Genomic DNA, 113,842 nt, shown 5'->3' on the forward strand with positions numbered 1-113,842 from the left:
AGTATAATGAAATTTCAAGTATACGAAATCTCAAGTATAATGAAATTTCGAGTTGCGTCGATGTTTCAAGTATAATGAAATTTCGAGTTGCGTCGACGTTTCAAGTATACTAAAATTTCGAGTATACGAAATCTCAAGTATAATGAAATTTCGAGTTGCGTCGATGTTTCAAGTATAATGAAATTTCGAGTTGCGTCGACGTTTCAAGTATACTAAAATTTCAAGTATACGAAATCTCAAGTATAACGAAATTTCGAGTTGCGTCGACGTTTCAACGTATACGTTATTAGCTCTTTGGAGTTGCGTCGACGTTTCGACGTATACGTTGTTAGCTCTTTGGAGTTGCGTCGACGTTTCGACATATACATTGTGAACTTTCGAATTTTGTCCTGTTTGGCGTGCCATACCACGGCCCCCTGCACGCGCTCACGCTGCTCGCGACGATAGCGGCCCCGGCAAAGAATTTCCTCCCCATGTATTTTCGCGACAGCGATTTTCCGTCGCTTGGAACGCTGGTGTAACAACCGGAATCTATCAAAGAGGCGGGAAGTTTAACATACGTTTCAATGGCAATGAATTTGCATTAGTGAAGTTTTTTTCCAACTGTTTTATTGAATTTGGAGAAGTTTGTAACAAACAATTAGTAATAACACTTTTAAGTATGTAAGTTTTCATTTCAATTTTTTTTTAATAAATATCTCAATATTTTGAGTGGTAACATTTTATTGCTAAGCCTAACCATAAATGGTTTAAGTTTTGTATTGGCAATGAGTTTTCAAGTTATTAAAAACTGTATTTTGTAGTTATTTAAGACTATAATTATGATAACTGCTCATAATGTTTGTCATATTCACCAATCTTTGTTCTTTATAATTTGCATAAGATAAAACATTAATACTTTGCTCAAATGCTATTACCCTGGCTGCGTTACATCCTGTTTTTTTAATAAGTGAAAATTACCGGGAGGGGCAGGTCACTTCCATTTTGGGTGCGTCTTAATCATAGTAAAATTATTAAATCAAGGTAATCGTGATTAAATCAGGGTAATTAAAATTAAAAAAATTGTTGAAGTTTTCAACAGCAACACGGAGCAGAGCGCAGATACCGAAATAAATCCAGTGACATCAGCTACAAGTAATGAACGGTTTATTTTCGACTTGGTTAAAATATATATATACATTACAATTAATGAAACGATGGTAGTACAACAGAAAACTGACTAGTAAGAACAGACTAGGACTGTTGAATGACTTTAACAAAAATTAATCAAGATTAGAAAATCTAATCACGCTTTAAACGAGAATTAATCATTCTAATCAGGATCTAATCTTTTTAATCAGGATTTAATCATTTTAATCAGATTTAAACATTTTAATTAGATTTAAACATTTTAATCACAATTTAAACTTAATCATGATTTAAACATTTTAATCACGATTTAATCAATATAATCGGTCGAATCGAGATTTTATCGAGCGCGGTAAATACGAAATAATAATTCTAATCATTTAGTAAATTATTCTAATAAGCTCGATAAAATCACGCACAATTATAATCATTCCAATCAGCAATATAATCATTCTGATTCTCGTTCTAATTTCTAATCGCGATTTAATCATACTAATCACGATTTAATCATTTCAATCATTTATATCAGATTTAATCATTTAGTCATGATTAAATCAGATTTAAAGATTATATTAATTAATTAAACATGATTTAATCAACATAATCGTGATTAAATTGAATTTAATCAAAATAATCACGATTTAATCTTTTGAGAGATGCGTCGTTAATCAAGGAAGTGACCTGCCCCTCCAATTTACCCAATTAAAAAATACCAGCATTGTTCTGTTCCATCGTGTTCATCTACTTTTAAGAAGGCCAAAGTGTCATTTCATCAGTTACCCGCTGATGAAAATTTATACAAACTGTGGATTAAGAGCATCTCTAGGAATGATTTTGTAGTCAATGAAGCATACACTTCACATGGAAGATTGGTTTGTGGTTTGCATTTTAAGGTACTTCAGTTAATGATAGTCTGTTGTGAGGCTAATGCGTAATCGTAGAATTTGGAACCAGATGTACGTCACTACCTATTACTTAATTGGTGGCATTACATATGAGCCAATATACGATAAGGTCTCAAATTCGAATATAACTACCATCAGAAACGAAAAGAATGTTTATCCACATCATCCAGCATATTCTCTACATCATCCAGCATGTTCCTACATCATCCAGCATGTTCCTACATCATCCAGCATGTTCCTACATCATCCAGCATGTTCCTACATCATCCAGCATGTTCCTACATCATCCAGTAATGTTAATTGAATCTTAATGAATTTTACTTAAAAAAAGCTGATTACTTTAATGTGAGCGTGGGACTACTAAGTTATCGAGATTCTTAGTCAGGAATAGATTAAAGGCAATTAACCAAAACCAATTTTAACTTAAATTTTGGTAAAAAAAAATGGGAATCTCTACATTTAGGCCTAACCCATATTGTGATTTGTGAACTGTGAGTGAGACTAGCAGAGATCAAAAATCACAGACTCACTGCCAGGATCTCTGAGACTAGTGAGTCTGTGATTTAGAATGCTTACATGTCTCATACATATATTTTCAGCAATCTTCAACATTGTCTGACTTTGTTAACTGTAAAAATAATATTCTAGTTTTATAATCTGCATTACATTTACTACTTATTTACTTAAATTGAAGTTAACTTTGTAAATATTAAAACAACTTACTATCAAAGAACTCGAAGAATAAAATCGAAAAACAACAGCTGATAAGCGGACACATGACTAGTTCTTTTGTTTACATTATTAACGTCGACAGCGTCTTCTTTGTCTGGTTTTCTCGGCGCGTATTTTGATTTAAAAATACCCAAACGTATTTTACTTATTTATTAATAAGTAATTTAAAGATTACGGAAAGAAATTATAACCCAATAAATTACACAATTAGTAATAATTAATGAAACTCTAAAAATTGGAACGTTTTCGCCATATACTCCAGCCATTTCTTAGTTGTTACGTCAGCGCCAAAGGTCGATGTAGGAAAAAAGTTAACTAATTTCACTTTCGCAATTTTCAGTCGATCGCCGGGGCCGCTATCGTCGCGAGCAGCGTGAGCGCGTGCAAGGGGCCGTGGCCATACCAATCATATAGCGCTACAAAATATTATGAGGTACGAAATGTAAGAAATAAAATGGCCGTTATTGTAGTCGGCTTATTAGGCCTAACTCTATCAGAAAATTTTAAATAAATACTAAATATTATTAGGGTCATTTTCAAAGTTTGAACCGGAAAAAAAATATTTTTATTGCGTAATTAACAATGTAAAAGTTATTCCAGAAGTTCGAAAAAGTTAATTCTTACATTTTAATCATCAATTCATTTTTATTTTGATCACAGCGGACAAAACCAGGCATTCATCCAGGTACAACAAGTATATTTAAATTATAATAGTAAAAATCTGGAAGAAATTGTAATAAAATATTCGTAAACTAAATGAGAAACCTTTTTACATTAAAAACGAAACAAGCTGAAGGTTTTTTAACGTCTACAGTATTTGGTGCATAACATTGATAAACATCAATGAGATTGATCATCTCAATATACTACACTAGTGATCCACAAATTTCGAGTTGTTGGTGAATTTCTAATATAATACCATTTGCCCGATATAAAGATTTAATATTGTTGGGGAAAATACATACAATTTCTTTAATTTCTTCCATTGTTAAAGTTTCCGTGGCGAAAACGAAATTAGTGCGGCTGTACGCCCTAAGCCTAAAAATGACTGTTTTCAAAACCGTCGGAATCACGCTCCCGGAAGTTGGGTTAGATTAGTTCATGCCGCCGCTACCGAGTGACGCTATTTCGAAAAAAAATTGACGTCACTGCGAGGAAAGGATGTAGTAGAATATTTTCCTAATGTCATACTTAGGGGTATTATGTTACTTATGATATTACTTGACAGTAAAAACAATACTATCGGGTCTTTCGGTACCATTTAGTATATTTAAATAACACGTTTTATTTTCATGATAAAGGTACTTATTTGTTGCCCAACATAAAATAAACATTATGTTCAACATTTTTAAGTAAAACTTGTAAATTAAGAATTAAATTTAATTTAATATTCAATTGATTGTTTCACCGGAAATAAAACATACTGTGGTTAATTATACTGTACTATTTTAACAATAATATATGAATGGAGTAAAAATAATATGAACTTTGTTCCATTAAATTATTTTCAGTAGGAGACGTAGAATAGTAATAGGCTTGGTGATAAAAATATTAAAAAAATGGTTAATTTGATTAAACAAACGCTTCATTTTGAAAACTGAATTTCATTAGAAAGATGGAAGCCAAAGAGAAGACCCTATCGTTCGATAAAAAATCAGCTGCATGCGAACACGACGCCAAGATTTTTGGGCGCGTTCTCTCTCTGCACTGAGAGCGAAAAAAGGGAACGAAATAATCTTCGTTCGCGACTGACTCCACATTTAGAGAGAGCTCGCTCACTGCAGAGAGAGCAAACGAGTAGAGAGCGGGATTCGTTTAGCTTAGATTGAGATTGCTCACATAGAGGGTCGTTGATTCAAATCACCGCCTTTAAAAACTTTATTTAAAAGTAAGAAAACTTTCGACACTTGAATTATCACTGTTTATTGAACACTCACAATTTTGCCTCCGTATGGATCGCGGCATCTCTACGTTTAGAGAGAGCTCGCTCGCTGAAAAAAGAGCAAATGAGGAGAGAGCGGGATTCGTTTGGCTTAGATTGAAATTGCTCACAGAGCGATCCGTCGATTCAAATCACCGTCTTTAATAACTTTATTTAAAAGTAAGCAAATTTTCGACACTTGAATTCTCACTGTTTATTTAGTACTCACAATTTTGCCCACGTATGGTTAAACTACGATCCTTAATTTTCTTAAGAAATATTGGTTTAGTATCGAAATAAACTTGAAACTTACTGATATATCTTCTTTTTCTATGTTTATTATCATAAGTTAATGATAACTCTAAGTAGACAAATAAGTCCTTTCAAGGTGGAATCTTTGTCCAGAAAATGTGATGTCAGATCTTGTCTCTCCGATTCCTTCGAAAATGAAAGATTTTAAAAATATCTCGGACCCAGCGCCGCTGTGCGGTCGAGAATGAAACTATATTGGGCTGAGAGAAATAAACCAATAGCAAAAAACGTTCTTTTGCCTCTGTGGGGGGAACGAATTTTCTAAGGGAATACCGAAATTTATCTCTTTTGGGGAAGTACAAGCTAGCCTTGCACCAAACGGGATTAAAGAAACGTCAGCTTCGGCAGTTCCAAGTGAATGTTAAGGCTACTTTGATACGCAGTACGGAGAGACATAGGTCGATTTGGACAAGCATATCCGCTATAGGCAGCATAGCCATTTGTCTACTTAGAGTTATCATTAACTTATGTTATTATCAATTTAAAGCCATGTATAAAATTCCCAAATGCAAAAAATTCTAAATCTGGATCGTTTATGAGTTTTTTTTATCGCCAGGGGACTTTTGATACCTTTGCACATAGTTATGTATTTTTTAGTCGGGAAAGTGGTTTTAGTTGGGGCGAAAGTTTCCTGTATTAATTATTCCAAGGTCTAACCGAGATTTTTAGCGCCAACAATACAATCATTTGCATTTTTTTTAAATTAAAGAAACAATAGTTCTTTTTATAAAGTAGGGTGGCCTTCTTGTTTTAAGGTTGCTATTACGTTACAGTCTCTTAGTTTCACAAGCCTACGAACGCGCGCTATACAGTAGCCACAAGAAATATAGGTTTTTCTAGCGCGCGTGCAAATCGCTTGTCTGAAAAATATACTAATTAAGCTAATGATAATGGCGTATAATTGTGATATAACAATAGTGGGTTCCCGTGAATTGGCTAAAAGTCTCACTGGAAATTAAAATTTCTTAATGCAACCATAAAAGTATCGCATAATTGACGAGAGTCAGCTTAAAAATAATTGTCAACCAAATTGAACTTAATTTAAGAAATGTACGCGGATTTCAAGATGAAAATTGCCCAAAAATCTACAAAAAGCACTTACATTAAGGCCATTTTATCCAATAAGCACAATGGACCCTGTGCCAAGGGCCTACAAATGTTTGAAGGGGCCTACCAAGGCTCGAAGGGACCTACGTGGGTTTATGAGTTTGAAAAAATTCAATTAAAAAAATGTATTCTTATAATTAGGGCCTACAAAGGTCTAAGTTCCCATGCAGACCTACGAAGGTCTTAAATGGGCAAATGACCAACTTCTTAGGCTCCAGAGCTCCGATGTACTTCTGATTGTATTTCTTAAAGAACGCGTCATATTTCCTCTGCAACCCTAATATGTAGTTTCATAAATGTCGATTATTTTGGAATGTTTGAAAATTGATTTGTATAGGTCAGTCATTGTTCTCGATCTTCGCAAATTAATAAGCGAGTTCTAACTGTCGTTCTCCTCGTCCGAATTGAGAGCTGGAAAATTGGCGGGGAAAGTTGAAACCAGTGTGAAATTGAGTGACAGAACTACTATGCCGGACACTCAAACGTGTCCGGCAGGTACACGGACCCGTTGAGTCACCGGAACTTGTGACCCCAATTTGTATTTTAATTATTGGTATCACTCCTAAACACTGCAAATTTTCCCAAGTCTGCCATTTGTAGATATCTATATAATAAGGAAAAGCCGGTCACTTCGTTATTCATAGTCGTCATTGGGCGATTTTGTTCCGTCATTTTGGGTTCGTCGCGTAGAGCGTTGGGGACTCGCTAGAGTACTTTTAATTTTTTTTTATCTAAAGCTAAGATACACGTTCTCCAACATGACGGTCTCAGATTTTAAATGACCATTTTAGTTATTATTTAAAAAAATCTTAAACGTGGCCGTTCAAATTCACTTTTGGCGAGAAAATATCCTCCTTTCCAAAAACTAGGGGGGGGGGAATCCTCCTTTCCGAAAACTAGGGGGAGGGCTACACTCGAAACAGATATCTATATAATAGCAGAAGGAGATAAAGGGGAAGGATGACACAAGGGTTCTCTACTGTAACGGCAGTCCGACCAACCTCAAAAAGGCGCGAAAATATGGCGGGAGTACACACTTTTTCAAACCAATTTACTCCCAAAAAAACGTAGTCCCGAGAGATCTCCGCGGTACAATTCCGACTTGTTGTCTGCTTAAGTCGACTCGAGTAACTGGACGACAGTGCCGTAACTAGCTTTTCATGGGCCCTGTGCCAGGTCTTTATTTTGAGCCCCCATTATATAGAAATCACAGGAAGTCAATTTATGGGCCCCCATATGGGTCGTGGGCCCTGTGCGGCCGCACCTGTCGCACCTGCCTTGTTACGGCACTGCTGGACGATGTAGACTTTGTTTGTTTGGAAACCTGGAGGTATGTATTTTATCTCAGATTTTAATTAAAACTATTAATAGTTTTGACTATTACCTTTTAAAGTAGTATTTGTTTATAATTAAATTATTAAAACCGGAAACTATAGTTTGGGTCAGCATCAAAGTTAGAAAATTAGTTAATAAACAAGGCTTACCGAATCGTTTAGTTTCCTCTTTTTACTATCGCTTTCCTGAACTTTAAAGCCGTCTGTTTGCACGTATTTACTTAAACATTTAACTTGACTTGGCTGTATATTAACTTGGGTAGATTTAAACCTTTTAACTCCGCGAAATTAAATCAAGTTGAACAGATTTACTAAGATTCGCCGCCATAGCAATCTATTTTCGCGTCTTTCGCGACGTCAGTGAGTCACGTGAGCTGACGATTCTGACGACATCGTATGTCATCATTACGGCATACGCTTGTCAGCCAATTAGAAAAAATCACGAAATTCGAGGTTGGTCGAACTGTTGTTACACTCGTAAAGCATTATAGCATATGGGCAGTGCCATCCTTCCCCTTTATCTCCTTCTGATAATAGACCTTTTCGCTAATTTATGCACGCATGCGCATAGGAGGCATCGGTGCGCTATTTCATCGTGTCAGCTCGGTTAAGACATTGTAAAAAGTTATAGCTTCGCGATTAAAATCGGATTTAAAACCGTCTTTAACTATCAAAGAATTGAGACAGATTTGCAAAGATAAAGGAATACCGTTTAAAACAAACTTTAAGAAGTTACAGTATTTAGATGTAATTAAAACGCACGAAATTGAAAATCCTCCTAGCTCTGACCAAGGCCCGCAACTATTTCTTAAGCAAATTAGGGGAAATGGAAGTCCTAGGAAATCTTTAGGAACTTCGGATAGTAACATTTATTCAACATGTAAGACTAGTGATGAGGTTTATCTCGCTAGAAAACTAACATTAAGTTCCTCAACATGTTTACATTATGAATTTGATATTAAGAAGAAAAATAAGGATACTTTCATTACTTTGCCTTTCTACAGAGTGTCAAATGTATTACCTGACCCAGACGAAATCCCACCATCTGCTTGGTTAACTAATATCTCCTTAATTCCTGAAGTCAACTTTTCCCATATCTTCAAATATTTAATAATAAAACTAACATTGATGGGGAAAACTGAAAATATTATCGCGGTATGGACTATGGAACGTTCCATTGCACACAAGAATGCGGGTGACATTCACTCGAAACTATTAGTCGCTGCTGTAAGTACAACTATTATATAACCAGTATTAGGAAAATTTTCAGACTACCTATGTTTTGTGTTATTTAAATAGATCACAGATACGTTGTATTACATTAAATCGAAATGTTTTGCATCTCAGCAGCGACTGGATTACAATGTTATTGTTTGTGTAAAAGAGGATGGAAAACATCTGGCGATGATGCCTGCACTTCCAAACCATGCGTTTGGAACAGGCCTAGGACTCAAGATATTTGGCCTAGTGTCTTACTACCAAAAATTTTCAAGAGACCAAAACTTGAAGGTAATGAAATTTAGCAAATGTGTAATAATCAGCACTATATATTAATATAAATAAAATTTAATATTATTTTAGAAGACATAGTTATTGAAGAAGCTGAAAGTATGAGGTTTGATTATTATCCTCGAAGAACTCGCGATAGAGTTGCCTGCCCTATTCAACAAGCGAAAACTGTGGCTGATTTGGCTCAAATATTTCCCGAGACAGGTTTAAGAAGATTTTGGAATATATCTGATTTTGAAGACGTTCCTTTAGCCACGGTAGAAGTTGAGATAACATCAGTGGATTTGGCTCAACATACAACAGCCACGCATCCTTTGGATTTTCAGACGAATATGCATGCATATACCATTTCATCTGTTAAAGAAGAGTTAGACCAAGAAGCCAAAAAGCAAATAAGAGTAATTTTCACAGAGCCAAAATATTTACGAGAAGAGGATACGTGTAAACATGTAGAAAACCAGAAAATATCTTTGGATCTAGCCAAATTCATAGAAGAAAAAACTAGAAGTCAATCCAATTGTGAACTGTGGTTTAAAATAAAGCAAGGCAGAATCTCAAGCTCGAACTTTGGATTAATTGCAAAAGCAAAATGCAAAAACGTTCCTAAATCACTTATTGATAAAGTCCTTCACCCAGAAAAGTTTAACAAATTCTCGAATCTCCCAAAGGCTATGCAACGAGGGAGAGATTTTGAACAAACTCGCTATCGAAAGATTCATCGATATCACTGGGTTTTCAGTCAAGAAAGCAGGATTCTCCTTACATAATGAATACAGTTTTCTCGGATCTTCTTCTGATGGAATAATCACAGATCCAACGGAATTTTCAAAAGGTGTATTGGAAGTAAAGGTTCTATCTTCGTTAAATGGAAATGATATTAGTAATATGAGTGTTAGTGAAATAGTTAGCAAATTTAAAGGTTTTTATGTAGAGAAGAAAAATGATATTTTCAGATTGAAAAGAGATTCAATGTATTATTATCAAGTATTAGGAGAAATGGCAATCAAAAATCTACCTTGGGCAGATTTTGTAATTTTTACGGGTACGAAAGAGCGTCGTTTAATATACATTGAAAGAATTAGATTTGACCTAGAGAAATGGGGAATACTCCAAGATAAGCTTATCCCCTTCTACAAGAAATACATTGTTCCTTATATTTTTTACTAAAATCAAAAGCAAATTGCAATTTTTCCAAGTACAAATTTTAATGATTTCACAAATATTTGTTACATGGTGTTGTGATACAAAAAATACCAAATGAGAAGTACTAAAAATTAAATGAACTTTATTTTGTTATAGGTTTATTTTTATTTGTCAGAAAATATGTCCAATAAGTTTAATTTGGGTTGTAGCGAAAACTCCGTCTAAAATGTGGAAATTTTTTACTCGACCTATGGACCGTTCAACGTGAATTCGAAGCTCTGCAATTCTTCTATTTTCTAAGACTTCTTCTTCTGTAAATTGTTCTCGGTTTGCCTTTTTAACTGGAGGAATGTTTAATGTACACCCTGTTTTTTCGGCCATCTTTTCTATCAGAAAACCTTTGTCTGCCAATATATTATCCTGTTTATCTAACAAGTCCAAAATTCCACTTTTTTCAACAATAAATTTTATCTGAAGCACGTCCACCCCATGGTTCAGAAATAAATTATATCACACCACCGGGGGTTATGCCTATAAGAATCTTTGCAGTGTTGTGATGTTTGTAAGAAGATAATGTTACGTTTTGGGTTAACATATTAGCTGACCGCTCTATGAAGATTTCCAAACAATCCAATATAATTCTGGTATTAGGGTATTTTTTTAATTTTTCAGGCATATACATATCCACAAGTTCCTTGTTAGGGGAAGGACACAAACTAGTAAGTTCTTTATCCAATAAACAAATCCAAGTTGGAAATATCTCGGAAAATGTAGAAATGCTGATATCAAAACGATCTGCAACATCTTGGACTAGTAGACCCAGTTTTAATCGCATCAACACTGCAAACAACTCGTTTAGTAATGAAAGCTTTCGGAATCTCACGTTCTTTCTTTCATTTTCACTATGCGAAGCTCGATAGTATGTCATGTGGCTTGCTTTATCCTTGAGAAAACTAATAATATTTTCATTTAGAAAAGCTGGATCTTAAAAATATTAAAATAATTTTCCATTCTTACTTGTATAACCACATGAATACAGCAAATGTTGGTAATCCTGTGTAAAATCTAGTTACATTATCATCGTGTTGAATTTTTTCTACGGACCAAGTCTTTTTCTCAATAATTTCCTCAGCTTCCTTTAATTTTTCCTTTAACAACTGATTTTCATATAATAATGGATCAGTATTTGTTTGAGTGCTAACACCTTTAAATGTAAACAATATTAATAAAGTAAATTGTAATAGCAAGCAAAAAATTGCAAAAGCTTACTTTTGTAGGTTTTCATTCGTGTAAACATATCAGTGGGCTTGCTTATATTTCCAACATCATAATCGTTAAACTTTTAAAGAGTCTTTAAAATATTCGGAAAGCAAATTTTTCTCTCGCAACTCCATTTCAATTTTTCTCTAAATTAAACTACGTTTATTATAGTTATAATTCAACTCGTAAAACTGAAAAAATATATATACCATACCTTCTTGGAATTTCTTTCATTACATCCTTCCTCTCGAGAAACAGATAACATGGGTGTCTCAACTTCTATTTGATTAACAGTTCGTTCGTTACGTAGAAAGGTCTTTGGAAAATCCGAGGGGCAGTTCACTTCTTCGTAGAGTGCAGAAGTAATCAAGGTTAAAAATTTAATTGGATTAAATTTAATACAGCCAAAGCTACATACATTAAATTTAATCGGATTAAATTTAATACAGACAAAGCTACAGATATCAAATTTAATCAGATTGAATCAACCAAGAGTGCAGATTTAATCATGGGAGTGAACTGCCCCTCGCGAAAATCAGTATACATTCACTGAGTTTCATATGTAATGTTGGAACCCAATCAATGTCATTTTTTCCCAGCCCGGGTATCCACTCACAAAATGTTTACTGCATACTCTATCATTTGTTGAAGCCTTCCAATCTTTTCTATTTATAATTCTTTGCCACAACTTTACCCTTGCTTCAGGAATTCTGTGGTATTTTAAATCATCACAGTCCTTACCAACTTTTGATGATCAATTTGTATTCTTACACCCAGCAACGCAACATGTAGGAATTTTATCTGTCAGTAGTAATTGATAACCATTAATGAATAAATTGATGGTTGATTAAAAAGAGTTATAACTTACCTTAAAACTTACTAAAATTTCCCAATAAATATAATTATAGTCAAAGAAGCTTTGTAACATAAAATCCTTCGTAAAAAGTCGGTTAACCTATGACACTCTGTATCTAAAGAACGCAAAAATGACATGTATGCGCATGCGCGCCTTTTTCCCCTCCCGCTTTTACCCCTTTGTGCGAAAAGGCTTATAAGGAGCGCTTGGTACGTTGGACAGAGAGCGTATCCAGAGAGCTCTAGTTGGGCGTTCGTTCGTTCTAGCTTTTGGATAGTCAGTAAGGAAGTAGAAGGCGGGGCGGCCAAAAGAAAGCGGTCTGCGGAACAGAGGGAAACCGAGACTGCCTTTCGCTTCGTTACTGAGGTAGTTCGACTATAAACAGCGTGGTCCGCGGGACAAAGAGAAATCGGGGCTCAAGGACGAGCGTAATTTTATTTGTTCGTCATGAGAGTAAATCAGCCATTGCATACAGGGGGGTTTGGGACGAGTTTTTGAGTTATTTTTGCGGGGAAAAGGGTACCACGGAAATTCTCACATGGGAAAGGGGAGGGGGTACCACGGAAATTCTCGCATGGAGAAAAGGGGGAGAGGGTACCACGGTAATTATCACATGGGAAAGGGGGGGAGGGAGTACCACGGTAATTATCACATGGGGAAAAAGGGGAGGAAGGGCCTTACTGTGGTGGTTCTACTATACAATAAGTGGACCCCAAAATGTAAAATTCTTATTATCCTTTGGTTTTTAGAAGGGTTACCATGGAAACAAAATCACGTGATGGCGAGTTACGAGCTAAGCTCCAGATTGTCAAAGCCGGAAACTGTTTGTACGAGAGCCGAACTGTAAAATACACTTTTATTTATAATAATAATATATATATATAGATAGTTGGTAGTTGCCATGCTTTGTAATCTTTGGTAAATATATATATATATATATATATATATATAACAACTATCTCTAGAAGAGAGAATAGAAAAGATTCGACTGGTTAGGTCGCACTCCGTAACCAAAGAGCTAGTGTCCAATGTCCCAACGTCCCTTATATAGAGAGCCCCTCGGATGACGCTACCGGTCTCCACCCTATTTGGCTGCAGAAGAAAGACCGCCGAGAAACTTAGAATTAAAAACTTAGCTGCGTTTTCTCCATGAGCAAAGGGAAAGGCTGTTAGGGACAAAGCCTATATTTGCGAAAGCCTATGTGGGCTTTACAATATTCATTCCTCCATTTTACTCCCGACGGGTTGGTGACATAGACATTAGGGGGAGGGGCAGAGATCCTGCAAAATAGTGTAAGAGGATTCGTTCAAAGAGCATTCTGGTTAAACTTCGGTTCGTCAGTTACGAGATTCGCCTTATTAGGCAAGGAAGCCAATTACATTCCATTCTCAAGTCAAACCAATTCACCTATGTTCGTCATTCGCTTTATAAACGAAATTGTTACCATAATAGTTCTTCTACCTCTCCGAGGGGACTATGTCCTCTAGGAGGGGTTATACAATCACCGAGTCTGTCTGTGTGTCTGTCTGTCCTGCGAAAGCGTTCGCATTTTCCGTGCAAAGCTTAATCATTGCGTATGCAGTTGCTAGGACTCTTTGCGTTCGCAGTTGCTAGGAATTAGAGAACGAAGTCGAAGGGTTGGCAAAACCACCGTGTGACAGTGAGCGTTAACGGATTAATTTGCGGTTGGGTTTGGTTTGGATGGTTTTTTTTTCGTTAACGCTCAGTTTGATTGGATATTTCGTTATTGTAATGTTTATGTGTAGGGTATGAATGCTTAGTTTGTGTTATGACGGTTGTGGGTGCTGACTCTGTTGAGACTCTTGTGTTTGGGTTTGTTGAGTCTGTTGTGTTTGTGTTCGTGTTTGCTGTGGTTGTACGGGCGTTTTCTCTTCAACTTCTTCTTATTGACTTTTGGGACGGACCGAGTGCTGAGTGTTATGGCAACCTCTCAACGTCCAATGGCAGGGTTTCCACCAATTGTTCACGGTATTCGTCTTAGTATCAATTTGTGATTTATTGGCGCCGGCCGGGAATCTAACCCGGGTCTGCTGCGTGCAAGAGATTTACTCTAACCACTGAGCCATAGACGCTTGTTAAGCTATGGTGTTTTTTAAGCTATGGTGTTTTTCTAAAACAGCTTTGGCGAAAGTGTTTTAAGCAGTTTTAAAGTTATTAACGATACTCCCTAGGTGGCATAGTTCCGGCATAGGTCAATTTCCTACCGTAAACATTGCTACTATAGTAAGTAAACCAAGGAGCGGAATCACTATTTATAGGGCATTGTTGTTTGTATCAGACATAGCTCTTTTTGCAGATCGGCATTTCTCTGACATAACTTTTCGTATTATATAACTTTATATATGTATTCTCTGGCATAGCTCCCTAAAATCTTCAGAGCACATCACTTGTCGATAAATAAGTCCAGTTTATGACGTTTATGGGGATATAATTACAGATCTTGCCCGTTATTTGATTTCACTACTTTTATGGCCTAGAGTAATATAGGACGTGATGTTTTTGTTTAAAGGAGCTAGCCATTTTTAACCGAATGGTTTTTGGGTGGATTTTTCGCCTTTTTGTTTTTAACAATAGAAGTGAAGTTATTATAATACCTTTAAACGTAAAAAAGCGGAAGTAATATTTATAAACAAAATTGGAAAGTGAACTTTTACCTATTTGGAATATTGAGAACTGCCTAGCTCTTTCGCCAACATTGTGTACGTTTAGATATTGTTTACTTTATTTTTTTGAAAACGTGACGTCATTATGCTCTTTAATCCATTTTTAAATGTTAATAAATAAGCTGACAACCCCCACCCTGAAACTCAGCGCCCCTTTTTACCTACAATCCACCAATAAATATGTTGCATACATAGTTTCCAAGTATATCCGACATAGCGGGCATTTTAACCTTTAAGACTAATTTTTCAAACACAGCGCCACGTTTTCACCTAGAATCAACCCTCAAACCTTTAGCATTAATTTTTTTAAATCGCTAGTCGCTACGGTTTAGTACTTCTTATGTGTTTAGAACTCCATGGTTTCGTTACCGACTCGCTGAACTGTAGCTCAAGAACTATACCAGATATGAACTTCTCCTTTGGAAGGAGTCGAAGGACACAATGGGAGCTTAATTTGATACTGTATACTAAATTGCATTTAAATCGGTTCAGTAGTTTTTGCTGTAGAGCGGTCTGCGAGGAGAAGATGGAAGAAGAAAAAGAAGAAAAATTAAGCCTAACTTTGCCCCATTACTACGAAACGTCGCCTCAACCCTGTTCGATGGAATTCATATGTGTTTGTCGCGTGCCTGTAACGTTTCAAACGATGAATCACTTGTTTTGATACGAGCTATAGTTTTTGAGATACGAGGGGGTAAAATCGGCTTCATTCTGACTCGAGATAATATAGCAAGTGCTCGGGTAGGTGCTCTACTCTATACCCGGACCTTGCATAGGGACTACCGTCCCTTTTGATATACCGAAACTAACTAGTTTGCCCTATACAGGGTGTTTCAAAAGGTTATGCAAATATTTTAATGAGTTGTAGGGGTGAGTTGAGAAATATGCCTGTTTTATTTTCCCACTTTCTAACAATGAGTTAAAAGAGCGCCAGAGAGCTTCAAAGTGTGGCCTACTAGCCCTTGGAAGTAGGCTGCAACAATCACAAAACCAAGCAGCAGGGAAATGCGAACATTAAGGTTTGGGTTAGTGCGATAGGTAAAAAACGACTTTGTAAGCAAATCGATGTAACCAGCGTAAAAAAGTAAACTGAAACAGTATATGAAGTCCCCGCTGCTTGGTTTTTTGATTGTTGCAGGGTCTAGTAGGCCACACTTTGAAGCTCTCTGGCGCTATTTTAACTCATCGAATATAAAATGGGGAAAAAACAGGCATACTTCTCAACTCACCCCTTACAACTCCTTAAAGGTTTTCCATAACCTTTTGAAACACCCTGTATTTAAAACCGTCTCTGTGATATCATATCACTGACAAAAGGAGAGTAACCGAGGTATTTATTATCGATTTTTGTTCAAAGTAAGGCGTAATGTACACCTATATGAGTTATGAAATTTCCCAAAATGAGACGTTGCACTACCCTTTCAATTTGCCATGGCAACCGAAAATGTTTGACCACTTAAAACAAAAAAATCTCCATTTGAAACTCACGAAATGGGTAATTTGGACCACATTTAGGTAAATTTCATCAAGTTTGGGTAAATTGGAACATTTTTGGGATAAAAATAAGGAAAAAATGTTATTTTTGTTTTAAGTGGTCAAAAAAAGGCAAATCGAATGGGTAGTGCAACGTCTCCTTTTTGGAAATTAAAAAAAAGGCCCGCAACACTACTTATTATAGGACCGATACAACATGGGCCAATATCCGCGTATTTCGAAAGCATCCTCCGGCCATGGATTACATAATTGGCCCCGGGCCCAGAAAGGCCTCTGCCCTGAACAGAATTCAATAGGCGTTACCTCCAAACTGTCCTGATACTCATCGGAACTGCGGAATCTAGTTGAATCACTCCACTTGGTAAATCAAATCCGTGTATTTATTAAATTCATTTAATATTGTTCAAATAAACAATCCCGTTGAAGAGCGGGGCCGCTAATGGAAAATCTACCGAGTAATTAGTTATTTATGATTATATTTAGCTTCCATTAACACAGAATAAATCGAGCTTTAAATCGAACCTTTACGTATATAATTATAGGCATTTGGCAGAAAGATAAAAATAAATGTTTTTAATTACGACGGATAGTAGATGGCGCTGTTTAGTTGGGAACATGAAGGGCTTAGGTATGAGGAGGAGCTGAAGTAGTACATCACTCGCCCAGTTCTGGAAGGTAGACCAGTTGATTCTTGATAAAGTCTCGTTATTTTCTTAGGCTGTAGAAAAATAATTCGAAACTTTGGCAAGATAAATTTCATAAGGTTTTCGTAGAAAATGGTTTATTAGCTCGGGCGAGTGTTCGGACATTCAGCTCACCGAAAAAAGCACAGAAAAAATCCTGTAATGATTTGTTTTTTTTTTATATTTCCAAAAAAAATTTCCGCAAATATTAAAATATATATTACTTTTTTCGACAAAATGAGCCGAAAATGCCGCGAAATTTAAATTGGCGCACAATATTAGGCTAAGGAAATTTTCCAGGAAAATGTTTCGAGAGGAAAATTTTTCACGGATAATATCCCGACTTACAAATCTAAATTTTTTATCAAATCTACAAATTCCGAAAAAGTTCCAAGAATAACTGAAAAATCCACAAATCACTCGGAAAACATTTGCAATGATTTTGTAAAAAAAAATTGCATAAAATCCAAAACCAAATGCATAAATGCACGATTTCATCTGGCAGCCTACAGAGAATGTACTACCAATAATTATTTATTAATATTTATTAAGAAGGACTACGTTGTTCCTCGCGCTCTAAACAGTATGGTCCTTCTCCCTAAAAAAATCAAATTCTGATTCCCACGGAGAGTTTCAACATAGTCATGGTCCCCAAGGCTACTTTCAAAAACTAAAATCGTAAAATAATCCGATTGCTTATAGTTGAACGCCAAAACTTGAAATCCGTTTAAAATTAATCAATGAAAAAGGCGGCAATCAGAAATATTCTACGTGCGCTTGAAATTTAAGATACATATCAAATTGACCTGCTCGTAGAACAGGTTAATTTGATAGCTTTCCGTTACCTTTCGTGAAGTCACAACCGTAATCAGAAAAAAAGTTCAACAACTTTTACGGTTTCTCCGAGGGGGTAGTTGTTATTATTATTATTATTATTATTATTATAATTTCATTTCATTATTATTATTTGTACACCCGATTACTTAAGTGACTAGCCCCTCGGGGTTTTCTGAAACATAATCGGGAATGAATCAGAAGGTTGTTGAACGCCGCCTAAGTATTAATGAATACAATATTGGTTTACAACAGAAAACTATACAAAATCTACAAAATATCACAAATACAATGTAGAAAGGAACGCAAAGAACCACAGGAGCTAATTGGCGAGGGGTTAACCACTTCCTCAAATTCTGTGCACCGAATACAGCCTTTGGTAGTGCTAAATCTGTAATAATAATAATAATAATAATAATAATAATAATAATAATAATAATAAACTAGGCTAATACCCAAGGCACCACCTTAGGCCTAAGTCATCAAGCGACTTTTAAAGCCGATAATTCAGGTGGCCGGGTTACAATGCGTAGGAGGGTGGTGGCAAGCCCTTCATGCCACGCGAGCCACCAGCTCCCTACACTCACTATTACCGTTAGCCTCTACAAGTTTTCATGGAAGGGGAAACTGAAGAGCTCGATTTACGTAATAACTTAAGTACAGTCAAAGCTACGGGCTTGTACACCGATTACGAATAGTGGTCAGCCCCTTACTAATTGGTTAGTTACCTATAAACTAATAATGCGATTTAAATACCTGTTTAAATTCACAATATAATTTATTTAAAAACCAAACCTCTCATGTTGATTCTCACTTTATCTGGGCAAAGATAATATAGAGCTCCATACTCAAATATTCGAATTCTGAGAGCTTTCAGATTGACGGTTTCGTAACGATTACCCACTTCCGGCGCGTGACCTACGAAAAATTGGTTTCCATCGGTCACTTCTATATTCCTATAACGGCCAACTTTGTTGCTCGAACATTGCATTCTCAAAGTTGGTTGTGGTTTTGTCTAGAGTTGGTTAGCATGGTAGCTATGGAGCTAATTTTTTCGAAGCTCAGGCATTAAGTAGGTAAATGCTATTGACTACGCTCGAGGCATTTATTTCGAATCTAGGGTACCAGGTTGATATTATCTTTGATCTGTGCCAATACAGGGTGCAAGGTTATGAAAAAATTTTAAGGAGTTATAGGGGGTGAGTTGAGAAGTATGCCTGTTTTTCCCCATTTTCCTATTAGTTAAAAGAGCGCCAGAGAGCTTCAAAGTGTAGCCTACTAGAATTTGGCTGCAACAAGCACAAAACCAAGCAGCAGGGACTTACTGTTTAAGAAAACCTTTTTACGCTGGATACCTCGATTTGTTTACAAAGTCCTTATATACCTATCACACGAACCCAAACCTTAATGTTTGCATTTCCCTGCTCGTTGGTTTATTTGTGCTTGTTGCATAATAGGGTTAATTCAAAATCAGTTTTCGGGAATATTTAAACTTACCCTGAATAATGAAGAGACTTCTTGTTTTCCAAATTAATATTAAAAGTCCACAACAGTGGTTGAATTTTAACAGCTTTAAGCCACATAACATAACGCTGATATAGCTATCCGCCGAGCTGGAAAATGCCGAAATATTTTATTCATCAAGATTTACAAACTTCGCGTCGCGAGTCGAAATGATTCGGCCATTATCGATTCGATGTATTCTTTCGCGGTTTCGCGGCTTTTCAACTTAAGCTAGTGGTCCACCTGAGGTTACGTAACCGTATGTAGAACGTAAAATAACCGAAAGATGGCGACCATTACTTTTGTTGTAAATCAGCGTCTACGTATTAGCATCAGAGATAATGGACGTGCGCTAAAAACTGTGCTTTTTGAAACGTAAATAAAACGCATATAAAACACCATCCGACTTGGAAGTGACGTTGCTTTATGTTGTTTAAAGCAAGTGTCGGCTAGACGTCAAGTAGCTCTTTTTCAACAGATGTCACTATCGTCGTAATCAAAACAAGATAGTTAAGCTACATTTTGACACAAAAGGCTGGTACTTATCGGTGCTCTTCGCGTTGATTGGCTCATCTGTAAATTTGACGATAACTTAAATTATAGTAATTTTTAAGTATAAATTTTATATGGGATATATAATTACGGTTAAAGTCTACTAAGTAGAGTTTAAGTTGTCTAATTATAATACTCTACAATGATTCTCTGACGACATTATTGTTTCGCTATTTTGGATTTTAGCTTCCTTTGCCGTTAATAGATGGCACCACGCTCTCCACTAAAATCGCTTTTTTCGAAGAATCGGATAGATTCATGGCCATCTCTAATAACAGGGGCCTTTTCATAATACAGGTGGCAATGATAGAGCCGAAAGTTTCTTTAAAGGGCAACGCAAGTGGCCTTGCATGGATAAATTATCTTATAGATAAAAAGAACGACTGCGCATACGTCATTTGCCAAATTGCCATAGCCTTTCCCTCTGTAGAAAAAGGATAACAATATTTGCCGCGTTTATTTGGTATAAATGCGCCTCTCGCGGTTCTAGTGACCATAGCCAAATACCGAAATCCAAATCAAATCAAATCAAATCAAAATTTTATTTCGTGTTGCCAGAACAAAAATAAGGAAAAAGAGACATATGGCCAAGTCTTAAAAGACTTTTAGGCCTTGAACCCGACAGAGAACGGTTTTTGGGTTACATTTATTCTATCCATGCATTATTTACTCTTTAGTCGCGAAAGAGGCCGAGGAAAGTGAAGTTTTCGAGTTTACGGACAAATCGGATCCTTTATTTAAAAAAAACTAGGGCCATTATTCAAAAGAAATATAATAAAACCAAGATAAATATACTGTTGAGGTATAATGATTGGGAAATTCTTAAGAGAGACTGGATATAGGGCCAAGTGTGTGAGGCTAGCGGTAGAGAAATGCCGCGTCAAAGGGCTAATGTTTCAACCTCCATAATTGAAAATATTCAATTGGAAAACAAAACATTGTTAAATTGAAAATAACAACGTCAGACTCAAAATCATCCTTGGAAAAACAACTTACGACTTGTAGAAGAAAACATAGTTCCAAATCAAGCGCCTCCCCTACATGGCCACTTGCGTTGCCCTTTAAATTTTAAGGGACCCCACGTAAAGGTAGATTTTAGTCCGGCGCGTCATTGATGGTACTGGAGCTATACTCTGATAAAAGTACAAATTGCATAAATTTGGTTTCGGTAAACAAACTTTTCAAAGGCAGAGTGACTGTTGGATATCTGCAAACTGGCTCTTAGTTATAGACGGATGGTATGCGGAGGACTTTTAGGCTTATCTATTTCTGGTCTTTAAAAGTTGCGTCCGTAATAAATAAAATTTTCATAGCCTACAAAAACAGCTCTGTCATGATTATATCTTAATAGAATATTTGATAGAAAAACATTATTTAAAGCTTTCACAATGTTAAACCATTATCCAACAAAATAACACTGCAACTAATCGCTACCTGCGAGGAATGTACTTTTGAAAAACATTTGAAGAATACTTAAGTGTTAAGTTATTGACTTCATGTAATGTACAATATTTATATTATTTTAATTAATGTTTTGAAATATATATCAACTTTTAGATTATGATTGTATTTATTCTGAATACAAAACAGAAATAGGTCTGGTTGTATCTAAATAAAACTTTGTCCCAGGTTTCGCAATATTGTTAATTTATTTTCCTTCGGTTGATTCAGATGGTAATTTATAATAACATTTATTTCCTAAACAATAAATTTATCGCATTTCATAATGGAAATCAGATAAAATTAGTAGTAATTTAGCCGTCGAAAGGTAAAAAATTACATACTTTATCCTCAAGACTGCAGGCTCAAGTTTCTTTTCTGAAAAAGATCCCTGTCATCGTTTCATATTTAGTATTGAACTGAATTAGTTAAACGACCTTTAACGTAAAAATTTCATTGTATTACCTTGTCATATTAATTTATAAGGAAAAACAATAAATCAATTGATAATTGTGGCCTCCAGCTCGGGCCATAGAGATATAAATAAGTGGAGAAACTATTGAGAGTCGGGGCTTACTTAACGCTATAGACCGGTTAAATGATCTAAAACCTGGAAATTACCATTCTGTGTGTGAAAAACAAACTTAAAGGAAAAAAACGGGAAATATCTAACAAAGAAAATACTCAAAGAAGACGCAATTCCTTCGGTTTTTGTGGAAAACGATAAATTAGATTTTCACCTAAGATTTAATGAAACTGGGACAAAAGAACAAAGATATACTATTATATTACCTGAATTTCAATGGAATTGGAGATGATGCTACGTAGAGAGCATTGTAATAAAAAAAATTACCGTTGCAGGCTTTCCCGTTCCCGATCCATTTCCGAAGTTTTCGTTGAGAGATTTCCATTCCCGTTCAAAATATTCGTCTTCCATCCGTTACCGTTCCGTAGTTTCTCGCTACCGACGGTTTCCGTTTACATTTAAGAAAAGTAGTCCCATTCCCTATCCATTACTGAAATTTTGTAAGAGAAAAACTAAAGTAAAAGAGTTGTTTTTTAGTAGTATTACGACTTGTACATCAATTAAAACAAAACACTAAATGACACCGAACTAGATTGTTTTAATTTCAATAAATATTTTATTGTTTTTTACACAAATATTAAATTATAAACTTACAAAAACGAAATTAAAAGTAAAACCTCGATTTTCCATTTGAAGGACGTCAACACGTACCCTCGCTGACTAGAAAGTAGAAACGCCCCCCTCCCTTGACGTGCATTCTCCTTCCTTTCTTCAACCATGGACACTGTATCTCTAACCGGATGGGAAAAGCAGCCTAAAAGACGTAGCCCCTCACTGTCCGGTTGCGTCCTACTTCGTATTAGCTGATATAGTCGGCCGTACTCGATTCGCAGGGCCGTCAAGGTCATTCGAAAGAATGTAAACCCCCACTTCAAACGGAACGTTTTGTCGAGCACGTGACGAATTATATGGCCTTGACAGCCCGAAACTTTCAAAATTCTTGAACCTCCCCCCCTTTACAGACGGTGACCCCCTAGCATATGAATTATGAAACTGGTCCCTATGACCAGTGACCCCCTAGCCTATGAATTATTAAACTGGTCTTATATAAAATGTTCTAATGTCATTTATAAGCCTAAAAAAACCTATACTACATGTTTAGAAGTTAAATTATGTTGGTAACATTAACTTTACACGTATTCACAATAGTTAACTTTATTTTATGAGTACCACAAGAATAGTACAATATAGTACCAAATCACCTAAGACTACTACCTAGAAGACCCTCGTAATTTACCGTATTATCTATCTTTCTCTAGGCCCCGTAACTCCAGAGTCCCCGGTTCGTTACTGCGTAGCCAGGTAGCCTACCCTAGGAGGATTCAAGTGTACCTGGAGAAGAAATTTGTATTCCCCCCGACCAAAGCCTCGCGGCTCGGCTACAGCTGTCGCCTGGTGTGTCAAATACTTGGACATAACGTTTTTAGCGCCACCTACAAAGCTTGAGAGTAACCTAGGAGTTACCAAAACATTCGTCTGCTAGACAGTATTTCGAACTTTAACGGTTTTTAGCTTAGGCCACGTCGAAGAAATTTGCCCGAAAACTATATAATTTCAAAGAAAGTTGCAATGAATGTTAAGTTTTAAATTTAATTATGGGGAAAAATTGTTGCTTTGACAACTGTCGTAGCGATTCTAGGTGCCATAAAAATATAATTTTTTTTTATTGTGACGGGTGGGACAATACAGTCCGCTCGTCCATTTGATTAATCAGGTGCGAGATATGTGTTACGGCCACGCCAACGGGGGGATACTTGGGGATAGGGTTGGGACACCCGTGGCGGAAGTATGACAACCACCCGTTGGGGTATTAGTGGTCGTCCTCACACGGCCTTCCACAAACTCTGCCTCCCGGACGCCTGGGATTACAGGAGTGAGCCAAAATATAATTTTTTATCCAGTTCCTAAACCAAACACGTAGTCATAGTTCACATTTCCCCCACTAGATGGCTCCGTTGTAGTTTTATGTCCAAGGGTTTGAGGCTTTGAGCAGCCTCTCACTTGGCCCCCCGGAGTGACTTGAATCCTCCTAGGCCTACCGTACTCGGGTTAAAGCGAGACTAGAGGATTGAGGGTTTGACGCCAGAGGGGGGTTAGACAGTTCGACTCGTTCGAGGGATGCGAGCGAAGGGACTCTACATAAAACCTCGACGTGCGGCCGCGGCGGTATAATAAGCGGAGTCGCTGTACATAGAAATCCAGTGAATAGGGAAATCAAAATTGATATAAACTTTAAATTCATCTCCTATTATTTGGAATTATTAAACTGGTCACCTTCTGTTTTTTGTTATTATTTCGAATTAATAAACTGGACACGGTGACCAGTGACCCCCCAAATTTTGAATAAATAAACTGGTCTGAGCAATTAATTAACTGGTCTTTGACCACCTGACCACCGTTATTTCCAAGGCTGGTCACAGGAGTCTTACCCTTGCCTATACTAGGCTCATGTAAGACTAACAACGTACGAAGTTACGAAGGGGAGGGCGGTAGGTGAATGCGACTAGCAAGCGCTTCGCAGACTGAGACTTTCACTTTTAAGTGAAAAATCCATTCCCGACCATTCCCGAACTGAAATTTTCCATTCCAGTCCATTACCGACCAAATATTTTTCATTTCCATCCATTCCATTCCCGAATATAATTTTCACTCCCATTACCGACCATTCCCGCTGAATAGGGTAAATACCGTTTCCATGCAGCTCTCTAATGCTACGGGTGAAAATCTTAATGATCCAATGTATGAAGCTAAAGGTAGTGTTGTCTGCAATAAATTACTGGAAATAATAAAAACGTATCACGATCATGTAGGGGGTTGAACTGTAAATTTCTTATTAGCTGGTTCATTTAGTAATCTTTTTTTTTAATTTTATGGACTTATTTCCGGCACTTGAGTAATGTTGATCAACTCCAGAAAGAAGCTATTAGAAAAAACTCACCAAGTTAATCCTTTTTCAGGGGCAATAAAGTTATTTCTTCTTTGGTAATACCAAGTCTACAGACTACTTTTGAAAATTATTATATATAAATATGTATATACATACATTAAAAGATAATTATTTACGTTTTACTCGTAATTTTATTTAATTTGATTATTATAGGTAATTTCACCTTTTTTATCTCCTACATTTAGTTAACTAATACATTTTTATTTCGAGCAATATACAAACTTTCGTTGTCCACCTCCCAACCACAACACGTTTTCCGCCGCGTCACTGGTCTTCCCAGAATCTTCGTCCTCTTCGGACCGCGTTAGCGTTATTCGTCATATTCCAAAGGGTGCGCTAAGCATGGCGGCATTAGCTATGCCAACCGTTATAAACAATGCCGTTCGCGATAACTCCCTGGTCTCTTGGAGGAGTTTATTCTGTTTCTCTTCGGTTTGCTTTCAAGTTCCTTTTGTGTCCAAGGGAAAACAAGTTTCTCTGACTACGTTGGTTAAAAATAATACCAAGAGGGTTCATTCAACCAGTCTAGTTCGCGCAAATCGTTCGCGTCATCTGCTCGGAAGACTCTTTCGTGCCTAACGATTCTGCTACGTACTACGTACTTAAAAGTAAACACACTTCTGGTAAAGACCACCTTGATTATGCTTTCGAAGCTGCTGACTTGTCGGCCCTGCCGATACTTAAAGGGAATAGAACCTCCAACGTGTTCTTTATGGAAGACCCCATCAATTTCCTTTATTCCCTTCACAATCAACGATTATCAGCGCCGCAAGTGTGAAAAGTCATGGGAGGCAGCGGAAAATATTGGAACCCTCGGAAGGCGACAGAAATACCAGAGGTTATATTCCCTTTAACGTGGCTGATTCCAATGTAAATGCCGCTGTTCTGTCCTTCCCGTCTGGTTCGGCGGGGGGTCTGGATTGTTTGCAACCTCAACATTTGGAGGATATGATTGGTTCTGGCGCGGGTGTGGCCGGTGAAAGCCTGCTGAAATCCCTAAGCAATCTACGCAACCTCATTCTAAATGCGAGCTCTTAATTCTGAACCCAGGTGGCTTTAACGACCAGCACTTTCAATCTATGTTTGCCGCAGCAGCTCCTAGAATGAAAATCGTCGCTCGACCTAATTACGCTCTTCTTGGTGCGCCCCTGTCTACTGAAGCTTTTTTCTCTTGCATAGCAAGTAAGTCTGAGGAATTAAAGGTGATGGTCATCACAGTTTCTTCCTCCTCAAAAACTCCTTGGCCATTCCGAAGTTGTCGTATCTTCCGCTCAGCGCTCCTGCGTGGCTCGCAAGTCAATTCAAGACGTTACCAATACGCTTATGGATGAAGCTCCTTGGGAACAGTCGTCTCTCCTCGTAGCCAAAGGTGGCCCAGCAATACGTCATGCTTCAAAACTAGCTCTCCCAGCGTTTTTGTCGTCCACCTCCAGCGTCGCTGATTTGGTGAAAAGTATTCTCCCAACCTATGTTTCTTCTTCTCCAGACCCGGATTTTCGCGATGCACTTCGCCAGTGGGGAATTTTGACGGAGGCGATTTTACCTTCTCCAGACCATTGGGGTCATCAAAGAGTGTGGGATAGTTCTCTTATTGAAAAAACCGCGAAGCATCTTTCTGATGGCGCCTCAAGTAATCGCGATCACGCCCATCTCTGGGCCGCTACGCAGGGTGAGTCGAAAAAAAAGGGCAAATGTTCCGGGCTTGAAAACAGATAGCTATTTAAAGCGGTGGTGGTAAATGTCGCGGATCTTTTGGCCGCGATAGTTTGGCCTTGGTCCATTCCATTGGTTGTCGTATTCGAGAAGAAACCGGGGAGCCACGTTCCACCAGGGAACACTTAACAGAGGGAAAGGCAATGACCCGGCGGAGAGCGTCCGAAAATACCTTCTCGCTCGCTTCTAAACGCGCAGGCTTATTTTACCTTTGCGCATGCGCGCGCTTCGAATAAGTTACGTACTTTTATTGATAGCGGAGGTCACCTCGTAATTCATACTTCGCGGTACTCAAGGGCATTGTAACTGCTGACAATTTTGACAGCGCTAACAATGCCGGACTTAATCCTTCCACATGGAGAGGTCGGGAGAGCAGGGAACACATAACAGGTGGCGCAGTACGTCACTCGCGCCTGCGCTTTACGGTATAGAGCCTGGTATTTGGCGAAGCGGGAGAGGTAAAATTCAGCCAGGTTTTTAACGTTGTGCTGCCTTTCCCTCTGTTAAGTGTTCCCTGGTTCCACGTAATATTAGACACAATGTCAACGTATCGTGATCGCGATACAACCGGGCAATGCCGCATCGGTGCTGAACACTTTCCCGCTCGGCACCTCCCTTGGGGAATATCTCTATTGCCTCTAAGGTATTTTGTTTTAGTATATTACTGTTTGTAATTTGTTCATGAAATAAAAGGAATAATACATTCCTGTTCATAACATCTTTTAACTAAGTATTAAAATTCGCCAAAAAACCTTGTCGTATCTAGTAATTATTAAATGTATATCTGTTTGATTAAATAAAATACAGTGACTACAAGGTTTTTCCGAGTGTAGGTGGCGCCATTTATTTTTGTTTATCTGATACATAAGACACTCGACTTCACACTCGCAGATTTCACAGGGTCTCTACTTATTTCTATCTCTATGGCTCGGGCTAAAGACGCCAATAATTTTAAAAGCCCAAAGCCGCCCAGTGATTACCTCCGGTATTACTTTTTTTTCTCAATATACGTCATAATACTAAGAACCAATGGAAAGCACCCGCGGTTTTTGAACTGTCGCAGAATGATCTATCATCAAAATAACATGGGTACAATGAGAAATGGTACACTACCCCTGAAGGGTTTTATTATGAACTTCTGCTACTAACTAAATATAATTTACATTAAAGTCCGTCTTATTTTAAAAAATAGTACTAAGTTGTTCAAGCTATTTCCACCAATGGGAAAGCGGGTGAAAGGTTATCGCCCTTTGCCCCTCTTTTCTATTGGCAATGAAGAAGCGTGACCTTAAGCTAGTGGCGTCATCTAATCGGTGGCGGCTCTTAAAAAATTCCCTCATTAAATTAAATTTATATTTAATAAAATTTAAAATACGTCTAGCTCTCGTTGGGGTAAGACTTAATTTTTCGCTCCATTTTTTAGCGTAGTTTTTGCCGGATAGGCTTCGCGGAGTCGTGTTCTCGTTTCCCCAACGACAATGTCCTCGAGGCCGAGTGATCCCGCGAAAGACAAACCACCGTACAACCGCCCAGAACCTCCAACTACTACTCGAGATCACGCCGTTGTATTCAGCTGCGTCCCAGAGATTTCCGCAATTGAATACGCCATTGCAATTAACAAAATCATCGGTAAAGCTAACACCACTCACTGCGGCCGAATTTCAAAGAAAAGAGTCTTAGCCTACCTACGCACCCCCCAAATGGCTGAAGACCTGGCGATGTCAGGCTTCGAGATCAATAACACCCGAGTAAATGTCGAAAAACTCACACGATCATCAGGAAAAAAATAATAATATCTAAATTAATGCCCGAAATTCCCAAAGACCACCTTAAACAAATAATATCAAGCTTTGTCAAACTAGAACCAGATATAACAGAAATCTATAGAAGTCCTACAGCGGAAGGAGTATTGCTATTAGGATACCCTCTCTTCAATTCAAAAGGTAGGTGTACTTGTAACTCGTGAAACCATAAGTGTATAATATTATTACATAAGTGTGACACTTCCTATTTTTCACATGAAAAAGCTTTACTGAGAGCTTTTCACAAGACAGACTGCATTACGGGCTTCATCACCGTTTTGCGTTCACTTGCCCCCGCGTCACACGTAGCCTTTGGCAGCGCCTCGCTAGGGGGATATTTTCTTCTTGCGCTGACGTCACTCCATTACTAGCTCTCAGTAAAATATTCTCCAAAGTGGCAAACTTATAGAATAATAGACTTATTTACAATTTTAGTGTTGAAGTTCTGGGATTCAAAAAATATGAACAACTTTCTAATTATTTATTTATGAAGACATTTTTTTTCTGGAATACTCTGCTGGTAAGACTAAAAGAACCAAAAAAGTTCATTTAAATCTCGAACCTACCAATACTATACATCCGGTTTTTTGAAAATAAACTTCTACACATCTTAAAAGATCCTGAAAAAAAAAAAATAAACTTAACGCCTACATGGCAACTTTGTTTCAACCAAAAATACAATAACATATTATGTAAAATAGTACGTTACAATTGCTACTCCTGTATTAGCTGCAAACCTATATGGCTTAAAAGTACCGCGAAACATATTTATTTCGAATGTTCTTTAACCCAAAAGTTTATTTCTTAGCTGGAACCTTTAATCCAGATTTTAACTTAAAAAATAATTGTTATTGGTTTTATTCTGTAAAGAAAAGCAATATATTTTAAGAAGTGTACAATTTATATCAATATTTGTAAACTTTCCATACCCATCATTTAAAAATTAATTTACATGAAAAACCGTTGAATAAGATTATAAGAGAAATTATAACCCAGCATTTTACTGAATGACTTTTTTAAGTGAAATGACACCACTGTATTTGAAAGTTTTATAAAGTCTCGAATCTGTGTTTAAAGTGAGTGAAAAGAAATAATTGTAAATATGGAACTAATTTTATTTTAAACAGTTAAAATCTAGATTCTAGAGAATGGGGTAAATTGTTAAAATTTTCCATTTTATTTTTGTAAAACAAAAATTTAAATATTATTGAAATATAAAAAAAAATATTTAATAAAGAGTGTATATTTCATAATATAGCAATATTATCATTGGAATATTCACGCATCAATAAAATACCTTTATTCCACTATATACTACAGTTCATTTAAAAATTTAACGAAATAATCTTTTTCGAGTACTCTTATTTCAAATTGTCTATTAGAAAGATGGTGACCCATTTCGAAATACGTGTGACTAAACGTTGCAATGTTTCCCAATTTTCATGGGTCAAAAATCCACTCACAACCCTAAGTTTTTCAAGTAAAAGATAAAAGAAAGTGTAAGTTAATTTAGTTTAACCAGAATTATATATCTATTACATACGAATTATCCACATAAGAAATCGTTATGAAGAGGTTTTAGGGTGGTGCTTTTCCCCGGCTAATCGCAGCTGTAATTGCCCTATACTAGACCTAAGACATTTATTATATACTTAATGATCTAACCTAACCTTACTTTAACTACAGACCACCTACCTCAAGAGGGACATGTATCGCTGGTAGTAATTTAAATTTTTTAGAGATGCACCGATATATCGGCCTTTTTTTAATATCGGTATCGGCCAATATCGGCTTCGCCGATACAGGTATTAAAAATTCTTTAAAATTAAGAAAATTCTGTTAACTAACTAATGATAATATTTTATTTGATTGGCCGCGTCACGGACGCCAGACTTCAGAAAAAAGATCATACCTTTTTTTTAAACTGGGGGTTACGAGTGTAAACAATTAAAAAACATTGATTTTCGATTTGTGATTGGAAATATGTAAAATGAAAAGAAAAATATTTGGATATGCTCATGAAAACGTTTTTTATGGCTAATTTGAATAAAACTGAACCGTCTTTTACAATTTTTTTTATCATATACTGTTATGATAGATAACTTTATTAATGTCGGCCGATATATCGGCTGTACCCATATCGGTGCATCCCTAAATTTTTAATGTCTCGAATGTGATGCGGCTTTTTTAAGAGCACGCCATCTCACGGCAAGTAGAGGAAGTTTTAAAGGTAAAAGCTGGCTCACGCACGACTTTTTATTTATATTTCCTAAAATTAGGATTTTCTGTTTTCTGTAAAAAAAGCCGCATCACTTTTGAGACGCCTTTCATTCTAGGTTGATCCAAGTCCTTTTTGGAGTAGGTGGTCTCTGCTTTAATCTAGCCTAACCTTCATCTGACTTAAATAGGTTGATTCGGAAAGTCAGTGTTTAAATATTCTGTTCCTCTTATCTTGTGGAGATTCAGCTCCCCTAAGTCATAACGTCGTCTGTTTGGTCGCCTTCTGTGACAGTATCCAAAGGGCCACAGGAACTTTGAAAATTCTACCTGACTTTCAAGTGGTTTCTCGGAATCCGAGCAATCAAATTCTGAAAACAATTTAAATGACACTTTGTTCCCTTTAAAGTAGTGGTTCTCATCCTTTGTCACTCGTGGGGAAAAAATTATTTAAATTTTGTCTGCCGAAACTAATTCTATCATAACACAGCTCAAAAGCTCGTGGAGCCACTAGAACAATTACTACGTTTAGTATATTCTTTGGAAATAGCGCGGACTAATTATTACAGGGGCATTTCGGCTCCCCTGAAACACTAGCCACATTTCTTCCGATCCCTTTACCGACTTAAAAAATCGCACTAACTCTAGGCATGTGCAAAGATATCACAAGTAGCGGCCATGTTTCAAAAACAGGATTAGCGTCTACTGTTTTTTAAATACGACACTTAATTATCCCGACCGAGGGATAGTAATAACGATTCCAAAAGAAATTCGGTGGCTTTAATTAGTCCAAGATTTATATTTCCAATCAATATTATTTAGTTGGAAGTGCTAAGCTGGTTCTTGGAGCAGCAACGATGAGCTGTCTGCGAGCGCCCCGCTGCCACTAATAAATACCCTTTGATCTTTATTATATGAAGCGTTTTCCTGACATATTTCCAATTATAATTAACCATCATTTGCGTGACTAAAAGTGTAATAGCGAGCTCAGACGAGGTCATCGATTACGCCGGAAGTTCCTGGCTGTTAAAAACCAATTAGCCGTCTAGTTACAGTATCAACGTATACAAAGTCAATCAATTGCCCATTTGTCTCAGAGTCGAAAGGCGTAATTATGGATTACGAACTTGACTTTCATGCGAGGTACTTAAAGATGCGTGGATAGATCTGTCGAAGACTCAAAGTTGAAGTACATGTAATTGTAGATCGATAGACGTATCTCTGCTCTTAAAATTAACCGTTCTTTGCGTACTATATAGCAGAAGTTATTGATAAATAAAAATAAAATTATCTAACAGCACAATTTCTTGGTAACATACTTTTACCTGGATAAGAATTAAGGACGTGGAAATTTTAACAGACATAAAAATGAACCCAAAGAAATAAGTTAATATTGTTGCAGATCTCTAAAAAAATATTATTCCCGTAGTGGGCAGTCCGTTTTAATGAAGTGATTTCTTTGGTCATTGTCATATAAAATGCGCTACACGATTTTAACATAGTCTGTTAACAAAAACGTATTTTTGCTCCCGAATTACCTTGAACGGTGGGATTTTTTCATGCTGTTATTATATTATAGAACACGAGTTAATTAATATAAAGATTTTTAAAAGTAGTCTGTAGACTTGAAAATGTCTAAATGTGCAATACAACGTTGTGGTAATAGAAATGGACGCTATAAGCAGAGATACTGACAATATAGAGATATGAAACTCCGCCTGAAAAGCGACCCCCGGAATTTTAAAAAAATCCTGAGCGGAGCGACGCCTAACGGCCGGGAGAAAGCGTATTTTTCGAAATCCCAAACAGCGGATTTCAGACGCAAAAATTTATATACGCGTTTTGTCTTAGAAATTATCATCTTGAGGGTTTGTATCAATAAAGAAATATGCCTGGAAGTAATTGTTCTGTAAAATTTTGTAACAGTTCCAAAGAAAAGCAAAGGATATCCTTGTTTAAGTTTCCAAAAGATAAAGAACGGTGGGAAAAATAAATTAATAGCTTTTGTTAGGCCTATCTTTAATATGTGGTTTTTCAATAAACTTTGCTCTGAGAAATGGCTGATAATGTCAGAAGAAGCTATTTTATTTGAAAGATGCGAAACATTTGCATCATAATAAAATATGCGCCCTACATTTTGAGGATTCTTGTTTTATGAATAGTAAAACCAAAAACCGACTGACATCAAACGCTATTCCAACAATATTCAAATGAATTTAAGCCAACAAGTAAAAATTGAGTTTTAAGTATTGTTTATTTATAAGTTAATTTAAATGAAACATATTTCCCAATATATATATATTTCCATATATCAAGGACTATCATAAAAAAACTGGTACAATGAAATTTATACATTGGTAACGGGGTCATAAGTTAAAACTCAATTTTCAAATAGAATCTAGTAAACGGTCTGTAGAAATGGTGGAAGAGCGTAGGAGCTAGGGGGGCAATGCCCCTCTCTAGAATTTTACTGGGAGAGGCAACTAATGTTATTGCCCCCTCCAACATTTTTGTCAGTTGAAATCTTCGCAAGGCTCAAATTATCGTTTTAAAAGCATATAAAGCTTATAGAACCTCAACTGTGTTTAAATTTCAATCTTTTCCCGCCAATGTATATAGTTGAAAAATGTACAAATGCATTTGGAAAAGCTACACTCCATTAAAAATTCAAAACCATTCTCCAGACCCCTTTTGGTTTCACTTTGCCCCCTCCAACTTCTAGAAGACCCATATAATAATTCCAGATGATTATGATGAAAGTCTTCCATCAGCAAATAATTATTATCCCAGCGCATGTTCGGAGGAAGACTTTCAAATTTGTAAAAGTTCCCTTGAAAGCCAAGGGCCTGGAAAACAAAACACACTATCTTACATTTCAGGATATGTCTTATCTCGTTGTAATAAAAACCACAATTGTGAATCATGCAAAACCAAACTTGTAGATGAAAAACAAACACTCAACCAGTCAAATATATTAGCATCATTTAAGTCTCGTGATACATCAACATTCAGTGGCTTGACAATACCAACTGAAAGATTCCAGAGCTACGTATCTGAGATCAAGGACAAGTTTGATAAACTTTTCCCAATGGTAATACAAATGAATAAAGTCAAAGAGAGGATTACCAGAATTATTTCAAGAACAATCGATCAATCTTGGTTTATTTCAAAAGATGAGATGCATGTGTTGATTACTCGAAAGAAATAATCAATTTTTTTGTACAACTTTCCATTCGTAGTACATTGGAAAAACATAATTTTAACCACAAGTATGACAAAACCCCGAAACATCTAGATCGCAAATTACTTAAGGTTCAACATTAACAAATGCTTACCAAACATTTTAGTCGTTAACCATTTTGATGACATATACTTGGATTAATAATATTCCAATTATTTATCCCAGAAATACCCTTGATTAATGATCATTAATTTAACCTCTGGCCCTGATTCAAGTAACAAAGGTCTAAAATAACATAAAAAATAGTTAATATATGAACTTTCTTAAAATAATTAAATATAATTAATTAAAAACTTACTTTTTATCTTATCTTAATAAATTATATTGAAAATCCTCTAAGCAATCGTATTTCTTTATTAAAGCTGCACATATGATTCATTGAATTTCATTCAAAACAAAACGTAAACCTACTACAAATAAACACGAGAAGAAAAAGCCTTCTCCCGGCTGATAGATGGCGCCGACGTTAACGAAAAAAAAGGGGTCGCAGCGATGTATAGGGAGTTTCATATCTCTATATTGTCAGTATCTCTGCTATAAGCCATTAGATATGAGTTTTTTCAAAGTTCCAGCCGTTATAAAAAATCAGTGCCCTGAAACCTTAAAACTATCGGAACAGCGAAGGCATTTATGGCTGAAGATTATTGGTAAACTTTAAAGGGAATATAACCTGCAAAGCAATCTTTATGGAAGACCCCTTCAATTTTTCAAATTTGCCGGTACAGTGGCGCCGAATATTTTTAAAGCCAAAGGCAAAAGTGGCCAGAGCTGCAAACGTTGGTGTTCCACACCAAATACCTGAGGTTATATTCCCTTTAACAATGCCAACAAATTTCTATATTTCCGCAAATACATATTTTTCGCATATACCTAATTTTACCACTCCCAGAAATGCATCCAGCACAAAATTTATTCTTATCGTTATTTAAATTAAATTTAAAAATTAATAGCACCACGATTAGCGACTAGGAGATATCACAGACAATATTTAAAACCGTTCCGATCCGAGATGGCGGTTTGATCTTTACGCGGGAAATTCGAAATTGGGACTAAGCCCCGCCTCGTGAATACACACTATTACCAAAGAAGAAATAACTTTAGAAATTGGAGATGTTTCATTGTCCTTGGAAAAGCACTAACTTGAAAAGTGTTTTTCGAAAAGCTTCTTTCTGCAGTTGATCTGCTTATTTTCCGTAGTCCTATGTTCACATTAATATGGGTGATCCTTTTTATCAGAGCATTAAGATGGTGTTGCGAGCCAAGTTCGTAATCAAACCTGCGCTCGTTTAATGTTGGAAAAATGTCTTCTGAGAGTAACTGGCGTATTAACAAACAGTACTTTTAAATTGATGTTTTTAGTGACTGTTTTTATTGGTCCAAAGTAACTCACTGTTTTCTCAGTTAAACTAAAAATATTAAAAACAAAAGTCGATGGAAAACGTAGTCAACACTTGCGTTTTAAAAGGAGTAAAAGTTTAGGATCTTTTGCATGGTTAGTTTTTGACAACATATTATGTATATTTTATCTTTGAAAATAACATGGGAATCTGAGCACTTCTAAGGATCCCCCCTGTGAAAAATTTAAAAAAAAAATTCAAATTTCAAAACTAAAAAAAATAGATCAAAATTAACAAATGAAATGAATTTAATGACATTTTGATGAATTTTGGTCAATTTGATCAAAATATGTAAAAATTGATCAATTGTTATTTTCAATGGGACAATATACATAATGTGTTGTCAAAAACATTTTCGGTTTCCATGGCAAATCTAATGCCGATTGCAATTTTTCCCTTGGTGAAATTTCATGTTACCATAAGGTCTACATACCCACCTAGTTTCCACAAAATCGGTGATTATCACCTCGGGTAGTCTCCTCGTGAGTTCAGTTTTCCGTGTCACGTGTTAAAAGTCTACCACGAGATCCCCCTTTATTTTAACGGCCCCCACAGGGAACACGAATTACACTGCCTAGCCAGTTCAGACCAATAATTTCCCCTCCTTACTATTCCTTCATGTTGGTATCCAAAGCGATGACGTTGCCACTTTTTAGCGTTTCAATTTTCGTGACTAAAGTGTTTTTATATGCTTTTTTTTCTACAATAGTCACCTATTATTTTATTTTTTTCATGACTATATTTTTATTACGTATTACTAAGACAAATATTCTTTACAAAAGTTTAAATGCAAAAGAAAAAAAAACACTTAAAGATTGTATAAATTGTCCTCGAGGGAGGAGCCAGGCGGGAAAGTGTTCATTACCGCGGCCGCGTTACCCCGTTGCACGGCAATGCCGATACGTTGTGTCAAAAGCACAAAACTGAAAACGATGCTCGAGAGTTGAATACTTTGCCTTTTTCTTCAATTCAGCCTGGGTAGCAGCCCAGAGAGGGGCTGTAGAAGAAGAAGCCAAGTATGAAGGCGCCAAAGGGTCGTTGCTTATATTTTAAACATGAATTTCTAAACCTTGAAAACCAAACTGAAGCTCAACGAAATCTTCATTATCCAAAGCTTTTTTGAAAGATCGATGTGTCCTGACAGTTTCAATTACGCGGCAGTATTAATTTAAAACATTGGTCTCCAGCCGAAAGAAAACTGTAATACGTTAAATATGTAAAAAAAATTATTTTAAGAAAAAACTCATAAATTCAGTTTCTTCTTAAAACTATATTTACCCAAAATAAATAATATATTCTATAACATATATTATTTATTTTGTATAGAATATGTTATTTATTTTGTATAGAATATATTATTTGTTTTGTATAGAATATGTTATTTATTTTGTATAGAATTATTATTTATTTTGTATAGAATATATTATTTATTTTGTATAGAATATATTATTTATTTTACATAGAATATATTATTTATTTTGTATAGAATATATTATTTATTTTGCATAGAATATATTATTTATTTTGCATAGAATATATTTATTTTGTATAGAATGTTTGTATTTTGCATAGAATATATTATTAATTTTGAATAGAATATATTATTTATATTGTATATAATATATTATTTTTTTGTATGGAATATATTATTTATTTTGAATAGAATATATTATTTATTTTTGAATTCACTATCCCCTACCTGGCCGCTGTGAATGTTGAGACGATTTTTAAGTATAAATAAATAATTCTTAGTAGAGCGGAATTTAAATTATCTAAAGTTTTAAATTTTAAGCTATCTTAAGCTGTAAATAGACAATCTTTACTAATGATAACTCTTTTAATATTGATTTACCATTTTTTACAATACGATTAAATATTGAAGGAAATTCAAATTGGGAATCATTATTTCCACTCTATTGTTTCTTCCATAGAGATAGAGATAGAAAAGAAATAGTGGGAAGATTACCGCGTTAAGGCACCCCTGACGTAGACAGGAACGCCGAAGCAAAGTGGGAAAAAAAGGTCGCGAATCACAGGTCTCTCCAGATTTACAAGAACAAAGCCAAGCCGAGCAGTGAAGATTTCTACGACGGGAGTTTGTCGAGTGGTCTTCTCTTTCAAGCGCGGACAGGAGCCCTTTTAACCGGCGATAGGTGCGAACAGCTCTTTGGCAGCTCCAGTCGTTGCGTACAGTGCGGAGCTGAAAGAGAAATGCTAGAACACGTCCTTCTGGAATGCCCGGCGCTGGCGATTTTTCCGGAGATCGAAGACTGGAGAGAGGGGTCCTTTTATCTGCCCTTGGAAAACATCATGGGGTTTACGGATAGCGAGTGGAACCCGCCATTTTTAAAACATCTCCTCACTAAATGGTTCTGGCAAAAGAAGTCGGCAAGAGATCTCGCTGAGAGTAGCGGATGAAGACTCTAAATATTTTTTATTCTTTTTATCAATTGTTACGTATTGTATTTTTTAAATTTTGCTCCTCAAAATAATTGCTGGTTGTGCTCCCCAAAGCGGAGCCGCCCTGTTTTAAAAGGGCGCGTTGTATACCGCGAACCGAATAAATCCATTCCATTCATTCATTCAAAGCGGAGATGGGCAGAATTTGCAACGCCATCTATCCTTCCTTGGTTTACATCAAATGACAGTTGATTTTCCAAAAGGCATAATGTATTTCATTTCACCGCGCGTCGATGGCGCCACGTTATCTGCCCATCTCATGGCTTCCTACATTGGCGAAAAGGGGGTTGGCACTCGCGGTCAACTTCGCCAGATACAATAGTGCCTCTATTTCTTTTCTATCTCTATGGTTTCTTCAATTTCGACATTAATTGATTAAAAAAATTAAAACGTATTTCAAGTAAAAAATGGGTAATTTATGAGATTCCCGCCGACCTAATAAATGAAACTCAAAATTGTTTGACTGGAAACACTGTTCGTCTTATTCGTCTACTACGATCTCTAGATGGTCTTTCATAATAATTTTGGTTTAAGAAAAGGAAGCGTGTAAGCATACGATCAGGCAAAGCATTGTTTTGATTCGCAGTATATAAATTACAATGAGTCGATTTGTTTTAAGGCATTTTAAAAATTTTAATCAAATTAAGTCAAGTGGGCGATATATTAATGACGGTACAATTGTCAGACACAGACATAGTAGTTTGACTTATTGTTGTATTATCACAAATAAAGTTAAGAAGAAATGTTTTGATAGTAGCCATCGGTTATTTAGTAGTAACGTAAACGGATCAGAAAATAGAAATGAAATAATGCAAAAATATTATGCAGCCAAAGAGGCTTGTGAAGGTAATTTTCTTTATGTAATAAATATCTTTTCATTTCTTTAGATTGGAGAGACCTCTTAGGACATACACTATAATGTTATTATTTTGCAACCTCAAACAATTCCCTTTTTGTGCATGACATCACTTATAAATGTTATAATTTAGTTGTCTAGTTTATCAGCACTTTAGACCTTAACATGTAGTGGTATTTTCTGATTAAAAATTAAATTTGAAATCAGTCAATAGTAAACTTTCTCAACATTTTTTGTCCGATCACTATCATTTTATTTTTGACAGACTGACAGCTAGGAGCAACAAACACAGCACCCCACACAAGGATAATGCAACCGGTCAAAAGTTGTCTATTTTCTTGTGTACAGTTAGTTAGTTGTATTGGTTAGATGTCGGAAGGGGAAAATTCCTAAATTGTCTTCCCCCTTTCCGTAAAACTCTCTGCATAAAGGCTCATCCAATGAAATTTGTACACAACACTACTTTAGGGTGTTTAAAGACTGGCTGTGTGCTCCTTGTGTTTGTTGCTCCTAGCTGACAGCATCATTAGACATTGATATTATTCTGGTGAAATTGTCAGTTTGTGATTGGATATTTCTTAAAGATAGTAGTATATTGGGGCTTCTACCAAGTCCCTAGAATACCAAGAAGTCCATATTTTTTGAGAAATCTGATTAAAGTATGGTCAAAGCATTTTTCTCTGCCTGGTGGTCATTCTGAGTAACGAGGCTATAGCGAGAGAGCTATGTACAGTACAGGGGGGTTAGTTTGGTCCAGAATGAGGCTATAGCGAGAGTGCTGGGACTAGGGGCTAGCTCGGTCAAGAACGAGGCTATAGCGAGAGTGCTGGGACCAGGGGCTAGCTCGGTCAAGAATGAGGCTATAGCGAGAGTGCTTGGACCATGGGCTAGCTCGGTCAAGAACGAGGCTATAGCGAGAGTGCTGGGACGAGGGGCTATCTTGGTCAAGAATGAGGCTGTAGCGAGAGTGCTGGGACCAGGGGCTAGCTCGGTCAAGAACGAGACTATAGTGAGAGTGCTGGGACCAGGGGTTAGTTCGGTCAATAATGAGACTATAGTGAGAGTGCTGGGACCAGGGGTTAGCTCGGTCAAGAACGAGCTAAAGTGAGAGTGCTGGGACCAGGGGTTAGTTCGATCAAGAATGAGACTATAGTGAGAGTGCTGGGACCAGGGGTTAGCTCGGTTAAGAACGAGGCTATAGCGAGAGTGTTGGGACCAGGGGCTAGCTCGGTCAAGAATGAGGCTATAGCGATAGTGCTGGGACCAGGGGTTAGCTGGGTCAAGAATGAGGCTATAGCGAGAGTGCTGGGACCAGGGGTTAGTTCGGTCAAGAATGAGGCTAAAGTGAGAGTGCTGGGACCAGGGGTTAGTTCGGTCGAGATTGAGACTATAGTGAGAGTGCTGGGACCAGGGGCTAGCTCGGTCAAGAATGAGACTATAGTGAGAGTGCTGGGACCAGGGTTTAGTTCGGTCAAGAACGAGACTATAGTGAGAGTGCTGGGACCAGGGGCTACCTTGGTCAAGAATGAGGCTATAGCGAGAGTGCTGGGAAGAGGGGTTAGTTCGGCCAAGAACAAGGCTAAAGTGAGAGTGCTGGGACCAGGGGTTAGTTTGGTCAAGAACGAGACTTTTGTTCATCCAAGATTAATTTAAGATGGTAAGAATGGCCGGCTTGACTATTTACATATATTTGAAATTATTTCCTTTGGTGAATCTTCCGCCTACACCCTTGGAATTTTAGTGAACCATGAACTGAATTTGTTATAAATCCAAGTTTATGTTTTTGATTATGGGATAAATGGAATTAAATTAAAGATATCAAATAGTAGGTTAACTTACTCTGCCAAGGGGAGTTTAAACCATACAATTGAAAATAAGTATTGCTACACAATTTTTAGATAGTTGTGAATTAATATAATGAATTCACCTTAAACCGCGAATGCTGCTGTTAAAGAAACTATTGTGTGATCTAGTTTCATCCCCCATGGATTTATTTGATTGGTGAAGCCTACCTTGCTGTTTTCCCTCTAGTTAACTATATTCTCTTCGATTAGATGAGTTTGGTTCCAATATTTTGAACTGAAATTTTTTCTTTAGTGGACCTGCCACCGCCTGATGTAGATCCATATGGGATATTTGCAAACAATGAACTCAATCTGTCAAAAATCCAAGTTTATGGATTTGATTATGATTACACATTAGCTGTCTATAAAGAATCTCTACATTATTTGATTTATGATCTGGGAAAAGATTGGCTGATCAGCAAATTCAAGGTATATATGCAAGTTCATTAACTGTTATTGATTTAGCAACGGGCCAAATATTGCCACTTGCACTGCATTAAATCACATTAATTCAGTGATAACTATTGATAACTTTTGTAATCGCTGAACTCTATCTGTAATAACTACCAATTCTTATAATTGGTGTACAGATAAATGGGAAGTGGTTATCTTCTTAGTAGAAGCTGATCCAATGAGGAAACGCAGTAGTTCCCAGTATAGTAGGGATTTGGCTTGCCATTGTGTTGGGTCAGGTTTCAAGTAACTCGAACCCGACATGATCTGATGTCTCAACCACTCAGGTTGGGTTTAACACAACCTGCCAGTAAGCTTGAAGTAACTAGATCGTAACTGTCCGGATGGCGCAAGCCAAGTAGGAATGCATATTGGATATAGTTAGGATATTCACAGCTTTACTTTAATATAGCATTTATAGTAATGAGAAGTATAGAGCCAGGCTTGGCATTTTCATAGAAATTCAACTCATTTCATTTTTTTTAATTCCGGCTTTTAATTTTTATTTTCTATCAAATAACATCTTTTTCTCCATATCTAATTTATTGAAAATTAATTCATTCACTTTTAACACCAACAATTTTTGTCATTTTTATATTTCATTTATTATTATGTTTTAAATCGATGAATGAAGTGGTGTAATTTTATATATTTTATTAATGAAACTTGGATTAATTAAACACAGGGATATAACACTCCAGCTTAAAACTCCATTATGTAGGAGAAAAGATTGTTATAAACCCTCTATCAACGTAAATCCTCATTGAGCATGCATCAAATCATTCAAATGTGTGTCAAACTAGTAGCGCATCTTCACATTTTGAGCGAAGGCTTAGTGACACCCCTTTCTTTTCACATAAATAATTTGGTAAAATCTTAATTAATATATTCTCAGACTACACATTTCGGGTGAAGTGTAGTACAGCGGCCTCATCGAATTTGATATTAATTTTGGTTGCGCCTGATAGACCTTGTCACGTAGATGTCGAGGGTATTTTTTATTTTGGCCGCAAATGAGTATTTAATTGTTTAATTTAATTTTTTTAATTTAAAGAATTTCTCATTTTCATTGAATTTTATATTAATTTTGGTTGCGCCTGATAGACATTGTCACGTAGATGTCGAGGGTAATTTTTATTTTGGCCGCAAATGATTATTTAATTGTTTAACTTAATTTTTTTAATTTTAAAAATTTCTCATTTTCATTGAATTTTATATTAATTTTGGTTGCGCCTGATAGACCTTGTCACGTAGATGCCGAGGGTAATTTTTATTTTGGCCGCAAATGATTATTTAATATTTTAATGTAATTTTAAATTTCTAATTTTTGGGCATTTGCACGTGTTTTGTTGTACTTATTTCCGTCGTGTGTTCGCCGGCAACACAGTTTCGGTGTCCTAATGAATTCCACGTGATATTCCCTTTTTGTATAAAATCAGTTACAGTTTTTGTTCATTTTCTCGGTGTTTTGTATTTTTGGGCCACAAAGTAATATTCCCGTACTTTATCAAATCTTTTACAGTTTTTGTTCATTTTCTCGGTGTTTTCTATTATTGGGCCACTATATACTTGATGCGTAAGGCTTGGTACTGTCCTCTAGGTCGCGTTATAGATGGCCCATCGCTTTTTTTAGTATGGGGTTGGGGAGGCGCTGCGCGCCCCCAGCGCTTGAGCGAAGCGAGTGTGCGGCGCCGTCAGGCGCCAATACGGGGAGTTTAGTAACGTCTTTTACGTGTTTTGGAAGTAATTATCTTCGTCGGGTTGTCGCCTACACCACGGCTTGTTACTGTTTGTTTAGGTTTCCACTCTACTAACTTTTTAACATTAAGTTAGTTAATTTAATTATCATTTTCGACCCAAAAACAAAAGTTTCGTAATCAACGCGTCAAGTGCTACACTCTCCGCCACCCAAAAATACAAAAACACGGTAATTTCCTACAATTAGTACATTTTTAACATTAAGTTAATTAATTTAATTATCATTTGCGGCCCAAAAAAATTGTTTCGTAATCTACGCGTCAAGTGCTACATTCTCCGCCACCCAAAAATACAAAACCACGGTAATTCCCTAAAATTAGTACATTTTTAACATTAAGTTAATTAATTTAATTATCATTTGCGGCCCAAAAAAAATTAGTTTCGTAATCTACGCGTCAACTGCTACATTCTCCGCCACCCAAAAATACAAAAACACGGTAATTCCCTAAAATTATTACATTTTTAACATTAAGTTAATTAATTTAATTATCATTTGCGGCCCCAAAAAAAATTAGTTTCGTAATCTACGCGTCAAGTGCTACATTCTCCACCAAAAAAAAACACGAAATTACATGAGGCCGCTGTAGTGCAATTTTGCCCAAATTTCAGCAATCAAGTTCTTACCATTGACTCGTATTTCTTATATTGCTTGTTTCTAGCAACTCAAATGTATGATCGCTATAATCGCCATGCCTACATTTACCTCTCTCTCTCTCTCTCCCCTTGATACACTTATTGCACATGCGCTTTAGTCATTTCTGTTTGGGCGCTGATTTCACCAATAGAGGTTTCATAGCAATCGTTTACGCGTTTTTGCTTCTGTGGGATACCCCTGGGTTGAATTAATCCAAGAATGAAATTACCTTTTTACAAATAACATGCTTATGATATTAGGTCAAAACATACAATTATAGTTTCAATATTGTCTGGCTCATACAAGGTTAAACCGGTGAACAATGTTTGATTAAGGAAAATACCTTTGACACGTATCAGTAATTTTTTTACATATACTAAGAGTAACACTAATAAATAATTTAAGAAGAGTTTTTACAATTTATTTATTTATGACTGAATTTTTTTTATAAAACAGGAGAATTATAAGTTAATTCAATATATTAAAGCCTGCTAAATTAATATTAACTGCATGCTTCGCTTTTAGTTACCATACCATAAGACAGTAAAAACATGCTCTTACATTTAACTTAATTAGCCATCGATGAGCAACTTTATGTGATCAGTGAGTTTGTTGAGTGTTATATTGCTTTTCTTTAAACAACCGTTTTTAAGATATGGTCTTGGAGCTATTTACTGATTAAATATATTTATTTTCTTAGTATCCTTCGGAGATCCAAACCTTGGAATATCACCCTGGTTTTGCTATTAGAGGATTGCATTATGATATTCAGAAAGTAAGTTAATTTTGGTTTAAGTCTTAAAAAGTAATATTGTGTGGTGAGTTTATGCTCATTCGTTCTTAGTCTTTAGTATCTTGATTTTAATTTTAACTATCTTTCTTCAACAAATATACAAAATTTTGTACTTTTGTGTTGTTTGCAAAGTTAGAATTTTTTTTCGGTTCTTCTCAAATAGTTTTGTGCCTATCAAACTTATATCAAAGAAAATCCTTCTTTAAACATAAAATAAATATGTATAAATAATAAAAATGTTTGTGGCATGGTTACAAAAAGGTAAATAATTGTTTATTCAGGGGTTACAATAGTTCCAATTTTGAACAAAAAACTTCATTTTAGTATCGTAATAATAACGGAAACTTGTTTATATATAAAATATTGTCAGTGTGAAATGATTTTAAAGAAAAAATGTATTTATGAAAAATTTCACATTTACTTCTAACATAATACTATCAACATTGAAACAAAGGATATTTAAAATTTTTGTCTAATGACTGGCCAAACTGGAAACATGAATCCACCTGATGGTGAAAAACTGAAACTTATACAAATCTCCCAATACATGCTACAGGAAACTGCTTCATAGATGGCAAGGATTAATATGTATTCTAAGTTGGTTATCTCCATTGATTTTTCTGATCGTCTGCTCGCAGTGTTCAAGCGAATTTCAACGCATCCTATTTTTACTAGTAACTTAGTAAGTACCACATCTATATAAAGTAAATTTATAATAATAATAATAAACATGCATATATTATCTTTAAAATGTTGGCTAAATTACAGGTTTACTATTCTACATGGAGGCTCAGTTTGAAGATTTTGAATTAGACTTTGATATCCCTTCCGAAGAAGAATTATTTAACAATGCAATGTCTTTAAAAAAACCTGACTTTTCAAATGCAAATATAATTTCACTGGATTCTGAAATTATGAAGAGGAAAGTCCAAGCATGCTTTATAGAATTGATGTAGGTACAATGAGGCAGATAGTAAATGTATCTAAGATTGCGCAAGACAACTACAATTTTCCAATAGAATGGGAAATTAAAGAAAGAAATATGTATAATTTGGGATAAGTTTAAGCTATTGTGGTGATGAAAAAAGTATCTTTACCCAATTGAGTTAGAGCTAGATAATGGCAATATGTCTTTCTGTTGAGTTTTATGTCAACGCACACGGAGCAGAGCCACTGAAGAGTGAATAAACTGACGACGTAATAAAATTCCAACTAGTAATTTATTAACGAAGTTAAAAACATTATGTACCAAACTATTTACAATATATCTAAGTTAATATGTGAGCGACATTACTATTGAAAAATGCAGAAGCTGAATGACTCTCTGACTATTACTGCGGTGACGTTTTATAGTAATGCCTTATCTTGTTAAAAAACAAACTAAACATATTAGATAAGATAACGCATGTTATAAAAACAATATATCTTCATTGTTTACTTCAACACTTTCCCTAAATTGTGCTTAGATAATATGCCAGGTTTCTGAAAATCTTGGTCTAGAATGATGTGCAAAGAAAACATCTTACAGCAAATGAACAAAATTTTGTGTTTATTTTGTGAAGATGAAATTGTTAAAGAATTTTTCAAAATATAGGTTTGTAAATTGGTTAATGCCAGGATTCAAGAGTTTATTACGAACCATAATGATTTAATTTCTAAAGAAATGAAGATTTTGGTAAAGGGATTTCAAACTCAAAAAACCAATTAAAAAACAAAGATAATGGTAGAAAAAGTGATAGTCTTAGTCAAACTATTGATTGTGATAGCCCACTGAAAGCAGTTCAAATTCCTAAAGAGGATGAAAGTTAAAAACCAACTGATTTTAATAAGGAGGGTACCAAAAAGTTCCCATCACTCTAAAGAAGCTCAAACTTCAAAAGACTAATTTAGTTCTTGGTCCCTCTACCGAATGCGTAAGAACAGATTCTAGTCCCACTCAGGTCAGTCAAAATAAAATGTAAGAAACTTTTATCAAAAGGGTATTAACCAGTTCACCATGAAGACAATTCTAGTCCTACTCTTCCAGGTCCTTCTACCACGTTCTTTACCATAGATTCTATACCTAGAAAGGCATTCAATATAAAATGTTACAATATGGCTTCCAAAGGAGGTCACGCATATGATCCTGAAGTCTATTCTATTCTTACTATTCTACCTCATGTGTAGTCCAAAAAGGCTATCTAAAATCAAATATAAGAAACTGATCTCAAAAATAGCTAGTACTACTAAAATTTTAAAGTCCCCAACAAAATCACCACAGCTTATAAGGACAAGTGATAGAACAAGAGCAGTGGCAGATGGTATATAATCCCAGCTTGTCCCATGGCAAGTGGGCCCTGTGGGCCTCTGATGCAGTGGTCCCCCTTAAATTACTTATATTAAAAATTTTATTTTTTTCCCCCACTTATGTTATGTTAGTTTGAAAATTTATTGCTTATAAAAATTAAATGATACATATACTATTCTGAGTGGGCCTCCCATTGGGTCATAGCAAGTACTTATTTTAACCATAGTCTACCGCTGAACAAGAGTTCCTAAAAGAAGAGGAGACGATTAACAGTATTAAGTGAATAATTTTATTAATTAAATTTTACAATGTATAAAAATAATTTATTGAGTTTTTATAATGATCTCATGTTTTTGTGGCTACATTAAAAGAAATTTTTAAAAGACAGGCTTGTGTTTGTAGACAATAAAAATAAATGGTTAATATTTAGTAATAATTATGTTAAATTAATTAAATTTTTGCTTCGAGTTTTCTGTATTCAAACCACAATAGTTACTCTTAACTTTTGTTTTTACAACTTAAAAATTAAATTCCACCTCTTATATAAAGACGTCTTGACAATTTTGGATTCTGGGATTTTTTCCATGACTGTTGTCTCTTGCAATAATCGTCTTTTGCGCAGTTGCAAAATTTATGCTGGAAAGTTTGCTTCCAGTTTGCAAATTTAATTTGCGAGAAAACACACTAAGCAGCGCACTATCATTCATTTTTTGTGGGGAAAGGCAATAACCTGGTAACCTTTAAAAAAAAAGCTTTAGCTTAATTATTAATTCCATAGACTTATTCTAAGCAGTTCCAGAGTCTTCCAGCTTAAACTCTTTTGCTGAGGTGAAATAAAGTTGATTTCTAAATCTTCTTCCAGAACCACACGCAACCCATTTTCAAAGTATTCCAATCCGGGTAAAGTTAATTACAGTGGCCTCATGGTAATCTCCGCGTCAAGTTCTACATTATCCGCCAAAAAAACAAAAAAAAACCATAAGGCCGCTGTAGTTTAATTTTGCCTTAAATCCTCCATTAATGTTTTCTAACACTTCAGATTTAATAGTGTTAATCTTCTTGTGGGCCAGAAGTCCATTTTTAATTCGAGTGTCTAAGCCATAAAGGTCTCTTAGTATGTCTTTTTGCTGGGAAGAACATTTAGCAAAAGTCCAAGAATCCCGTACTATATAGCTCGTAAGTAGTATAGAATCATGCCTTAATAGCTTATTTTTACACCTTGTATTTCTGCCCATCCAAATACTCCACCATTACTTGAGAAGCTTTTTATTGCTATGGCTCTTGAGCTTAACAAGGCCTGATGAATCATGCTTTTTAACTCGTGAGAAGGGAAAATCACCCAATGAATTTTCCCACCATCACAAAATGGGTTTTCAAAACTTGGGTTTACGGAAATGTCTATTTCCCCCATTTCATTTTCCTGGTAGTTAAAAGGTCCTAGAGTAGATATTATTATCTCTGGCGCCATTGTGGAAAATGAATATGAATGCAATTTGATGGTAATAAATAGAGCTTCTCCTATATACTGTTGATTAAAAGACACTGGGCTAATGAAATAGGGGCCAATTAAATCAAATTCAGAGGTTAGATCCCACCAAAGAGATTGAAGAACATACTGGGTTGGAATTGGTACATGTTTTGTTTCCCCTTCTCTTAAAACGTCATTTAGATCTTATTATTTAAGAATTATGGTCGGCTATGCTGGATACACAAGAGGATACAGAAATTATTTATCAAGAGAAAGATAAGTACAAGAAACGAAACATGTTAGTTTTATGAGGGGAAACTCTGGATTGAAGAGTTAAAGGAGGCGAAAGACAATTGGTTCGAGGATGTAAGCTACTAACAATATCCTGAATCTAATCGATCAAACATCAAAGGAGAGATATCCGAGGAAACTGCAGTTGATAGGTCAGTCCAAGAAGAACATGATGAGAAAGTGGTGTCATCTTCACATATAAATGAAGATGATGATGACACACGGGTTGATGAGACTGAGAGACTTCAAGAAATTGAATGGTGATGAAGAGGAAACAAGATGGTCTGGACAGTTAAAAGCAAAGTTAATGTGTAATATTTTAATGAAGACACAAATGAGATAATTCGCTCAGACAATGGAAGAATATCTTCAAGCTAAAGGATTACCATATGATTCTAGTAATATAACTTAAAAGCTACAGAGAATATAGCGTACAACTCTTCATACGAAGAAGCGATTAATTGCACTCAAGCAGATCAATATGAAAAGGGCATGGATAAAGAAATAAACACAGAGTATATGCTGTTACTAATAGACTAAAAAATAAAACCATGACTATTGGTATACTTTGAAGAGAAATGCTAATGGAACCATTGTCCCGATATAAGGCCAACGCTATAAACAAACACTTAGTGAAGATTATCATCAAACATATGCACCTGTGGTCCATTTTACTTAATTAGAGCATGCATTGTCTTATATTTGTGCTACATAGGCACTTAGATATCAAATGTGCATATCTCTATGGACACTTAGAAGATAAAATATATGTTCACCAACCAAATGGATATAATTACATAACTGGGAAGGAGAATCGTGAATCATGTATGGAATTTAAAGAAATCGCTTGTACTCCACTTTTATAATTTGTTTTAAAATTTTATATTTTTAGACCAACAAGCTCGCTACTTTAAATTATAAATGGCATCAATGAGAAATGATTGTAAACCAAAAAAGTATTTAATTCTTTCAAAACAAATTTGGAAGGGAAGTAGAAATCACAAAATTTTTAAAATTCCTTTTTCGTATTGTAACTATGCCAACGAAATTTGGCCATCATGCTTAAAATGTAAATTTTCTTTAGTTTAAGTTTATTAGATACCGAAATATTTGAAAAAAAATTATTTTAAATATTTAAAATCTAAAATAGTACAAAAATAAAAAAAAAAATATAACTTTGCAAATAATTATTTACAAGTCTAAAACTTTTGGGAACTTCCTTTTTCAAGCTACTCTATTCATAGAAAAAATATCATTAAAATAAAAAGTGGGCAAATTTTCTGCTAGTCGAATTGACATGGAATGACCCTATATCATCTATGTAGGCAGAGTTCTTAGCCGCACCAGAAGCAGCAAAGAAAATAGCTTGGTTATCAACAGTGTTAGACGAATTGTATAAATTAATTAATAAGATTACCAGTCCTAAACCAATTATACCGATAATGAATCCTCAATTTAGTTTACGGAAAAAACTGAGTCATTCTAAACGTATAGAATTGAAATTTAACTATGTTTGCGATGATCAGAGAATAATCTTGTGGAGATGTTTACAAAATTATTTTTTTTACTATTTTATACAATTTTGTTTATTGGTAAGACTTAAATACTAATTATAATAATACACATAAGTATGTCACAGTATGGAGTGATTTGGAAATAGGAAGTTTCAGAACAAATTATAGAATAGTTCTAATCACAAAAGTTATGGAAAATAAATAGAACAAATGTTCCAAGTGCCCATAAACCTTTAAGCTGAAAAATGTTTTTGGTTACTTTAAATTATCTTGTTAGATGATAAAAATGGTGTTATTTTTTTAGGGTCTTCTTATGAAAATTGACTCTTTCCATCAAATTCAATACGGAAGTGTATACAGGTTTGGTTTCAACATGTTTTATATTTGGGTTTTTCTTCTTAACAGTCCAATGAAATTATTTTTTTTAACTATTTACATTTTTCAAATAGAATAACCAATTAGTTTGTTGTCAGGTAGAAAAATATGGGTTGAGGACTCTTGGTTCATAAAATATAGAAAAATATAATGAAAGGAATTTAATATTTTATCTCTTACTTCAAAAGCGTGTTTATTACCATAATTAGTATAAGAATTGTAAGTATGACACTTATAGTTTTGCCCTTACACTTTTTCTTACTACCACATAATCCACATTGCTGCTTATGTTTTTTTACTTGAAAAAAGTAAATTTACAGTATCCTTATCCATATGTTAGGTGGGGTAATAATGGTGGAAAAGTTCCATAGGGCTGTATATGAGGAGGCTTAGTCGGGCAGATGGTAATCACTCATTTGAGAGCTGTCTGGTTAACTAGATTAAGGGAGTGGTTAGCTCCAAGTTAGTCTTGGTTAATGCCTAGCATTTAATTCTACAGACAACACTATCTCTCTTAGTTGAAATTATTAAGATAAATTGGTCTTAAATGATCATTGTGTAGTGGGATTGCCTTCTGCTACAAACTACACTTCCATCAATTATCACAGGTTATGTCAGCTTTTTACCTGCTGTTTTGAGATCTAGAACACAACAGTAATATAGCTAATAGTGCAGGCTTCCACTGAAAAATATGTAAATATGGAAACTGTGATTAGAACAGCATGCCCTGAATCATTAAAGCAAAGCAATTTTTTTTGTCACTTAAAGAACTTGCATGGCATTCTCCTCTAATGGCCTTGGTGCCTAGCAATAGAGGGAAAGAAAATTATTAAACCCTCTGCCCCGGCCTGTGCCCGAGGGAGATTTTATACCCTTGTTTCATCTTTTTAGGGCGTAAGATCAAACCGCGCCTTGGCCTTGGCCTCCGGTTTGGCTCAGCCATTTAGAAGACACTCAGCCTCGGTGCTGAGGCGAACGTTTTTAAACCCTTGGCCTCGGCCCAAGAGAGTTTTTAAACCCTTTTTCGGTCCTTGGGGTCACCCAATATTTTGCAAAAATGTACTCTATTACATGAAATATCACTTGAAAGTTTTAAATTTTTTATTTTAAATTTAAATTTACTAGAGTGTTTAAATAGTAAATAAGCCAATTATTAAGGTGTCGCATGGGGATTGGAAAAATCTTGGGTAAAAGTTGAGTTTGCACTCCCTTTTAGTGCCTTAATTGTGATAGATAATCAAGCCAAATTTCCCCAATTTTATAGAATTTTGTTCCTTTTTATCATTGTGGTTTTTATAAACAATTTTATATTTTTATTTTCAGAGGCCTGACTCCATTATCCATGCAAGAAGTAAGAGGTATTTATGGGGGTTCGTATATTCCTCAAAATCTGATAAGAGGATCACCTGGAGAAGTACGTTGAAAGTAGTTTAAATATTGATTTTTATTGGCTGTGGGTCAATCCACAAATTACCTAGTGCAGTAAGGGGGAGGGAAGTTTTTAAATGCTTCACTAAATGTTACTAAGGGGAGAGGTCGCTTAAATGTTACATAACAAAAAGTTTTATACCAGAACCTAAATTATAAGTGATTTTAAGTTGGTCTTTAGTTCTTGTTTACTCATTTATAATAGTTTGATTAGTTTTCTAAAGGTTTGAAATAAACTTATTTAAATCTCGCTCTTATTATTGGGGAGGAGTTTGTATCTTTAAAGGAATTTATGGGGTGGGGCCTTTACAGTTACCCCCTTCACGAGGGGAAGTTAGTGTGAAGAATTTTATTTTGTAATTTGCAAACAGCCTCTTTGGTCAAATTCTTAATTTTAACTTCTCAAAACAAAATTGTTCTCATCTGATATTTATGAACCTATAATGTAGTACGGTAATTATTTATATATGTAATAAATACACTTCTAATGTTTTTCCTAGGTACGTATTACTTTATACGTTTGTTTTTAATTACATCTATTTTCAGGGTGCTAGTATGCAACAGCTAAATGATCTGTTCTCAGTACCTGAAATATGTTTGCTATCGAATGTCACTGAATATTTTCATAGGCATAACATTGCATACCATCCTGAAATACTCTTCTATGATGTACAGGTAATCTTATGATTATATTTTTCAATGTGTGCAAAACACTATAAAATATTATTCAAACAGGGCAGGGAGTTTTATTATAGATCCTGGAAGAAAATTTAGTAAAGAGCACTATCTCAAAGTGACCCTAAATTTTTGTCCCAAAATGTACGAGGAACATTGTGCTTGTCCATTGTAACCAATCTCACTTATTTCTTTAATTTAGACGGCAGTAAGAAGTATTCATCCTGTCATGCACCGTCTTTTATCAGAGAAAGATTGTATTGGTAAGATACAAAATTTTGTTTCACGTGAAACAAAAAATAAGTAGGATTTTAGTTGGTATTTAGTTGGTATACACATTTTAGTTGACATTAAGTTGGTTTTAAGTAGGCTCAAGTGGTCAGCATATTTCAATAAACTAGTTAAAGGGGTAATAAGTTGTTATTAAGTTGGTGGGAAAATACTTTTTTCTTCAAGTTGGTAATTAGTTGGTTTTTAGTGGTCAGAAAATTACATATTATTTTAAAGTTGGTTTCAAGTTGGCTTTAAGTTTGGACTAGTTGGTATTAAGTGGTTTTTAAGTAGGTTTTTAGTTAATATTTAGTGGAACAAATACCAACTTAAAACCAAGTTTTAAGTAGTTCTTAGACAACTTATTTTTTAGTAAGGGACAATAAAGGGGTCTTTTTCAATGTCACTTTATTACTGTAAATATGAAATTTATAAAAATTTTGCTAGTAAAAAACTTAACAGGAGCCTAAAATACATAGAGACAATGTGCAGGCGATTTTAATTGTTTAACCCTCTAACAATGCCCTTACCAAAAATTAAGTGGTCTAGGAACTTGGTTTTAAGTTTGTATTTGGGACAAATACCAACTAAATACTAACTAAAACCATACATAAAAACAACTTATTACCAACTAAAACCATACTGCCAACTTAATATCCACTTATTACCCCTTTAACTAGTTTATTGAAAAATGCTGACAACTTAAAACCAACTTAATACCAACTAAAATGTGTATACCAACTAAATACAAACTAAAAGCCAACTTATTTTTTGGTAAGGGATAAGGCCTATTGAAAATTTAAATGCTTTCAGAAGTTAATAATAACGCCCTTACCAAAAAATAACTTGGCTAAAAACCATCACCTAAAACAACTACTATTTCAACTTGGTTTTAAAGTTTTATTTTATTTGGGACAAATGCATGCTTAAAAATAACTTAAATCATCTTTAACAACCAACTTATTTCCAACCCCTTACATTTAACTACTTAAAACCAACTTAAAAATAGAATAAAATTTTCTGACTACTAAAAACCAATTAATTTCAAACTTAAAAAAAAGTATTTTCCTACCAACTGAAAAACAACTTCATACCTCTTTAACTACCCTTACCAAAAAAAAAGTTGTCTAAGAACTACTTAAACTTGGTTTTAAGTTGGTATTTGTTCCACTAAATATTAACTAAAAACCTACTTAAAAACCACTTAATACCAACTAGTCCAAACTTAAAGCCAACTTGAAACCAACTTTAAAATAATATGTAATTTTCTGACCACTAAAAACCAACTAATTACCAACTTAAAGATAAAAGTATTTTCCCACCAACTTAATAACAACTTATTACCCCTTTAACTAGTTTATTGAAATATGCTGGCAACTTGAGCCTACTTAAAACCAACTTAATGTCAACTAAAATGTGTATACCAACTAAATACCAACTAAAATCCAACTTATTTTTTGGTAAGGGATAGTAACTTGAAATATGCTGACAACTTGATCCTAATTAACTTAACACCAAGTTAATGTGTATGCTAAAATCCAACTTATTTTTTGTTATGGGTGCAAGCTTTCATTGGTAAAATAAATATGAATTATTGAATCAAAACATAAAATTGACTATTTAAGACGCGTCTCATTTCATTTCTGAAGTTTTTTTTATGTCATACTTTTGTCGTAATGTAACCCTTAATTACCCAAAAATAAGTGGTCTAGGAAATACTTTAAGTTGGTTTTTGTTCCAAATACCAACTTAAAACCAACTAAATACCAACTTAAAAACTACTTAAAACCAACTTACAAATAATATGTAATTTTCTGACCACTAAAAACCAACTAATTACCAACTTAAAGAAAAAAGTATTTTCCCATCAACTTAATAACAATTTATTACCCCTTTAACTAGTTTATTGAAATATTCTGACCACTTGAGCCTACTTAAAACCAACTTAACGTCAACTAAAATGTGTATACCAACTAAATACCAACTAAAATCCAACATATTTTTTGGTAAGGGAATTTATGATAAAAATTATTTTAAATCCTATTCCTTTTAGAGGAAGTGTTCAAGGATATCCCATACCAAAAAAGTTGGATTTTAGTTTGTTTACACATTATTAGTTAATATCAACTTGGTGTTAAGTAGTCACCATATTTCAAGTTACTAGTTAAAGAGGTAATAAGTTGTTATTTAGTTGGTAGGGAAATACTTCTTTTGTTAAGTTTGAAATTAGTTGGTTTTTAGTAGTCAGGAATTACATTTTATTTTTAAGTTGGTTTTAAGTAGTTAAATGTAAGGGGTTTATTCTGGTCTAGTTGGAAATAAGGTGGTTATTAAAGATGATTTAAGTTAGCATTGGTCCCAAATACAAACTTTAAAACCATGTTTAAATAATAGATGTTTTAAGTGATTTTTAGCCAACTTATTTATTGGTAAGGGATTAATATAGAAATTACCATAACCCATAAATAAACAAAAATGCTACACACATAGCCTATATTTTTTTATTTTCAGATCAATATCTAGAAAAGCAGCCTGATTTGATAATTTTCTTAGAAAGACTTCAATCAGCCGGAAAGAAAATGTTCCTGATTACTAACAGTCCTTTTAAATTTGTGTAAGCATTTTTAATTTTGTCCAGGTTTAATGTATGTCTGCACAACTCAAAAATGTATGTATTCAATTTAATAATAGTTCCATCAGTATCAAAATTTTAGCATGAATGTAATAATTTGCCATGAATATCGAATTATATTCCATTCTACCATCTGGGGCTAGGATGGGCAGTGCCTTTCTGCATTTTACATAACACTTTAGCCCATAAGGAGGCAGGCGTTTGTCTTTGATTCAGTCCACAAAACTTTTCCAGAAGTGACCATTTTAACTGGCCATGAAAATTACTTTAAAAATATTCTACTACAAAACTAGTTGATATTAATAAATTAAGGATTGGTTATATGCCCTAGCTAGTCAATAACCAGGAGCTATAAAATACATAGATATATGCTTGGAATGTCAAAGGAAGTTGCTGCAATGATTATCTTAGAAAATGTGGAGTTTAAATAAAGATATTCACTCATACCGTGGTATGCTAAACTCCAGTTAAAAATGTGATTTTATGTGTAACTAGAACATGATAAATTGATTCTTTTAAATACATCTTCTCGTATGTTTATTTTTCAAGTGTGTGTCCCAATTCTTATTTGTTCCTCGGCAGTGGCTTCATAGCACTGGCACTCAACCAGCGGATTTAAAAAGACTTAGTTTTCTGCGTTGCATTGGCAGCAATGGAACCATGAACATTCCAAGTATACATAATTTTGTCAAAGAGTGATATTCACTATTCCGATTTTTAGAGAATATATTTTTAATAGTCTCCCTTTTAACAGTTTGGCTATTTTATATGATATATCTGAAATTAATCAATTAATGTCAAGGTTACTGTAAGTTAAGAGTGAGAACCTTTCTATAGTCCCACATTGTGCAAAACGTTTAGTGAGAAACTCTTCCAATAGGGTATGCATGGTTGGCAACTTCATTAATAAACAAGCTATTTTAGTTACTATAGTTGATTTTATATCTAATGGATATTATGGCTATTTCAACACCTTTTTCTTCCTAGAGACAAGGGTATGAGCTACATGATAGGTCCAGACTGGGCAAAATTTTTTGATCTTGTTGTTGCTCAAGCTAGAAAACCAAAATTTTTTACTGATCAAACAAGGTAAGTTTTAAAACATTTCAACACTATCCAAATATTTAAGAGGATGGGGTGCACAGTTTTGAACCTCATGCACCAAAATGAAATCCTGGATACATACACCCTTGAACCATAGACGAAGAACGGGTAAACCCTGGACAAGCGACGTACGCTTTCCACAATAGAGAGAGAGATTTTGAAAATTGTTAGGAATTTGCTGGTGCGTGACGCTGGCGCCTCTAGTGGCCGTCTTCAAAATAACGGCTACTGCGCAAGCGCAAACTTTTGTTTCTCTCTAATTTCTGGTCTCGGGGTCATAGTCGAAGTGAGTCGCGCCGTTTTGTTAGCCTTATCCTGTCAGTCTGAATCAGTCTTGCATTTAGTGTGTTATTTGTAAATAGATTATTAGAAATAATTGACCATTTACCATGTGTTTTCCCTAAAGAAATAAAACATCGTGGATTTATAATTTTAAGTATGTTTTTATATTTATCCTGTGTTGATTGTAGAAAGTGCTTATTTTTATAATCGCACGATTTTCTATTAATAGGCCTTTGTCACCTAACATCTTCACAATGCCTAAAGCCATCACAGTCTAAATTACAAAAAAATATATAATATTGAGTGAAATACAGAAATGTTAATAGTACTTATTGAATATATTAATACATTTAATAGTTTTGCCATAGAACCTAGAAATCTGAACTGAACTGATTTAGCATGACGTCACTAATCACTATCATTTGGCAACACTGTGTTCTTGTTTTTGATTTGCTCTTGAGTCATGCTGTTGACAGGCTGTTACTTATTCTAATAAACTTAACTTAGTTCTTTTAAAATTGGATGTTTTTATTGCCTTATTAAGAAAGTTGATAATACAACATGGTAGCAGAGCGTGGTTCTTTTCATGGACATTATTAATAGATGATAACAATATTGAAGTATAATATGGCTGAACCAAGGCCTAAGATGTAATAGTGAGTCAACACATTTACAGTTTTTGTTTGAAACCTTTGATTGACGAGATTAGGCCTAGTAACAGTGGCGGAAGATGGATCAGTACTCATGATGGGTCAACTTCCAAAGTTGACATCAGATAATTACAAAACATGGAAGTTTGATATGGAAATTACTTTAAGGTCAAAAGGGCTTTGGGAAATTGTAAAAGGATTGGAGATAGCGCCAATTGTTCCTGTGCTAAATGCTAATAATGCAAGTGCTGTTTCTTTGGCAGAAGAAGCACTGAGGCGATTTAAATTAAGAGAGTCTAAGGCATATTCATTAATTGCTCTGGGAGTAAGTGAAAATTTACGAAGCATAATTACTGAGGCTACTACAGCAGTAGATTTATGGACCACATTGCAAGACGCTTTTGAACCCAGATCCCGTGCTAGAATATCAACATTACTGAATGAATTCTATGGATTGAAGTACACGGATGGCGAGAGCATGCCAGTATTTATTGGTCGAGTCTACGATATTAAGAGACAACTTGAAAATGCCGGGAAGATATTAGAAGAGCAAGATATTGCGTATAAGTTAATTGGAACTTTGCCTTCGTCATATGAGTCGTTGGTCTCACAGATTTACCAGTTAGAAGATAGTAAATTTAAGCCCGAGCCAATCAAACAGATGTTGGTTGCCGAATATGGTAGACAGTCGCAGAAGGATCTTAGTATTGGTTTGACATCGGATGCTTTTATGGTACGCTCTGTACATTCAAGTCAAAGAGGAAGAGACAATTCACGTCAGAGGGGAAGGAATCGTACAAGTCTCAGAGGAAGAGATACCTCAAGCCAGAGCGGTAGAGGGCATTATTATGACAATCAACAGAATGTTTAGTGGTACATGTTTCACTGTCATCGTATGGGACATAGAGCTGAAGACTGTCGACAGTGAACCAGGAATCGAGGTAGAGGGCGTTTTACAACCGAAACAAGAGAACCACAAACGGGAGCCTTCTTCGCCGCTTCCCATTGTTCTTCAACAATGTCTAACGATTGGATTGTAGATTCAGCCGCAACTCGACATTTTTGTAATGCAAGGAATTGGTTTCATACCTTCATACCTTTCAAATCAAAAGTAACAGTAGGTGAAGGCTGTTCAAAGGTTGAAGGTCGTGGCGATATTTGGATCAAGATAAATGATACAGTACAAAACATTTGCCTGCTAAGCTGTGGGCCGAATTAGTATTGACTGCAGCGTATGTTAAAAATCATGCCAAGCATGAAAAGCTGAAAGACAAGGTTCCTCTAGAGATTTGGATGGGTAGAAAACCAAGTGCCATGCATTTCAAACGGATTGGAAGTTTGGCTTTTGTGCATATTCCTTCCCAGCGACGGCAGAATAAGTTAACACCTAGAGCTAAACTTGGCGTAGTAATTGGCTATGCAATTAATACCAAAGGACATCGTATTTGGTATCCCACCGAGAATATAGTTGTTGAAACAATGCATGTCCGATTTGATGAGGAGAGAAGAGGTATTGATTACATTACTAATAATAAAACATATGAGGATACTACTCGGTTACCCTGGCTTTTTGATGATGATGTAACCCTAGTACCGCAGGCACAAGACTTACCAACGGTCAAGGAGGAGACAACCGAAGTGGTTATACCAATGGAAAATGTACATCAACCTCTGGTACTGGCTGAGAACAATCCAAGTAATCTCAGCACAGCTGCAAGTAGTACTGTTACAACCGCAAGAAATTCCACCATAACACCAGTATTACGTGCTGGTATTAGACGGGAAGTAGTTATCAGGCAAGGTGGGGCATCCCAAGGCCGAGCAGATGTTTACTACTATGATTCCAATGGGTATTGACTGCGTTCTAAACCCGAAGTTGAGAGTTACATAAAATCTAATAGTTTGTCATGGGATATCAATGCGTTTGATTTTTCCAATAAAACATTACCAACATCTTTGGTATCGACTTTAAATGATTACGATAATGAAGAGTTTTCAGCTTTTTGCACAAGTATACTTGTACCGCAGACCTATCAGGAGGCGATTACCTCTAAGCAAAGTATCCATTGGCTGGAAGCCATGCGTGACGAGGTTAACACACTGAATGAGAGAGAAGTAACTGAAGTAGTAGACAAGCCGCAACACAAGAAAATCATCGGCTGTCGTTGGGTTTATGCTCTAAAGAGAGATGCAAAAGAACATATAATACGATACAAAGCCAGACTCGTTGCTCAGGGATTTTCCCAGATTGAGGGTGTAGATTACGATGATACTTTCTCACCAGTGGTTAGTTTCAGCTTAATTCGTCTATTTATTGCTATTTTCGTCATTACTCTTGGCTGGGTACACAAACATATTGATTATTATTATGCTTATTTGTACGGTATTATCGACAAAGATATATACATGAAGTTCATACCAGGTTTTGGAAACGCTGATTCTACAAAATGCCTCAAACTGAAGAAATCATTGTACGGACTTCCACAGAGTGGAAGGCTATGGTATTTAGAGTTATATGAAGTTTTTAAAAATTGGGTTTCAGAAAATTGGCTGGAACTAATTGCATCTACTATGTACCATATAACGCACTGGTTCTTGTGTATGTTGACGACTTGAGCGTATTAGCTAAAAATAACAGTTTATCCGAAGAAATCTATCATATTTTGTCTGAAAAATATGAACTTAAGACACTGGGACCAATACAAAAGTTATTAGGAGTTGAATTTGATTTCCGGTCGAGTAATACGGTTCAAATTCATCAAGGAAATTATATAAATCAAATCATAAACAAGTTTGGGTTGGAGTCAGATATTCCAGTTTATTTACCCATTAATCCATCTGCTATATTGACCCGTAAGGATGGTCCTACTACAGAAATTGAACAGCAGCAGATGGAAGAGTATCCGTTTAAATCTTTGATTCGAAGTATCTTGTTTGTTGCCCAGAGAACAAGACCTGATGTCCTTTATGCTGTAGTGGCATTATCGCAATATAGTTGTAACCCTGGTTACATACATTGGGTTCAACTATGTCAACTAGCAAGATACCTTTCTACTACTTCCAGCTACGGTTTATTCTACCAACGAGATCCAGCACCTAAACTCACTATCTATAGTGATAGCGATTGGGGGTCTGACAGAGATTTCCGTACATCACAGAGTGGATACACAGCATTTTACGGGTCTTGTTTAATATCGTGGCGTTCAGTGAAACAAAAATCTATTTCGCTTTCCTCAATGGAGGCTGAATATTACGCTGTCTCTGAAGCTACTAAAGAACTTTTATGGTTCACACCCATAATTGAAGAACTGAAAGTTTTTGACATTCCGGTTGGAAACCAATTATTTTTTGTGATAACCAGTCTGCGATTCATTATTCTCAGAACAGTGTAGAAAATCAACGATCTAAACATATAGATATAAAGTTTTCATTTTGTTAAAGATAATTTAGAAAAACAATTGTTTGAATTGTTATATATTCCATCAAAACGGTATGTTGCAGATATTTTAACTAAATCCTTAACTAAAGATAAATTTCGTGATAATTTTAGTTTGCTTAATTTGGGTTATTAATATGTTTGTTTAATAATCATTGTTTTATTGTGTAGAAAAGTTTTTAATTTTGGGTTATTATTGTTATGTCAAAATGGGGGAGTATTGAATATAATAATATATTTAATAGTTTTGCCATAGAACCTAGAAATCTGAACTGAACTGATTTAGCATGACGTCACTAATCACTATTATTTGGCAACACTGTATTCTTGTTTTTGAGTTGCTCTTGAGTCATGCTGTTGACAGGCTGTTACTTATTCTAATAAACTTAACTTAGTTCTTTTAAAATTGGATGTTTTTATTGATTTATTAAGAAAGTTGATTGTACAACAGTATTCACCATTAAACATTTCATCAATAAATTCATCGTTATCGTTTGAATTCATCGTTTATTCAAGTCCAATTGTTAAGCCTTAGCTTAAACGTGTGGGATCTCCACGACCCACGTGATTCGAAACCGGGAATTGACAAAAGATGAGGAGGAGGGTAGAGCGCGAGCGCACCAGCAAACAAACAAGCAGCGCCTCTGATGGCACTAACATTTTTTCGCGGAGAGAGGAGTAAGTCGCGTGTCCAGGGTTTACCCGTTCTTCGTCTATGCTTGAACCAACCTATAAATAATCTTAAAAATTCTTCTCCCTTTCACCTGAAATTATCACTATAAATACATGAATCCCTTCTAAAATAATAACTTGTTACAGGCCTTTTAGGATGTATGATCCAAATTCTGATAGTCAGTTGTGGCAGAGAGTTACTTCATTTGAAAAAGGAAAAGTTTATATTGAGGTAAGTTCAACTTCAGTTAGACCATACCACTAAAAATGTGAGCTACTGTATTTACAGTTCTTTGCAAACTGTCGGTTCAAATTTTTGGGTGGTTTTGTCAGTGTTGGGGGTTTACTAGTTTTTACTCATTCTGTCTTTTAGAAGATTTTGGCTTGGTATATACTTTTGGTCTTTAGACAGTCGGTTTTATTTGGACTTCGTATGGCAGAAGCTGCATAGAAAGTTTGGCAAATTTTATGTGGTCCATATATTTTTGATCAATTTCCAAACTTTGGTTCGGGTTTTAATAGTTCATGGTTATTAGTTTTTTCTTCCCAAATTTTTTAATTTATTCATGAAAATTGAAGCAAAGTTTTGTAAATTTGTGTATCTAACGAGACACCTATCATAAAGTCTGTTAAGTAAAGGTCTTGACCTATTTTTCCAGCAAGGGCATGCATCCATTATTTAGGCATTATTTTACTGACTCATTTTAAATTATCAAAAGAGACACAGTTGAAAATTTAACTTTAAACTGCTGATTTGCAAAGATTTAATGAGGTTAACTACTTTAGGGTACGCTCAAACAACTTCAAGAAATGACTGGATGGCATGGAAACTCTGTTCTTTACTTTGGAGATCAGATTTATAGTGACCTTGCGGATCTTACTCTTCATCATGGATGGAGGACTGGTGCCATTATAGATGAACTTGCTGTAAGAAAATTATTCGTAACTAATTGTAATAATCCACCATTTTCTAGTTTTTCTATATATCTTCACTAATTTATTTTGAGCAAAACTTTATTTGCCTATTTTTACCGCAAAAGCCAAATTGTAAATTTCCTGAAAGACCAATTCAGTCAAACATTTAATAGTTAATTTTATAAAATAAAAAGTGGCCTTGCCCAACTTGTTAAAATGTTGGTCTTATGTCATAAGAAACAGCTTTATTAGTATAATCATAAGACTATCAAGGCCTCCTAAGTTTGAATTTGGCATAAGTGCCCATGTATTCAGCAGTAGACCAGTGCTGGATAAATCAAAATTAGGATCTATGCTACCTGGAGGAGAAAAAGAACAAATCCTCCCAATCTCCCTCACCCCTACCACCTATACTACCTCTTGCTATCAACGAAGCGGTTTAAGGTAGCATGCATTGGGGGATTTGTGCATAAGTTTGTTTTTCACCACTAGGTAGATTCATGTAGCCAGTTTGGCCAGTTGGTAGCCTAACTTTAAACTCAGGGGGCCTTGATAGTCCTATGGTACAATCTTCATACGAGTGATTTGCATGCATGCTACAAAAACCCATATTACTTGCGGCTTGTAAAAGTAAGATTAAAACAAGAAGGGGCCACGTTACTTTATAAAAAGAACTATTGCTAAAAAGAGTTATTTTAAAAATTTCGGTCAATTTTTGATGGCTGGGCTAAACCAAAAAATTATTTCTCCTGAACCAAAAAAATTAACCCTTATGATATGAGCTGTGGTGGGAGCTATTAAAATTAAAGCTTTAAATTCAATTGGAATAAATTTTTGTGTTATTCTGGGTTAACTATAAACAATGACAAATTGGAATTGTAAAATTGTTTTAAGGTAGATTTAAAATGAAAAAGTGGTGCTGAATTTTCAAAAAAAATAAGAGAACATTAAATATTAAAATGGTTGATACAAGGAAAATATGTTAAATAAGAAAGAAAACTTAAAGAAAGCTTGATTCCTACTGAAGTAATAATTCGGAGAGAGATTGGAAATCAAAATTTTGTCTGATAACCAGATGCTTTATTTAGCCTCCAAGCCCTCACCTTTTATAAAAACTTCTCTCAATATTTGAAATGCTTAAATAGACTTTAGGGTAACATCAAATCTAAAGTAAAATTTTCAATGCATCATCAGAGTTTGAAGTATATATTTTGAATTATCTCCTAGAAGACCTACTCAAAGTTTTGTTGGCACCTTATATTGGACTAAGACTGGTAGATAGGAAATTTATATTTCTAATCATTAATGCTCATTCTTTGATATCTGATATCTATTGGATGTACATTAATATGGATATCATGCATGCAGGTGATATTGGAACATAAAAATCAATGGTATTTGTATATTTTGTATATGCCTTATGTAAATTTTGCATAGTTGGACATCTGGGAGTTATTCACTGCTTGCTCGTTGCCATGACATTATTTAATATGTCACAGATCAAGAGGCAAAACATCCAACGATGCAGCGCTGCAAATAATCACATGACCAACATAATTCCACGGCTGACTCAAACTTGTTCCCTTGGCAATAAAAATGGGCCACACCCACGAGCAAGCTCTGAATAGTTTATATTCAGACATATCACAGAGATATAGTTGTTTGTTTTGTAAAGAAAATTTTAAAGCTTCAATTTGAATATTTTTTTCAGAATGAAATAAAAATTTTAAATTCAGAAGAGTTTAGACATGCTGTGAGTTGGCTTCAAACTCTTCAGCACCTTATTGAAGAAATGCAGGTTAGTTTTACATTTGGGTATTCTTAGTGAATAATCTTTAATTAACTTAAAAAATAAATATTTATTACATTGACATTATGACTGGCTTACTCATAATAACTTGTGTGTCCCCAATTATGCAACATAAAAAGAGATTACACAGTACAGCTCATGGTAGCAAAGAATACATACTCAGTGTCACTTATGAGTGTGAGGATCCATTGTTACTATCTTGTTATTGAAACTTATCAAAATTAATTTAGTAATAAAATGAAAATAATCCTTTTCCACCCATTTAAAAATAAATTTTTATGTAAATTCGAGACTACCCTGAAAAGGGGAACTCACTTTAAGAATTAAGAAAACAGAAAATGGTATATTCTATACACCACCATACTTTGTACAACAACAGAGCTATGAAAGATAGGATAGTAGACTCTTGTGCGACAAAACATTTTTGCAAGCACATGGATATCATGCAAAACACATTTGAACCCTCCTAAGCGCAAGCTACGGTCAGAGAAAGTCAATCTTGCATGGAAGGACAAGTAGATATATGAATACAAATAAACTATAAAAAGCAAAATAATCCATTTAATTCCATCACTACACCCCTGGTATAGGAAATATAATTTCTGAGAGATAAGTGGATCAGGCTAGTTCTGTGAGCCACAGAAAGAAACTTAAATATTATGCGTATTTCTCACATAGCCATTGTCATATTACAACCTTTATAAGATCAATGCAAGAGTACTACTAGATGGGCTTTGAAACCTCCAACGATGGCTTTACCTCTTGGGCATTCTTAACGAAAAAGATATGAAATATGTGTCATCAAATGAAATGCTACGGGGTCCAGAGTAGATGTAAATCATGGAGGCCCCAGAGTAGATGTAAATCATGGAGGCCCCACAGTAGAAACAATCCGCTGAATACAGATCTTATAATGCTAGACCAGTGGAGGCTTAGTAGTATTTGTTTAATAATTAAGATGGTGTAGGTCGGTCCCTTTGTTATTGTTTCTAGGTCTATTTTTCGAAGATTTTGGTTTTCAGAACTTGAAAAAGATAATCAAAATTTTGGAGAGTGCTTTTAATTAACAGCTGATTAAATTTTTTTGAAGGACCATGAAGATGCAGAAGAGGTTATTGATCAGTTGCTATTAGAGAGAGATCTGCTTAGGTAAGTTTTCACCCCATTGCTCCGTAGAATATAATTTTCTTTTAAATTAGTCTTCTTTGTCCACTGTCACTTTATAAACCAGTCATTCCTTAATTCGTTCCTCAAGTTTCTGATAATGTAACAAAAATATTTTTCAGGTCAACGACAAAATCTTTGTTCAACCCTCAGTTTGGCAGTATATTTCGAACACATCACAATCCTACATACTTCAGTCGTCGTCTCTTTCGATATTCGGATATTTACATGTCTCACGTAACAAATCTACTGAATTACTCAATGGGACATATTTTTTACCCTCGTCGTGGAGCACTACCTCATGAATGTAAAATACCTCACATGTAACATGTTCTTGTATATGAAAGGATCGAACAGCGCATTTCTTGTAGCAGTAATTGATTTTGTTAATTTAATAATTATAGTGAAATAATTTTGACACTTGATTCCAATTTATTTACTCATACCTAAAATTTATTTTTCAACTAGCTCTGTTTTATAGACAAAGGATTCTCCAGGACAGGAATTCTGTAAGTTTCTCCATACTAAAGTTATTGTCTCCTCAATGGTAACCCTGAACTGGAATTGGGTACAATATCCAGATTGTTTTTCCATTTGGTATTAGTCAATCTAAAAACCCTGTAAATTTTTGTGACTTAATTCTGCATTTTCACTATCTTTTAAAAGGTTGAGAGTTACATTGGGAAAACGCTTTTTTATAGAAGATAGCTGTTTTGGAAAATGTTTTGTCTATGGCATGGTATAGTGTGTGAACATATGAGCTGATTGTTATCTTCTATTTAACTACCTACCCCTGAGTAAAATGGCTCTTTTCTGGTCAATTTCAATATCTTAACTTAATTAAACTGATTCACCTGAACATAAACATTGTTGAAGTGTACAGGTACACCAATGAAAAAAGTGACAATTCTCAAAAGTATGTCTCTTGGCAAATTTTCAATCTTGGTAGCTAAATCTATGATAACAGGCAAAAACTAATGTTCTTCATTCCAACCACTTAAAATAAACAGTGCCAATCACAATAGTCGAATCCTAGAACAACCACAAACCCCAAGCAGACGTCATAAAAAATCAATTTGCAAAAAGCGAAATATTGGTAAAATAAAATATTGTGTAACTATTTTGGTAAAACATTTAGAGAAGGTATACAGTCCCAATCAAAAGTTTCAGGCCATTTTCTCTTGGCAGCCATTTTATTTCAATTTTAGGTAGAGAGCCGAATGAAGGCTTTTATGAAAGAATACCCTCACGAAAATAATATGCTTTCGACGCCACTATTTGGGGTGAAGCAAAAAATATCATGGTCTCGAGCAATATTATTTTAAATACTACTTTCACCCTTGCTTTGCTTCACTTAAAAATTAAATTAGGGTTCATTTTCATGTTTTCCGTCATCACTATTTCTTCAAGAACTTTACAACCACAAATCCGATTCATGACGTCATTTTGGAGGGATTTGGCTATTTCCGGCTTTGCTCGCGCCCTAATGGTGGTGGGGAATTAAACTTCACTGCATATTATTTTCGTGAGGGTATCTATATCTATCTATCTATCTATCTATATTATAAGGAGCGCTTGGTACGTTGGTCATACGTCCGAGCTTTCTGGAATGTTTACTTAGTCTTTCATCAGTGTCATGAAGCCAAAGGAGGGGCGGCGAAGAGAAGGCCAGCGCGGGACGGAGAGAGAAGCTGCTGCATTTCGCTTCGTTAGTGGTTCAACTATAGTCTATAGCCTTTTTTGTGTTTTTGCTTAGTCAGTAAGGGTACCAAAGGCGGGGGGCGAACCGGGCGAAGATAAAGGTGGCACGGGACAGAGAGAAACCGGGATTACCTTTCGCTTTGTCACTGGTGGTGGTTCGACTAGCCTATAGGCAGAGATAGCGAGGCGCCAACGACGTCCCACCGCCTCCCACGCTGAAGTAATTATAGTCGACCTTGAACTACCGACGTTCGGGCTTTAGATTAGTCACTAACGAAATCGGGACTGCCTTACCCTATTAAGCCGGCCGAGTGGTAAAATCTGCGCGTATGGGTAGTGGCTCCTCTTTTTCCACGCTATTCTGTGGTCGAGAAAACCTATTAGCTCGGTTTCTCGGAGTCTTTATACTCCTGTTAAACCGGCCGAGTGGTAAAATCTGCGCGTATGGGTATTGGCTCCTCTTTTTCCACGCTATTCTGTGGTCGAGAAAACCTATTAGCTCGGTTTCTCGGAGTCTTTATACTCCTGTTAAACCGGCCGAGTGGTAAAATCTGCGCGTATGGGTATTGGCTCCTCTTTTTCCACGCTATTCTGTGGTCAAGAAAACCTATTAGCTCGGTTTCTCGGAGTCTTTATACTCAGTCAGGGTAGCAGTAGGTAACATTGTCAAAGCTGGGAGGAGGAATGCGGCAAGCTTTTCAACACTCCCGGCCTTTCCGCCGTTCTGCGAGGCGAGGCGGTCTCTCGGTCTCTTCAAATTTTAAGGGACGAGCGTATTTGTTTCTGTTCGTCATGAGGGGGAGCACATCTGCTAGTGGGTACAGGGGGTTTGCGACGAGAGAGAAAGACGAGTTTTATGTTATTTTTGCTGGGGGAAAAGGGTGCCCCGATAATTTTGGCATGGGGAAAAGGGGCAGAGGGGCCTTGAAGGGGTGGAGTGCCTCGAAACACACAACTAGCTGAGGGCCCGCTTCTCTACGTAAAATAGAAATAAAAGAGAAAACGGCCAGAAACTTTTGATCGAGGCTGTACTGTTGTGATTTATTAATGCTACATAGTCACAGGGGGGAGGGGGGCAAAATCCACTGTGCTACATACAGGTGGCTCCACTAAACTCGTTCTGCACATAGAAATAGAAAGTAGACTAGAAGCTAGGAGGATGGAAATACTGGAGGGGAGCTATGGGATTCATAGGCCTGGCAATGTGGGAAATTCGGACATAAGATACTAGAGACACCTAGCGGACACCGTAGTCAAAATTTCGTCCGCGTGTTCGTTGGGACTTGGTTAGAAATGCGTGCCGGTTTTAAAATCGTGTTAAAGATTTATTTATTTTGTCTTCAAATTAAATAAACGTCTCTGAAATTAGTTTCGTAGAATCCAGGTTGAATGTTCGTGTTTCAACTTGTACAAAAAATCCTTGTGAATAGAATGAAAAGTAGGCAAAATTTATACGATGGCGCTATGCTCCTATGTCCGAAATTGTATAGCTCTCGCGTTACCGAAGCTAAAACAGCGAGTCCGTGATGGGGGAATACAAATTTCTGTTCCAGGTACGCAGTATTATATTCCTAGCTAGAAGCACTGCCCTTTCCGCCAATCCCAAGGGAAACAGGCGAGCTAGAAGGCTGACATTAGGGTGGAATCGCGATGTACGCGCCATTTGACAAACGCATTAAACATTGTCGCCATGGCTACGACGCGAATTTCGAAGAGGGAAAAAAGGCGATCCGCTGCGCATCACGTCGTGCGCAGCGGCGGTCTTTTCGTGTTTAAATTTTTGCGTCTATACACCACAAGAATACTTAAAATTAACTATCGATAAATAGCTAAATTAGTATCTATAATGGTCAAGAGTGCGAGGGAAATTCTAATAGCAAAAGTAAATAAAACACAAAAAAATAAAAATGTAAGTATGCGAGGGAAGATTAACCTGAAGGGTTACACGATGAGTAAAACAAACAATAGCGTCTGCTTTAACCAGAGAAATAGAAATGAGACTAGAACCACTGCACTTTCCGCTAATCCCAAAGGAAACGGGCAAGCTAGAAAGCTACCATTAAGGTGGAATAGGGTGCTGGAGTTTACTGTCAGACTAAGAAGTTTGGTTTTTTGAGAGCCTCGGCGTTTTCGATACGGTTTTTTCAGGCAGAGATCTCTGCAATTTGTTTTTTGTAGACTTTTGCCTAAAGAAGAAGTATCGGGGCAAGACTGTTCAGATTTTCTCGGACAGCCAGGCTGCCCTTAAGGCTTTTAATCAGTGTAGTATTACTTCTAAACTTTTTCTTAGTAGTTTGGATCAACTTTCACAACTGGGCACCCATAATAGGGTTCAACTATATTGGGTGCCTGGTCATAGGAGGCATCATGGTAATGAAAAGGCCGACACTCTGGCCAAGGAGGGTGCGGAGGCTAGGTTCTTAGGTGCTGAACCTGCTATTCCAATACCCAATGGCCTGGTTCGCAGCCATGTGCATGGCGCTATGGCTGAGAGACAGGTCAAGCTTTTGCAAAGGAGGAAACTCAATTTCGTGTCCTTTGTGTCTGTGATTTTTATGCGGCTCAAAGGTTGGAGCATCTTGGTATGCACAGGCTGGGAACGAGCGATCTTTCCATTATCTCGGCGGAGACTGGGCTATTCCAGGTCCAAAAGGCTGGGGCTGCACAATAGACCTCTAGTCGAAGTGCTAGGTTGGGCTTAATCCAACCACCCAACCCACGAATAATAATAATATTACAGGTGAAAAGTTACAATTAGTTCAACCAGCACTATATAAACAGAGACTGACTCTCGGAAACATTACTTCAGGGCGATTTCCTTCAAGATGTTTTATTGAAGCGAATATTGGCTGCCGAGCTCGAATCGTTCAGTGAAGCTCAACGCTCTCAACGTTGACAACTTTTTTTCACTAAACGATTTTTGTAAAATCCGGTTTTGAACGTCACGTTGACAACGTTAACTCAACAAACTAAACGATTGAAAGAGCAGGTTTCTTCGTTGATAAACGAAATCGTGACGTCACAGCACGCGGGAAGGTTATCTGCGGACGACACAGCAGACGATATTTTATTAAACTTACAACAATCGTAAAAAAGCGTTCTACAGGACATTGACTAATGGATTTATATACCCCCGTACCGTAAAACGTTCAACAGTACATGGATTAATGGATTTATATACCCCCGTACCGTAAAAACGTTCAACAGTACAGGATAGAAAGTCTCAACGGAATCAACGCAGACGTAAAACGGTATAAGACCGTTAAGCTTCACTGAACGTAGCCTAGTTTTCGTCGCCAAGCAAAAGAAGGCGAGGAGATAGTTTTCGGTCGTGAATAGGTAAAAAAAATTCTAAAATTAAGTATTATATTAATTGGATTTTAAATGATTTTATTTGCTGCTACTAATTGTAAACCAAACGTTAATTTAGATCTCCAAAATTTATTACCCAACTCGTACTTTCAAAAAAAAGCTTCACCAGTTCGCTCCCCGTTTACCGAAGACCCGCTCAATTTAAGTAATCATCCTTCTTCATCCTGTTGACGTTTCCCAAATGATGATCCAGTAGCTCTTCGCCACCGAGTAAATAACCTTTGTCTGTTACGTGATGTTGTATACAATAACAATACAAGAGTTTATAGACTTAACCTTCAGGTAAACCCTGCGTTCCAACCGTCCATCCCAACGTCAAAGTCACTTCAAGTACTCCTTATAACTACAACAAACCGCTAAGCCTTTCGAAGTAAGGAAACTTATTCTTATCAAAGTAAATAACTTTTCGTTATATTATCTTCGTGTATTGTCTTTAAAATAAATTTTACTTTTTATTTTATTACACAGAAATCCTGCTCGGCTTGGTAAGCAGGACTTAGAATTTTTTATACTTCGGTAGAATGAAGTTCTTACGATCCGCGGGCACCAATGTTTAGCTTTTCACCGTCGCGAAAGGGGGAAGGGGTGGGAGATTTAAGGATCCAATGAGATACCTGCCCGATTTGATTGAATGTTAAGGGGTGTACCATGATGGGAACCGCTGAATATCGTTTCAACACTCATTATCATTAGAATGATTAGGTATAAATAAATGCATTCTTGGTGATATTTAGGAAAATGTTTTTAGACAACAGGCGCTTCAATAAATGCCGATCTCTTTCTCTTTCCTCCCTTACGCGCATGCGCGAGAGTCACTGAATATAAATTTCACGTGTTTATGTTACTAATGTTTATTTGTAAGGCTGAAGTTGAGAGTGCGCGTGAATTTGTTTCATTCCGGATGCCCATGCGAAATAGACGCTTGAATAAAACCGGTTCAGCGATTTGCCAGGACATACTTGTAAAAGCGTTATATTTTAAAGCGCGCGCTGCTTAATATTTCAATATAGAAGGACTCGTTCAATTTAGCACGCACCCCTTGAAATAAAAAATGCGCGTGTAGCCTTACAAATCTAAGTAACATAAACACGTGACTATTTTATTCAGTGACTCGCGCGCATGCGCGTAGGGGGAAAGAAAAAGAGCGGGATTTATTGAACTAGCCCTTCTATATTAAAATATAACGCTTTTACAAGTATGTCCTGGCTCTCGGTATTACTACTTCTAGGCAAACCACTGAACAGGTTTTATAAAAGCGTCTATTAAATGCTAATACATTTCATCGTATAATCATTCCCAGTGTACAGAGTAATATCATAAATGATTATAGAACTATATAATTATAATTTCTACCATCAGTTCTGGGGCTGAGATGGGCGGTGCCTTTCTGTGTTTTACGTAATCACTTAAGCCAATCAGGGAACAGCCGTTTGTCGTTAACCTTTTCAGAATAGCTCATTTTAACCAGCCAAGTAATTTTCTTGTAATTCTTATGTAAATACCTATACTTCTACAACATCAGTTTATAAGCGTAAATAAAGGTATTTTTCTGATAATATTTATACCTATTTTCGTTGAATCTAAAATATGCATAATTTAATTATGAAAATTAGATTTCGCGTAGCCACGTTGCCCATCACAAGAATTTTAGAGCGACGGCGATTGACCAACATCATAACATTTATCCTAGCGACTGAGCGCAGATTACATTCAGGCTGACAGCCATCCGCGGGCTTGGCTCTCGCAGTCTCGCTCCTCCAAAGCTTTTGACCTTGAACCATGTCTTTTAAGATCATTTTAAATTTATCTAGAGAACCATTCGAGAAACAAACATTTTAGGTCTTAATAGCTTTGATACCACAAGTCTAGGGAATGTAGACAAAAACAGGAAGGTCATAAAAAAATAATGTACCAGAGAGTCAGAGACCAAGTTGAAGGGCCGTTATCTCGAAACGTACTCATGCTAGAGTAACGAAATTTGCTAGGCATACTAATCTGGTAGGGCGTCTTTAGAATTTTCAAACTCGGATGACCTTTAACTAATTAGAGAAAGGATTCATCATGGTGTTTTGCATCGGGTTAAAGACATTGACTTAAAATTTCAATTTACACACTTTTTAAATTGGAACCATTTCTCTTAACCCTTTAGTTCTCGAGATAAACTTTGAATGACCTTAAACCATGAGTTGTATGTCATTAGCAAATTTCGATACTCTAGCGTGAGTACTTTTCGAGATAACAGCCCTTCAACCTGGTCTCTAGTACATTATTTTCATTACGACCTTCCGGGTTTTGTCTAAATTCCCTAGACTTGTTATTAATCAAATTAGGTGGTACCAAAGTTATAAAGTTCTCTAGTGCTTCTCGAGATAAATATTGAATGACTTTGAAGATATGGTTCAAGGTCATGGAAATTTCCGTTGTCAAGTTACCCCCTGCACGTTCTGTGTCCTGAAACTTTCAAATTCCTAGCTAAAATAAACTTTGAGTTATGGGCCCTGTATCGTTTTTTAGTTAACACCCTGTGTAATGCTCTTTTTGCGGTAATTCGTTATTTGCGTATTATCAGAAGAAAATAGGGGAAGTACGTATCTGTAGCTTTGAGCCATAGAAGTCGTCGTGTGACCCACGAAAATGCCTTTTTACGCATAATAAACCAAACTGAAAAAGTAGTTCCACTTTTGTTTTGATTCAACTCGGCTATAAACGACGAAAGCAAATACGCCTTAGCTCAATTAGCAGAGAATGAGAAGGACATTATGTTACAATTGTTCTATTTAAGAAAAATTGATTTTTTAAACGATGTATTCATCCGCGATTTCCCGCCAAACCGTTTTGGCGCGAAAATTCGTGAAAAGTGACGCCTTTCCAAAGCTGACTAGAAGCGTACTTCCCCCTATTTTCTTCTGGTATTATATACTTGGTTATGTGGTAGCCGAATGGCCGATATAATTTTTTTCCACGGTTATTTCTTTAAGAAATGCGGCAAGGAACCAAAGACCAAAATTATCTAATAAAATTACTTTTATTTAGTAACGACTATTTCGAAATCTAAGACAAATTAACTTAGTCGTACGTAGAATCACTTTCAAATAAAAACGAAACGGTGTCAACTTCTTCAACCTCATATTGTAAGACCTCGTTTGTTTTTGAAGGCCAATAAACGAATGATTGCAGAGAAGATGCGGAAATGTTCGTTTGTAGAAAGTGGCCATCCAACATTTCGATACGTAATTTCACAGGTTTACTTTCACTATAAACAAATTAAAATAAACATTTAGTACTAGCCTGGAGATAAGTCATGAAGAATAATCGCTGGGCTGTGATGGCTGTACCTGTTGAGAACGTGAACGACGATTCCGCCGTCTGGTCTGTGGAATGCAACGTTTTGAATTGACAGACTGCTATTGCCCACAGTTGTCTCAATTTTCACGGAGTTCCTCGGAGTGAGTTTGCTGTAAAACCATCATCCGATTCGTTAGATATGTTATCATTGTTGAAACTTTCGCGAAATGTCATTAATTTTGTAATTACTTGTAAATGCCAATTAATCTCTAATGTAATTAATTTGGCATTTGATTTATGAATAACTTTTTGAAATTGTGTTCAATTAAATTAAAATTAAATAATTGAATTTAACAAGCGAGCTTAATAATTGTAGGATAACTAAGCCTTTTCACAATTTCTCACTGCGAGCAGAATACAAACACGGCCAACTAAATCTAACTTATAAGTATAATAAAATGTTTAGAGTTGGCAGTGTAATTTGGCAAATTATTTTTTGTAAACACCTTAGAACTGTATGTTCAAAATTGTAATTTGATAACTGGTAGTTGGTAAATAATTTTCGTTTGGGATTGTTTCCGGTAATATTGTGACGCGTCGAGGGAAGAGGTGTAGGAGCTTGTTTCCGGTCAATACTTTTGTAGTTTTAAAAATACTTGAGACTCAAATGTATTTAGTTTTATTTTAAATCATCGCGGGGTCTCTCGAAAGACCAAATTTAAGTCGTCTCCAAAGAGAATTTTAGTTCGGCTCCAAGCCAAGTTTGTATGTTAGGGGAGTTTTTGTTAATAAATTTTGTTAAGTTTAATTTCAGAGTTTTATTCTCTAAAATCAATTAATTCGCTGGAACTTTTAGTCGGTTCATAGAATATTCCGGGTTGACACTTTTTTATTTTATAATAGAAATCAAATAATTTTTTTTATTTGAATCTTATTTTTTTGAATTTATTGATTTTTATGCAATTAAAGGGATGGTGAAACGCCGATATAACCTACTTTCTATCGATTCCTCTTGTATAATTCCTTTCAAAAACGATCGTCACTCAATATTATAGATTAAATTCGAATTTTAATAAATTAAAAACTGCGGCGAACTCGACCAAGAAAAATGGCTACCGTTTTTTACGCGAAATAGGTATTTCAAAAAGGCCGCGATTTGTTGTAGTGGCCAATGAATGGCGCCCGTATAATCGGCGAACGACAGCCAATGAACGGCGAGTTTCTCGGGGTCATGGTCTGTACATCTCCGGCTGTTTCAAAAATTGTTTTCTTTGCGTTTGATTCCCGGATTCATTTGAAGAGATTTTTAATCTGAAATGGCTACTCGTCCTGACTCAGAGCAGCTCGAAGTTGATCCGAAACAAAAACAGATCTGGAGCATGTTTGGACGTTGCTCCGTGCTGATCTCCGCAGAAATTGGATTTTGGGCATCTTTAAATAGGACGCGGTCGGAAGAAAAGGCCCTCGCACTTCCTAATGAACAATTACCTGAAATGAGCCAGAACGTAGTACAAAGGTTGTTTGTAAAATTCTTGGGCGGTGGCATTAACAATTATTGGGGAATCTCCGCTATTGTGAATGTAGCTGGGGCCTCCCAGTTCATCAAGGGCCAAATTCCAATCTACCCATCCACTCGTTGAATGCTGCAAATCCTAAAAATGGTCCAAATATACTTGAATAGGTTCACGTCTATTAGTGGCGTCATCAAAACTTTTACTCAAAACGATCAACGCCGATACGTAACAACGTTTCGGATTTAGCAAGGGCGGTGCGTCTTGAAGGGCTGATCACTTACAGAGTTGTCTGCACACCGATTACGTAATCAAGGAGTGCCCCAAGAATACTCAGAGTACTTAAAGATTACGCAAAGTAATTATGAATATGTGGATTACATGATCATTAGTGGTAGCGTGTACACCGATTAACGAAGTGTTCAACCCCTCGGTACAACCTATCTGTTGAATTTCGACTACTAAAATCGTATCTTGCCACCTCTAAGGGTACAAAGTACGTTTCCCATGAACACTTCTAATTACGATAACTGTACGAATACTATCTCTAAACATCGCAAGTAAACTTACAAATTCGGTTGTGACATATTTGCGGAGAGGGTTCATTATGTTAAGTTTACGAGAAGTCCTTTCGGTATCCGGTCATGGGAATCAAAAGTGCATTAACCTCAATTTTTATTAATTAATCTCGGGCCCATCTAGGCAGAGAGCTAAGGAGCTGCTCTCGCGTCCAAATCTAATATCAGGCTGGTCGTTGGCCTACTAACAGGTCACTGTCCCCTTAAGAGACATCTTTACCTGATTGGAATCAGTGATGATCCAATCTGTAGGGCATGTCAGGCTGAGGAGGAAACCGCCTCTCATGTGCTTTGTAGGTGCGATTACTACGCGGCCCAAAGATTCGAGCATCCTTGGTATGTATCAGCCGGCCAAGAGGATTCTCCGTTTTGTGTTCGATATTGGGCTTTTTAAGTCTAAAGGTTCGGGGTTGCACCCCTTTCACTAATAATAATAATAACCTCAATGACGTCCTGGGCGTAGTTCTCCGCTCGATCCCAACTTCCCAGCGCGACTCTAATCGCGGAAAAGGCTCCTGAGCAAGCCTCGCTGGCCAGGATAAATTTAGCAGGATGTCTCTCGAGGGTCTCGTCGAGAACTTGCGGCGGCGAAAGTCTGTCGGAATACCAGTGAAATGCAATTCCAGAAACGTACTTGTCACAGTCACTGTCGGCGAAAATCTATTCCATAGAAAAAATAACAATGAGACCTGGTTTCACGAGGAACAATTAGTGGGCTGGAAACTCTATATATTTCTTGTGCTATTGAAACGATTCCCATGGAAACGAAATAACGCCCATTTTTAAATCCGCTTCAGTAACTTCCATTTCACATCTACAAAGTTGATGACGCTTTTTACGTCACGAAGTTGGAAGTAACGGAATTTACTACATATCTCGTGAAAAAGTTTTCCATAAAGAACCAAAATTAAATTAATTTAGTTTTTCACTCGAAGATCTATTTGGTTCGAGTTTCGTGTCTTTTTTTTCGCTCGAAGACCTATCGGTACGAGCTATTAGTAAGTTTTTAAATTTCTTCAAATTTGTAGGGTTTAGCTTTATTATCCCTTTTCATAATGGACTTATCTACTTATTCGCTAATGGTTCATTAAAGAAGCGTTTATGACGTACTTATGAGTTACATTCTCTGTAATCAACCGAAATCGTTCAATGTCAATATTTATGTTTATTATGTTACCAAGAAACACTGATTAGTTCTCACACTAAAGATCTTGGAGAATTTCTCATGTTCTTCCCAACTTCTTCGGGAAATTAGTTCCGCGTAAAATCACGTCTTTATTTGCTTAAAAAAGAGCAAAGGAGGTAAATGAACTTCGAGACGAGGTTTAACGTGGTCTAAGAGTCTAGCTTAGCACGTCGCCTCTGTGATAATCATCAGAGCCACCATAGCCACACTTCACACTAATTTAGGAGTTCCTTATATTTCAGAATTCTAAAAGGCTGTGGTCGTTCAAATGTAAACCGAGTTTGCATTTTTACCACTTTCAGTGTCCCGTTGTGGGTGTCTTCTATCAAACATTGTCAGTGGCGGCGCCAAGATTCTTTTGTTAAATATTTTTCAAAGTTTCAATTTCTATGCTCCCTGTAATAACTTTCTGTAGAATTTTAAGTAATTTAAAATGAAAACCCCGCTGAATATGACATTTCCAAAGGGGGTGCAACAGGGGTAACATCATAGACCCGCTGAAAATTTCACGTTTTTGCCATTCTTTACCTCATCGGCGTATCTGGGAAGGAAAATTCGTTGATCATCCATGGCCATCAGTTTCACGCGATCCGCTCCGTATCCGCTTTTAGTCAATATTGGTCCCAAATATAGCTTAATAAAGTCTCTTTCGGAGGCGGCCGAGAAGCCCAGAGACGGAAATTGCAAAGGGAAGTATCCGCTTGAAGGTTCGTTTTGGGTTGTAAGGCCCCAGAAGTCCAATCCAAGTTCTTTATAACTATCCAAAAACCTATGGAAAATCACATTAATTTTATACATGTTCGTCTGTATTGATTTAAGTGTTAACATAAGCCTATCATAAAGTCCCCATAAGCAAAGGTCTAGGCCTAATTTTTGAAGATCACATACCTGTTATTAAGAGGTAGGTATTCTAAATCTGCACCCCCTAGTGGCTACGTCCTCAACTATGTATTTCTGAAATAAATTTCGCGAAATTCAAATATTGGGTATAGTGAATTTATCAGTAGCAGGGCCGAAAATAGTGGGAAGTTCTAAAACTCGGATTTTAAGTTTTAAAATCGGATTTGGGCCGTGCTATTTGAGTTTTGTTGATTTTGTGTATAGGTATTTTTTGAGCAGTTCTAAGAAATCCTTATTTTAGCCCCTGGGTATCATTGACACTTTGAGAGACGGTACTTTCAAGAATTTTCCTGCCTTTTCTCTCTCCTTTCTGGAGTTTTTACGCGGATGAATACAACTAGAGAGGGAACTACAATGTACAACGCTTTAAGCAAGTAAAACGCGTCTAAGCGCCGTAAATTGGCCCTAGCTCTAGCTCGTGTTTCGGTCGATTAAGGCTTATTAACGGTAATATTTTCACTTTCTGTAATCCAAAGCGACATAACATCCAAAAGTGTGTCAGTACGGTATAATATTTAACGAGAGATTGTCGCGAAGAAAGGAGAGGGATTGGGAGAGAGGGTTAAAAATATGTCATTAAAAATTGAAATTTTTCTCCACTCCAGCGCCGCCGAGTGAGGCGTTTTAGAACGTATTGGGCGAGTAAATCGAAGAGAGAAAATCACGCCAGACCATAGACTAAATATAAAGCTGCTAATACTATTCCAACTAGTAGGTTATGTAGTCTATTGTGAGACTAGCTCTCAGCAGGAATCCATGCCTCTACTTGGAATGCTTATCGTGGCAGATTTTCGTCTCGATTTGGCTGACGGTTTTTTTGACGTCACTATGTTAACTTAACAATCAACAACGTGAGAGGGGAACGCGCGCAGAGGGGATTTTTTCACTGGTAGTCGGGGCCAAAGCCGTCAGAGTGATCTTACCATACGCGATACGGCAGGAGCAGGATAAGCATTCCAAATAGAGGTATGGATTCCTGCTTTCAGTAAATATTTTAACGGGCACAAAGGTAGATTTGACACACTTTTGGGTCTTATATCGCTTTTACTGTAACGCAAAAACGATTAATTTGAAAATAAATAAAGTATGTAAATGTTTTATTATCCCCAGGTTTATATATTTATCCTTTAACATTCAAATTTAAATAATATAACGTTTTTAAGGTTTTTAACGCCTAAGAATCGGTGCCGCTGCTGGGTTTCTCCAAGGCCTAGGAAACTGATACCAATAAATTAACTTATTGAAGTTGTTCGGGAATGAAAAAAAAATGGTCTTTACAAAATGTAAGGATTTTTTTAATTCTCTTAAAAGAGCAAGTTCGGTACGTTACGGAATCTGGCGCCGATTTCCCTTCAAGATCGTCCAAGTTTCGGCAAAGCGCGTTATTTAGTTACCTCATTGACCGACTGGTGGCGTTGCTCCGTCAGCCAAGCGCACCCATAGAAATTAGAGGAACGGAAAGTCGGTCGCATTTCCGACTTCAAGTATAAACCTACTCTCTTCCGGTTAAAGTTTGTGACTTAACACGGTCATTTCTTCTGTTGTCTGCTACAACTTCGCATAGATATAGCTCGGTTCATAAAATTCTAAAGCCCAACAATTTAATTTTCATTGGAAATTATCGATTAATATTATATTTATTATTTGTTCCAATCGACGATAAATAACTTATCGTTGATTGGAACCAAGTAAATGTTTAAATAGGATGCAATGGTAAATAATTTTTTGCGTCAAATGCTAAGGCCTAGGCTTTAAGATTTGATAAATGTGTTTTTTGTTTAGATTCCTACAAAACCATAATAAACAGAACTCTGAGGAGTTATTAATGAAAATTTTCCATATTTTTCCGCAAAAAAAATTATATTATTTTAATGCCTTGTCAAGGCTACACTTTCCATTCTTCTCTCTAATTTCTACGGCGCACCAGTCGATCTTTTCCAACGTGTTCTATGACTGGCTAAAATCAAATATTATCGTTTTTTTTCTCTTCCCCCTGTGTAAAGAGGACCACATGCCGACTTGCACTGGCCAAAGCTACAAATGGCTACTCATCGGTAAGATGTGACCGTATTTACTTTCCAATGTTTACCTACAGTAGCGGCGCTAAGGTTTTTTCACAGGTGGGCTAATTATTTTGTGGCCCCTAAGAATTTTGTGGCCCTTAGCGGGAACCTTGGATTGACCATATTTCGGAAAAGTGGTGAAATCGAAAAAACCCAAAATTTTCCAGGAAGCGAGAAGAGCAAAGGTCGTTTTATTGTTGCGGCTCTCGTCGCGTTTTGTGTACCCCCTACTGACCTTGTATCTGACCTGGAGGGGACACGTGCATGCCTGGGATATTTCCCTAAATTCCCATAAGCCCCTTTCTTTTCAACTTTATCTCAATTTCCGTTACCTTCCTCCCGAATCCATATGTTTATGGTCTACTACCATTTTGAGTAAACAAATCGATTTGGAAAGATTTTTTCCAGAAAAAAGGTTTCTTGGCAATAAAACAAATTTCTAGAGATAATGAAAATTCATAAATTAAAATATGTGGCTTCTTAATTATGAATATGTGGCCCTTTTAATATAAATATGTGGCCCCTCTCAGAAATGCAGGGGGGCTAAAGCCCACTTCAGCCCACCCTTAGCGCCGCTACTGTTTACCTAACGAAGTAGTTGGCGTATGCGTTATAAATTCTGTCTTCGGGAATGAGTATGCCGGGATCAGTCACATTGTTGCTGGTCTTCATCCAAAATGGACAACACCAGGGAGTTCCAAACAAATACAGAGGCTCGGTGCACATCGACATTGCTTGAAGAATATAAGGAACCTGCAAAAGCGGACACAAACGCTTTGTAATCATAAGTTTGGGAAAAAGGTTTTGAGATTTGTAATCTGACGTGCCACCGATCGCCGTAATATACAAATCCATTTCTGGGATAAAAAAAAACCCATATCACCGTGTATATAAACTCTGTCCTAGATTGCTTGATAGTTCAGTTGGTTTCAACTAGGAGCACCAAACACAAGGAGAACGCAGCTAGCCTTTAAACACGCTAACGCTGTGTTGTGTACAAATTTCATTGGACGATCCTTTACGCTGAACGTTTTACGGAAAGGGGGAAGACAATTTCCGAATTTTCCCCTTCCTAAGGCCGCAGGCGCTAAAGCCTCTAACCAATGAAAACTGTACGCAAGAAAAGGCACAACTTTTGACGGGTTGCGTTCTCCTTGAGTAGGGTGCTGTGGCTGTTGATCCTAGGTTCCACTAACTCTTTCTCAATCGACATGGATGCAGTCTGACCATCCAAGTAACCATTTTAGTATCGCGTTAATCTATTTAATTCATCAATAAAATGTTAAGAATTATCCGCATCCTGCAGTTGTTGTTCCATAACATCATTCAACAAACGGGAAAAACGAAAAGATTAATAAAATGCAATTATTTTAGTATAGTCAGAAGGTATCAGACCGCTATATCTCTCATACTCAGTGCATTTTCCACATGGGATCTCCCTTTAATCGACGCTTTCAAGTTTCACGCCTTCATATCTTCACTGTTGCCATCTAGCGACTAGTAGGTGTAGGTGATGACGTGTATATCGAATGTGGATACCCACCATTTCCTAGTGCAATTTGTGGCGGGAACAAAGAGGGTTGGACTTAAAATTTGTTTAAAATAACCTTTTGATTAACGGATTTTTAAATTAAAGTAAATCAGATAACATTCGATTACGGCTAGCAAATTTCACCTGATCTGCTTTGTTATGTGTATAAAAGAATATGATAAGTCGATACAAAGGGAACTATTAGTTAAAGCGTTATACAAATGTGTGATACGCAGTACACGTTTTTCTACTTACTTTATCTCTCTAATGTTCAGACTCATTGCATTAGGCTTATAAATCAATTAAAAGGAGCTCCTTATTTCATTCATATTTTCAATTATTTCCGAATATTTGTTTTTACATAAAATAAAACGATAAAAATTATAAGTATAAAATGTTTTTCTCTGCTTTTTAGTTACTTCATTGGCACGCGCGTTTCGCATGTGAACTTCAAATTTCCAAATCTTTAGCAGCTCCAACTTCCTATAGCTATTGTTTTAATGTTAATTACCTGACCGAACTTTTTTTCGATACTTATATTCTCGACAATCTGCGACTTGGACTTGGACTTGCACTCGAACTGAGTATGATATCGTCTTTCGCACGAGGGGCTGACCACTTCCCTAAATATGTTAACCGATTACAGCGAGTACAGCCTTTGGTAGTGCTAGATATGTAATCGATTACGTAATCACTTTAGTACAGTCAAAGCTAAAGGCTTGAACACGAATTAAGGACAGTGATCACCCCCTCGCTTTGGCAGTAGTATATTTCGCCTTGGGCATATTTAGGCACTGGGGGCTCTGAGCCGAGAATTACACTCAGGTTGTGCAAAACGTGTAGCTCCGAAAATCAGTTCGGTGATAATTTTTCCTAATTGACATACTTATGACAATGATAGTAATAGTAAGTGTAGGGAACTGTTGACTCGCGTGGCATGAAGGGCTAGCCACCACCTTCCTACGCATTGTAACCCGGCCATCTGAATTAAAGGCAATAAAAGTCGTTAGATGACTTGGGCCTAGGCTGGGGCCTTGGGTATTAGACCAGCTGATTATTATTATTATTTTGTTACTTATGCTATAGCTAGTGAAGTCGAAATATCATTTACACGTGACGTCGTGATCTCACATATTTTATAGAAACACCAGTCCTGTTTAAATATAATCTTATTTTCAATTCTTGAGTCATCATACCTTGTATTGAAAATCTTCCGGGGCTAATTGGAAATGTTCAAGGTCGTAATCGCCATCAGCGTCATCGTACGAGTATGGTCGAAGTGAAAAATCTGAAGATCCTATTGGAACTCTTCCCATGTTGTACTCAGAGCCTTCAGAACCAAAAAAAACACGAATAACAGATTCAGATTTATGGATAATTAAATTTATGGGTTTCGTTATTAGATTACATTTAGACCGCGATCTGAGAAATCTCGGAGCTCTCTGTGAGCAGTAAAAGGATTTCGAGAAATAGTCAAATATGAATATTAAATGAAGTATAACCCTAGAGAAGGGAAGGACTGTTGCGCCACGAGTGAGGAAAGTTGGAAGCTTAATTGACCTTCCTTGCAATGGTTATACTCCTTTGAGTCCTTTTAAAGCGTTTTTAAAGTAATTTTGAGTTTATTAACGATGTAAATTTTACTATTTGTATCATTGTTTTTATTATTTATTTATTTGAAAGGTCGAGAGTTTTCGGGCCATAGTTAATAAACAAAATAAATTTAAATGTAATTAACAATGGTAATAAAGTAAGATAATTATGATAATTATGATTCAGTATTATATGATATCATATGCTTATATGAATAGTTCATTTTTAACATGTTTTAGCTTGTAGAGGAATGATTTATGAAGTTATGTAATGATTTCTCAACTTAAAGCGCAACAAAACAAGGCGTTGGGAAAACTAAACGGCATAATTTGCTTAAACTGCACCGTGACCCTGAAGTTCATACCCGAGAGGTCGGACATTCACCAAAAATGTGTACGAAAGGTTTTTCAACATTTCTTGTTGGATTTTGGATTTATTATCCGAGGGGCTAACCACTGTCAGAGGGCCTGTACACCGATTACGCACACTCAACACTGATAAAAGTACAGACTCTAAAGAATACGCGTAATCTCATTAGTGCAGTCAAAGGTACGGGCTTGTACACCGATTACGCGGAGTGACTAGCCCCTCGTTATTTCTTTTAATCCCGGATTTCAGGATTTCTCGTCAGATTTCGAGATTTTGAGTTGAATTTCATGATTTCTCGATTTTTGTTCGGATTTCTCGATTTCTCGTCGGATCTCGGGATTTCTCGATTTTTGTTCGGATTTCGCGGTTTTGCTATTTTTCGATATCTCGTCGGATTAGTGAATTTCTTGCCCGATTTCCAGAATTCACGTCGGATTTCTGGATTTCTCGACGGATTTCGAGATTTTGCAATTTCTCGACTTCTCACCGGATTTCGGGATTTCTTGCCCGATTTCAAGATTTTTAAAAAATCTCCGAATTTTTAAGAAATGCACGCTGATTTCGGATTTCTTGGAAAATAAGGGAATTCTTAGAATGTCCGACCCCTCGCTCTCAGGCGGAATCCCCCAGAACTATATCCTGCCACAGTTTCGCCCTTTCCACAGTGTCATTATGCCATTTTAGCCGTACTTTTCCCCGCGTCACATTTATTGCCCTTTAAATGTTTTTGTGCACGTTAGACGAAATAAAACATATTTTTCATTTCTTTTTGATCAATCGTTAGAAAATTCATTTTAAAAATAGGTATTCGCAAAACCGCCCACTTTCATGGTCGCAAAATATGGCCCACCTTCTTCGGAGAAGTACGATTTGATAATATCGTCCTGCAGTTTCTTATCTAAACTGGCGATGTTGATTCCAGCCGCGTCGGTGAAAGCTCCACCGAAGCCAATAATGCGATTCGACTGCACCTGTGGATCCACTCTGATTGTAAATGCGCCTGAGGAACAACAACAGTTCAATACAGGAATCCATACCTTTACTTGGAATGCTTATAGCAGCAGATTTTCGTCTCGATGCGGCTGACTGTTTTTTGACGTCACTATGTTAACTTAACAAACAACAACGTGAGAGGGGAGCGCGAGCAAAGGGGATTTTTCTTCTCGTATGCTGGGCCAAAGCCGTCAGAGTGATCTTACCATACGCGATACGGAACGATAAGTATTCCAAGTAGAGGTATGGATTCCTGATCCTGGTAATAATAAGTTTGGTCAGCCGAGAAGGGTAATAAAATTTTTCACTTCTGTGAAAAAAGATCGAACGAAAATGTTCGTGAAATGTAATGGCTCGCAACCTGTATCAGATAACTGCAGAAATTTATGCACGTTCCTAGGAAAAGGTTCATAAAATGTGAGATAAGCCCTTCTAAGAAAGTTGTTGGATACTAGGAGCAAAAAACACACTGCACCCCACACAAGGAGAACGTATTTAGCCGTTAAACACGCTAAGGCATGTTGTGTACAACTTTCTTTGGACGAGCCTTTACGCTGAACGTTTTACGGAAAGGGGGAAGACAATTTTCGAATTTTCCTCTTCTGACGGTAGCAGGCGCTAAAGCGTCTAACCAATGAAAACTGTACGCAAGAAAAGGCACGACTTTTGACGGGTTGCGTTCTCCTTGTGGGGGGGGGGGGTGCTGTGTTTGTTTCTCCTAGCTGGATGATCATAGATCATAAACCAAGAACGGAGTCAATGCTCCTGCTCCTAAAGCATTCATTATCACTGGGAAACAGAAATAAAAATAATAGCATATTTTAGTCGATTTATGACAATTTGAATAAAAATTCTTAAAGCAGTGGGAAGCGGCTAACGTATTTTTTGATTTAGGCATAGAGTAACCCACTCACAAAGAGTGGAAGCGCATGAAACATTAATCCTAACGGGCCCGCGGCCAGCTGGATTTCGAGGGGTGAATAAATATAGTCCGAAGAGCGACGGTGTTGTTTTTAACATTTTTTATCCAGATATTGTACATTACCTTTATTCTAAGACCATTTATTTCAACTTGTTTATTTCACGCCTCGAAAACAAGACTTGGCGTTCGAAAAGTGTTAACAAGTTTCGCTAATTGCCTTCCACTCTATGACTATGTGAGTGGATTACTCTATGGATTTAGGCCAGCAATAAGACGAGAGTTCCTCTAGACAGGGGCGGATTAATCCTTTCGGCGCCTTTAGGCACAGAAAAATTTGGCGCCCCTTGGCATTGGTCAGCTAAGGAGGCTACTTTGCCTAATGGTTAATACGCCCCTGCCTCTAGATCAGCGGTTCCCAATTTTTGTTTGCTATGGAACCCTAAATTATCCACCTAATTCTGGCGGAACTCCAACTCATTTTTCTTACTTATCTTAAAAGACTCTTGACACAAACAAAGATGGCCACGCTGCGAATTCTCGGAACCTCTGTGACTAGTGGCGGGGTGCAAAAGTAAAAATCAGGTGCAGCTCACAACGCTCCGACAAAATTATGTTTTTTTTGGTACGCCCAAAATGCTGATTATTTCGGATTTTTGTTTTTCTCAAATTGTATGGCATCTTTGCTAATTATTGTCACAACAATAGAGCAGATAGCGAGTCTAATGCGATATTTAATTAAAGCACTTTCTTAATTTATATAAATATATGAATATATTATTAGTGACTGAAACGAGTCTAGCTAGGTGGTGTAACGGCGCTAGCTTCTCCGAGGTAGCATCTATGATCTAGCGTCTGCTACAGACAAATTAAAAAGTCATAAAAACGTTTTTCTCTTAAATAAACTTATCAAAGTATAAGCAAACGATGCAAAAATTATATTAAAATGTAAGTATCATTATTTATTATGTCCAATTTACGAATAACGATGAGGAAAAACTAATAGCGTCTGCTTTAGCAGCTACCTATCTAGCTTTCAATGGAGAACCAAAGGGGGAGTACCGATAGTTTTCTGTCGCGAATTATATTACGTATAACCAGAAGCCTATAATAAGAGAAACCTCTAACTTGCCCACAATCGTGAAACGCCTCGTTTTCGAAATTGAGGTATTCGGAGGGATATAGATTTGTTAAGGCTATATGGGGCCAGAAAATATAGTCGTCTCGATATATTCATACCGAGGGACTTCAGGTATACAAACCAGCAGTGAAATCATTTGAAATCACGTAAATTTAGTAGCTTTAATAACTTTAATCGATTAAATATTGAAATCACTTGAAATCTGAAATCAGATGTACAAAATTTCTAACATTGGAATGGTTTGAAAAAAATGCAGACGATTCTTTACATTTTAGCTCGTAGAATTCCCATTGGATTTTGCTGATAATTTAAATTTTGAGAGACTCGCCTCGTTTTGTTGAACTTGGTAATTTCTACATTATAAAGGTAATACATGTTAAAACTATTATTTGCTATCATAAATATACATACTAATGAACAATAATCGTAGTTCTGAAGGCGATATCTCCGTATTATTTTTTCTATACGCTTTGAAAAACCTTAAGCCTTGCCTGCCTTTCGCGTTTTAAGTTTTAAACCAACGATGATCTATACCTACGTTTTAGGTTTGACAACTGACGCTTTGGAGGGCAAACTACTTTTTCGCTACGATGACTAGGTTTGCTAGTCCTAGGCAGCGTTAATTTCTTCTTTGCTCCGTGTCGAAAACAAGACGTTTCAAAAGTTTTATGTTGGCGGTATAGGGAGTTAGAGGCTTCTGGTATAACATAATTATTATTTTTGAGGGTTTTGAAAAATGATAGACCAACATGTGATTTAAGATATTTTTAGGAGGGTAATTTGGAGGGTACAAATACATTGAATGAAGGGACAACGTACTCCTGTACCCCGCCCCTATTTAAAACCCTTAAAATATAGCTTTCCAGATAATCTGGTCATCTTTTCTAAGTTCTCGTATTATCTTATTCAAAATATCTATTGCAGAAACAAGGGAGATACATGTTAAGGGTTCATGTAAAGGTTTTTTTTATATTCACTGCGATTCCAGGGGTGTATGAGCCACAGGAGGTCACTCACCCCGTCCAAGAGACAAAGTTAAGCGTGGGACAGCATTATAGTTATTTGATTCAATGAACTGATTAATCAGTTAGAGATGAGTTACGGCCACGTCAACGGGGTGATACTGATTGAACACCTGTGGCGGAAGTATGACAACCACCCGTTGTGGTATTGGTGGTCGTCCTCACAGGGCCATCCACATTCTCTGCCTCCCAGACGCGTGGGATTACAGGACTGCGTCACTAATCCCGGCTTCATGTAAAGTTTGTGTAAAAAATTCGAAATCCCAAATTTTAAAAATTTTCGCACCAAAAAATTTGAAATCTAAAATATTTTGGTTTTTTCTCATCAAAAATGAAAAATTAATTTTGAAATCTAAAATAATTCAGTTTACTATAGGTAATTATTTCCATTTACTACCAACCGTCGTCAGCAGAACTGAGTGACGGAGATTGCAATTCCAAAATTTCGTTTTGAAATCGGCTCCCGGACTTGCTGGTTTCGTAGACGCTTACTAAACCGGACCTCAATCTCTCACAAGGAGGCAATGTGTCACAGTACGTCAGATTGCAAACACACATTGTGCCGTACTGGAATTCCCTCGGAGCGCATCTGTGACCTGCAACGAAAAATATATGCCAATTTCCTACACAGGAATAAAAAAGTTTTAGTCTGTCTGTCTGTCTGTCTCGCTATAGGCATCCACACTCTTGGCCTGAGAACGACCAAATCAGTTTATCCCTTCCCGAAAAACATTTGACTTTGCTTCACCCCTGATTCTATGAAACAATTAAATTTATATGTATATGGCTGAATAGGTGTTTTTATAAAATAAAAAAATTAAAGGAATGAATTGTTTTTCTCCGCGTCACGAGCTTAACCTTTTTAGTTCTTTATTGGCACGCGCGTTTCCCACGTGGACTTCAAATTTATCGACTCGGGAGCGTGCTCTCTATTTTCAATAACTATAGCTAATGACGTATAAAAACATTTACACGTGACCTCCTGTATTTTATGGAAACACCTATTCGTGGTTTAATGTAAGAATTTGTGAGCTTTAAGAAAAACTGAACCACAATCAGTGTGTTCTTTATAAATTACACAAATAATTGAAGAATTTTAACTTGATTATTTAGAATGAATTTTAAAATTACCGTTTGTTATTGGAAAACTGAACGCCAAAATTGAACCTAAGACACAAATGAACATGATCTTTCGAAACAACGGATTCCCGTACTTTGTTTGGTGTTATCAGTCGATATAAAAATAATTGAAACAAAAGGCAACCGTTACACAAAAGGCCACTGTGAAATTCGAAAGTTGAAAAGCGCACAAATATTACTTAAACTTAAAGTTTTAATAATTTATTTGTTTGAATGTAAAATATATTACTAAAAAAATAATCGAAATAATAACAAAATTAAATTTTCAAGCTATAAAATGTACCGACATTTCAAATCGTACGCTAGATTTGTTGTACACCAAATTACTATAATTTATCGTTCGAGGCTTCGTCCTTAAACGAAATGGTGGTTCTATGACTGAAACAATGCATTTTAATCTTCGACATATAAAGTGACTAAAAATGTTTTCCTGGAATCATTGTATTTAAATTATTTTTATCTTTAGACTTACAGCTACATTACGAACCTTGATATACGTGTATGCGTTAAACATTTGTTGAATTGTATATTTTTTTAAGATTAGTGAATTACATTAATCGTAATTACTAAATAAATTAAAATATGGGGTAATAAATATGACCTTGGTCGTCTGATATCTAGTTATATATTGATATATTTTGTTAGGTAATTGTAGCTACAGAATATATAAATCAAGAAAGTCATAGGTGCTACTAGGAATTATTTACCCAACGGATTTGCTCTTCCCCTTCTCGGTGACACAGGTAAGAACAAATAAAATTCCGAGCCGTTATGCCATGCAAGATATTCACGGATAATCATTGTTAGTAACACACATGTATTCTTGATTGGTTTTACTCATTTTCGCCTGTACGATTGACAAATCTATAGCGTCGAATCAGTGTTACGTCGCGTAACTTCAACCGTGCTTTTTCCCATAGAAAAAATACGCGCCTAAAATGATGGCTGCGGTTAAAGCTACAGACTGTTATTATTCAATAGATTTGGTTTCGCGCTAAAACGTGGGCTCAGCCAATTCCGCTCACGATGTCCACCATTCCCCAGAACCATGCCAGCACCTAACAGTGGTTGTCGGTGGTGATTTTGTTAATTAACATCTGCTAGAGTGCTTTCATCTTTTTGAGTATGAAGGGATAAATATTTAAATCAATAAACTTGGTTATTTAGTAATAAACAACCCTGACATCAGTATTGAAGAGCGTGGTCTGTTCAAAATGGCAGAGCCCACATTCAAATCCTAATACTTCTGAGCTCTTAAAGGGAATATAACCTCTGGTATTTCTGTCGCCCTCCGAGGGTTCCAATATTGTCCGCTGCCTCCCGTGGCCTTTTACACCTGCGGCGCTGATAATCGCTGATTGAGAAGGGAATAAAGGAAATTGATGGGGTCTTCCATAAAGAACGCGTTGGAGGTTCTATTCCCTTTAAAGCTCCTGTTAATCTAGGGGTCCAAAGGGTTTTACGTTTACAACGATTTTCTATTTTATCGCAATTTGTTACATTATATTTCATTGTTATTTTGATTGAACTTTGATGCATAACTGTCTATTTGTTACTGGACAGCTACCGGTACTTAAAGGGAATATAACCTGCAAAGCAATCTTTATGGAAGACCCCTTCAATTTTTCAAATTTCCCTGTACAGTGGCGCCAAACATTTCTAAAGCCATAGGCAAGAGCGGCCAGAGCTGCAAACGTTGGTGTTCCACACCAAATACCGGAGGTTATATTCCCTTTAAGATGGGTTCTGGCAGTAAATTACACTTTAGTAAGCCTTTTGATGTTAACTTCCCAAGTCGCACAGATCGGTCTAACATTTCCCTCAGTGGTTTGGTTTACCGATGGATCTAAGAGCAGTTTCGGTACAAGCGCGGGGATGTACTGCCTTAATAATAACAATGGTTTTTACGAAAGCCTGGGGGAATACGCCACCGTTTTCCAAACTGAAATTTCTGAGCACTATTTGCTTCTGCGCCGACTATTGTTTGAAAAAGAAGCATCTCGGGAAGGTTATCCAATCTATTCGGATAGATGTCATAAAGGGCATCGCGGGAACGAAAAGGTCGACATCATGGCCAGGGAGGGTGCAAAAGCTGGGTTTAGTGGGCCGGAACTTGCTCTACCCATCCTCCGTGGCCTGGTCTCCAAGTATATGTCGGATTCACAACTCAAGCTCTGGCTGGAGATGGATGTTCAAAGGCAGGCTGAAGAGTTTATCCCTGGCCCCTCTAGGCAGAGAGCAATAGAGCTACTCTCGCTCTCTAAGAAGAATATAACGCTGGTAACTGGCCAACTTGATGACCATTGCCAACTAAACAGACACTTAAATCTGATTGGAGTCAGTGTTGACCCATTTTGTAGTGCTTGTGGGCTGAATAGGAAACTGCCTCTCACATTCTTTGTAGCTGTGACTATTATGCGGCTCAAAGGTTTGAGCATCTCGGTATGCACCGGTTGGAGACGCGTGACTTCTTCAACATCCCGGCCAAGCGGATTCTTAACTTTGTGTCGGAAATAGGACTTTACTTAAAGTCACAGGTTGGGGGTTGCACAATGGACGAAGTGCGCGGCTTGCCAACCCTTTCAATATAAATAGGGCTTTCTTTATCTGCCAATAAAAAATTATTGTTTAAAGCAACTTGTTTTTTAATAATAACTTTTAAATAACATCAATTAATAAAGGAAAGTGGCAGAATCCGCGATAAAATTTTACATGGTTTAGTTAAAAAAAGTCCGTCCTTTTATGTTTTGGAAAACGGGAAAACGATTATTAATCGGCAATAAACAGGTTAAGAGAGCGCTAGAAAACGTGTAAGCATTAACTTGTAGGAGTGAAAATGTATTATTATTTCAAAATGCTTTTCAAGTTGGAGGTTCCGTGCAATTTCTGGAACGTAATTTTCAAGAATTTGGGGGGAGGGGGTGGGTGGAAACGTACTTACTCCTATTTTGCGTTTAGCTCGCCATCTATGGTAGTATTTTTCGTCGTTTTTGTGAATTAACAATGTAATTTCAATAAGAACTTTAAACTATGGCGTAATAGAAGGTCACCCATGCTTTTCCCTATAGATAAAACGATAGTATACCAGCATGACAGCCATGTCAAAGCTACGAAGTATCATTACCAATACCCATGCATTACCAAAACGTATTAAATATGTCTAAAAATCTCTAAATTTATTTTCAAATTTCAAATTTTTAAAACATACTAAATACGTATAAAAAATGTCAAAACGTATTTTCGCATTTCAAATCGTACTAAAAAAGTACAAACGTATCGCCGCGCCTGGAACTTTCAACTGCCTAGTTACAGAATCCAACCATTTTGAGGCATTGGAAAATTTTCACTATCAAGGTTCAGCACTGGGCATTCCTGATCAAAATTAATTAAACTTTTCCTGCGAATAAATAAACACTCACTAAAGGTAATCAAGGACCTAATTTAAATGGTCGACTTTGGAATGCTACAAGTTATCAAACTGTCAGTGGGGAATACATTTCGTAGCGTCATTGACTCATTGTTTGTGGCCTATGCCAATGAAAAATTGTTACAAGAACCGAAAATGCTTCTATTTCCTTCATATAAAATAAGATTAAATAATCAGCTAAGACCGAAGAAATTGAATAAAATTTCCATTTGAATGTGCAACCACATGCTGTTACATTTGACCACTTCCAAAGGCGGGGATTTTTCGGCGCACGGCGGAAATATAGTCCGATAACTAATGAGATCTAAATATTATTAGATTATAGTTGGATAAATTTATTGTTTACCACTAAATATGAAGTAAAAGCTTGAAAGGGCTTGTAAAAAAATTTGTATTTTCTTACAAATATTTTCCCACTGCAAAATTAAATTTAAAGTAAAACCGTGACGTAAGTACCATCCTCAACCACCGTCATTTGTATTAACATCGGCTTCTACATTAAAATATCATGGCAACTCTGTTTTAAAATATTTTACAACTAAGTACTAGCATAAGTGGATCATTCTCTATAAGTAGACAAAACGCTATGCTACCTATGACTAGAGTCTTTGTCGGGGTTGGTCTGACAGCCCTTTACAACTGCCCTATACTGTGTATTACCTCAACTTCACTCTGAATTTACACTGCCGAATCTAACGTTTCTTACATCTCTTATGGTACGTTTCACGTCTAAAACGTGTCTCGAGGGCCGAGAGAGAAATTTTGGGGGTTGGCTCCTCGAATTCCCCCCCCCCCAAACCTATACCATATTTGTTCAAGGTCAGTTTCAGATCCAAGGGTAGAGTTTTGTTCAATAAACGCCCCTTTAGTTCCCGTCTTGACCACTCGGTGGCGCCTCCCACGAAATATTTTCAAAAATTTTATCTCTGGAGTTTCCTCTCTATACAAGCTCTGACGTCACGAAACCCAGACTAAGATACCCGACCGAGACCCGGAATTCGTATACTTAGAGAGAATGATCCACTTATGGTACTAGTGATTTGACAGAAAACGTCTAATTTTTATATAAATTAACATGATGATTTTTCTGCGCGAGTTTGAGTGCAAAGTCCGTAAGTTGTGAGATTATTGTTTATCTGTGAGTGCTCTTATTTGAAAATTGCGTCTTTAAAGTAATTGGAAGAGGAGCCATCTATTGATCAGATAATGAAGCTACTCGGATGTTTATTAATGTTAAATGGTTATCTTCAAAATTGACGGAAACCTCTTGTCTATGTAATTAATTAAAAGATATTCTAGGGGTTAAAAATGGGTAAAGGTGAAATTTCGTAAAATCACCTAAATTGTTTCTCAAAACTTTAGAGGGCTTTCTAGAAATCTCGATTTCAGTTTCTACGATCGGAAGAACTCTAGTAGAAACCTAAATTTATTTATTTTACGGAAACATCTATTCTCAACTCAGAAGAAACGCTATTTCTTCATTTTATTTACACTTTATAAACAAAATATTTTACATGTAACTTCATATTTTTCCAAAACCATAAAATAATATTTTATTTAAATATATATCTTAAAATATTTAAACAATTTTTTTACAATAAATCGTAGTTAAATGTTAGTAGCAATAATGCAAATCTTGATTCAAAGTTCATAACAAAGGGCCTTTGTGCACGTAAGAGCATCTATTCCGGATAATGTGGGAAATGCGTTCAGCCAAGCTTTGCTTTCCGATTGACAATTTTTGAGAGCTGCCTGGAGTTCGAGTTCATTCTGCTCGCTAGTGACGGTACTGAAAGCCTGCTGCCATTTCCCGTCATTTTTACCCCACAATGCCGCTCCCGTCAAATACTTCAACGAGTGCCGTTTTGTATTCTTCGATGCTGGTCGCTTTCTCTTTGGAATCTTTGCTAGTGACCAAACATCAGTTATTTTAAGCCAAGGAACATCTTCGTTATTTAGGTCTAATACCGTAGAAACGGCACTTTTCGAAAATATTGGAACTTTGACTTTATTAGAATCAACTTCAACATTTTGGTATGGGAAAATATCACTCGCGTTATCTACTTCGGTTGTAGATAAATTATCCGTTGCAACAATGTGCATACCTACTGCATTAATTTTTCCAGTTCTGGAGCACATTACGCAGGTGCAACTTATTTCGACGTCATCGAAATGCTCTTCAGTTTTTAATTCTGGATTTTTCACAAATTTATCGCTAGGAATATCAACACGACGGACTTTGGATGGAATCCCATTTAAAGTTGGAAATTTCTTCTCGATCGGGGCTTTAGAATAATCGCTCAAATATACTTTTTTTAAAAGTTCTACGTTATCGAATACAGGGTCCCATCTTGGTTTGTAACACATGACGCACGTACAGCTGTTAGAATCACCCTTTTCAAGTTTAGGTTGTTTGAAATCGAAAACCGGTTTTACTTCTTCGTTAGACCTATAACGTTTTTGGCGACTCGGTATCATTGGTCTCAAGTTTAAAGTTTTCGGCGTGTAGCACATCACGCACGAACAGCTTTCAACTTCATCAGTATAACGACGTATCGCTTGGCATTCATTTGGCTCCTCAAAATATCCATTAAAAGTATTATTTGGGAATTTATTATGTTGAAAATTTGATAAACTGGAATTTTCATTTTTTGATCCGGAGCATACGACGCATTTGCAATTTCCGAATTCAGCCACTTGAATTAGTTCTTTATGATTTGCAATAATAGGGATAGATGGTGGTAATGAATACACACCCAGCTGTGTCTGTAGCTTTCTTACAAGATCATCTGAGTCTGTAAATTTTATTGTTTCAGATTTCACACTTTTATTTTCATTGATATAAGAATTGTAGTCTCGTTGGCAATCACGTAAGTTTAAATGAGATTTGGCATTATGTTCATATTTGGTTTTCTCGCCTCGTTCCACCATATTATCTTCTTGGTTATTGTTACGGTTGAATGGTATCAAAACGGAATTGACGCGTTTGGTTTCCCACTCTTGATTCAAGTTAGGTTGATGGTCCTCAAGGAAGAGGGTGGATTTTCTTCGTTTGTCTTCAGTAGAGTGACGTTTTCTTAAATACCTCTCCCACGGTGGACGATCTTGGTTCTTACTCAACGTTCCGACTGCCAGAATTGGATCATCTTTACCCACCGGTATAATGGCAGGATACACTTGCGTTAAATATGGTACGTTCAAATCTCCATCGCTCAGGAAATCTTCCAAGACCTGACTGTGGAAAACGGAAGTGGTACCGACGGATTTAAATTCCGCTTTGCGTAGATCTTCGTGATGTTTCTCCGCGATATCGTTCGTGGCTTGGGGTATAGTTGGTTTTGAACTCTTTTCCTGACATACCATTTTGGTTTTGCCATCACACGAACCAGCCGAATTAGGCAATTTGCACTCGCAGTTCAAATTGAAATTCGACGAATATCGACGAAGTAGATCATCAACCAACAGCAGTTGCCTGTTTTCCATGTTTTATCGGTTCAGCAGCGTCTACTTGTTATAAACAGGGCAAACTGAAAGTGTAACAATAAAACTAAATAATATTTAATCAATAATATATTTATTTGTACAATCCGTGGGAATCGTGTTGTAATTTTCCCTCTGAACGAGTGAGAGGGTAGGGGAAATACGCCACCAGCCTTAGATTTTTACTACCAAGGCTTACCACCAATTTTTTGCGGAAAAATTCATGCTCATCTTGCCAATTGGTTAATATTACAAACCATTATAATTACAATTAATAAATTCCGTACGTGCACAGAGATTTCTTCGCGAAATTTCGGGAACTTTTCGTAGAATTCCAAGTGTGCTTGAACCTACGTGTTCGATTCATTCACGTGTCTTAACCTAATTACCATTCCATAATTACTTCGATTGAGTTAGGCAAAATATTTTCTTTAGATTAGAATGAACTAACAGACGGTAAATTAGGCCTAGGAAATGTTTCCTATCTAACATGTTTTGAAACCGATAAAAATGGTTTCGTGCTTTGTGCCTCAAGCGCGTGCTTTTAGCTATTATTTTTGTTTTGATTCCGAAAAATATCGGTGTTCACATGATTTGGTTAAATTTCGTCGTATGGTTAAAGTATTTGAGCGCGCGCGCTTCTTTTTTTATTTCCAATTCGCGTGCAATCGCGCGAGCTACAGTCTACTAATATATAAAGAGCGCGCGCCCCAAAAAATAACTCTTTTGTACATGTATTGCTCAAAATAGGCGTTTCTATAAAATAAAAAAATAAAAATTAGAAGTATAAAATGTTTTTGTCTGCGTCACGAGCGTAAGTTAGTTAAGTGCTTTACTTGCACGCGAGTTTCGCAAGCGGGTTTCAGATTCCGAAGGGTTTTTGCGACTGCAACGCGTGCTCTCTAGCTTCAAGAGTTACAGCTTAGTGACGTAGAAAACACATTGTCACATAACCTCCCGTAATTTATAGAAACACCAATTATATTTCAAAATTACGCGTGGTAGTACCATTACATTGCGAGGTACAGCAGGCATATTTACCTGCTTTTATACCCTAACATGGCGGCGTATTTTCACGCGCCAAATGAATTTTAAGATCCACCAATATAACGTTTTAACCACGAAAAGCACACGCGCTTATTTGGGAACTATCAGGAAAACTATTATTGTCAAATACCTGTATTAGACGCTTCAGTAAAACATCTTCAAGGAAATCGCCAACAAGTGATATTTCCGACAACCAGGACCTGAAAGTTACGGTTTATAAAGTGCTTGTTGAAATAATGGAAACTTTTCACCTGTACAGTACGCAACAAGTGTTTCCTTTTAACCAGTTAGCTTTTTTGTTTTTTTAATCCTTAGCAAAAACACGAAGTTCTGTTTATAGGTGAAAAGTTTCCATTATTTAAACAAGCAATAACTTGCTGGTCCTGGCTCTCGGATAAACAGGATTTGAAATTTTCACGTAGCTCGTGCATGAGGAAATTTGAAAAGGAAAGTTCAAATGACTTTGAACAATTAATTCAATGTTAAATTTCCCCTTGCACGAGCTAAGTCACCTAAAAATTTCAAATCCGTACCAAAAATAGATTTTGGCTTATTAGCACTGGATCATTTTTTGTTTGGATTACTTAGCGATTTCTTTGAAGATATTTTATTTAAGCGCCTATTAAAGTGAAGGTTGCTTTTTTAAATTGCATCATAGTAGACGCATTAAAAAAATAACACATTATGGAATAATAATAATAATAATAATCAGCTAGGCTAATACCCAAGGCACCAACCTTAGGCCTAAGTCATCGAGCGACTTTTAAAGCCTTTAATTCAGGTGGCCGGGTTGAATGTAACGTAGTAAAATTTTAATTATCCGACTGTTGTCAGTGATATTCGTGATTAAAATTAATAAAACCCAAGTCCATTGGAGCCAAATCTTAAAAGTGAAGTGCATGCACATAAATTTCGAGAGATTTTAGTGTATTCTAATTTACGTAATTTCTTAAATGGCTCGACGTTTCAGTAGAGACAACCTTGTCAGTTTTAATTAAGCAGGTACTTAAGTCCTATTCACACGTCGTGCCAAGATTTTTGCAAAACATGTTTGATCAACCCTGGTCGCAAACCAAGTTGCTTTGTGTGAATGGAGAAAGAATTTCTACAACGTTTTCGCCATATAAACGCTTTCGTTGGCCAGCTTTTGAAGAACGGCCGGGTTTTGTGACCGAGGCTTAGCTCCAAATATTTAAACCTAATAATTTTCGTAAACATGTTTTCTATTCCACAAAACTAATTGATAAAATTAATATAAAATACCTTTAATAATGTAAATTAACATATTCTGTAGTCGTAGAGGAATTGGTATTTGAGAATTTGAGTAATTTCCTTCGTCGGTTAATGCGCGAAATCTCGGGAACCTTTTGTAGAACGTACGGACGAAAATAAACGAATTTTTGCGAATTCGAGTCGAAAACTGTGCTAACCGACCAAATCGGGCCAAAAATGTTGGCTCGTGCACGTGGCTCGTGCTTACTGACAGTAAAATTTTCAAACGTTATTTAGTTATATCAAAGAAAACATATGAGTGTGCCCCAACAAAGAACTACCAGAATAGACTGATTTCGTCTTATACGATTTTGAAAACTTTTAACGCAACAGCTGGTGTTAATAGTGGCCGCCATGAAAGTTACCGTTTTTTATCAATAGGCAAATTACATTTGTGACGTCGTGAGTTTCGACAACTCAAAAAAAATTGCTGATGTAAAATTCAGAGACGAGCATCCGGGTATATTTAATATAGTTAAACAAAAATTGGAAATTGAGCTCGAACGAATTTTAAACTAACTGGTAGCTGTGACAACTCGTTAACAGCAAAGGCCTAGTGAAATTACCTTAGACCTATTAATACGTGCCAAAATAGGTTGTGCAATGGACGAATACCAAAAACTCAAAAAATATTTATGCATTTTTTAAAATATCAATGGCCTAAAGAAATACTATGGCGCTGTGACGCGAATTATTTTTAAAATTCCAACGTGTTTTCTTTTTAGTATGGTTATGCCTTAGCTCTTATATATGATATAATTTAACCAGAGTCTTTACAAAATTTCAAGTGGCCAGATTCGTTTGTAAGCGCTAGGCGCAAAGACATTATTTTCGTATATATGTAACGCTAGTCATTATCAAAAAAAGAACATTCAATTTCAATAGACATTATCATAAAAATACGCCTACCTTTGTTTCGCACGAGAAGAGTAGAATAAAAAGGTAGATACGGGAAAATACCGCTAGAATGAATGTGATACGACTTCAAATGAAATCTCGGGAACGTGATATCCTAGTAATTCTATATTTTACCCTAGACAAATACATTGATACAACCCCGTTGGCACCTAAAAAAATATCGACGTGATTCAAGGTTCGGAAAAGAGAAAAGCACGTGATTGATTATGTTATTAACACGTACGAAGTAAACGAAATTGGCGCTGAGTGTAACTTACTAACTTTCAGGTAACGATAGCGAGCCAACTAATTTTTACTTGAAACCAAGGCCTATAGATCGATTTTGAAATTTATGGGTGAAAACATAAGAAGGCCAAAACTATTCGCTCGCTTTGGGACGAAAAGAGTACACCTTTTACCCCAAACTACCAACTTCTTCCATACAATAACAGCCAAACTGTATTTTGAAGTTGCTCGCTGTTTTCTAAAAATTACTCCAGAACTAGCGAATAGTTTTCGCCATTTAGAGAGAGGAACGGAAAGTCGGTCGCATTTCCGACTTCAAGTATAAACCTACTCTCTTCCGGTTAAAGTTTGTGACGTAACACCAGAGAGTGTAAAGTCGCTTCGCTACAGAGAGGCGCCTCTTCCTATCCCCGTAATGTTAAAATTTCGTGGTACGTTTTTTCCCCATGAGAGCGTTGAAGAAGCAGACGACAGTGTTTGCAATTCCCGGACACACGATGGCACTGTAAAATTGCTTATCAAAGAAAAATAAATTTTGCTCTCAATAGGTTAAAGTTGAATTCAGCTCAGTCAGCTGTGATGTTGAATTATTTTAACTATTTAAGTAAAACAGTTGATTTCGTAAGAAATATAAAAAGTAAGTACAAGAAAAATCCCTCCCTATTTCATTTCAATATTAACAACTATACTTTTTTAATATAACAAAAGAAATTCGTGGAATCTAAAGTGGAATATTTTATGGGCTGGCCAAGTCTTAATTAAATATACCAAAACCATGGTAGAACATTGGTGTTTTGAATAGCAGCGGTGAATTAAATATTCTGAAATATAATTAAGAACATTTTCTTTTAGAAGGTTTGGACTTTCAATGGCTTTGAAAATTTCTAAATATCGTCAGTGAATTGTCCTTTACCTTGCAAAACCCAATGGTTATCATAATTGGACAAATCTTCATCATGGTCTGTTTAAAATAAAGTCATCCAAATTGTAAATTCAATATGAATCTGATGGTTTTAAGAGGCTATTGACTGATGCAGCTCTGTATGCTGCCTGGTATTGTTGAGTATTTGGATGATCTCAATTGTCTCCTTATTGGCGAATGGAACCAAAGTAGTTTTCTAAAAATCTTGACCAATTCTTCCAGTTACTAAGAACTTAAAACCAAAATTATAATTTATATCATTCCATAGGAGTAGCAAAGACTGAATTGATAGTTTCCACCTTTCAATACAAGGTAAGGTTTTATACCTACAGTTCTGAAGCTACCATATATTAAACCTTTCCAATTTTTCTTTCAGCATTGGTATGTGGATGTATTGATCAGTCATTGCTCTCTTACAGTGTGTTTCATTGTTTAATGTCCTGCTATTGCAGCAATCAAAAAGGCCGTTCATGTGTAAGAGGAACTCTGCTGTGTATGTGCTTTCAATTGTTAACTCTCCTAATCCCAGTGAACAGGCCATTTGAATTAGAAACACTTTGACTGCAAATTTGGGCAGCTAAACTGACTTTCATGTTAGAAAATGCTGGTAACTTGATATGTTTACGTTTCAGCTTATGTGTGCTTTGAAACTTACCAATTTCTTAGTCTATTTTGAAAAAATGTTCTAGGAATGCCCAAGAAACTAGATTGCCTTCCACTATTATGGGATACCGTTTGAAATTGTTCCTCACACTTTTCAAGAGATGTGGAGGATCAATTTCAATGAATGGCTTTTCCACTGATATCCCCATACTTTTGAACAAATTTTGATTGCCTGTTCCTTGGTCACAGACTACAGCTTTGACAATAAGGCCAATACGTTTTAGGTGAGTTACGCAATCATGAAGCAATATCTTCAAAGTCTGTTCGGGACAAGTATCTTTTGTGAGGAAGTAACCAATTGGTGGTTTGAATTTCAGTTTTATGTCATTCACCATGTACACTAGGGCCTGATTTGCGTACTATTTTGACCTTCCATATGGACCGAAGTCTACGAAACCTTCAATGTTATCGTTTTCATTATTGTCAAAATGTTTAGTTGAATGGCTATAATTATGTTCAGTACAAATATATTTAAATGGAATAGAATTGAATAGATAGTTCTGGGTTTAAATTCATAGGAATTGACTTTATCCACTGTAAAAAAAATTTCATTTAAAGCTAGTGTTCATCATTGTGAATATTTTATATAAATTATCATTTTCTTCGTTGAATTGATTTTTGAGGGTATAATTTGGCATTTGTAGTGCTGCGTTTACCTTACACCAGATTGTAGTTGTAACATGATCTTCAGGTGCATTTTCATTTGCTACTATTTGAATTAATTATAAATGAACATTAGGCAGTAAGAGACCATGGCGGGATATGTTTTTGCCTTCAGTTTACCTAGGGAAAACCGTGGTTTCATTGGAATTTCCCAAAAAAAAATAGTAGGTGTAGCTAATGGTGTAAGCCTGTTTTGGGTTTTGATATTCATAAAACAATCGTCAGTGAAATGAAGACCGCAAAATACGTGGTTAAAGTGTAAGTAATCTGTAGTTTTATTTTGGAGGTTTTCACTGTTAACATTTTGCAGGTGGCTGCAAAATGTTAAGTTTTAAGAAATGTTAATGTATTAGAATAGGCTTAGTAAATTAAAACGCGTATTCACCGGTCTTTATCCCTTGGAAACTTGAAAAAAAAAAGACTGACGCGTGGTTACCTTTTTATTCGATTTACAATTTTTAGCCGAACAAGACATTTCAAAATAAATTAAACTCGCAAAAATACCAAAAACACTCTTCCTTTTTTGCGTCTTCTCAAACTCTAATCTAGCGCGTGCCGGAGATACTACTAGCGCCATCAAACGCCCGGGAATTGTGGACATTCTCGGCGAATAAAATCGTACCACGGATTTTTTAAAGAGAGGCGCCTCTCTGTAGCGAAGCGACTTTACACTCTCTGGTAACACGGTCATTTCTTCTGTTGTCTGCTACAACTTCGCATAGATCTAGCTCGGTTAATAAAATTCCAAAGTCCAACAATTTAATTTTTATTGGAAATTATCGATTAATATTATACTTTTTATTGGTCCAATCGACGATAAATAATTTATCGTTGATTGGAACAAATTAAATGTATAAATAGAATGCAATGGAGACTAGATAAGGTAAATAATTTTTGGCATCAAACGCTAAGGCCTAAGCTTTAATATTTGATAAATGTGCTTTCTGTTTCACGAAAACCCAGCGACGGCGATCGGAAAACATTTCTGTGGGGCATGAGCAATTAATTTTTTATCCAAAAATCCACATACTTAAAACTTAAGCAAGAAACTGTACAGCTCAATTTTTTTTAATTATATTTTAAAGTGTTCTTTCTAATATCTCATCCGTCAATGAATACATTGATAATAAAAGTGAAGTCGATATCTTTAGAAAAAATATCTGTGTACATGGATAGATAATTAAGCCTTTCTTGGCCAAATACATTACGAAGGTATTTTAGGGAAAAAAGGTACACGACGGGGCAATTTTTTGTTTGGACGAATCTATCGAAATCAATTTTACGGTTACATCAAGAACGTATTGAAGTTACTAAGAATATTGGACTACAGGATTCTGATTCCCATCCTCGCAGTCTTTGTAGCTTAAATTCGTCTGCTTTCCCATTCAAGTTTGCTATATGGTATGACTTTGAATGCCCCTTAAATGCAGACGAACTTTCTCCACAAAAGCTGTGAGGATGGTACCAGGGGTTGATGCTATGCTGAAATATTCTTAGTAACTTCAATACATTATTGGTTATATCACCTTAATGCTACTCGCATCTGCAATCTCAAAATAACTTCTGTAAAAAGACTGAATTCGGACCTAAATAAAGGCAGTGAGATTATAAATTTTTCCCTGATTGCTATTTTCCTCAAATTTATTTCTGTGGGGGCTCTGCCCTCGTTTGTTTTTCCCCACGGGATCGCCGTCACTGCGAAAACCATTACTTATAAATAATAATAAATATCTAATAAATTAATTTAAATTAATGTAAATACTCTCGTCAACATCCCGCGAAATCCTGATTCCCGGCTCAATGATTAAGAAATAAGAATTTTAATCAGCTAATTTCTATGGTGAAAACTTTGGGGCCCTTTATTGGGAAGGCTCATAAAGTCGTCTGTTCCGTCGCCTTCCCTTGGGCTTGGGAGCTGATGCAGTGCTTCCACTTAAAGGAATTTGTCCCTTTGTAGGGAATTTTCACATTTCAAAATTAGAAACGGGAATTGAAAAAGGAAAAAAAATTAATTCAGTCTTTTTTTTGAAAACTATGTAAATTAAAACTATTTTTGATTACAGACCAGTAGGATGCTATAGTGATCTGCGATTTAATGTGAAATCAACATAATTTTGGCATAATAAAACATCATCAAGGAAATCACCAAGAAGTAATATTTCCGAAAACAAGGATCTGAAGTGACTGTTTATATAGTGCTTGTTGAAATAAGGGAAACTTTCCACCTGTACGGTATGCAATAGGTGTTTCGTTTTAACCATGTAGCTTTTTTGACATATTAAGGCTTAGCTAAAACAAGACGTTCTGTTTACAGGTGAAAAGTTTCCATGATTACAACAAGCTCAGTAACTTGCAGGTCCTGGCTCTCGGATATATTTATCCTTGGCGATTTCCTTAAAAAAAATGTTAAGGTTAAGGATAATGTTTGGCGAATGTATAACATTTAATAGCGTTTACCATTTTCGTTGGGGAAAAAGGAGCAGTTCCCAGACGGATTCATGTTTCCCATTGACCCTGTGGCTCCCACGCGGATTGATCCGAGCTGCCTAGGGATTGCAATACAGCTGGATTTTTGCTGGACCGACATCAATACAGCTGGATCCGACGCGGATCCAGCAATTTATATATTAAAAAAAAACTATTTCATCAAAAATGCCCAACAAGTTGGAAAGCCAAAATATACCTCTCCTCGGAAGTTTTCCATGGAGAACTAACAGGAGTGTTTTTGAAAGGCGATGCTAGCGTCATCTGGCTGTCGTATTGTACTAAATAGCGTAACAAATTTAAACTTATCCTTTTATTCCTCCATGGTATGTCTGTGAAATTAATTATTTGAAATTAGTAGACGTGGCAGTCATTGGCTCAGCTGTAAAAGATCGGTGTTCCTAAAACGCCACCTTTATGGATTTTTGTCCAGGCCAGTGGCAAATACTGGCTAATAATGGTTAATAAATAAAATAGGCCTTTTAAAAAAAGAATAAGTTGAAAATCTAATTAATAGCCCAAATTCTGGAAAATATGTTTAGATATTTGTATTTTATAGCGCAAAATGCAAAAACTTTAATGTTGAAATCTTAATAAAAGTAAAAAATATACTGGCCACTTTTTTCCACTAAATACATTTTTGGCCAGGCCGGTATTTACCACTATTTGCCGCATTATTTTCCACATAGTATTTACCACCTCGGAACCCTAAGATCCACCTGTTAAAAATATAACTAGGGCTCGTTTCCTGTTCGCAACTGTACTTTAAATTATATCAATTAATTTTAATTTAGTCTATAAATAAAAAAAATCTTGCTGCATTTTTTTAAATATCAAACTACATACATTAATACAAGAGGCCTTTTTTTTACTTTTCTGGAAGTAGAATCTCACGAAACAAATTGTATTGTTGGTCTGGCCTCACGCCGGGTCGTAGCGCACCTACAAAGCGGCAACTTTTGTGCGATTCGCGCGACGCGAATCGCAATTCTCGTGGTGCTGGGGCTGGATCCAGCAGACCGAAAAATGCACTGGATCCAGCTGGATTGCTGGATGAGGGATCCAGCAATTGCAATCCCTAGAGCTGCCCCGTCTCTCGAGACGGAGCGAAATTTTCAGATCGCCAATGGAATAGGAACTTCATACACCGTTGCTTGATTTTCGGAAGATAGCAGACGATACGCCACTCTCTTAAAAAAATTGTATGTCGGAGTGGTTTCAAAGGAAAACGCTATAAGAGGGGAAAAAGGGAAATTTTTGAGGTTATTCAAAGTGGAAGCACTGCTTGGGAGAGTGACGGAACAGGCGACGTTATGACGTAAGGGGGAACTAATTTTCACCCACTGACTTTAATAATCGACCTATTGAAAATTTAAGGGAATATAACCTGTAAAGCAATCTTTACGGAAGACCCCTTCAAATTTTAAAATAACCCTGTGCAGTGGCGCCAAACATTTCTAAAGCAAAGGCAATAGCGGCCAAAGCTGCAACGTTGTTGCTCCACACCAAATACCTGAGGTTATATTCCCTTTAAAACGCTTTCCAAATTAAAAACTCACGATTACTTCGGTGAAATAAAGACGAATTTTTGAGTTGTGATAATAAATTGACTATTATAAACACTCGCTTCGTTTCGAAAGGTACTCATTTTGAAATTTGATATATAACGCACGTTTTCAAAGAGATGTTTCGTCTAGACAAAGTCTAAAGCCAATTGATATTTTATAGCACACACTTCATAAAATATAATAACGAAGTACACGTTCTTAACTTCAACATTACGACGTATTTTAAAGTTATAAATGGCAGTAAAATAATAACAATTTTTTATTTGTGACTGTGACCATGCATTTCTTCCCACAATCCATAATAGGTCTTTGAATAAAAGTTACGTCCCCCTTCCATCCCGCCCGCCGCGTAAAACCGGAACTAGGTGATTTAATTTCTGTTACACGGCTACCAGATTTTATCGGGTAGTTGTACAGCCAACCCTCTTTGAAACAGCCAACTTCAATCCAATAAATAAATCTAATGTAAATAACTTAATTCTTTCTAGTTTTCAGTTAATTAGAGAAGATATGGAGCCACTACACGGTAATAAAACCCCAAAACCAGCAAAAGTACAGTTAATGCTCAAATCTCCGAATATATTGAAGGAAAATTCCAAACGAGAAAATCTGATCCCATTAGAACTCAACGTATTACTTTCACAATCCGGAATGCAACAAGCGTTTCCTTTAACCCACGTAGCTTTTTTAGGCATTTTAGAATAATGAAATCCTGACTTATTATCTATATCTATGATCCCGAATTCCAACTTAAGCCTAACGTTTACAGCGTTAAAAATATTTCCTTATTTCAGGCACCAAGCGACCACAAGTGACAAAGACTATACAAAAAGGAATCTGTTAGTCCAGGCGCGGCATGTTAATACTCCTTGGCGAGTGCTGAACAGGTTTCATTGAAAGGCCTATTCAGTAGTTTTTGTGGAACCAATAGTCCTTTAAATAACAGATCATGCATAGTCAATTATAGAGTTTGTGTTGTTGAGACTGGACATATAACGGGCTTGTCTATAGTTCCTCTTTATACTGCCAAAGTTGATAATTTTCTATGCATAGATATGGCAGCTTTTTTCAACAGGGGGGCAAGACAGTCAGAGAGGGGTTTATTTAAATGCCTATTCAGTGGATCCGATAATAATCAGAAAATATAGGTTGATGTGATTCAATTTAAGCTCGATTCCAAGGCCGCAGTGTCGATTTTAATTTTTTCCTAAAATACCTGTAAGTCACTAACGCGGCCCTGCACAACCCTACTCAAAACTCGATTAGGTCTCAAATTCGAAAAACATATTACCCTTTATTTTTCGCGGAACCCTTCGTTATCAGCAGGGCCATCCCTACCATTAGGCTAGGAAGGGCTAATCCCTGAAATATTAGGAATTAAATAATATCCCGAGAGTCGGTGGGCAAAGCTCCCAGCGTTTGGAAAACCAATATTTTAAAACCCAAACGCTTCAGATTATGAATATATGATTTTTTTTATTTATAAAAACTAAATTATTATTTATAACAATAATTTTTTTAAATAAATTATCACCTATAATAATTATTATATTTATTCATAAACAAAACTGCACAGTTATCAATTTATTAATCTAAACAACACAAATTGTTATTTGGGTTTTTAACCTTTTTGTATATATTTTTAAATGTTTTCGCGGAACACATGGAGCCATCTCGCGGAACAGTGGGGTTCTGCGGTATTTAGGTTGAAAACTACTGCCATAAAAAGTGAAAATTTAGGTTAATCAAAGCAATGAGCCCCAGAAGGGGTTTGGATGCGGAAACCCTCCTTCACTACGCCACTGAATAGGAGCGAGTGTTTCTAATTCAATAAATCATCATTTTGTCAAAGTAATTTAATTTCAAAACGTTTAAAATAACTTTGCTTGAAATAGGCGCCTAAATAAAACCTCTTCAAGGAAATCGCCAAAAAGTAATATATCCAAGAGCCAGAAACTGTTACTACTTGTTGAAATAATGGAAACTTTTCACCTGTAAACAGAACGTCGTGTTTTTGCTAAGCCTTAATATGTCAAAAGAAATCTACCTGGCTAAAAGAAAAAACTTGTTGCATACCATATAGGTGAAAAATGAAAAGTTTCCATTATTTCAACAAGCACTATAACAGTAACTTTCACGTCCTGGTTCTCGGAAATATTACTTCTTGGCGATTTCCTTGAAGATGTTTTATTGAATCGCCTATAGTAAGCAAGATAGTGAACTGGCGAGGGCGAAAGCATTCCCACAAGTATAGTTCACGAAATTGCTACGTGCTGGAGGTATTTACATATTTTTTTATTATTACAGTTATTTTCAAGAATGTATTTATTTATAATCAGGGAGACTATCGACGGACACGTTGAGGCCCTAACCCCGTCACGCTAAGGGGGGGGGGAGCGGGAGGAAAAAAGGAGGCGGTCTTATTTTAGTTCTTTCTATAAAATCGGGGGGCAAGGAAATAGGGTGAGGGAAAGCATGTTCCCGACGCGTCATGAACGACGTCATAAGCCGCGTTTGCCAGATAATTTTTAAAGCGCGACGAAATTTGACGAAATTCTTAAAAAACTTTCTAAGCGGCTTAGCGGGGTTTTTCGATTTTTTGCCTGTTATAGTAGACTAGACGAGAAGTTATTTATATATTTATTAACTAAAAAAAAACAAACTGCTCAAAAAGCCACAACTTGGGCTAATTTTGAGCATCAAAGTATAGATATTTTTATACAATATAAAATAGTACACAAAGTAATGAATTACATAAAACCGACTAAAAAATATTTTGTATGATATTTTTATGGAAATAACCAAGTGAAATCTTTTAGATTAACTTTTTGGATATTGTGTTAAGTGGCAAAATTCAATATTTTAATATACAAAATAGGTTCTTCATAAATTTTTGTGCTATAAAGGTGTGCAAAACTTAGCTAAGGCTTAGTAATCCTAGGGTAAATGATAAAGCCTGAATAGATTAAAAATGTTAATCAAAGTACTTATTTTTATTGAATTTAACATTTTTATTTCTAAATCACTACTGTAATTTTAGCGACAGATAGCTCTTTCTTTAAGAGTATCGCAGGATTTTCCAGGAGTGTGTCGAACGATTTTTTAGATAGACTTCCATGTTCGGGTCTTTTCTGTACACACTTGGTCATCAGGTACAAAGGCTTATCTTGGCATTTGCAATCTAAAATAGACCAGAGTACAGCTCCAACGTGCTTACAATAACCGCTAACTCCGGGTTTACAGCCCCACAAAACCAGGGTTGGCAAAATCCTTGTTTTTTTCAAAAAGAACAAAAACAATGTTTTTTATTGTTTTAAACAAGATTCATTGTTTTTAACTGTTTTTAAATCAAACAATAAAAAATACAATAATGAACAATAAAAAACTATGTTTAAAACACGTTTTAAACTATTCATTATACTTATGAATCAGACTCACGAGTAAACTCATTTAAAGAAATATTACGTATCATTAAACGTATTATCATAAGTGGCATAATTAACCTAAGTGTGTCAATAAGATGAATTTTTCAATGATACCTTGTTTAACGAAAGTGACGTAAATGACGTCATTTTTTCCAGTGACGAAATTTACGTAATGTGTTTGCGAAGCGATGTCTGGCGCAAGCATTAAAAATACCATATAGGGTATTGAACGGAATTCGCGAGTCCTACGTTTCTTTCGTCTGTTTAGAACAAGCTGTAATTGAAGATTTTCTGTGGGAAAGGCGCATATTGGCACACTTAGGGTAATTATGCCACTTATGGTATTATTAATAAACTCACAGGGAGAAGAACCAAAGACTACTACCTAACCTGTAGTAGGGTTTTTAATAGCTATCATCCTGGAATTTTCGGTCGCATAGTACTAAGAAAAGGGAAAATAGCTAGTTATCCACACTTTGTTTTTAGTTTTGGTTTATTGAAATGTGCACGTCTGCAGTCATAAATCATCACAAATAAACAATGTTATAAAAAATAAGAACTTAGATACCTCTATAATCTTAAAACTTCCATCACATAATAAAATTTCAAAAAAATCGACCGAAATCCCTTAATTATTATCTAGGAGTGCCGCCTAGTCGGTTTTAACCCGATCTGTCCAGACCGGCCGTGTTTCTTGTACCGGAACAGCCCGACTAAACAGCAACCCTACTTTTAGGAAGGGTCCCAAATAAATGTATATTGGCAGCTATATACATTCTATTGAAACAAAAAGACAAAATTCCATGTGTTCGTAGGATTTTTGCACTGGTAGGAAATTTATGAAATCATATCGAGCCCTTTCAGTCGCTCTTTTCAGAGAATCTTAAAATCAAACTACCCGTTATCAATACAATTTACCTTTCTTAGAGCCTTGGAATGGTTTTTTCTATTGAATAACCAAAATCTTACAAAAAAAAACCATGAAAATTTACCTTACAAAAAACATGTTTAAAATAGATAGTTTAAAACGTTTAAAACAAATTGGTGTTTGTTTAAAATATTTGTTTTAAACGTGTTTTAAACACTTGTTTTAAACATTTTGTTTAAAACTTGCCAACCCTGCACAAAACTGATTCAACTAACACAGTTTGCGTACTTGATTTAACAGCGACGTCATATTTAGAATGCAGTGGAATGAACCTTCAACTTTGCTTTTAATGAATATGCTTATAGTAGCAGTTAAATTTACACTGGAGCGTGATGTTTAGTAATAGAATTTTTTTAGAAAATCTGTGCCACTATCTTTAGCTGTTTGGTCCAAATTGCTACTGGCAATTTTTATAGCTTTAGCTTTATCGCACTTCTTTCGGCTAAAATTACCAACATCATGGTTATTGAAAACGTTTTATATGTATATAGATTTATAAAAGGGTTAACTTCGAAATTGTCGAGTTCATTATCACAATACACAGCTCCAGTACTCTTGTAGACTAGATTAATACTATAAACTGCATTTGTTTTGACTTAGGCTTAGCGAACAAGGTAAAAATCTGGGCAATAATTTATCTTCCTCGTGCTACATTGCCCTAGGTTAAAAAAAATATCCCTAACTCCCCCAGTAAATGACGTTTTCGTGACGTGACGGGACCCATCTCTAACAAGTTGGGCAAGCATAAAAAATTTATAGACCAATGAGATTGCAGTATTATTTAATTTTATTGAAGCGGAGGAGCATACCGGGGGCCCCAACGGGTGGAATTGGAGAAACGCTAAAAATAATCTCGACATATTCATTCTCCCTGAGTATAAATAAATGCATTCTTGTTATTATGTTATGTTATGTTTTAAATAATTTTAAATTAGTCCAAAGAACATTATTGCGTTCTATAAAGCAAATGTATATAATTTAGTATAATATTTATAAAAATATTTGTTATATTTTTTAATTTAATCTATATTTAAAATAAGTGGCACTGATTAGGGAATAAATCTTATAGGTCAGTTTCCTTCCACTAGCAGGTTACCTGGGTTCAATTTTGTTAAGCGATGAAGTACCCAGATCAGGGCCGGATTTAAAGGTGTGGAGGCCCTGGGGCAACATAGGAGTGGAGGCCCCATAATTATCTTTCAACCAAGTTAAAAAAATTAAGTGTTTAAATAATTTATTGCAGAACCAATCAAATTATAATTTTAACAAATTACAAATGGAACCTTGCGAACTTTTTTCGACGAAAAATCATTAATGATTTCGGTGAAATCCAGCTCTCGGAGTATATCACTTTCAATGCTAAGTAGAGATAACTTTGATAAGCGGTTTTGTTTCGTCGTAGTTCGTAGCCTATTTTTTATAAGTTTCATTTTGGAAATTGAACGCTCTCCAGTTGGAGAGAAACAAAGCCAAAATCGGTTGACGGTCTCTTGATTTTGGTTGCGGCGTGTGAACATATTCTTTGAACATTTCCGATTACGAACAAAGTTAAAATGATCTTGTAGAACTGAATTCTGCAAAGATACGTCATCACAATTTTGAAGTTCTGTGGAACCTTTATGCGCCCAATATTTAATAATTTCTTCTGTAATACCCTCAGGCCAAAGACCAATGTCATTTTTGAAACCACAAAATTCTGCTAGCTCTTGATTCTGATTGTAAGTTTTGAAAGATACTGAAAGGCATCAGCTGGAATATCATTATCTATAATACTATCCACCAAATCTGCATCTATTGTTGAATCACCTATTGCATTTGCAGGATCTTGCGGAACGTCTTGTTTGGTTGACGTAATAAAGTAATTGGTCAATTTGTGTGTTTTAGCTAAAGTTCCTTCGGTTTTCTTTACACGTTCCTCTTCTGGGAACCACTTGCAAATACTCGAGGAGTTTTGTGACGATCACCCATGATTCCACTAGCACTATAAAAAAAGGTTAAGAAAACATGCAACTGAAAAAGGAACCCCTTGACTAATGAGGAATTTTCAATTCTCAAAATTGGTAATTTAGTAAGTCCCTCCTTTAAAACAAAATAAAAACTATCTGAGAACCTTCTCAGATAGTTTTTATTTTGTTTTAATTTTAAAAAAGATATCTCAACGGTTGCGGTCGTCACTGTCAATGTTCAGAATAAAACGTAAGCGGCACAAACTTCTGGAAAGTTAACGGCCAAATGTGAAGTAATATAAATTAAGGATTTCACTACTATAAAGGTTTTTAAATTATATTTTCCCATCATAGCTTACGTAGAACGGTAGAAACGTATAATCAGTAAGATTTAAAACGGATTCTTTATAACGGTATATTAGTATTACCAAGAACCTATATATGCATAAGAACGTTGAACCAAAGGCGTCGGTTGGGCCATGACTTAATCGGTTTCAGAATAACTCCGCCCTAAAATCCGTGTGCAGCGCGCGCTTGAACTAAAACGGTTTTAACCTTTAGCGCGCGCCACGTGCGGTTTTTTGGGAGGAGTTATTCTGTAACCGATTAAATCAAGGCACCGGGCGCCAATTTGATCGTTCAACGTTCTTATACATATATACGTTCTTGGTATTACCTAAACCAAAGGTTTTGTCGTCTTGTGTGGTCGTGCACCCTACTACATCATAAAAAATAAAGAACGTTTGAGGGAAACGATAAAGTTTCAGTTTCACTTTCGATTTTAAAGCGTCAATTCAGGAATATTTATCAATTATCAGGCTTAATTATTATGTCATGTAAAATAAATTAAGTAATAAAAAATACAAAAAATAACTTACAACGGAGTCAGACGAACTTCTATCTAAGGTTTTTAGTACGTTAATAGCCGCCGGACTCATGAAAGCAAAATTTGTATTCGGAATCTTGGATTATACTAAAACAGATGCATTTATATTTATGATTTATTATTTATGTGTGTTCTTCTTTAACTATGGGCAAAATGTTTGTTGTCAGAATTTGTTTTAAATATAATTGTGTATATCATTCGGTATTTGTTAGAAAATTGAATAAACACTGCCTAAAAAATTTATCTAGAAGTCTCTTTTGTGGGGGCCCCTTTCTTGTGGAGGCCCCGGGCTTTTGCCCCGGTTGCCCCGCCTGAAATCCGGCCCTGACCCAGGTCAGGAAATGTTAATGTCTTTTGGTGCACAACAGCTAGTGCCTGGCAAACGTTTTGTCAAATTGTCAAGAAAGTTTACCAGCACTGTCAAACATTAGCAATAGGTAAATTCTGAAAGTCGGAACTTGGGTTGTAATTTTCTGTTGCATCGTGTTCCACTGTTCCCTTAACCTTTAGAGAGTGAGAGAAGACGATGGAACTGACGATGTTTTGATGTAGGGGGAGTAAAAATTCATACATGGAAATCGACCCACTTATGTGAACATAATTATAAACTTAAGTGTTTATTATTACTGAGCATATGGACGGTACATAATTATAGACGATAATATGTTTTTAGACCCACACACCACTGTAGGTATACGGCCAACCTCCAGAGATTGTTCCGTTGTTAACCTCACTATGGAATATAGATGGCCATACTTGAAAAAAAAAGCGGTAGATATCAAGGTACGTTTGGAAAATCTTCCACATCGGATTTTGAATTGTTTTCACCATTTCATAAAATAAATTGGACAAATGTGCGTCCTATCTTGTTGAGGCGAATAACCAATGATAAAGATGGCGCACACATTTGCTACAAGTGGTAAAATTTCTTAATAATAGGGAATAATTGGGAAATGAACGTGGAATTCAGGTACCTAAGAGTATGACAAGGCAGAGATTTTAAACTAACATTACGATGATAGTGTGTCAGAATTTATAGCCCGGTGTACCTAGTAATAGAGACCATACCACCAGAGGTCTATCATCATAGTGCCCTACTCCCGCGTCCACAAGCCCGGACAGGTGACAAATCCAGCATGGGTAGTAGTACCCTACTACTGATGGTCGCACCGTCGACGCAAGCCACTCAACCCAGAAGAAGGTGCAGAAATGGACAGGGTGATTGAAACGTTGTTCTTAATGGGCAGGATGATTGAAATTATGTTCCTTATGGCAGGGTGATCTAAATGTTGCTCCTAATGAGCAGGATTATTGAAATGTTGTTCCTAATGTTCAAGTTGATTGAAATGTTGTTCCTAATGGGCAGGTTGATTGAAACGTTGTTCTAAATGGACCGGGTGATTGAAACGTTGTTCCTAATGAACAGGGTGATTGAAACGTTGTTCCTAATGAACAGGGTGATTGAAATGTTGTTCTTAATGGGCAGAATGATTGAAATGTTGTTCCTAATGTTCAGGTTGATTGAAATTTGGTTTGAAATGTTGTTCCTAATGTGCAGACGAAAATTCAGCAGTTTTTGAGTTTCTCGCGTTGGTAAATAAGTAATTTATTT

General features: G+C 36.2%; 4 protein-coding genes and 4 long non-coding RNA genes across 20 annotated transcripts; 3 read left to right on the forward strand and 5 right to left on the reverse strand.

Moving 5' to 3' along the window:
- Positions 1-2,028: 2,028 nt before the first annotated feature.
- LOC149949454 (uncharacterized) lies at positions 2,029-2,669 on the reverse strand. The gene is made up of 3 exons (XR_016479867.1): positions 2,610-2,669; positions 2,166-2,311; positions 2,029-2,102 (listed from the first exon to the last, which is right to left on the reverse strand). It is a non-coding gene; the product is annotated as an uncharacterized LOC149949454 (long non-coding RNA).
- Positions 2,670-10,596: 7,927 nt separating this feature from the next.
- On the reverse strand, positions 10,597-11,376 carry LOC149949455 (uncharacterized). The gene is made up of 3 exons (XM_090169421.1): positions 11,361-11,376; positions 11,109-11,295; positions 10,597-11,044 (listed from the first exon to the last, which is right to left on the reverse strand). Exons 1-3 carry the CDS (start codon positions 11,374-11,376, stop codon positions 10,597-10,599), a joined length of 651 nt encoding a protein of 216 aa, XP_090025547.1.
- A 22,019-nt stretch (positions 11,377-33,395) lies between these two features.
- Positions 33,396-33,842, reverse strand: LOC149949456 (uncharacterized). The gene is made up of 3 exons (XR_016479799.1): positions 33,790-33,842; positions 33,626-33,716; positions 33,396-33,509 (listed from the first exon to the last, which is right to left on the reverse strand). It is a non-coding gene; the product is annotated as an uncharacterized LOC149949456 (long non-coding RNA).
- A 4,460-nt stretch (positions 33,843-38,302) lies between these two features.
- Positions 38,303-65,633, forward strand: Nt5c (5' nucleotidase C). 2 transcript variants are annotated; one of them, XM_090167797.1, is made up of 15 exons: positions 38,303-38,607; positions 40,715-40,890; positions 44,007-44,081; positions 49,964-50,019; positions 51,358-51,448; positions 52,009-52,137; positions 52,340-52,400; positions 54,919-55,021; positions 56,027-56,128; positions 61,331-61,415; positions 61,970-62,110; positions 63,810-63,896; positions 64,999-65,057; positions 65,195-65,445; positions 65,541-65,633. In XM_090167797.1, the coding sequence occupies exons 1-14, from the start codon at positions 38,361-38,363 to the stop codon at positions 65,397-65,399; spliced, it is 1,617 nt and encodes a 538-aa protein (XP_090023923.1). In that variant the 5' UTR covers positions 38,303-38,360; the 3' UTR covers positions 65,400-65,445; positions 65,541-65,633. The 2 variants fall into 2 exon arrangements, with proteins under 2 accessions (XP_090023923.1, XP_090023922.1); XM_090167796.1 differs by lacking the exon at positions 65,541-65,633 and having other exon boundaries at positions 65,195-65,490.
- Positions 65,634-66,023: 390 nt separating this feature from the next.
- Positions 66,024-72,309, forward strand: LOC149949458 (uncharacterized). 2 transcript variants are annotated; one of them, XR_016479811.1, is made up of 3 exons: positions 66,024-70,112; positions 70,204-70,355; positions 70,428-72,309. It is a non-coding gene; the product is annotated as an uncharacterized LOC149949458 (long non-coding RNA). The 2 variants fall into 2 exon arrangements; XR_016479810.1 differs by having other exon boundaries at positions 66,024-69,513; positions 69,583-70,112; positions 70,204-72,309.
- Positions 72,310-73,211: 902 nt separating this feature from the next.
- On the reverse strand, positions 73,212-88,462 carry LOC149949459 (putative glucosylceramidase 4). Its single transcript, XM_090169422.1, has 10 exons — positions 88,368-88,462; positions 87,638-87,832; positions 84,012-84,161; positions 82,396-82,529; positions 80,255-80,421; positions 77,234-77,474; positions 75,961-76,179; positions 74,919-75,082; positions 73,481-73,600; positions 73,212-73,398 (listed from the first exon to the last, which is right to left on the reverse strand). The coding sequence occupies exons 1-10, from the start codon at positions 88,420-88,422 to the stop codon at positions 73,212-73,214; spliced, it is 1,632 nt and encodes a 543-aa protein (XP_090025548.1). The 5' UTR covers positions 88,423-88,462.
- Positions 88,463-93,388: 4,926 nt separating this feature from the next.
- Positions 93,389-98,580, reverse strand: LOC149949460 (uncharacterized). Of its 2 annotated transcripts, none has more exons than XM_090167799.1 (2): positions 98,512-98,580; positions 93,389-95,330 (listed from the first exon to the last, which is right to left on the reverse strand). In XM_090167799.1, the coding sequence occupies exon 2, from the start codon at positions 95,284-95,286 to the stop codon at positions 93,445-93,447; it is 1,842 nt and encodes a 613-aa protein (XP_090023925.1). In that variant the 5' UTR covers positions 95,287-95,330; positions 98,512-98,580; the 3' UTR covers positions 93,389-93,444. The 2 variants fall into 2 exon arrangements, with proteins under 2 accessions (XP_090023925.1, XP_090023924.1); XM_090167798.1 differs by lacking the exon at positions 98,512-98,580 and adding an exon at positions 97,594-97,874.
- A 1,081-nt stretch (positions 98,581-99,661) lies between these two features.
- Positions 99,662-101,272, forward strand: LOC149949461 (uncharacterized). 10 transcript variants are annotated; one of them, XR_016479946.1, is made up of 5 exons: positions 99,662-99,855; positions 99,936-99,984; positions 100,120-100,160; positions 100,520-100,554; positions 100,648-101,272. It is a non-coding gene; the product is annotated as an uncharacterized LOC149949461 (long non-coding RNA). The 10 variants fall into 10 exon arrangements; XR_016479944.1 differs by having other exon boundaries at positions 99,936-99,979; positions 100,087-100,160; XR_016479945.1 differs by having other exon boundaries at positions 99,936-99,979; positions 100,087-100,160; positions 100,675-101,272.
- Positions 101,273-113,842: the final 12,570 nt, after the last annotated feature.

Source organism: Leiobunum rupestre, chromosome 3 (genome assembly GCF_980474605.1).
Source record: "Leiobunum rupestre chromosome 3, qqLeiRupe1.1.hap1, whole genome shotgun sequence".
Taxonomy (NCBI): domain Eukaryota; kingdom Metazoa; phylum Arthropoda; class Arachnida; order Opiliones; family Sclerosomatidae; genus Leiobunum; species Leiobunum rupestre.

Excerpts from the sequence above, each read along its gene's own strand:
- LOC149949455 (XM_090169421.1), bottom strand. Across the intron at positions 11,045-11,108 it reads GTATTCATGTGGTTATACAA|TTTTCTCAAGGATAAAGCAA; the intron begins GTAAGAATGGAA and ends AAATATTATTAG.
- Nt5c (XM_090167797.1), top strand. The coding sequence starts at position 38,361 with ATGAGTCGATTTGTTTTAAGGCATTTTAAAAATTTTAATCAAATTAAG. Across the intron at positions 52,138-52,339 it reads TACTCTTCTATGATGTACAG|ACGGCAGTAAGAAGTATTCA; the intron begins GTAATCTTATGA and ends TCTTTAATTTAG. Across the intron at positions 56,129-61,330 it reads TTTTTTACTGATCAAACAAG|GCCTTTTAGGATGTATGATC; the intron begins GTAAGTTTTAAA and ends AACTTGTTACAG.
- LOC149949459 (XM_090169422.1), bottom strand. The coding sequence starts at position 88,422 with ATGTTCATTTGTGTCTTAGGTTCAATTTTGGCGTTCAGTTTTCCAATA. Across the intron at positions 80,422-82,395 it reads CGGAAGATTTTCAATACAAG|GTTCCTTATATTCTTCAAGC; the intron begins GTATGATGACTC and ends CCGCTTTTGCAG. Across the intron at positions 76,180-77,233 it reads TTCCCAGATACGCCGATGAG|ATTTTCGCCGACAGTGACTG; the intron begins GTAAAGAATGGC and ends TCTATGGAATAG.
- LOC149949460 (XM_090167799.1), bottom strand. The coding sequence starts at position 95,286 with ATGGAAAACAGGCAACTGCTGTTGGTTGATGATCTACTTCGTCGATAT.